The sequence below is a fragment of the Tinamus guttatus genome, unplaced genomic scaffold, assembly GCF_059628265.1.
Source record: "Tinamus guttatus ecotype Peru unplaced genomic scaffold, ASM5962826v1 Tinamus_guttatus_pri_ptg000240l, whole genome shotgun sequence".
Classification (NCBI taxonomy): domain Eukaryota; kingdom Metazoa; phylum Chordata; class Aves; order Tinamiformes; family Tinamidae; genus Tinamus; species Tinamus guttatus.
Window position 1 is genome coordinate 436,169 of NW_028288774.1, and position 144,179 is coordinate 580,347.

The 144,179-nt window shown below is 42.9% G+C and overlaps 3 protein-coding genes across 7 annotated transcripts; 1 reads left to right on the forward strand and 2 right to left on the reverse strand.

Annotated features, from left to right (window-relative positions):
• Nucleotides 1-7,075: 7,075 nt before the first annotated feature.
• On the reverse strand, nucleotides 7,076-19,138 carry LOC104579609 (astacin-like metalloendopeptidase). Its single transcript, XM_088525931.1, has 13 exons — nucleotides 18,930-19,138; nucleotides 18,666-18,690; nucleotides 16,118-16,134; nucleotides 15,334-15,364; nucleotides 14,591-14,662; nucleotides 13,445-13,585; nucleotides 12,680-12,797; nucleotides 11,815-11,993; nucleotides 11,606-11,690; nucleotides 10,798-10,925; nucleotides 9,630-9,745; nucleotides 8,972-9,197; nucleotides 7,076-7,358 (listed from the first exon to the last, which is right to left on the reverse strand). Exons 1-13 carry the CDS (start codon nucleotides 18,996-18,998, stop codon nucleotides 7,324-7,326), a joined length of 1,242 nt encoding a protein of 413 aa, XP_088382057.1. The 5' UTR covers nucleotides 18,999-19,138; the 3' UTR covers nucleotides 7,076-7,323.
• A 17,189-nt stretch (nucleotides 19,139-36,327) lies between these two features.
• On the forward strand, nucleotides 36,328-51,945 carry SYT13 (synaptotagmin 13). Of its 3 annotated transcripts, none has more exons than XM_010218278.2 (6): nucleotides 36,328-36,860; nucleotides 41,929-42,151; nucleotides 43,200-43,340; nucleotides 44,965-45,278; nucleotides 49,195-49,324; nucleotides 49,630-51,945. In XM_010218278.2, the coding sequence occupies exons 1-6, from the start codon at nucleotides 36,678-36,680 to the stop codon at nucleotides 49,932-49,934; spliced, it is 1,296 nt and encodes a 431-aa protein (XP_010216580.2). In that variant the 5' UTR covers nucleotides 36,328-36,677; the 3' UTR covers nucleotides 49,935-51,945. The 3 variants fall into 3 exon arrangements, with proteins under 3 accessions (XP_010216580.2, XP_010216583.2, XP_088381834.1); XM_010218281.2 differs by having other exon boundaries at nucleotides 43,206-43,340; XM_088525708.1 differs by lacking the exon at nucleotides 49,630-51,945 and having other exon boundaries at nucleotides 49,195-49,430.
• Nucleotides 51,946-63,883: 11,938 nt separating this feature from the next.
• On the reverse strand, nucleotides 63,884-106,719 carry PRDM11 (PR/SET domain 11). 3 transcript variants are annotated; one of them, XM_088525702.1, is made up of 8 exons: nucleotides 106,688-106,719; nucleotides 91,302-91,420; nucleotides 90,664-90,767; nucleotides 89,508-89,770; nucleotides 88,618-88,685; nucleotides 72,737-72,924; nucleotides 69,083-69,730; nucleotides 63,884-68,240 (listed from the first exon to the last, which is right to left on the reverse strand). In XM_088525702.1, exons 2-8 carry the CDS (start codon nucleotides 91,415-91,417, stop codon nucleotides 66,076-66,078), a joined length of 3,552 nt encoding a protein of 1,183 aa, XP_088381828.1. In that variant the 5' UTR covers nucleotides 91,418-91,420; nucleotides 106,688-106,719; the 3' UTR covers nucleotides 63,884-66,075. The 3 variants fall into 3 exon arrangements, with proteins under 3 accessions (XP_088381828.1, XP_010216579.2, XP_088381829.1); XM_010218277.2 differs by lacking the exons at nucleotides 69,083-69,730; nucleotides 106,688-106,719 and having other exon boundaries at nucleotides 91,302-91,446; XM_088525703.1 differs by lacking the exons at nucleotides 89,508-89,770; nucleotides 90,664-90,767; nucleotides 91,302-91,420; nucleotides 106,688-106,719 and adding an exon at nucleotides 86,709-86,772 and having other exon boundaries at nucleotides 88,618-88,645.
• Between the last annotated feature and the right edge of the window lie 37,460 nt (nucleotides 106,720-144,179).

A 144,179-nucleotide genomic window follows, 5' to 3' on the forward strand; every position in this document is an offset into this window, starting at 1 on the left:
TCTAATCCAAGGATGCTCAGCTTGCTCCTCTACCCACATCCTGTTTCCCAGACCCCTATTTTTTCCATGCTTTATGTGCTGCAACACCACCCTCCACCCAACTCCATATTTTCTACTTCCTATAAAAATTAGCAATGAAGAGCAGTTTGCTCAACCCTTTATACACCCGTTAGACAAATTTGAGAATATAAAGCTTGGGGTTAAGTATCTCCTGCAGAATATGGTGAAGTCAGAACACTTAGGAGAATCTCAAAATGCTAAGTGTTTGACTAAAAACAATTGTTCTATGCTTGGCATTATTATTATTATTATTTTTAAACAGAATCAACAAGAACACAATACAAGTCAGGCCACAGAATCCATACATTTGGAGAATCTTAGTTCTGTTTTTCAATATCTCAGACTATTCTGTAATGATTTTCTTCTGAAAAATGAACAGTCCTATTTTTACTATCCATGTAGTTTTGAACAAACTGTCCAGGGAAAAATAAAACTCCAGTCTCTGGAGTTGGAAGGAATTTATTTCAGGCAAGAGCAGTTTGCTTCATTATGTTAGGTAGATTTCCCAGCTCTTCAATTGGTGAAATAACATAATGTATTGGTTATTTAAAACATTACTTTCAAATGCAAATAATAGTGTCTGCAATTGAAAAGTGGTTCCAGCTCTGTAATCATTTACCACTTTGCAGTCAACTAAAACAAGCATGATTTTCAGTAAATATAAGTGGTAATGTCATAGGGCTATATAAAAGAGATGGGATGGTTTTCAGTACACAGATGCTAACATACAGGCACTTATATCTGATAAAACCTGTATAGTTTCAGCAAAAGCAAAACAAAACAAAACAAATGCACAACAGTTATTTATTGATCTAACATACATCACTGATGCCCAATGTTTCCACCAGGATGGGCCCAAAAGCTTGTGCTTGTGGCCCTGGTCTACACAACCATGTGACCAAACCTGATGCATGTGTAGGAGGTCCAATGCTTTTTCTATATGCCATCATTACTATGCACAATGCACAAGTTATTAACAAAGGAACTCAAGTTGTATTACTTTTTATTTTTGTGTTGCAACTATGATACCAACATATTGCAATTTTAATATAAATTTAGTTTAATAAGCATCAAGCATTTAAGTATTTATTTAATTCTCACTGACTTTGGAACCAGATCATCTACAGTTCTAAAAAGTAAAACAACTATAAAAATGAAACTATCATTTGAAGCTGTATAAATACATACCTAAAAGCCTAACTTCAAGCAATACATTCTTAGGTTTAATAGATTGTTGTCATTAGAAAGAATACAAAAACAATCTTACATCTCAAGGGCATTTTTCCATCAGAGGTTCCCAAATGGCTTCACTAATGAATAGACTCCACTGGAATGAAGACATCTCTGTGTTCTATTGTGACAGCTGGTTCCCAGGTCATAGGAAATTTTCTCAATTTGCTAGCAAAATGAAATGAAGAATCAACTGAAACTGTAGATAGAATCTAGACCAGCAAAATGCATTTACTAGAGTTGAGAGAGCAATGGGGGAAAAATAATAAAAAAGCACTATCATTCATTTGAATTCAAAACAAAGAAGCTTTACTTTCACTTGCAAAAATTAATTTAAATATGAAAGCTCAAATATTCCCCCAAATATATATTTCAATTTGATTATTCACACTTAATGGGAAATTTGTTGGTAAGCTGCACAATTCATTCAAGCAGGGTACAGAAACTGTACCACGTAAGTGCCTAACCAACTGTGAATTAATACTAAAGTCTGAATAATGAATACCCACAACAAATTGTTCACAAGAGATTCATAGGGTAAAAAACATTTTCCAGATAAACTAAGAACATCATACAATAAATCAGTGTTTCTAGCTGGGATGTAGAGAGTAGCTTTAAGAGTTCTCATTTGATGCTGCCTTTCCTAGCCATTTGGGTATGAAAACCCTGTCATGTACAGTGCTGCCATCAGCCAAAGCAGCTGGCCCCTGTTGTAGCATCGAAGGCAACACACATTCGCATTTCAAAATCTGCATCCTGCATATGGCAGTAAAACTTACGAAGAAGCAGGACCAAATGCCGAAGATGAGGTTTCTGTGGAGTGTGGCACCTTCATTTGGCGACCCAAAGCACAACACACTAGCAAATTTACCTAAGGGAGGTTTAACTACTGACAGTAGCTGAGCTTTCATTGAAATCCCTAACAACTTTTACCTGGAAACTTTGCTTTTTGAACTTAGAAGAGCCACTGTCGTCCTCCCTCCTGCTCCCAGTTGCAGGTAAATGGGGAGAATTTAGCAGCCCACGACCACCAGCCACTGACGGCAGATAACGGTTAACGGGGGAGGTGCTCCCGGAAACAGCCGTTGGGAGGGTGGGGGCGGAGGCCTGTGAGTGCTTGCGAGTAACGGTCGTTTTGGGGGGGGGGGAGCGGCGCCTGGCAAGGTGTGTGCAAGTAACGGTCACTGGTGGGGGCCATCTAAGTGGCAGCCGGTTGCACGGAGAAAAAAAAAAAACACAAAAGTTAATTTAGCAAAGATAGCAACCTATAGAACTTAATTGCAAGCAAAGTTGCAAATAATATTTGTGCTGGTACATTCCAACTGCCATTTAGGGCGGGCTCAGCCCAGCTCTCCGTACTGGGCATCTGGATGTATCTGCTTTGGGGAATCTTGCATATGATTTTGGCTTGATCTCGGTGATGCTCTGGGGCCTTTGCCAGCTGAGCTCAAGGGACTTTGGCTATTCCTGTCTGGCTGCACATTCTTGCCAGCCTGATATCGCCCAGTTCCAGCTAGCTCTCTCTGCCCCTCTGCCTGAGTGTGCATGGGGGCTGTGTTTCCTGTACATAGCCCAAGACATCCAGGATTTACCTGCTTGCATCCCCTCCACTCTGTGAAGACCCCACTGTGTGCTCAATAGGGACACAGAGGTCTTGGGCAGCAGGGGAGAGCGGGAACAGGTAGTGGGGTGGTCAAAGAGCTGCTAGACAGAAAGGAACAAGGAGACAGATATGGGATCCGATGCTCCCTGGGTGATCACTGCCCCCATATTTGTTCAGTGCCTAGTGAAGAAGAGTTCAGACTAGCAGAGGAAACCACCAGTGAAACAAGCAAGTACAGTCCTGTGCCATAGAAGAGTCCCTCGTGTTCAGAGAGGTCTGTCACTGCTTGTTGGAGGGATGTGGCTGTTTTCTTTTTGGGGTAGCTCGTGTGGTATGTGACGAACTCACTGGAATGAGAGTGCAGAATCTCCTAGTGAAAAGTCATCTGTGCTGCGTGGCCTGAGCAGAGTGCAGGCCCTGTGGTCATGCCATAAAGCATAAACAATGCGGTCTGCCATGTTCCTCCTGGCTGCAGTGTCATGGGAACGATGTCCTTCATTATCAGGACAGGCTGTTCTTGTTCTGCTGCTTCTTCCAGGGCTCTCTCTCACATGCACATGTTCCCATTCCTACTGCATTCCTACCAGTCTTTGTATTTCTGTTAAGAATTTCTCCACAAGGACTGGCCAGGCTGGATTGCTACAGATGTAGTTTGGAGAAGAGATTTGGTATCCTAAAGAAGCTGCCCTGCCCCATGCTTGGGACACTTTGTGTATGTAAAGGAAGATTTCCCTATGCCCAAAGTAGCTTTGATCCAGGGCCTGTACCAGAAGCAGAAGCAACAGTTTCATACTGCAAGGAAGCACCTCTGAAATAGAGACATCCAGGGAAGCCCCGCTGGCCGGTTTGGTACTCCAGCCTGCTGAGAGGGCCTCTAGGCTGGGTCTGCTCAAGGGGGACACCTTCTGATGTCCCAGTAAGTAGTGTGTGCACACACCTGGATGTGGGTCTTGGAAAATCCCACTTGTGCTGCTCTGCCTGCTGCAATTCTTCCTTGCCCTGCACGGACTTCTCTCCAGAAAGATGGTTGCTCTGAAGATGATGTTGCTGTATTATCTGATGTTTCTTCTGAAGCTGATAAAGGATGAGAAATGGGACACAGTCACGCCATGGGATGATTCTGAAGATCACTTTAGTATCTCTGAAAACCAACCGCCTTAATTATACAGTTTTATCTATTCATAGATGCTCACAGTTTAAATAATTTCCCAGTCACTACCAATAGTCCTTCAGATTTTTTTCCTTAAAACTTGTTTTGTGAAATCACTCGGCCTCCTTGCTTTAAATGTTAACCTAAACCATCTGCAACTGCCGTGTCATTATTGCATGGACATATATAAGTCATCTTCCACACACAGGAGCAGACACATTCTTCCCACACTTGAAGCCGAGCAGTTATTATGTGATTAATGCTGCAGTGGTTGTCCCAAGCAAATAGAGTTAGAGTCCCAAGTGGAGCCATGTAGTTACTGTCTGACAGCTTGCATTCAGCCAGCCTACAGTGGGCAGCCCAAGTTTATATTCGTGTAAACAGTGTAGATGTATCCTATATGAGCAAGGGAAACAAGAAGCTTCAAAGTCATATTTAAAACTAACCATATCTCTTCACTGTTCACAGGAAAAAAGATGTATCGCTTGGTTTTGCTGCATTTAAAACCTCAATTCCAACAGAAATTCCTCTTGAAAGCAAGAACTGGAATGTCTTCTCAGAGAATCATTCTTGTTATGGCAGCCTTTAGGGGAAATTCAGTTACTATTTTGCAGACTTGGGTCATAACTTCAGTTACACAAATTATTTTCCTTCTTTCTTCACCAGGCATTCAGCTCAAGGCGAAACTTTTTTTTTTTTTTTTTTTTTTCTCGTATTTGGCAATTAGCACTATGTTTCTTGAAAAGTATGTGGATTTATCTTAGGAAACCATTGATTAAGATGGTTGTGATAGACTCCCAAGAATGGGCTGGAATGAGTTGTGGCTACTAGCTATTGGGTGGTAGATACTGATATTGAGTGCGTCACATTTGCCAGAGGACAATTTACGATTCCCAGAAACAATTCTCAGAAGACATTCTGTTTGCAAATGAACCACCTGAAGATACTGGTCTTATTACAGCATTGCTCCACACAGCATCTCAAGTTTTTCAAGTTCTAGCAACATCTAGCTGCTGTTTTTAAGGTGGGAAGGCGGGAGATGGTTGTTGCCAATCTTGAGAAAACTACAAACACTCTGTAGCTTAATTATCACTTCTGTGAAGGCAAAACTGTTGAGATGATCTCCTAATCAGGTCCTGGAGTTCTAGGTTGTGAACTTCATCTATCAAAGTGGCTATGATACTGTGGTGACATAGTAATTTCTCATCTGTTAAATGTACTAGTTTCAAGTCCAGTGACTACAGGATGAGCTGGTATCAGGTGTCTACAAGCAGAAGACTGCATTGGGTATCCAGCCTAAGCTTCTTGATATCATGAAGTAATTTTCTCACTCAGTACAAAGCTCTTTCTTCATATCTGGGGACAATAAATACTATGTATTTGCAAATAAACTACTTGGAACCTAAAGACAATGATACCTACTACTGCAATGGTGCATGTGTACAAATGTGAACCCATGTTAAACAAGGAAACCCTTCATTTGATCATAAAAATTAAGCTGTTACTTCTAGACTCCTGAAAAAAGGCAAATAGGCTTTTGGATAGATTTTCAAAGAAATCTGGTTGCCTAATCTGACTGAATTCTTAATGAAGACAACCCAGTAATTTCCAGTGGGAAAGCAAACAGCAAGCCAACTTGTTTACTTTGAACATTTTGAACCTCTTCATCAAATATTCGTATTGAAACAATTTGTCAAATGAATGCTGGGTAGCATTTTCCAGTGCTCTGAAGCTTCAGTGTAGGTCATATCTTTGCCTCCTTGTGAACACTTCTGTTAGCAAGCCAGATCCTTTTACCCCTCTAAAATCCTGAGGGGTAAGATGCCACCTTTTTTCAAGTTGCAGATGCCCATGCTAGTCAATGTCAGAGGTCACTTCTGACATGAGAGTGAAATGTTTGCTCTGTAAGGCTTGCACAAAAGTTGATGAGCCAATAAACAGGAAGATTTCTCTGACAACTCTCCAAAGTCTTTCATATACATGTGTATATATATGGTTTCTTTAAGCAGAGTATGGTTTTTTGATAGAGAATAGAGACTTAAATTTCTGAACTGCTTTAAAATGCTAAGTTCCTAAGTGAAATAAATGTGAAATAAATGAAAATGGCATATCCTAAGAGGTTCATCGAGATTAATATTTTTTTTCCATTTTGTATTTCCATAAGGAGTTTTGTAAGCTCTTCAGGGAGGTAGTCCTCATTAGTTACATCAATGTTAATAAGAAATTAGCCCTTCTCAACCCCACAGTGTATTGTCAGTCTGCAATATTCTCTCCTCCATGTTCTGAAGGGGCTCAGGAAGCTCAACTGTTTCTCTAGAACTACAGTTTTAACAATTTCCAAAAGACAAGTCTTCATATGATGTGTGGATAGCAATACCTGAGTGATACTTGCAGTATCTGAAGAACTGAAGAAATGTCAGTTATAAAGTGGATTCAAAATTGCTTTGTTCAGAAGCATTAGCACAGCCATTTATCACTGTGAATGAAGAAGCCATCTACAATGTAAAGTTTCTTTAACTGCAAGTAAGAAAAAAAGGAGTGCTTAGCTTCTGGCCAGGGAAGAAATCTTTTGCCAGGCCAGAAAGTAAACATGAATTCTTGCAACAGTCTCTAGTTCTAATAAATGCCTTATGAATAAAAAGCACTTTAGCTGGCCCCTGACTCGCACATAGAAAACTACAGTAAGAAGTACCACTCCTTTTTGGCAGTACTTTTGTCTGTCATGTCCATCTTTCTTGTGGTTTACAGATATAATAGTATCATTAAGGGGGTTATCATTTTTGGAAGCTTAAAAGTTAGGCTTGGAAAAGAGGCTGTATTTAGGATCTCCTTTTCATGCTCAGGATTCTGAAGAATATAACATGAAATTATGAGTTTTGGAGCTGGTATCTTTAGCCAAATAACTAAACCCATGACAAAGATACATGATGTGCTTAAGAGATACACTTATGGCTGAATGAAGAGAGGTAAAAAGTATAATGGCATAATGTGTATAGCTGGAAGGGGCTATTGGAAAAGAGAAATGGAAACACTTTTTTATATGAAGCTTTTATTAAATTGTTAAATAGAAAGAGGTAATAACTTAAATGTGTAGATGAAAGGGGGCACACAGGACGTACAGAATTCATACATTTATATGGCTTGGGAAGTAAACTTTCTTTGTAAGTTGTAGACTTCGATTCAAAATAGAATTGAATTTCATATTGATCCAAGCCACGACAGGAGCAAAGCAGGAAAAGCATAATTTCAATATTCACAGAATAGGCTCTTCTCCGTTAAGTCAGATGTGTCTGTTTGGTTTTCTTTGCACCCTTACTGTAAGAAAAATGAGAGATTATTTAGCTTGCAATGCTGTCTGAACAAACAGTATCATCTTTGAAACATGTGATCATTAAATCACACTTTGACAACTGGGATCATTTTGCAGTAGATTACAAATCACTGGCATGGGCAGTTTTCTTATTTTTCTTCCCTTTATACCTACCATTTATAGAAATAGGTATTACACTGATGCAGTGGAATATCGCTGTTATGGTTTTGATGAACCATAACTTACTGTATTTCAGTGGATCTACACAAATTCTCCTTGTGCGTGTTCTTAGCCCATGGCAAATTCAAGGTGAGGTGACTTAGCTGATCTGACTTAGCTGATCTTTCTTTCTTACTAAGCCAAGCTGAATAACTGCATACTTCCTTTAGGCTTCTGATATGCTCACAGACGTTTTTCAGTAAGTTAATTATATTATTGTAGCCTTAGTTTTCATATTATTGAATAGAATTCAGGAAAACGTGGATAAATTCCAAGGAATCTGATCGTGGACATGCTGCCTCTCTTCCTGTCATGTGGCTGGGTGATCTGCTTCACTATAAATCTCTCTTGCCCTCTGAACTCTCTGATTAAAAACAGCGTATTTTACAGAGGAACATATTTAAATGTTACATTATGATTATTAATTAAATGTTACATTACGTTATGATACAAGAATGTCTAATTTACTGTGCTGCTAACACTGGCAATAATATTAAACTGATCATATCCTTGCACATGAGTGGCAAGGTAAACAGCAGAATCTGAGAATCACCTGGCCGATACTATTTGTGATGAGCATGGCCATCCATGGAAGGAATAAATGTCATCAGTGCAAGACTGATCTGTTAAGATAGGAAGTGATGACTCTTCTAGAGGTCATCTCAAAAAATGTTTTTCCCAAATCATATCCTGGAGGATATGGGATCCTGGGGTGCGTTAAGAAGAGCGTCTCCAGCAGGTCGAGGGAGGTGATCCTGCCCCTCTACTCAGCCCTGGTGAGGCCGGATCTGGAGTATTGTGTCCAGTTCTGGGCTCCACAGTACAAGAGGGATGTGGAGCTGCTGGAGAAAGTCCAGCGCAGGGCCACAAGGATGATCAGGGGCCTGGAACATCTGCCCTATGAGGAGAGACTGAAGGAGCTGGACCTGTTCAGCCTGGAGAAGAGAAGGCTGAGAGGGGATCTAATCAGTGTCTATAAGTACCTCAAGGGAGGCAGTGAGGAGGATCGTGCTGGTCTCTTTTCACTGGTGGCCACTGACAGAACTAGAGGTAATGGCCACAAACTGAAACACCAAAAGTTCCACATGAATTTAAGGAAAAATTTCTTAACAGTGAGGGTGACAGAGCACTGGAACAGGCTGCCCAGAGAGGTTGTGGAGTCTCCTTCTCTGGAGATCTTCCAAACCCGCTTGGACGCAGTCCTGTGCCACATGCTTTAGGTGACCCTGCGTGTGCAGGGGGGTTGGACTAGATGACCTCTAGAGGTCTCTTCCAACCTTAAGCATTCTATGATTCTATGATTCTATGAAATCATATGCAAAGAGGAAGGTAGAACACATGTTGTTTTGATATAGATTGTCATTTCTTTCTCTGACATTCTCCCTTTTCTCAGACCTACCAGAAGTAAAGATGGCTTGGAAACCAGAAGCTGTATCAACACCATCAGTGACAAACTCTATGAGCATAAGATTGCCAGAAGCAACTATGTCATTTGGTATCTTTGATCCACAGGTTTTGTCCAGTAGAACTGCAGAAGATTTGCTGGCTCCGTCATAAACTTTAACATAATCACCCCGACATCCTCTGGTTGTCTGCAGGTCAAAGGCTTGAAAGTGCAGGGAAATCTGTAAGAGAAGAGGAAACAAGCCTTCAATATACATGCCTATGACTTCTTTCATGGAGTGTCCTTTAAAACACACAGATTCCAAGCTGTAACTAAGTCAGAATTGGAACTGCTTACCCATCCTTGCCTCTCATCCCCTGAATTTGCAGGGTTCAGATATAATGGGCCTGTGACTGAACGCTCCCATGCTCAGACTGCTTTGTCTTGATTTTGCAAACCTGAAGCTCAACGTATGGAGGCTTTTCAGAATTGCAACTGTGCAGTTGTCTTTGCCCATACCTGGCTTAAGGACATGAAGAAGAAATAGATACTAGTCTAAAATTTCTCTCATTAAAAAGATCTGGTAACTGGTGTGCAGATACAGTGCAAATCACTTAACAAAGAAACACATCAGTTCAGCCACAGTCCAAGACCATTATTAACCTATGATTACCTTTCTGGATCGGGTTCGGATGAGCCAGACACAATTTGTGTTATCTGAGTAATTTCTTGGGTGATTGGCAGATTTCAGTGACCCAGTTGCTGAATCAAGAATAGTGCTGCAGCGACCTAAGAGAGAAACAATATTTGCCTCAGCACCAAACTTAAAGATATTTCCGCTCATCTACAGCTGTGCTCTCTTCAGAATGTAGTAGTCTTGACTTTCTGATCTGACAGCATTCATTTCAGGGTATTTGCATGTCTTGGTTAAAAATTAAGAAGCATGTACTAATTTTCATGTAATCCTAAGTGTCTGCATCAAAATGGACGGTGAAGTAGCACATGGAAAAAGCATTAGCTTTTTTGGTAATTCCACAGTACAGCAAGGATTGTCAAGTTGAAGTACTCTTTCTACTCTTCCCTTTCAATCTAAAAATAGTGTGAGAGTTTTTACTTCACTGCAACTGTTCAGTAGACATATGGTTTTCCACTGGGATAGAGAAATCAACTTCTGCTAGAAGAATCAAACAAAAATATTATGACTGCATAAGTTAAATTATGAGCTTGCAAAGAGGATTTGGCCTTTTATCTGTGCAAGGGAAAAAGGCCTCTTCTCTGTGCAAGGGAAAAAAAAATTCCCTTTGACTGAACAAATTTCTTTGTTTTTATGGAAGAATTTCTTCTAGCAGAAGTTTAAGGAGTGGAAAATTTAAACACATTTAGAATGATTGCTTAAACATTTGAAAACTGTTAGGCTAGATCTGGGAAAGGCATCTTGAAACTGCTCCAGTTCAGAGGAACCTATAGCTATTTTGGTTTGGCCCGCAGTAAGGCCCGCAGTAAGGGACTGAGATGTCTGACTCTGTGGGTTTTTTAGTTGCCTCTTAAGCTCTAAGAAACCCAGTGACTCCAGTGAAGCAAACAACAGAGAAGCCAGTCAGGCCAGTGGAATTGCACCTATTTTCACCAACAATGAATGTGTTTTATTTTCTGGACACAGATTATCACAGTGTGTCTCCAGCTTCACCTTCGTATTACCCCCTGAAATGACCCTAATGGGTACCATGGACCTAAAAGAGTAGACTCACAATCTATGAGAGACATCTGCCTCTGCATAGCTGCCTGCACACCTCCATGGAAGATCTGAATAGAAGATGAAGGGATAGCTTTGAAGTACTTACTACAGTTGTAGAGCTTGTTGATTTTGGCCACATCCAAGTTACTCAGTCCCTGCCTCTGTCCAATATGTACAGATGCATCAGGAATTGGTACAATAGTTGCCTTGCCAGTGGTATTAGTGAATGTGTGTCTGCAAAAACATGGAAAATTTAAGGTCCTCTAAGGAAAATTACTTTTTCCAAAATTTAATGGCATAATCTACTTGCTTTACAGTGAGCAGAGCAATTGCACATAAGTTGTTTAGATTCTGTCCGACAGATCAGTTGTTCTTCTGGCCAAATCTTAATGCATATTCCAGAAAATGGGAATGCAGATGTCTCTTGTACATGCGAAATAGAAGCTTCAAAGCAAACTGTCTGCTTGCTGCCCTGTGATACAAGAGTGCCTCCAAACCATGGTGTTTGCAGTGCTAAGTTTATGATACAGTTCTTCAGTCATGTTTGTCTGCTATTATTCTTGAGAATTTATTAAAGACAGCTTTTCTTTAACCCTCCAAGCCCTACCTATGCTCAAAAATTTGGGGGGAGTAATAGCCTTGTTGTCACAGAAGTTAGAGATTTTTAAGTCCTGGAAAGATCTGCAGAAATTATGGAAGGGGTAGGTCAGTTTTGCAGAACACTTAAAATAGAAAATGGAAAGCTTAATGGAAAGCTAAATAATAATATAGCAATCTTGGGGAATGCTTTGTTTGAACTGACTCACAATGTTTTTCTCATGGAAATGAGGAAGCTAATAGAATAGAGTTATTATGGAAGCTAATTCTAATGCAAGATTTCAATTCCATGGAGGCATTGCCATAATGTTACTTACGGGCCATAGTGCATTACTGAGGAATAGTCATATGGAAGACCCAGGTTATTGGAGTTTTCAAATTTCCTGAAGTCTGCTCTGTCAGCTGTAATATATGATATCATATTTAAAGCATATTTTTATCCACATCCTCTCAAAGAAGGAACAGCTGGGAACAATAGAGGACAGTAGATACGTCCTATACATTGAGGAGGTTCAAAGGTACTTACCCATGCTGATGTACTCCCACATGATCTTTACATATTTATCCCTGTCACTTCGAGAATGCTCATGCAAAAAACCCAGGGCATGGTCCAGCTCATGTTGAATTATTCCTTTCCACATGCAGCCTCCTTTCATCACAGAGACAGTCTGTCCACCTCCTACTTTTCCATAGTTGGACCAGCAACTGGGAAAGACATGGAACATCAATGAGAAAAGACACATGGATTTTTGTTTGTAGTCTGTAGTGATCACAGTCCACAGAAGGGCAAAACTGACTATGATGTAGAAAATCAACAAACATAATGCACATCACTAAGTCTCCTTAGAAATCCTTCGATAGCATGGAGATTCCTTCATGCTAGCCTTCGGTACACAGTGATGTTAACTCCTTAAAACTAAACATTTTTCTCAAATTACTGAATCTGCTATCATTTATAGAACTAACCTGAATGGCACTTTTAAACTAAGCAAAGTCTATCAAAAGCTCTAATTCTGACCTTGACATCTAAAGCTATGCCTGATTCAGAGAACTGCTCATCCTAAGTTGAAATTGATGCCTCCTGTGCAAATTAAAACCACAATAGGCTGTTATATGTTGTGCTAAATGTGAATTATACTGCACAGCAAGCATGAGCTAAGGATATTCTTTCTGCCTTACTGCTGGTTTCCCATGAGCTGTGAGTCACTTCAGTTCCTTTGGTGAGTCCCTAATGTAACTGTTTGATCCCCAGCAGGATGCTTTGCACCCTGATAAAGCATAAAGTTACTTGTCTAAATCCACTTCTCTCTCCTCTCTAGGATCACACAAGATGAGAGTAGTGAAGTCATGAAAACCAATATAGAAAAAACACATTTACTTATTCAACTCACCCATCAGCAGATCTAATGTTGAGATAGTCACGTTCTGTCTTGCGCTTCACAAAATTAATACAAGTCAGTGTTTCAAATTCTGCCATGGCATCATGAATTGCCTTTATGTGATGCTCCTCTGGGGACAAAAAGGGGGATAATTTGGGGGTCGCATAAGAACAATGACTTGTGGCATTAAATCTCATGTATGCTCAAAAACGTGTAAGTGGGGAACAGAAACAAGAGTCTAGTCTCTTCAAGGTTTTTTGCTCAGTAGTGAATTTCATTTGCAATATAAATAGTCTGGTACAAGGCTCTCTCTGTCCATGACTTTGTCCAGGACCAATTCAGATAAGATTCTGTTTTCTGAACTACTTGTCTTAAATTATTTCAGAGGTTGCTGATATAGCTGCACATTGTCCACTTGGTGACAGCTATGGCTATGAGAAGCTCTTTTACTGACAAAAACCAGTCCATTCAAACCACATGCAATAGGTGTGAATCTCATAAAGGCAGATATTCTAGAAGATACCGTTAGAGGGAAGGACCACTGTTGCCTCCAAGAAACCAGATCCAAAACATTATGGATACATTTCTCTCCAAGAAATTTTATGTTTTTTTAAAAAAATTATTATTCAGACCTTAGTAATTAACAATTTGCCTATGCAATACAGTTTTTATCAACTGTTTGTGCAGCTACTGGAAGTAGCTTTCTAGCTTAAGGCTACTGGAAAAAATTCTTTACAAAAATCATAATCATAAAAAATCATGAGAATGTATACCTACCATAAGTAGAATCCAAAACATAAGGAACACGGACAATCCCATCATTGGACTGGGGCCAATTGCAATGGCGATTTCGACAGTTGATGGCACTGCGGCTCCTTTGTGGAACTATGTCACCTTCCTGCAAGAGCTGAGAGCTGTCTGTGTAAGAAAGAAAAGTGCAGATGTGCCTAAGCCATGGATATGCCAATTTGTCACCTCTATTTGTCCTGTTTTTATATTTTTGCCTAAGCATCTGCTGCTGGTCAGAGCCAGAAACAGTCTATTGGGTTAAATGGATATTGCTCCCCTACCTTCTTCACTGCTGCATCCTAAGATCAGAGAAAAGTGGGAGGCTCCATCTCCACCTCTTTTAGGTAGGGTTTAGGCAAGACAGACAAGGGCTGAAAGCAGGTGCAGGAGAATGAGATGCTGTATATTGGTTGAGCTTCTTCATTCGTCGTGCAACACTGAGTGAATGCCATTGAATATCTGCTCAGGAGGGGTGTTGATCAAAGATGGGAGATGACAATAAGGAAAATCAAGAGGCAAGAGTGCAGAGGTACATAATTAAAAGGGGATCTATAGAAAACTGTTGGAATATTTGGTGTCTGTTTCTACTAACAGGAGGAAAGCAAATTCTGTTACTGCTGAAGAGAAAAGGTGACAAAGACAAGTTGATAGAAAGGGACCAAAATATTTGTAAGATTCAAGGACAGGCCAAGGAGAGGTCTGAAACTGGAAGCTTGGTATTAATGATAGCTTAAATTTAGGAGTCCACATTAAAATGCCATGTGATGACTGCTCCAGTGCTACTTGCATTCAAGGAAAAAAAAAAAGGCAATTAAATAATAAACATACAAATATTCCATAGTCTCTTTTTGAAGCCAAAGAAGTACTAAGACTGCTGAATTAAAACTGAAGAAGCTGCCTGCCTAATTCAGCTTCTTCCAGATCATCTTCAGTATCAACACAATAAATCTGAGATGCCCTGGGGCTTCAGTAAACCGCCTAGATGAAATAGTTCCTGTGGCCTGTCTTTGAGTGGATTTTATGTGTAGATGCATTAAAGAAAATATTTTTATAGCCTGTAGGAAGAAATTGGTCCTCCCACCAAGAAGGAATAAAAGATAAGAGGCAGAATAAGCAGGGCTTTGGTGATGTTACCTTTGTTAACTTTCAGAATTCTGTTAAAAATAACTTCTTCCTCGGAGTCTGTCTCTGCAGTCGGATGGGATTCTGCACAGAGATGGAAGAATGTCACTTTCTCATTCCAAAGAAAATAGAAATTCAAATTTTTTTACCCAGATGAGCTTCCAGGGATCCCCTTAAATCTGGTCTTGATTACAATGGTACACATGAAACTTGCACAACATATTTATGGGTTGGCATGACATTAAGTCATGTATGTGCTTACTCAGGAGCAGTCTTGTGAACCTACCAACAGCTGTGATATTTTGGCATTAATCTAGTCCCAAAAGCCTTTCTCTTCCTCACCCTCTCTCATTTTTAATCACTGCATTTTTAGGGCTGGACATTTGGCTATTACAGGTCTTGTTCTTCTGTCTCAAGAGGCCAGCTGGCAATTTCTTTTTGTCTCTAGGAACCCTCCATACCCTGAGATAGCAACAGCTTCCCTTCTGCATGCTTGAACCCCCAACATAAGACACCTGGAGTAAAAACAGACAGATAGTTGTCCTGGTGCTTAATGCTGGATGCCATGACCCTTTGAAAACCATTGAAACCAACGAAACCAGAGCTCCATGAACCAGTTAATCCCAGCATCAGGTACTCTGAGGCCTTACACAAAGTAGAACTCAGTTGAATCCATGAATCCAAATATTATGCCACGGGTCTTGAAGTGACTTAAATAAGGGCAAATACTTAAATTTAGTTGGAATCATACATACCATAGATATCCTCTTCTGTAGTTACAGTAACCTGCAAGGAGGATGCATTATTATAATACCGTAATTTGTGTTATAATATAAATATCAAATAATATAACATGCAAAGAGGGTATGATGGGATCATAAGTGTCCAGGCTTCCATGGTTAAGTATCCTTAATCATTACAGACCTAAGCTCTTGTTTGCTTTAACATGAATAAAAAAATTTAAAAAATACTATGGTTTAGCTTATACTTTTCTTTGAAAACTGTTGGCAAATAAGGATATTCTAAAGGAAGTCAGTACAGATGACTCAGGAAATGCAGTTTGAAGCATGATCTAGGTTTCAGTCTTCTAGCTGTGTTTATGTCCCTGGTATGAATACAAGGCTGTTGAAATAGCCAATGAAATCCCCCCAGTATCACCTCAGCATACAGCTGGATCATGTACCACCATACAGGGAAATGGAGGTTACAGGGATACCCATTTGTGGGGGCCATGCATATAACAAAATAGATTGTCATTCTGCTCTTGCCTTTCATAAAGCTAAGAGTTTAAACTTTTCTATACGACTCCAGACAAGACAAAATCTTCCCAGACTGTACAATATGGGATAATAAAAGAAATAATAATGGAAATTGCATATTCTTACACCTTTAGTCTGAGAACTAAAGGTGAGAGAAACTTTTTTCAGTAATGGAGCTAAGGGCAAAGTAGATGGGCCCCAACCTCACTTTTCACAATGCTAAGACCCCAAGCAACCAGGACCCCAAGTGAACGAAACAGCTGACTTGAGCTGTCCTTACCTCAGTAGGTTCTGTTGCTGCAGAAAGCAAGGAAGAAAAAGACAAGCAAAAGAGGCAGATTAGATTCTGAAATACAGCTTCACACTATTCAGCAATTCAGGCCTCCTCAGCCACGGGGATGCCTTTGGTAGGGCCCCTTGCTTGAAGAGGGAGCAGGGCATGCTAACTAGGTACAGGAATTGAATTCATACTTAGATCAACAGTTATCAGAATTTCTGGTAGTTTGTGTGCAAGGACAGAATCCTGGTTATTTACCATCTTAGAATCAGCAAAGCATTTTATCAGTTGTAGTGTGGAAAGAATTTAGGGACAAAAGTTTGCTTTGTTCCTGGATTGCACAGGCACACATGCAGGCTAACCAGCTCAACAGTCATCTCTGGTTTCACAGCGCTGAAGAGTAAAGTTCATTCAAGTTTGTCAGTTTGTAAGTGCAATCTTTCATGTCAAAATTTAAGCATTTTATTTCTTGTTGTTTGTATTGAGCCAAAGAGGCTTTAGAACTGCCTTTACAGACTCTTATTTCAGTTACATGACAATGAAACTCCATTGTCATGACAGTTCATTACAGAAAAGTTAAATCAGTTCCCAGCAGCTGCATCAGAGGTCCATGCCATCTAAAAATTTCTGCAGGGAAGCATATTTTTGAAATAGTTGGACTGAATTCAGAATCCATGCACACAAGAGGAAAGATTATTGATTGGTCAAGTCAGTGAAAATTAGGCTTGAGCTTTCTAGAAAATTGGAGCCTCCTGACACTTTTGTAAAGCTCGTGTGAGACATAATAGAAAGCATCAGCCATGGGCCTAATTCTGTGCACTTATGGCATGATACATTTTTTAAAATACAGATCAAATTTTCCTTGCACTGTAAATACTGAAAATGTCTCAAAAGGCACAACAATGATTAATAATAATAATAAAAAGGATCAATTCAAATTCATTATATATGTTTATCTCACTAATCCTGCAAACTGGGGTTCGAGCAACTACAACTCTGAACTCAAAGGATTATGCCACTGTGTTGGCTTTAAATCTACTAAGCAGTAATGTCGAAGCTTCCCTTTGCTTCCATATCATAAAAGACAGCACAAAAGAAGGTCTCATCAGTTTTCATTAGTCCCTTGCTTGTTCTGAAAATGTCAACCAAATCCCAATGCCTTTTCCCCTTCACAGTACTTTATTGCTGACCTGACAGATTCTTGCTGTAGTTAACGTCTACCTAGATTTATTTCCATTGACCTTCTTCAAAGACCTCCTCTGTTTTATGTTGTGAGAAAACTGTTCAGTTGCTCTTTTTGACTTTTCTAATCATTTTCTGCCCCAGCACATTGCAAATCTTTCTGTGATACCAGATATTCCTTTCACAGTTACAGTTGTAACAACTGGCACAAGGGAGCAAATGAGTAGCAAAGTCTTTTGGTAACACCCGCACACTATTGGAAGTCAAAATGTCTTAATAAAATTTGATTTTTCAACCTGTACAAGCACATCTAAATCTGACAAACCATGGCCAAAAGGTATGAAACACATCTACATTCAGTCCAGTAACAAGTCAAGAACATGGCCTCCTTCAAAAAGCCTGAGAGTCAGTGCCTTCACATACTCTGAACTAAAGTCACTCACACATTAACATGATATTTTATATTTATGTAACATCTGTTGACGAAATTTAATTCTGTATCTTTCATTGCCTTTGAACAACTTTCACATTTTTCTACATTTTGTGACAGAGTGAGAGCAAAGCTTCATTTCAACATTCTACATCCCAGCATTATGGATGGAGGGATCCTTAAATGCACAACTTTGACTCAGATATCTCATCTTTCTCTACATCACTTAAATTGGCCTGCCAAAATTTTGTCTATCTATCACAAAGAGTATAACATTGATTATGTGCAGCTGCTTTAACTGCTGCAGCTCTGCTTTCAGCCCTCTGTCCTCCAGCTTCTTTCCCAGCCCCGCGTATCAGTTATAGGGCTCGCAGCAGCCAGCAGCACCATTATGTGTGACTGCATGAAGAATGCCCCACCACTCACCAGCTCTTCGTTCACTTCGGGAGCTACTACATAGTAATCTCTCCGTCTCTGTCTACACCACCTCTACTTCTCTGAACCTTAGTAACAGAGAGCTTCCTTCTTAATGTCTTATCTCCCCTCAGGCAGCCCCTTCCTTCTGGGCACCACTGTTATGATACTTTCAATCCTACCAACGTAGGTTTTTTCTATCCTCCACTGAAAACTGAAGCACTGCTTTTAATATCTCTTAATTTCTCCTTCTTTCAGAAGATATGTTTGTTCAGTAAAGACTTTGGAAACTGGGCATTTAATAAAACTCTAGAAAATAAATGTCTCAGTAAGCAGCTGGTGTGTTAGAAATTGCAAGCAGAAAGCCACAATTTCACTAAACCTATAATACGTACACTTTCATGGCATAATTATTCCTGGCAATCAAATATCTGTAGTTGTACTTAATATTTATGCACATAATTAATTTGATTCACAGTCAGCAATTACTGGTTGTTTTTAAAATATAGTATTAATGCTACTTACTTGTTGTGCTATTCTCATAGTTCTCCTGAAAAAATCAATAGGTATAAGGTATTATTTTCCATAAGTCTTAAATGCAGAAGCAATAACAGTAAAATCAGGCCGAAGAGAGGCACTAACTTATTAAACTGGCGTTATGGCACATGGCATTATATTGCTAATATTTGTCTTGTAGGAAATTAAAATTAAATTGGGACACCGCAGCTGCTTTCCAGGAAAGACAGATCAAATAGAGAAAAGAGCCTGATTTCATGGAACTGCTCTCACCTGGATAGGGAAGCCCAGCGTGGCGTATAGCAGAAATGCAGTGAAGATGAGGAACGTCTTCAGATCCATTCTCCAGCTGTGACAGAGGATCAGTGCTTGTCGTCTCTGCTAGTGCAGGAGCACTGACGCTAAATATACCAGCAGAGCCTGCTCTACGAGGGCTGAAAAACTTGCCTAGCCAATGGGAATCCGAGCAGGAAGCAAACTCTTTTTTTGTAGCCTAACAGTCACTTTAGCCTCTGGGCATCCCCCGCCGTCCCTGTGATCTATAGCATCTCTTGTCTTCATAGTATCATTCATGCTGCTCCCTATACCTGGATCAGCCTCATATTTCTGCTGCCGTGCACTTTTTTTGTTTCTTGCTAGAGCTTTCCTCAAGTGTTCAGTGTTCGGCTGATACCACCTGGGATGCGCTTGTTCCTGGATGGCTTCCCAGAGTATTATATTGGTGGGATTTCAGGTGGTAGATGTTTTGATGTCTTTTTGCTGTATGTCACAGACAGCACACAAGGCTGTGACTGTATTATCATATTTTGGAACATATAATAGGGCAGTGCTTAGTGAGGTCTGTATTTCCCCTTCTTAGCCTAGAGAAAACATCCTTCATGATCTCTGCTTAAGGGTAGAGAAGCAGATTTTTTGTTCCTTCCTTTGTGTTTCTTGATGTTATTGGGATTCCATAATTTCTAGCAGGCCAGGCAGACTTTGTGAACAGAAGGCAGAGAGGAGAAAAAAGACATAGCAGCATAAGTATCATTTACTTATTTTGGAAATGATTAACATGTCCACTGATTAATGGAACTCACTGCTCCAGGAAGTAGACGTAGGAAGCAGTGAGCAGACACAACAAAACATGTTTGTAGATAATAAACTTCAGCCACTGAAACTTAGCCTTTCAGAGTATCAAAGCACTGCCTGGTGAACCATTTGCTCAATATACTGTACCTGATGAGTAGTCTGGTACACTTTTGTTTTGAGTCTGAGTCAATTTTCCATTCATGGAGAAGGAAACTGAATTACAAACAATACAGATTCTGCCTCTAGACCATGCAAGTGTTCAGATACCCTCACAGTAAGTTTAAAATCTGAGAATAATAACTTCCACTTTTACTGCATCTTTCCATAGCAAATAAGGTATTTTACAATGATCTAGCATTAGAAACTATGCGTGGTAGTTGGTGAATGATTCAAAGATCAGTAGAGGAGCAGAAAGCTTTCTACCTGTTTGTCACCATATCAACCCCAGTCAAAGGTAGGAGTTTCATGGAAATTTGAATTGCATTGATGGGGATTACTCTTAATTTTAGCAGATGAAAGTTCATAATAACACACTATTTTAGGCTATTGACTAAGACCAGAGAGAAAGTTTCACTGCCCCGCAGGGGGCAGCATAGGGGAATTTTACTTTTTCTCTTTTTGTACTGGCAACTTGTGGCTGAAGTGCCCTGACCACCAGATAGTAAAATGAAGGGTAGCACATGTCACCATGAAAGAACCAAGATTGAGCAGACACTACTGTAGAGACTGTGTCCTCAGTGCATGCAAATGTTTTCACTAAGCAATGCTAAGTACCTTTCTTCGTATTTGGGTTTCACAGAGATGAAAATCTACCTTGTGCTGAAGCAAAGTTGTGCAGCTCTGATCTGCAGTCCTATAAAGGATCCCCAGACTTCTCACTCAACGCAGGGGCAAAGAAGATGTCTTTGATTCCAAGATGCCTTGGTATGCCAAAACATACCAAAAAGACACCACTGAATGGAACTTGTGTGTAATTTACTTGCCTTAAAAATGAGAGAAAAAAAATATATAAAAGTCAAATAATTATCTCTGACAAAGCACAAGATAATGCCAGGTTTATATACGGAATTACTAACAGGACTGTCCATAGTGAAAAACAGTCAAGGAACAAAAGGAGGGATCAGAGATAGATAGTAAAACAATAAGTTTTAACAGCAAGTTAGAAACATGAGTATCCTTAGCATCTTTGAAGAACCTATTGGGAAGTTACTACATCCTCCTGAGTAACTGATTAACTCCTGTGATCAGGAAAGGGTAAAGCAACTGGGCTACCAAGAAGGATGGTGCTCATTTTATGCTGGATATACTCAATGATTCATGAGACAGATTGGTACATGCTGCCTTCTCCATATACTAACACTAGCAATGACAAGGGAGATTGCTGTTCTGATCATGAACATGGTTGTAAATGTTAGAGCTGGCAAATAGCGTAGCAGAACAAGGATGTGTGCGCACATACATTAATACTATTGCTAGTTATGAAAATCCTAACCATTGACTTAGTTTGTGACTGTGATTTATACTCAATATTTGTTTGTTTCCCCAAGTGTGGTATTCAGTGGGGGAGGGATTGCCAGTATTCCTGTTCTCATTAATCAAAAATGTACCTAATTTTCCCACAAATTGGAAGAATAGGACATGGTGTTACTGGATGTAATAGAGCTGGTACCTCCAACAGAAAAAGTGCCACAGAAATTGCCTTTGAATCTTTATGAATCATGCTAGAGCTTCACAATGAAGAGGTGCGTTCATATGTGTAGAAGAAAAGCATGCAGGGAATTTTGTCAAAACTCAAGTTATCCTGTCCACGTTCCTGTTTCTAGAAGACAGTAGGGACACTAGATACTTTGCAAAAGTGAGAAAGATTTGATAGGTGGGCAAAAATAATAATACAATGTCAATAAATGTCTGGAAAGTGTCTTATCTGAAGGAAATCTGTCAGCAAGAATAGTATTATTCCCCTCCAAAAATTGCAAAACTTGGAGTTGTGCCTGAGAGCCTATTTTGGAGAAACTTGTGTGCATAAAAAATAAAAGACTTTGTAGATATAACAATAAAATAAAACATTTTAGTTTCTGTTGCATAAGGGAATTCACTTTAAAATATCTATATACAAAACTAAAACAGTTGATGTATAGAAGTTACAACACTTCTATAGCCATCTTTTACACTTTGCTCAATACTATATCATTTAGGCATACATTACATCATTATTATGAAATAAACTATCATAAAAAATAAATAGGTTCTTGTTGGAGTATTTCATTGTAAACAGCTCCCCAAAATATAGTTTATACTTTCAAGACTTGGTTGCAAAATATATATATATTGTTTTTTATATCAAGTCACTGCTAACTTACTATAGGAAAAAATAAGAAGAAATAATACATGTTTAATAAAAACATATACATTCACACAGCTTATGGAGATTATGTATCATACCCACATCATGGCGAATCATTAAAAGTCTTAAAAGTTTTAAAAACATCTGGCCTTATCAGAACCAACCAATTGGATCAATGGTATGTTTACAACCCAGAACAAATTGTTTTGTCTTGGCATTATGCAATTAAATGACATGCTATTGCATATGTAATTTGGGGTTAATGATAATGTCTGGACCAAGAATATATTATTTTAAAAACAACTGTTCAATATCATTTCTCAGGAATGTCTGTTTTGTGTACCATTTCAGTATTGTGGATACTTCTATTTGGAACAGGAATTCTGGTTTCCGTTCAGCTGTGGTTCATTTATTCTGAATCTAAATCTTCTGACCAGTATATCTGCTTCCTGCAATGTTTCTGTTTTGATGCTTCTTAGTTTCTTTTGCGCTAGTTCCTGCTGCTGTGAAATGCTATCACACAGAATTAGCATTTTCTTTGGTGTCTTTATTGATCAGATAGAGAGTTTTTTGATATAAATCAGTCCTCACAGAGTTTTGTTCTAGTCTGGCTTAAAGCTTTCAGACCTTTAGTCTTTTTTATAATTCACCTCTTCTGTTCCAACAACCACATTTGATGGTCTTTGAATTCCTTCCAAATTGCCCATAGCTCTTTGGTAATGGAGTGATGGGGAGTGAATAAATTGAGGGGAATTCATGTCAGTCTTTACTTAAAGTAAAGTTGGTTAAAACTATTATTGGAGCCCTGGCAGCTTCTGAGGGTTTCCTAGGTAGCTGGCATAGATTTCAAGTCCTTGTGTAGAAGACATTGTTATAAAAGACAAGTTTAGATAAGGCAAAGTGCTCTTAAAAGCTGTTTTCGCACACCCAAGAATATACCTGGTGGATTGAAAGGTTTAGCTGTTCTTTCATGTCCCTTTGTCCCTCTCCTCACTCCTTTGGGTTCTGTCTCCCAGAAAAGATCTGGAGTTCCTCAACCTGATTCCAGTTTGGTTTTGAGTCTTTGTTTCCATTTTTTGAGAGCTCCTGGAATACTTCCATATCCTTGTTAACAGCACGTGCAAGGATTCCCAATGCTGTTTCAGCAGATTCCTTATCAGGCCATTTACACATCATCCATAGTATTAACGATTAGCTCCAACCATAGTTCTAGCAGTGCTTCTGTAAGAGAATTTCAGCATAATGATGAACTGTTACTTGTCATTTGTTAGATGCTTTTGTATTTAACTGACAGTGACAATGAACCAAATCCTCAGTCTGTCATCAGAAAATGAGCAACAATCAAGAAAATGAATATTTTTGGTGATTATTTGTTGAAAAGAAAAGAAAAGAAAAGAAAAGAAAAGAAAAGAAAAGAAAAGAAAAGAAAAGAAAAGAAAAGAAAAGAAAAGAAAAGAAAAGAAAAGAAAAGCCTAGCTGAAAAACTTGAAACGATTTGAAAAAGTCAAAACATAACTTGAATGGCTAAATAAGAAAATTTTTCATTTCAAAATTAGTTTCCAAGACCAAATTTAGCTAAATATAATTTAGCAATTAAACTACCACTTCAAATTACCACTTGCTGTATGATCCAAAAATTACTGGGAGAGGGGAAATGGAGGTGATCAAACTGGAACTTTAATTTGGACAACTCTAGTAATGAACTTCTGATTGTCTTGAAAGAAACAAAAAATTCCTGTCTGCTATCAGGAGAAGCCATCTGATTTGTCTGCTGCCCTTAGGTGGGGAAAGGACGGATCAAAGGTTTTACATGATGTTTTCAACCTGCAGAACAATGTTAGGCTGATTGCAAAGGAATCCATGTGATGGGTTAAGGTGAGAGCTTTTACAGCAGTGCCTGAGGGTATCTTTGGTCTCTGTCCTCTGAAAGTAGACATGCCATCACTGAGCAGCACACGTATAACATTGGGGAGGTCTTCTGTCTGGTCTCCTTGTGACAGATTGTGCAATGTCAGCCAGCGTCCCTGCTTTCTTTCATTTTCTGGACTCTTCTTAGTTTTAATCACATTAATTGTTCCACAAAAATTGCTTCTGTGAATACTTCTTTGATTATTTAACTGTGGGAATTGAATTGAATTGTGGGTTTTGTTTACCTCTTAGATGAATGGGAATTGATTGTGTGTGCCATCAGTAAAAAACGTCTCTGGCTTTACAAAGATCTGCCAGATAGAGATCACTGCAAATCCCGATGATTGTCTCAACCTTGGACAAATATCTTCCTATGCACTATCACCAGCATCAGATGTTGATCTATATTTTTGTTTTCTTTTTACCTCAACAGAAAGACTGTCGAATACAGTCTAGTACTTTTGCTTTTGCCTCACTTAGTGGCTCTCTGAATGTCTCTCTCTCTAGGATTTGGGGGTTTTTGGTGGGAATCTAAATATGAGAGGGTGGTTTTGGTCTTACTATATTTTTCTCAATGTTCTTATCAATACGAACCTCACAGTGAATTAGTCCATTTATAAGGTTAGCATATTGCTTAGCTTCCTCTTTGGGAGTATAATTTGTAGGTCCTTCATGCCTCCTGGGTAAGTTTGGACATCTTACCCTACTACTGACTTCATTTGGATCCCCAGAGAAATATCCGGCTTTCATCACAGCAGGGCTTGACATCCTAGTAGTGCTCTCCCCAGTTTTGCAGGCAGGTGGGAAGATGAGCTCAGGCACAAAAAAAAAACAACAGGAGCTCTAGTAAAGTGAACAGAATCCAGATGAAACGTAGAGTCAAAACATAATATTTGAGGAAAGTTAAAATCTAGCTTTCACAGTCCCTGTCTTATGAGAGCTGCTATCCAGACAGACTAAATGCCTCTTTTGAAAGACTGTCTGACAATAAACTTTAAACTACTAAATGCCAAAGGGTCTTCTTATTGCTCTGAGTCTTTAGCCAAAGAGAATATTTGCCCAAAGACAAGAAACAGTAGTTCTTTGACAGCTTTTGATGGCTTTGACCATCAAATATGTTGGGTGGGTTCCTGGAATGACGTAAGGAAAGCCAGAAAAATTGTTTTGTTCATTGTCTGCTGTAAAGCCATTAGTAATAAAAAGTGGGTTTCAGATGGCTGGACCAGGGGCCACTGATCAGGCCTGAGGGCCTGGGGGGCCCAGACTGGAACAACAGGGCCTGCCAGCCCCTAAGATGGAGGTGCCACGGCAGAGCTGGCGAGAACAGGAAAAATAACTGGAATAGCAGGTTTGCTGAAATTAGGATGGATGAGCATGGACGAAGCTTTAGCATGTAGGGAAAGAAAGGTGGGAATCCAAAGGCATTCTCTGGCCAGTGTTGGCAGAGGGGCCCTGCGGTGGTTTGAACAGCTCTGCTTCAGTCTGGACTAGTCATCGTTATTACCCCTTGTTACTGAATTTTTGCTTTTACAAGAAAATAATGCATGCTTTAAAGCCTACAATTAGAAGCCAACATTCAACCATGTTGTCTGTCACAGAAAAATCCCTTCCTCCTATTTCAGTTACTGATGTCTTGTTTCACAAGGAGTGAAAAATTGCCTCCCTTTATTTTTCAGGGATGATGCTCCTGCATCATCATGTCCAAATGCTCCATAAACTTTTATGGATCTATCATTCCAGCACTCTCAACTGAGAAAGAAGTAAGATTTTTTTCCCCTTTTTGACAGGAGAAAGCTGAAGGTGCACACACATGTGCTCACATGCCTCTTACCCCCAGCTAATGGTTTGTTCAAGGTTTGATGATCATCCAGGAATCACAGCCCACATGGAGCCTGTGAGAATCCCAAAATAGGTGACTGCCAGTCCACTGTGTTCTTCATCCCCTCAAGAAAGAGGAACTTAGTCAAGGACAGAGGATGGCTGTTACCTGAATCATGAGCAATATTATCTGTGGTGTTTCCTAGGGAAATTGCAGCTACCTTAACCTTTGCTTATATCTGTGATCACATTAAAAAAAAAAAAAAAAAAAAAAAAAGGCTTCCAGGGCAGCCTGTGTTTTCGACTCATGTGCAGTGATTCTAGCATTAGTTCCAGAACACATTAAAGGGACATTGCCAAATTATCTACAATTATAATTTTTGAAGCCCTTACCAGCTCTGCTGTTGATACGCTGGTAAATATATCAAGGAGATACTTTCCTTAATGAAGCTGCAGTTGAAATAAATTAAAGAGGCTGCCATGGGATCCCAAGCTAGAGGGGGGAAATGCCTATCTGTGATTTCATGTCTAGTTTATTTTAGTTTTATTTAATTAGCTGATAGAGGCCTGCATGGCCAAACTTTAATTTTAAGGTTTTCGAATCTAGTCTTTTGGCTTCAAATTCATCTTTACTTTCCGTTCTCTCACTGGACCAAGTTTTGGCTCTCAGTTCACAGACTTTTATGCAGGAAAACCATCTGTTTGTGCAGGAAGACTTGAACTGCAAATTTGGTGTCTTACAAAGATGGATCTGTTGCAGATCTGTAAATGATATAGTGTGAGTTCAGCAAGAGCTTGAGGTCAAGACATTCTAAGAAAGTTCCTGCTTGGAGGTCCCATCATTTACATATGTATCTGTCTTCTATCTCTGATAAGGACTGCCATAAACAGAAGCTGTGAGGATATTTGTATTCCTCCTTTCAATAAGTTTTTTTTTTTTGTAGGAAATTAAAGAAGTGGGTGATGTGGAATATTCAAAGTGGTTGCTTGCTGACTAAAGACAGAGAAGTGAGTATTTATCACTTCCTTTATACTGGTAATCTTTCTTTTCTAAAGGAGAGAATGCCCTGTGTGATACTCATTTTAAACCAACATAAAAAGAAGAGAATGCCAGAGTTCATCTCTCCAAGAATTTATTAAGGCCATCGTGTTTGTCTTTGTGGCCTGCCTTTAAATGGGTTATGGCTCTACCTTGGAACTTTTGCAATTCTGATATCTGGGGTATGAAGTAAAAATACCATGCTGCTGGGGTGCTGATTTATGTAATGTCACAACTAAAGCAAGCAAACAAAATGTAAAATGCATATAGAATTCCCTGAGAGTGTACCAAATGATAAAGTCAGCCAAGTTACCCACTTAGCTAAATTACCCAGGAATCCAAGAAAGTTTTTGTTTGTTTGTTTGTTTTCCTAATGATGCCACTAACTGTGCAGGAGCCTTCAGGCCCCAGTAGTCCCCATAGGAGTGTGACTACATACATGTCTGCTGATGGGTGTCCTTGATTATGTCACTCACAGACTGAAACAAATGGGGATTATTGCCTGTTGTCAGTGAAGGAAGCCAGACCACATTATGAGTGATTATGGGACAATTACATCTTTTCCACACTCCAGTGTAAGGATACTGTAGCAGATTGTTTGACTGTTAGTCCAGGGTGATTTAGAGAAGCCTTTCATTAAGCACTATTTTGACTTACATTCCTCATACATTGCAGATTCCACATGTGTTTACTGCCAGCCATTTGCTAAGGGTGAAAGAAGTCTAGAAATACGGAAGCACTGGTGTTTCTCCAGAGTGACAGACAGAAAGCCTTTTTCCTTAGGATCCCATCAGAAAGGGCTCCTTCTCCCTCAGGCAGCTCTCTTGCCTCAACCTGGCGTCTTATTGGTTCAGGGAGCTCCTGTGCCCCAGGGGCTTCCCTGATTTGGGAGCTTGCTCACAGAGCCCGTCAGTTTGGCACAGAAGGCATTGCATGTTCTACTGTGACCTGGAACAATCCTACCAATATTTTGGGGATTTTGTTATTTTAAATAAAGTGGTAGCTTCTAAATTTACTCACAGCATGATTTCTCTCATTTCTGAGAAAAACTATTTCTCATCATTTCTGTATATTGATCTGTACAGAGCTAGCCAAAGCGGGAAAGGAAGTTGTAGAGAGCAGTCTCTATGCACCTTGCCATGCAACTGTTGAAGATTACACAACTGTTCCTGTTCTACAGAGAGCAGCTGACCTTTCTCTCTTGCTGTCTGGTACCAACTGTGTCTCAACTTTGAACAGAAATTTTGACACAGAATTCATGTATTTTGAGACAATTTAGGTGAAAGGGAAAACATAAAACTTTGTTGTAACCAAATGTCTTTCTCTCCTAATTCATAACATTTGAGTGATTAGAATTTGCTCACTTTTTTTTTGTCTGATAATCTCATGAAATGTCTTGAATAGAACTGGCACTCCAGAATAGTCAGGCTGTATTTGCAAACTGCTATTGGTATGACAGTCATTGCTGGGGAAATGAATGATGTATGAGCTTGATAAACAGAGATTAGAAGTTTGACAGAGGATGCTGGATGGTGAAGGCAACTTGGATGGGAAAATTAGGAGTTTTAGTTTGGCTATGTTAACCTAAACTCACACAAAGTGTCCTGTGAAAAGACATCAACATTAGCCTGAAAATTTGCATTGTAAAAAGGCAGATGAATCAGAAGTTGGCATGGGGTTAACTATGAAACATACCAGTGGGAATGTACGAGGAAAAGATCAGATAGAGAGAGGAGACAGAAGACGACGACTTTTGTCTTAAAGGAGTCTCATGTAATGACAAGACATACAAAATGAATAGTAGAAGCAAGAGGAGAATGAGGAAGGGACTTTTATGGAAGCAGAGGAAGGGCATACATGAAAGTGAGGATATAACTGAATGTCTAAAGTCACCAGGATGCCCAGGAGATAAACACAGAATAAACTGGCCAGTAAAAGCAAAGCAATGGGTATGGAAACCAGAATGGGAAAGATTTGAGATGGAGTTAAGTAAGGGAATTTGCAATAAGGGTTTTTCTCTTTGTCAGGACTGTGTCAGATTTTCTCCTGTGTTGTCCCAGGAAAGAGCTTCTGACCCACTATGCAGTTTGGGATCTGGAAGACAATTTACTCAGAATTTTTTTGAGGGGCTGGAGGGCAATTCAGGACCCAAGGCTTCAGGTTAGGGAACCCACTGGAGAGAAGAAGCCCTCTCTCTGTGAAATATAATCTGGGCAATTGTGAAAATGAAGAATGCCCAGAGCTACTAGAAGGAACTCACACTGGAAGTCTTGTTTCAAATTTGGATGTAACCTTTTGGTTTCATATCAGAGGGAGGTTCTGCCATGACCAATTTGGAGTTTGCAAGTCATGTATGAAACAAATACAGATGTTTGGAACAATCACAGGCAATGTCCCCAGGCTTTCTAGCACATAAGTGCCAACATCTTAAATCTGGTGGCTATGTCAAGACCTTTCAGATTAGGCCTATCTGCAAAGGCTGTCAACAGTGCTGGCTGGAGTGGTTAGTGTTCTGAGATGTGGGCAGCAAAGACTTCCCTATTTCACACTGGATGGCACTGATTCTGAGTAACAATTTTCTGTCAAACTTGACTGGAACAAGGTCAGATCTGCATTATGATCTCAGTCTGAAAGGCCAAAAATATTTCTGCAAACAACAAAAAACAATTCTCAGTCTCAACTCTTTCATAGGAAGACATGGGGCTCAGGTAGTTCACAGTAGTAGAGCAGTAAGGATGTATGGGCAATTAACTTATGCTGCTTTTTGCACTCAATGCGTTGTCAATGAACTCAATAGTAGGCATCTGTCCTGATGGCTGAAGGCTGTTTTTGTAGAGAGTTTATATGGTCTGTTTCTGGAATGCATTATCATGTGTACCAACTCTTTCTATCAGCGAGTTCACTGAAATATGTAAAATCTCAGTGTTATAGAAAATGTTCCAAAAATAGAAGAAATCAGTAGGTCACATTCAGTTACTAGAGGTGAACATGAATAGAAACATAATTTCTGAACTCCAGAACTAGAGACCGTGAGCCTTTCACATTTGTAACAATTTCCTTTGCTCTTTATGTCAAGCAAAAGGATCAAGCAATTTAGTCTTAGGAAAAAGCAGTTCCGACGGAGTTCCTGATATTAATAGTACACAAATCCCTGCAAAGTGATTCGCCGTTTGGCATAGACCTAGGAAGTACCACCGCTGAGGTACCACAGCTTCTGCTGATTGAATACCTAGCAAAAGCCCTTTAATAAACACATTGAGTGGCCAGACAGAGCAGTCTGGCTTGCAATCTGTTCAGTGCCATTTCCTACCAGCACCACTCTGATGGAGGGAAAGACTACATGAAAATTCAGACCAGGCAAAGGAAATGCGGGAAGAAAGAGATTAACATTGTTGTTAACATGCATGACTCAAAATAACATTTCCTGAAAATAAATTGAATTTTTTTCCAGCGTTTTACCTAAAAAACGTAGAAAACAAAACTTGTACAGCATGTGGCATCTGTTAGAACAGCCATCCAGGATTAGCCCACAGGCCTGTATGACCCTGTGCCCTCTCTCCAAGAGAGGCCAAAAGTGCCTGCCTAGAAAAGTACATAAGAACAGGGAAAATATGTATGATACTTCCTTCTTATTTGGAAGGAAATAATGTGGAATCTTATTTTTCTAAATCTGCTTCTTCACTGTCCAGGAGGATATCATCAAAAACAAAGTCTCCTTCACTACATAATCTAGACAGGATGCATCTTTTCACCAAATTTTCAAGAGATCTTTTGGAAATAAAATATGATCTTAAATATTTAAAGACAATGTCAATTCAGAAGCAGTTAGAACTAAGGTTTTATAGGCAGCCTTCATTCTTAACATAGATATGGATGTTATTTTAGCTAAAAGTACAAGATCTCCATGCTTTCGTCTACAAAATAGCCTGCACAGCAATGGCATCGTATAAATTCAGCATATTCACCCGCTCTTAGAATAAGCTGTAAGAAAAACATTGTAACCTCTAGGAGGCAGCATTTTATTGCAAAAACATATAATGCATAAACTGCAGTGTCTGACATTTCAATAGCTTTTCAAATTTCTTATGATTAAAAAAAAAAGTCTTAGAAATGAAATAAACATTTAAATTTGCAATGGAGCTATCTGTGCACAAATGAGCTCTGCTTCTCCAACCAGCAAAAGTCAATTCTCAAATGAAATGGATATAGTCAGGCATAAAATATGTTGCCTATTCCCAGGATTTCAACAACAAGTTATCAGAGTTTGTTTGAAAAGTAGAATATCTAGGTTGTTCATCTACTGTCTGAAAGGCATCCTCCACTTAGCAAAAGCTGGAATCGTATTTGCTGGAATCATGCTTAAACTTACACTTGCTGCTTTCCCAAATCAGCCCATCAACTTTGCAGTGATGTATTTTCCTCACTTTCACTCAGCTCTGTCCTGAGCTGAAGCTAACACTTTCTTTTTGGGTCACTGCTATCGAGATGCTAAGACTTCATCCTAAAGCAATTCACCTGGTGAAGTAAGGGCATTGATTTTCTGCTGGGCTTTGTGGTGTGATATGACTTTCTAAAGCACAGCTGCTTTCCTGTCTGCAAACACACATGGTCTTTTGGTGCTCTCAGAGGAGCTGTGATTTTTGAAAAATTACCTCGCACATTATTACTTTTATAGCAGCCCAAGTGGGACCTATATAATGTAAAGCAATGGAGGACACCATGTTGATTTATGACTTGAAGCTTTTATAGACCTCAGAAACACTAAACTGTTTTCATGCCAGTGAGGTCTCCACAAGCTCTACTTCACTGTTGCCTATGCTTGACATACAAAGCTTTTAATTTCTAATTTATCCTCTGACCAGCTCAGCAACATGAATTGTTCTGATTTCATAGACTAGTAACCTGGGGGGGAAAGGAGAGCCTAACAAGTACTTTAGATAGTTTTCAAGGGAATTATTACAACAATCAGCTAGAGTCTTTTTACATATAGTATCTAGATGGTTGAGATGGGAATAGGAAAGTCCTTATTGGCAGTGGTAGAAAACTACTGGGTGAACTCATAAGTTAAAGCCCAGGAAGGCTCATTGTGATCCTGTCGTGTGACCTCCACATATCACACAGGCCACTGATCTTCCTCTGCTTAATTCTTCAGTGAATGGAAACACATCCCTTAACCACAGGTTACAAACATCAGTCTTGATTTTAAAAAAATCTGTCCATGATGGAGAACTCTCCACAACTTCTGGTATATTACTCCCAGGAGAATTATGCCCATTATTGTTAGACATTTGGAACATGTTTCTAGCCTGAGTTCGTCTGCTGTCCATTAGGTCTCATTAACACTTTATCCTCTAGACAGAAGACCTCTGTTATCAAAGATTTATTCCCCAGATGAGTATCTATGCACTCTGATGGAGTCCCTTAGCCTTAAAAATCCCCTCATTTTTTTTTTACTGATAAGTCATCTGACCTCTTTGAACCATTCTCTGATCCTGTGCCATTCAGTACTTCACTCATTTTTAAGTGACTCTTTCCTGAGCTCCCTCTATTTTTTCCAGTGAGCTGGTGATCTGCCCAGTAGAGCAGGATGCAGCACTGTTCCACAGCAGTGAAACCTATCTCCATCTGCCAAATGCAGACGTTATAGGCCCTTCCAGTTCCTAACCAGCATTTTCTTCTCAGTCTCTTACGGATCACACTACCCTTTCTAACCACTATCAGTCCTTGTCATTTTCTTGAATCCAGGATTTTCTCAGAGCCCCAGATTCCTAGCACTGTGACTCCCATCCTGTGAGTGTAGCTTGCGCTCTTTGCCCTACAATGTCGGACTTTACATTTGGCCAGCACACAGTCACTGCTCTTTGCTTCTTTACAGATGACTTTCCTCATCCCCTACCCCAACTTCATGCCATTCACTGTGACATACACAGTCATTTACTTCTCATCAATGATTTGGACTTCTTCCCAATCTGTTAGTAAGGATATATACAAGAAGGGCAAGCTACTTGGTGGTGTTTACTCTTACAGTGATGTTTTTAAACATGCTGACTACTCAGCCCTGAATCCACAGAGCATATGCCAGGCTATTCTGGTATCATCTTGTTTCATAATCAAAACAAAGAGGAGAGGCTTGAAATCTGTTTCCCAAGTATTCATCCTGTGCTGCCTTGAGAGATGCAAAGACTGCACTAAAGCCAGGCTTACAGTGGATTCTGGTGACACAAGTCCCTTGATTACCTCCTGAAATAGGTGTGCAACAAGATTTTTTTCAGAGATCTCTTGAATCCCAAAGATTTTTGTCTCAGGACCAAATGTCACACTACAGGATCATTTGCAATGAATCCTAAAATGTATGCTTACAACCAACATTATCCTTTTGCATATTATGCTGAAGGACTTGCTTGCTGAAGGACCATAGCTTGACCATAGCCTTTTTTTGAGACTGATTGTATAACTCTGTTCTACAATATGATTATTTGTTCTTTTCTAAATTGTTTATTTCACTTCACTTACATGTGTGGGTCTGTTTCGCTGCACAGGAGGAAGATGACATTGAGGGGGAGGAAAAAACCCTCCTGCAAATCTTTTTTTTTTTCCCCCCCGTATTTTACTTATAAAAAATGCAGATTCAGCTGTTGTGTCTTAATAGCACCACAAACTATTCTTTCAGTGCTTTATACTTTATCACCTATCAACTTTATCACGCTATGTACTCAGGTTGGAAGACAAAATCCCTTTCCTAAAGCATTTACAGCTTTTTGTACATCAGTGTACAAAAGCAGGAGGAGGTGGATGGATGTAGTCCTTGTAACCATAAGACTTTTACCTTCACTTTCATTTTTGCCTAAAGAAATGCATGGCAGCCACATGGGATCATCTGTCATTAATCACTTAATTCAGTGCCTAAGCTGGGTGATATAAACACTTTTATGTGGTTCAGTAAGCTATTTTAGACCATGGTCCTGCTCCAGCAGCCCAAATTCTGGAGTGTAGAGTCTTAGAATACTTCAACAACTCAATTCCATCAGAAACCTGAGCTTATAGCTTCTGGCTAAATATGGGTGGTACAAGGGTTTCCATGCAGAAATCGCTCTTTTTCATTTCTCATTTCCAGAAGCCTCTGCTTCTGCCCAGCAAAAATTCTTAATATCTCAGTGAGAATCATGCAGAATAGCTCTGACAAATACTAGCCCCTGCCAGAAAGGGCTAAGTAAGGAAATGTAGCCTCCCACCATCTTTCACTCGGATGTATGTGGGTTTTCTTTCTGGTAATGAGGTATATTGGAAGTTTAACTTATCTCTGCTAATGTCAGCATAAATTTGCAAGTCTCTGGCCAGCTTATTCTAGTTCCTGGCAACTGCATTAGGGGCCCTTTTCAGTAAAGCACAAATTGCCTTCTTCTGAAAATGCTAATGGACCGAAGTTTCAACATTTCATCTGAAAAGCTCAAAGCTGGAGCAAAGAATCTGTAAGTACCAAAGGCTGGCCAGTACCTTCTATTTTCTCATCACATAATATTCGTACATCTGAAGTAGCGGGAGCTGAAAACCATGCTAAGGAAATATTTTAGAATTGGAATGTACTGCCTGTTCTCTACTTCATTAATGCCCTTTTGTTAGTATTAATCCAAACCTGACAGATTAACCTGAAGGAAATCAATTGTATTTTCTTCTGATCCTAATTTTAGCACAGGAAATTCTTTGGACTTATATATGCACAGCAGTGAGTAAGTCTGCAATACTGTTGTTGTCCTTAAGCAATTTAGCTGTCACTTGGCCCTGGAGGTTAGATGAAGTCATGAAGAACAACAAAACTATCAGTCCCACAGCACAGTCCTGGAGCTGACAGAGTAATTAGCTGCCAGTGAATTTGAATAGAAGCATTACTATAGTACTGGTATGGAAGTTGGGAACCTTCACTTACCAAATTCCCTCTGGAAGTGGAATGGTTTGATGCTGTTTTAAGGAAAACCACTTCTTGCTTTGCTCTGTCAAGAAAGATGCAGATTATTGCCCAAGGGCTGTGCTCATTTTTCTTTTCTTAGATCTCTTTGGTGGTGCTGATAAATCTAGCCAGGGCAAATGTTTACATTAGAAATGTGCCATAAGCAGGGTCTATCGATGAATTTAGAATCATATATAGACTCTGGTCATTCTTATATGTGTCTTCTGTCAGAATCTGTACAGAAAAAAAAATGTAGTTAGACTGACTGTACAGTGAGTTTTTAGGCTTGAACACGCTCATAAAGTGTTGCTTGAAAGAACAGTATAACTGGGCCTTGGCAAAACACTTTCCAAAGGCAGGCATGGTACATATAGAAAACAATGTGATTGTGGACAATAGCAGTGGGAATGGCCGGTGAAAAATGTCATTAAATGGCCCCACTTCAGCTTACTATTTCTTTATAGAAAAAGAAACAATCATCAATCGTATTATTTGATATCAAAACAAGTAGCAAGGATAAAGCTGAGTCTGAAGTACAGTTATGGGCTATTTTTTTTTAGAGCAGGAAGTGTTAAAAATAAGCCTCCATTACAGACAGATACAGTGGCTGCAGCTGGAGTTAAATATCTGTATAGATAGTTCATTTTCTCCTGATCCACAGGCAGCAGCTGTGTTCCAAAATAGAAAGACTCCCAGTAGAAATGGGTATTTTTTTTCCAGGGCTTTATAAGTAACCTTTGGCATTTCACTCATTAGTTCTACTCTGGCCCAGATATGTAGTGACCGAAAACTGTAATCGTATTTTGGCTACTAGGTAATCCTTGTGAAGTGACCCAGAAAATGGGTGTACATACCACAAGAAACATTCTCCTTCTTCATTCTCTCCTTCTTCGGGCACTCTGAGAAAGAGGGTAAAAATGGACGAGCCAGAGAAAGCCATTTGCAGCATCAGCTGAGGAGACAACTGGCTGAGGGAGAAGTGGAGCCCTTTGAGCTCATTCAGGTGGGTTCTGGCACTTGTACTCATTGCCTGGCACTGGTCTAATAAGCAGTATGACTAATACCCAGCACAGGCTGTTTGTGCTGTCATCCTCTCTCCAGGGCAAGCAGCACGCATGCAGGTGTGTGATAGGATCCCGCCTCCTTTTTTTTTGATAGGAATATTGCTCTGCATTGATGTTAGAGAATATGGCTGCGAAAGGTGCACACCGAAAGGTGCTGAAATGTGGGATGGTGCTTAGGTTTTGTTCCCCAGCCTCAGAACAGTCCTCCTGAGAATATTTTCTCGGATATATGTGCAGGCTTTACCCTGACCGTAGGCAGTGCTATCAGATGATGCATTCATAACCATGGCTCCCAGACCAGCACTTACAGGCAATTACTGTCTTTCATTTAAGACAGAAAAAAAAAATTAAAAAAATCTCTTAAGCAAACTAGTAAACTAGCCCTCAAAAAGATTGCTAGAGAGCTGATCCAACATTTGGATGCACTTTCTGTGAGTTAGCTAGCAAGGCCCAGCCCCTTCTGCTGACGTCTTTCCTCTCTATCACACATCAGACTTTTCCCTGTGGAGCTGGAGAACAGGCTTCAATGAAAACTGCCTGTTTGCAGCTATAAGGAGATTGCAGACACCACAATCACAATTTCCTCTGCCTGACCTGGAGCAGAAACTCCACCAGCAGGATGGAAAGGTAGCATTATTGCCTAGCAAAGGTGGGATGATTTATCTCTATCTCTAGATTGGTCCCTTTTCTTTGCTGTACAAGAGAATTATCAGACTTTCAAAGAGAATGAAGCCAGGCTAGACATCAGAGTGGATGTGTGAAAGCTGCTTTCCCAGGGAGGAGAAGGAATCACAGGATTTCTGTGCTTTTTGTTGCTGTGCAGCTCAGGACGATGGTTTTATCTGCCCCAGTTATTGCCCTGGGGGCTACCTTAGGGACTGCAACTAGCATCCTTGCCCTCTGCGGTCTCACCTGCTTCTGCAAATGCAAGCAACCTGGGAAAGGACTCTCAGAAAAAGACCAAGATGAGGATGTGGAAAATGCTAAACCCAGTGTGCTTCAGCCAGCCCAGCAAGTAAGACATAACCTTTAATTTACTGTGATTTTTCTTTAAATGCAGAGGGTGGGAATGTTTCTTCTGTGTTAGGCTATCCAGTGTGTGATTTATACTGCCTATTCTATCTGCTTACCGGGTTCAGGTTGCAACAACATGTTAATGGAGACCAGGGGTAAACACAGAGCAGGGAGCTGAGTGACCCACAGGATTACTAGAGCAGGAGACAGCTGTCACATTATCAAGAGAAAGCTGCTATCAGCAAAAATAAGGGAGGAGAATAGGAAATGTTGTTCAGTTGTCAAGCGAGGTCACAAGGGAGATCATTTGCTGAGAAGACTGGACTTTACCAGATAAAGCCAACACCGTAAAGATGAGATGACAGAGTATTGACAGAGCATCACTCCTGCTGGGATCTCCTATAAAGCTGTTTCTCTAACTCTTTCCCCAGTAGCTTATGGCTCCAGCAGGGTAGTTCCCTGTCAACAGCTGGTTTCTTATGAAAACTGTATCTTCTCCTCCCTCTGTGCCTCTGAGTGAGGGGTGTAATTGTGGGAGAAGTTAAAACAAGGTATTGAAATGAAAATAATAACATCAGTGAGTGTCTGGAGTAGGGTGACTGGAGAAACTCATTACACGGTGTATTGTTTTTTCAGTTACTATAAAAGCAATGCGGTGTGCTGATAATGTCAGGCATCCCTGTGTGGTCTTTCTTACTTATTAGGATCAAACAAATAATTAATATACTCCCAAGTCCTATGCTCTAGTATACTTATTGATGGGAAGCTCTTCTTCTGTGAGAAATGTTTGAACAATTTCTTTGTCTGGCTGTGATCTTTGACATGAGCTATAATAGTGGTCAGACTCTGAAAGTATTATCTGTTGGCTTTAGTTCTTCATGTTTGTATGTGAATAAGTCCTTTTCATTTTCACCAAAATGATGTGCTACAGCAGACAGTTCCAATGGCCAATGATCCATTGTAAAACATCGTCTTTGTTTGCCTTTTCATTATCTGTAAGTGCCTGTTATTTTTATGTTATTAAAGAGTTTAGCAAGAGTCCTAATAGGATTTCTCTGTAATGTCTATAATTAGATATTCAATTGCTTTCTGGCTGCCAGTTTTAGGCTGTCTGTAGAGAAGGGTCCTAGTGCCTTCACTCTCCCGTTGCGATGCTTTTCTGAGGGAAGATGACCATATCTAGTAATTGCATTTCAACATTTGAGCTCGTACTGAGAACTATTTTACAGTAGCTTCTGTGGAGATGAGAGAGCAGGTGATAGGGACAGGGAGGGACTAACTATGACCAACCCTCACTGAGTTTAAGACTTCCCAAGAGATTGCTGCCAATTCTGGACCCATCCATTTGGTCCAGTTTAGATTTGGTGAATAGCTCATCATACCAGTTTGTCTTTTCCCAGGATGAATTTCCCCGCTATCTAGTTTTGTCATGTTCATTCCAGGTTCATTTTTCATTCTGACTAACTCACGGAGGGGATTTACAAACCTCTGTATATCTATGTATGTGTGTAAATTTAATGGTCACATCACTTTGCATTTTTTCTAGCTGTTAGTGTCTTGAACAACGCTATCCACAAATCACTTCATCATCGCTCTTTTTCTACAAGATACTTTTTAATGTGCTGTTTTCTAGCTCAAAACCATCTCAAATCTTTGCTGTAATTTCCTTCTTGGATTGGACTCTTTTTTCTGTCACACAGCTTCCTGGGAAATATCTGGAGATATCCTGAATCTTCTCTTTCAGGGTGCCATCCTGCCTTCATGTCTGAGATAACCACTAAACTATCATTAAGTCCAGTTAAGCACTCAGTACCCAGCAGGTCGTAGGTTATGGCCCTCACAAAATTCTACACTGATTCATTAAGTTTTGCTGTAATTTAATATCATATTTGACCAATATGGGATCAAATTATTCACCTCTCTCAGTGAATCATTCTTATCTGAGCGACTGCATTCTTTTAGCACTATAGAGTTCCTAAATGGAAGTACTACTGTCCTTTTTTAAATAAAATCTGTACAAAGTGTAGCTGCTGAATGAACATTCTGTCACAGAAAGTGCACAGAAAGTGCAAAATGTTCTTAGTTTGCATATTCCGTATGTTTACCAATTCTTTCCAATTAAAATAATTTTACTGCCAGGAACATGCATTCTCTCTGCTGTCACTGATTCATAATTAGTCTACATTCCTTTAAGGAATGAATCTCAAAATGAATTCTGTGCCTGTGAAGTTTTCTCATCTGTGTCTATGTTTATAAATTGTCATGTCAGTACTTTCTTTCCACTGGTGGAGAAATACATTTGTGCACTGTGTCCTAGTCAGTGCTTGGCATACTTAATATTTGAAGACTGTCTGGGCCACTGATTCTGGTAAACAGAGATGACAAAAGAAAGATGAAAGAAGACTACATTTTATCCACTTGAAATGTTTCCCATTATACTGATGCTTGTTTTTAATATTGATATAAGTTCCCTATGGTCTTGTCCTACATGCATGAGGGAGGAGAGTTCAAACACAAAGATATATTTACAGAACAATTAAAACCTACTGTAGATTTTCAAATTGGCAAATTCTCCACAAAGGGTGCTGAACAAGCATCCTTAAACACAGAACAAGCATCCCTAAATGCACACAGCAATCTCAGCAAGCTAATATATTACTAGGAAGGAACCCAGAAGGGGTGGTTGCAGACTTCAAGCTAATTTTGCTTTCACACATTTTATGCAGACCTATCTGAACTCTTCTGCTCAGCTCCTTATTTAAAATATTGCTGATGATTTGCAAAGAGAAATTCTATAGGTCTATACTATACAAGATTAGCAGATAGCACTTACGAACAGGGCTGACAGCAAAAATAATAAACAGAGGCAGATGCAGTGCAAAAAGGGGGTGGGCTGGTCCCACTGAGCTTGCATATGTCTCTCATCTCTAGTTGTGCAGAGCAGATAGAGTAGAGGAATACTTAGACCCAGTGGAGCTCTTAGTTGCTGTGTGTTGATGGATTTCCTGACTAAATATCTGGCTTTTAGCAAGTGGAGGGAAAAAATGTAATAGCCATATCTCACATTTGTGTAATCCTTATCCCAAAGGATCCAAAAGTGTTTCATCTGCTCGCAGCATATAGCCCCACAGCATAACTCTCTAGTGTGAAGGTCAGTGAATAGTAGGAGAGTAGCATTACTCAGTTGGTTCAGGAGAGACAGAACAGCAGACAGTGGCCACTAGCAAGTGTTTTATGTGTGTTAGGAGTATTGTCTTTGCAGAACAAAACTGACCTTGTCATGGTAATGTCTAGTGGTTCCTTCCATGTTCTGTTTGTTTGGTTTGCTTTAAATTTTAGAAGAATGAAAAGTTGATCCATCTAAAATTTGGATGTATTAATTCAAACCTTGGAAGGGATTTTAGAACTGATGATACTTAAATTGCTAAAAGGGGGGGTCTTACTTCCTTTTACTAACCAGCACCAGAAAAGCTTATACAAGACCTCAGCTCAACTGAATGCTAGTTGGGGGTGCCCACCCAGAGATGAGCTTCTTTCTCAACTCATTCCAAACTCCTTAAAACTAAACAAGAGAAAATGCTGTGTTACAGAGTGGATTTCCTAAACACCAATGCACTGGTTGTCCTGAGAAGATGAAGTCACTGACCTAACTAGATCTTTATCACTGCCAAATGCTTATCACAGGAGCACTGTGATCTCCACAGATGACTAGTGAGCTGAAGTCCAAGACTGCCCTCTTTTTTCCCCTTTCTTCCTTGAGGAATATGCATGTTGCCTGAGGACACGTGATCTGGGACCACAGGGTCCCAACACAGACAAGTGCTTGGTGGCATTGCATTCACTATTAATAGGAAGCAGTGAGACTAATGAAAACATTAATTACAATTAAGAATGCTTTCTGGCTCACTCTCACTCAAAGCTTAACACAGAGCAGACTGGCAGGGAGAGGAGTTGGAGAGAATCCCACTGCACAATAATAACCAAAATGGCAGTTTTATTTCTGCTTTTTTGTCTTTCATTCTTTGGAAACATTAACAAAATCTGATGAGTAGATTAGGGTCATTTACTAGTCAGTTTTTGTTCTTTCCCATTGATGAATCCAAATATACATGAATCGGGAATGACCTCAGTTGTGAGTAGCCAGGATTCTTTGTGGGGTGACATAAGTAAAAGGGGGCTGTTATATTGCACTAAGATTTCTCATGAGACCTGCTGTGGGAGAACAGTAATGCCTTTGTGCCAACCTTTGCCCAAGCTTCCTGGGCTTTACACCATCTTCCAGGTCCTTCTGTTTATTCAGTGTCAGTGAACCAGCAGGCAATTGAAATGCTAAGAACGACACAGACATAAATCAAAATGTCGATCTCCATATAAAAAGGGGGAACCCTTGCTTTTCTATGAGGAGAACAAGCACTTCTTTAAGTGTTCATCTGCCTGCTGGTATGTTCAACAGAAGGGACCTGTCAGGATGAGGTCGAGCACTGCTCCACAGAACCAAGAAAGGCTGAGAGGTTGAGGGGACAACTGAATCAGTGAATCAAAAATCTCAATATACTTATGCTCCAACTGACTGTATCATCAATGACTTTGCCTTCCTAATGTTTACTATACTCTCTATAAAAAGTTCTATGAATCTGTGGGTGATGTTAACTTCTTGATCTTGGGTTTGACTTCAAATGTCATGGTAAAAAATACCATTTCTCAGGCACAGCAAATTGAACTCTTTTTATGTCCTCTGCTTAGAGAGAACACAGACTTATAAAAGAAAGACTAACTGCTATAGAAAAGGGGAAATAATCAGACACTTAAAAATGTATCTTTTTTCTTGTTGCAACCAAAGATCCAACCGTCCTCCAAAGGAGGACTGAATCTGAAAAGACTTTCTCCAAGTGGAAAGGTAACAGATCTGGCAAAAAAAAATCTCTTGACATCTAAACCAAGAAGCAGTGACATTAAGAAAGGTCAAATGCACCATCTTTTCCTTCTTATTCTCAGCAAAGTTAACTTAGGAGAATCAGAAAAAAAAATAGTCTAGTTAGTGCAGAATAATAACAAGATTTAAATTTCAGTTCAGCGTTAAGAAGACTGCAGAACCAGTCCAGCCTCGAGCACTCTTGAAGTTTCCCAACATATATGGCCCCAAACCAGTAGTAACTTCACCTGAAATTGTTAACTACACACAGTACTCCCTGAAGACAACAGAAGAACCAGCTACTGGAAAACATACCAGTTTGGATGAGAACAGAATAAAGATACAAGTCAATGAAGAGCTGTTTGTTCTTCCTCAAAACGGTAAGAGTGTTTGATCTTTAATAATTTTTGGGGGGGTGTAGACCTGTAATGCTTGTGCTTGTGCATAATGCAATCTTGGTTAGAGAAATGTTGATGAAAATGAATATTAGAGGCATTTTTTGATCTTTTATCATGAGCATTGTGAGTTGTTTATTAAATGCATATGTTTAGTAAAAAGCAGCCATTGAGTCTATCAAGAGATTCAGTTAATGGAGATTCGATTAACAAAGCCATAATTATGGCTGGTTGGAATTTTTGTTACCCAGACACTTCCTGTGTTGCAGAATGGTGACTTATTGGAGGCAAACATTTTGTAGAAAAACATGTAGTACGGGTAAAGGTTCACTGGGAGCAGTTGCCACAGGTTAACATGGTGGAATATCTGGCCAAAGCCAGGCAGAACCGCTCCTCAGGACAAATGGTAACTGTCCAGCCAGTGTCCTTGTCACGTTTTTTTTTCCCCGTCATTTCCGTGAGATGATCTTGGCTTGTCATAATATACAGAGAAACCAAAGGTTGAGACCTCAGACATTTTTGCCAAACAGAACTCTTGTTTTCCAGCCAGATCAAACAGTAACATGCCAACACCTGGAACATAAAATTACTGAACCTTAGAGAAAACATAATGTTAATTATATACATCTGGCAGCATATTTAGGTTGCTCCCATACTGATTTTTACCTTTGCAGCTGCCTTTTTAATGGCATGGTTGAGTCTTATGGTTATCACATTGATAAATCCTTCTTGAAGATTTGCCAGAGAAACAATGATGATTTTTTTCAAGGTAGCTCCTTTTATTTTTTTCAAAAATAATTTGAGATTTTCAGAGAGATCAGGAAGCACCAGGTGCAGTAGTAGGTGCTGAAAGTGAGAGAAGAAAGAGAGAAGAGCAAATACAATGAGGGAAAGTAAAGCAACAGAAATGATATTTCTCCATACAAGGTGCAGCAATAGCAAGACATGGATGAGTTAGAAGACTTGAGCTAAAACGGTGTGGTTTTGAACTCCATGGGAGGTGATGAGCTGCTTGCTGACAGGTTTACTTCAGTTCCAGGTGTGGTAAAGGATGTGTGTGTCACTGAGCACTTGAACCCTGAGAGGGCAGCCAGCCACAACCAGGTCCCTGAACTGCGCTACTCCCTCGCATATGATCGACAAAAAGCTGAGCTGCGTGTGGCCCTTCTTGAAGGTAGGAGGCAGAGATTTTTTACTGTTGATTCTCAGTCTGTAAGGTACAAGGCATGTGCTGATTTTATAAAGTGCTCTCCTCTCATTAAAATTAGCAAGTTTCCCCAGAACACTGGAAACATCCAGTGGATGTTTCACTGGCATTTGGGCTTGCAAAGTTAAAATATCTAAAAATGTTATTGCTTGAAGCATATGTGCAGGGCATGACTGGGAAGAATAACTTGGACAGCTCAAAAGTCAAATCCAGAAATCAGGACAGGCTTTTCTGTCCTAGACATGCTACACATACAAAGCAATCTGTTCTTATTTTCTATTTTGGTGGGAGGAAGGGTTGCTATCTCCTTCTTCTCTCCCACTTTCATTTTTCAATGTAACCTATGATCTACTCTACCTATTTCTCTACTGCCTCTTGCTCAGGCCAAGTCAGAGGCTGCAATGGAAACACCACATTTCCTTTCAGACCACTGAAAGAAAGAGCCTCTGGCCTCACCTGGCCATGCCTGGGCTCTGTGGTACTCCCTGCAGCAGCAACTGACAATTCTAACAGCTTCTCCGCTCCAGGCTGGATCGTCACCGCTTCCTCTAGGAAAGTAAAATAAGCTGACTGAATAATTCATGAACAGTGCAGATCTCTGTGGAAATCTAATCGAATCACATCCTCTGCAGTGAGGATTTAAAGGGTGCTAAACTGCACTCACCATCGTGGGCTGCTTGCCAGCAGCAGGCCCATATCATGAGCCTGCCTCCCGGATGGACGTGCACGTCTGCGAGCTGCCACACGTGTGTGCTTCCCTGGGTGCTGCACCACTCATCCCATCCACTCAGCTCTGCTCCCCCAAAATATCAGGAGATTCTTGTGAGTCTAGGGGTCTGGCATTTCAGGAGCGTTTCTCCTTGAATTGACTTTAAATAACTTTGTTTTTCTCCACAAAGTCTTGCTGTTTCATGATCCTTCTGCTCTTATAGCTGCAGAAAAGGCAGTGTGTTTCTTTCAACACTAACAGGAGTGTAAAATCACAATTTCATTCTAGACTTTCAGCTTTAAAAGTAATATAAAATTAGGGCTGAGTGCCTTTCAACACAAACCTTATGGGCTATGGGTTCACTTACGAAGGAGCCATTTACCAGAGGCTAGAAAAGCAGATTGTAATAAACCTTAGAGGTGTCCCACACTGGCCTACAAGTGTGGGCATGTGCCATATAGGAGGTTTTTCCTTGCTCCAGTGTCTGTGAGTATGAATCCTTCAAAGCTTTTGTAAAAAGTTTTCTTTGTGCACCAATGTAAACCAGAGCTTCCTACTCCTTTGCCATGTTGTGTCTGACCTCATTGCTGCTTCGTATCTTTCAACTGACCATTTCCCCTAAACTCAGTGGATGCTCTCCCAAACACTAATAACATCCTTCTGCAATGGAAATTCTTCTGCAGAAGAAATAGGAGGTTTCACAGTGTGAAAAAAAAAATGCTGCTTCATGGGTTTCACAGGTTAGTTTTCCCCAGTGCAAGCAGGAGTGAATATTTAAGCACCTCTTTTATTTTATGACTTTTGTGAGATAAACTTCATAGCTGTCATTTATTCATGGCTGTTTTTTGTGAGAAGCCTTTACAGTCAGCCTTTCCTTTGCAGCAATGCATGGAAGGATGAGCGGGGACCAAGACACTGGGTGCCATTGCTATATACTGGGCTCACTGATGAGCAAGTCTGGTATCGTTGAAGCCCAGACGGAGCTGAAGAAGAAGTTGCCTCACACTCTCTGGGAGGAGGTCCTGCTGTTCCCACTGGCTGAGGAAGAGGTGCCAGAGGGAACCCTGACTCTCACCCTGAGGAACTGCGACAAGTTCTCCAGACACAGCATTGTGGGTGAGCTCAAACTGAGCCTTGCTAGCATGGAGGACTCCTTTGGAACGGCCCAGTGGGAAAGACTAAAGATTCCAGAGAAGGTATGAACTCAGCCTGTAGCGCTAGTCTGGAAACCCTAGTGACCCAATCCTGGTTCTGAGAGACAGTGAGTGCCTGCAGCACTTCGCTGTGCCAGGGGCTGTAATTAACCATTTCAGAAAGCAATCAAAGGCCATCAGCCCAGCCCCTCAGTCTACAGCTCCAAGCATTTAGGACGTGTCAAAACCTCCTCTCCTCCTCCCCAAACTATGTGATAATCTGTACTAATAGCTGTAATTCAAAACCTGTGTGTAGAAAAAGTTACTACGTGAGTTTCTGTGGATTAATTATGTGGGGACTGTGATAACAAGAGCCAAACCACCAGTAAGTGCCTACCGAGACATCCAGAGGGACTCTCTAGAGCTGAGTGTGGGACATATTGATGCAATGGTGAGACTGTAATACTGACAGCCCATCACCTCTAGCTGTGATGAGTCCAAGCAGTCAGTGCTATTCATTCAGGGATGTATCAAAAGATTGCTCATTGCACTGCCTTTTTTTTTTTTTTAATGTAAAACCATTTTTACATCTTTATCCATATCTTCCGAACATGACAGACAGGGAAAAAGGAGGAAAGGATACCAGCAGGGCTCAACGTAGGTATATGAGAGGATCATCTGCATGAATTTTTTATGAGCAAATTTCCCCAAGAACCTTTCTCTTGCCATGAGCTAGGTTATTCTTTCAGTGGTAGCAGTACTCTTAATGAAGCAACAGGGCACTGTTATTGTTGCTATTAGCGTATCACTGCCTGGCTCCACCAGGTGTGAGGGTAGCTGAGCTGACCTCAGTCACAGAGTACAGATTTAGCATTTGCTCTTTCGAATACTGCTCATTTATCTGGTCGTTACTTGAATACAATATGGCTGGCTACTCTGAAAAGCTCTTGGCAGAGAGATGGGTAGCAGGAATAAATAGACAATCTAGGTCAGCTTAATAAACCTAAAACTCAAGGCTAAATATTTGACTAATAGCTCTAAGATGAGCTTAAATCACAGTTTGTTACTGCAAAAAGTGATGTGCAAAAAGAAATCATTCCAATATAAACCATAATGATTTAAATTCCTAAATGAAGCTATACTGAACATCCCCCACACCCTCCAAATCTACTGTAGAGTAGCTGCTTTATAACGATACCCAAAGAACAGCGTGTAGTGAGTGATGGTCAGTTTTCACTCAAGTACACCTGATAGAGTCCTCACATACTGGGGACTCTGCCTTCATCCACCTTCACACCTGTGCACAGAAACAGGGCAGCTTTTATTTCTTCTCCAGACGGAGAGCACAAGGTTAACACTAACAGTGTTAACTGCTGAACAGTGCCCCAGTTTATGCTGAGGATGTGCAGTGAAGGCTGAATTTGCGTCATCTGGGACCTGAAAGAGCCAACCATTACACAGATAGCTTATACACAGATCCTGAATCATTCATTGAGAACCAAAGCATGCGGGAGCAGGAAAGAGCTGATCAGAAAAGAGAAGCTACTTTTTGTCAGCGTCCGTCCAGGTACAAAGTTACTGGGTTTGTTTAAAGTCTGATGTTCCCTTGAAAAGCCACAAGCTGCAGACATTTCATTCCTACACTCCCAATAACTCTCCCACAGAAAGGAAAGAACTCAGAGGGGAGCTTGCAGCTAACCAGGTAACTAATTAGCACTGAGGAATGCATGATGTGCTGTGAGCAATGCAAAGCAAAGATGTTGCAGGCTGATATCCTTATCTTGTCTTCCTTCCCTCCCACTGCTTTGCTAATGACTAGTGATGATAGTGGCTTCTTGCACAGCACCTTCCCTTTTGCGAGTTCACAGAGCTCTGCACAGTTAATACATTGATGACTTCTGATGCTTATTGCCCTCACTGCACAGAGGGGAAGACTGAATCAGTGGTGGCTGTGTGAATTTGCCAGATTGTAACATAAAGCGCTGGTCACAGATTGACTACATATAGAAAAGAACACAGAGAGAGAAGGAAAAATATCTCTGGCTTGGTCTCTTCATGCAAAATTCCAGCAGAAATTTTAGTTTCACGTAGATAAAGGCTGCTCAAAGTCGTGACCAAATTTTTAAGCTCAAGAAAGCCATAAGCACAACTTAAATGCGCATGCGCAATTTTGAATGATCACTTGTCTGCAGAGCATGTGTGTAGGCAGAGGGGCTATAGAACTCTCCTTCTTTCCTCTCTGCCTCACCATCTTCCTCAGTATATCTATCCGTTTCTGGAGCAACAGGAATCAAAGTCTAATCAAGAGCTATAGAGCAGGACCTGCTGAGAAAAAAAGCAGCTTATTACTTGCATAAATAGTAGTTTTATGTTGGATCAACTCCTTACATGTACAAATATGACTATTCTTTTCCAGTGGACATAGTAATTTGAAGCTGTCTCTTTTGTTTGTTTGATTGTCTTTGGTTTAGGTTTATATATATACTTGAATTTTGGATAGGATATGTGTGAATGAAATGCATGTATGTCCCTTCTACCAGAGTGTATGAAAAAAGGTGTTCTTGAACTGATTTGGTGTGGAGTTTCAAGCTTGCTTGCTAATGGTGTCCCACCTGATTTGTGCACAACAACTAAGTCATTCAAACCAGACAGCGATGACAGCCCTGTTTTCTGGAGAGTCAATCAGCTGAAATGGAACATACAGGGGGCCTGTCCTTGCATGCTGGCAAGTAACTGGGTGAAAACTTAATTTGAAATATTTATGGCTCACTTAAAACTGAGAGTGCAGAGCACAGAAATGGCCTGGAGAAGTGCTGTCTGTCCTATAGCTTGTAGATCATTTTGAGAAGTCCAAAGGGAGTCTACTGAATTGGGACTGGCTTTCTGCGATTCTTCTGTGTCATTAACCTCACAGCAAAACAGATTTCTGTCACAAGCTGGTACCCCCTGACAGAATAACTACTTCCCTTATGCCCTTCACCATACATTTGAGAGCTCTACACACACAGGCAAGCTCTTTCTCTCCCTCTCCATCAAGTCACTACTGGGAAACAGCACTGTTTTCATTGGAAAGATCAATTATTGGTGTGGTTATTTCCCTCTTGTTTTGCCTTCAGGGTTACTTGTCCAGAGCAAGTGAGAAAGAAGGTAAAAAAGGTCAGGAGGCTAAGAGGCCAATCACTACTGGGAAGAAGGGAATACAAGGGAAAAAAAAAAAAAACACGCACACAGTGTGGCCTCCTGAAGGGAAAACTTTATTGTTCAGAGCATTTACCCTAGAAGAAATGCAGCAGGGGGTAGGAGGGAGAACTGTGCACAGACTTGTGAGAAGACAAGAAGGTAAAGTATTGTACTGAGCTTATGGATGTTTTTAGGTTCATTGATGCTTTTAATACCAAACAAGGATGCCAGAGAAAGTTCAACACCAGCTTCAGTGTCTGGCTATGTGCTACAACCTAGAGTGTTATCTACTGTATTTTACAGAGCCTGACTTTTTTGCTAGGGCAACCATGGTCCAAGTCAGTCAGAATCTATGTCACAAAAATAGTAGTTGAAATGAAGAGCAAATGATGAAAAGCAGTAATGAAAGTAGGAGATCTAAATAAGCAGAAGGAGCAGCTGGATCATTCTCAAAAAACAAATAGGCACACTTTCACACATTACCTACAATAGCCTCAAATACTCTTCTTCTGACTAAATATTCCACTAAAAATGCCCAATAGGAAGCAATTAGCTTACATTATCAAAAGAAAGAAGTAACCCCTACAATCACGATCCGGGGAGTAAAGTAGCCCCCTTAGATCCTTTTGTCTGGTTCGCTCTCATCCAGTTTAACTGCAAGAATTTTCTGTACTAGGGCTCTGTGATGACTTGGTAGATCTATGCCATTGCACCCATCACCCTGCATCATTCAATTTTTCTAAAGTTATGGCCAAAACTGTGTCAAACCCTTTTTTCCCTCCTATGTCTTTGTTTCCAGGAGCCATCTACAGGCCATGGGGAGGTTCTGCTTTCCATCAGCTACCTGCCAGCAGCCAACCGCCTGCTTGTGGTGATAATTAAGGCTAAAAATCTGCATTCCAAGCAGCTAAAAGATCTACTTGGAAATGGTGAGTGGAAGAGTGAGAAGATGGAGGCTGTTGGTTTTTGCTTTTATGTAAATCTGGAAAGACTGTGGAAAGAGTGGTGACTGGGAGAAAGGATGTTGGGCTTAGAGAAGCCAAAAAATTGAGTAATTTTTAACAAGTAAAAAAACAAACAAGAAAAAAAAATAGATCACCTAGATCCAAGGCTCAGTATTTCTCATGTTCTGTCTGTCAGCAAGTCTGCTGTCATCAGTTCAGATTTTCTTGTATCTTGTATCTGTTCTGTTCTGCATTCATTACTATGGTGTGTCTCTCTACTTCTTGTGCAGATGTTTCTGTCAAGGTGACACTTAGGCATCAGTCCTTGAAGCTGAAGAAGAAGCAGACAAAACGTGCAAAACACAAGATCAACCCTGTCTGGAATGAGATGATCATGTTTGAGGTGCCTCATGAGCTGTTGCGTTCCTCTAGTGTGGAGTTAGAGATGCTGAGCCAGGATGGCGTGGGGCAGAGCCACATACTTGGCAAGTGCAGCCTTGGCCTGCATGTTGAGGGCACAGAGAGGAATCACTGGGAAGAAATGCTGAGAAATCCCAGGAGACAGATAGCCATGTGGCACCAGCTCCACATGTAGACACACCACAGTTACTGCCAACTGGATTTCTGCCGGACCGCGGAGCCTGAGGAAATAGCTGTACCTCATCTTCCACCTTCCCATCCACAGAATGGCCAGGCACAGCACTCTTTCTATGCCACCCTCCTTGGTTTCCTGCCAGAAGAATGCCTCATGCTAGCCCAGGAAGTGGTCCGAAAAATTCATTTAAGGGACAATCTCCCATCTCATCAACAGGTTGTCTCGAACAAGGGATTTCACTGTGTGGTTTTGAATTAATTTTATCAGACTGCACGCTGTCATTTCCATGTGGTCTCTAAAGAGTATAGATCTGTTTCAGTGAAACGACTAAACCAATTCAAGGAAGGGGAGCAGAGGGTCTCCTTCCTTGAGTAGAAAATATAACCAACTCCTTGACATCTGGTGTTGTCACCCAAGACCCTTTGTGAGGACTGGCTTCATAATCACAAACATGCTGCAGCCATTTCACTAATCACTGTTTTTCATAATGCTTTGCAGGGCTGTGGGAATTTATTCACAAAACTAACTTTAACTGCTGACCAAAAATAGCAGTATGAAAGAGAGAGTAAAACCAAGTGGAAGCATAGTCCAATATACATTAGATGGATGCCTAGAAAGGAGAAAGAACTAGAGAAAGAACAATGTAAGAAGATGTGAGACAAAGTCAACAACATAATTCTGTATAGCCTTGGAAGCAAACACTGCCAAACACTAAGTCAAATACCTTCCTACAATTTTGTTTCCTGGAGTGTTCGATACTTTGGATTTAGGATTGCTGAAATACACCAAAAATGTGAAAATTTCAGGATCCTTCAACAGAATGACCATGTCTTCTATATTGTTTCTACAATGTCACTTAGAAAGACCCTCAACATAGATAAATAGTTTTTGTTGATGTTACCTCCAAAGCTTGGACCAAATCCTTCTGCTTAGTGCCATCTTTCCTGTTTGGGAATTTCTGAGACGGATGAATTTCAGATACTCATAATATATTTCAGGAAGCATCTGATAATAGACAAAAGAAGTGAGAACATTTCTTACCTCAACACTTAATTAATGGTTTTGGTGTGATGGTTAGCAGTCAGGCTCCAGCTCTCACAGCAGGAAGGCTAAGAACTGCCATGTGTTTCATTACCTCCAAACATAGGAATTTATTGACCAGGCAGATTCTCCATGACTTGTTTTTTTTTTTTTTTTTGTGTGTGTGTGTGTGAGCACTTTCAAGACTTGATGTGGTTTAAATGTTACTGTTTTTTAAATGTTACTGTCCTTTTGGTGTCCAAATGGACTGAAACCTGCCATTGGCAATGGTGACATTATGACCCTATGAGCGCACTGTTTGCTCTGCCACTTGATATCAAGTAGTAGACACAGCTTTAAGGGACTTGCATGGCAACAAGTCATGTGAAAGTCTGAAAAGAGGACCATATAGTTTTTAGCACTGAAGAGCTCAGATAATAGCAAAAATGCATTGCTTCCCACTTCATTTTTGCAGAGCCAGCTTAATCGTGCATTTAATTCTTGAGCTGCATTAGGAAGATGGTTGCCAGCAGGTTGAGGGAAACGAACATTCCCCACTACTCAGCACTGGTGAGACCACATCTGGAGTGCTGGCTTCAGTTCTGGGCTCTCTACTGCAAGAAAGATGTGGACATACTGGAGTGAGTGTGGTAAAGGACCGTAATGATTAAGGGGTAGGAGCATCTGACATACAGAGAGAGTCTGAGAGAGCTGGGACTCTCTACAGTGTAAAGGAGAGAGAGCTGAGGGAAGGTCTTATCAATGTGTATAAATATCTGAGATAGGGGAGCAAAGAAGCCAGAGCCCTGCTCTTCTCAGCAATAAGCAATGGGCATAGACTGAAATACAGGAAATTCCTTTTAAGCATAAGAAAACACTTTTTTTTCTTGGTGTCTATGGTCAAATACTAGAATGAGTTGTCCAGAGAGGTTGTGGAGTCTCAATCCTTGTAGGTACTGAAAATTTGACTAGATATGTTCCTGAGCAACTTTGGCCTAGGTGACCCTGGTTTGGGCAGGGTGAGGTTGGACTAGAAGATCTGCAGAGTCCCTGCCAACTGCAGATTTTCTGTTATTCTGCGAAAAGAAAAGACCAAATAAGTCTGAAGGACTACTGAAAATTGTGTTGCCTTTACTTGGCTACTTGCTTTACTTGGCTATTCTCAGTACAGGCATAGTGTGGTATAACTGGTAGTTGCAAGACAATCTTGAAGAAAGAAACAAAAACATCTTTGACAAAAAAGCACAAAATGTGCCACTGAATCCTATAGTCATTTTTTAAAACTGTTATTGCTCCAGTGGCTAGTGGAGGGTTCAAAGAGAGAACTGACTTCTTCTTTTGCCTTTTTTTTTTTTTTACTTTTTAATGAATAATTCTGGGATACTGCAAATTAACTAACTACACTCAATAGTGTTATTTTTAGTTGACAGAGAATTTTTACTAGTTGCTGCATTCACTGCTTGTGTGTGGATGTTCCTATAAATTTGGAATCATTATTTCCATTTAAATGGAAAAAATTATTTGTAATGTTGGACTGTTCTTCATATAGGATTCTTTGTGTGCTGTGATTCTTACTTCTTTTTAGGATAATGATAAGAGTCATAACTTCATAGTGTCATGGTATTTCGCTGGCACTGAGAAGCCCGAAGGGCCAAATATTTGTCTTGCTGCCAAAAGATTTCTCTAATTCTGCCTCCTGCTTATTTTAATGGGCCTTTTATAACATCTTGGTGACTGATAGTAAACAGCGTTATCTGCCTCTGCCCCTGGTTATTTTGGCACACCCTGTAATTAGATAGCAATCCTATAGTGTCTAAGAAATAGCCCCTTGCAATCTGATTTTGCTGTGAAAAAACCCTCATTTTTACAGTACAAATATTTATATCTATATATGTATATTATAAAAAAGTCTTAAGGGCAAAATAGTTCCATCAGGGTTAAAGAATGATATTGTTGCCTTCTTTGCTGCAATGAAATTGAAAGGGGGAAGAGAGGAAGGCTAAACTGCATGCGTCTTTCCTGGCTTGCTCATTTTTGTTGTCTGGCATTTTAGCCTGGAAAGAATGCTTCTTGCATTCAATGCAGTCTTAACTAGCTGTCACATGTTTATTTAATGAGGCAGTCATTTGTGCATGGAAGCAAATGCAGTTAAGGGGACTGGCTTTCCTGAACCAAAGGAATGCTGCGTACGTGTGGTACTGGAGGGGCAGGGACTCTCGGCCCAAGCCCTTTTGAAGTCTGTTAATAGGAGCTGTTTGTCGTCACATTCCAGTGCTGTCCAGGGCCCTGCCCTTATCCCACTTAGCCTCCTATAACATGTGTTTATCAGTTCTTGTATGGAACTGAGCCCTCAGCATCTAAAGGGCTTTAGGAGCTAAATTGGCCAAAACAGATGAACTCTAGGGACTCATTGTAGCAGTTGACAACATCATAAATATAAACAGAAAGCATTTGGAATTGCTTAGTGTCATCATATCAAGTGACTTGAACAACATGAACAGTAAATATCGCTTAAGTGCAATATGGCTAGAGAGCTGAGCCAGACAGCCATTTAGTTTTCAGCTCTTGTGGTTATAAATATAGAAACATCAATGAGTACCACTAATATATATATATATATATATATATATATATATATATAAATTAAGTTGTGGCACTTAAAAACTACCTAATGAGGTTGAGAAGAGGCAAATATATATATATATATATATATATATGTTCAAGAAATGTGCAGATGAGGCATTTTGGGACATGGTTTAACAGACATGGTGTTGAACATTTTACGGTTGGACGCTATGATCTTGAAGGTCTTTTATAACCATGATTCTATGATTCTGTGATAATCAATATTCTTATTAATTATCCAAATAGCTAATGTGACCATAGCTTGGTCATTAAATTCCCAAAAGTACGTCAACGGTTCATTGATTATTCTGCCTGCTATCACCCACATAAGATGAGGAAGCAAGTAAAGCTGTAAGTAAAGAGGTAGCAAGGAGAAAAATCATAATCTACTTACTTGAAAAAAACAATCCTATTCATGAAGGAAATTGTGGGTTTGAAGGCAGGGATTCACAGACCCTTATCCAGTGACAGAAACCAAACAACATTACTATAAAACGGAATGAGAAGTGCAACTCCCATATTGCATCCAGCATCTCTTAAATCGTGTAGTCTTCTGGGAGTAGTGGGGAGGACTGAGAAGCCAGAGCAATTAACCTGTGATATGATTAAAATCTAGTCTGTAACCCTACATTGCTTTTACCTTGATCTGCCCTCAGATCCACATCTGCCCAAACAAATGATCTAGTTTGATTTTAGGGACGCTCATCTGAAAAAGCAAGCTGCACTCTCGTTTCCCAGGTAAATGCCTCCATCTTTTCAGCATAGAGACATGATAACTGTATATTGTAAATGCACGTTAAAGCTGAACTGTTTTTCATCACTACTGAGAACATGATTCACAAGTGATTCAGAAATGCCATGGAAAATAGGTAGAAATTGTGCCAGTAACAGGGGCCTGAGTTCAGCACAATGACATTTACCAAATGCTGGGAGCTGAAATGGCTTGGACCATGCTTCTTCCACTCTCAAAGGCCAGTTTAAAGTTTGATTAGATCAAAGGCAGAGCTTTGGCAGCACCTTTTACATGTTTCAGAATTTAACTCAGTCTCACAATGAATTTGGCTCATTTGCTGAAAGATAAGCATGATTAGTAAATAATTATAATACTTGGCATTTTATATTGTTTCTTCTATTGGTAAATAGCAAAATAAAGAAAAACAGTGACAAAGTAAAATTGTGATATGTGGCCTTCCAGCATGAGAAGGCTTTTCTGGTAACTCAATCCTTCAGTGTCCTGATGTCTTTATTGTAAAGAACTAGGTATTGTTTGTCAAGACTCTATATTGTACTCACAATCCAAAGCACAAAAACAGAGCATGAGACTTGGCAATTGCGTCTAATATTGCAGCACAAAATGTGTATCGCCACCAGTGAGTAAATGATTCTAAGCTCTATCAACATTGTGTCTGTTTTGTTTGTGGTAGGATGAAACCCCTGTGCCTGCAGCTCACAATTCAGAGAAACAAAATATTGGGGCAAGTCAATGGAAGATCCTCCAAGTGGTATCCTCCAGAGATGGACATACATGGAGAAAGCGCAGAGGTCAGCAATGGAGCCCTACCACTGTAAAACACAGGAAATGCAATTATTTTCTTTTCAGCAAGGTGGTATATAAACAAAGTTGGAAATGCTTTCTTGCAGCTGTGAAGAAAGTTAGGGAATAGGAACTGAAAATAAAAGTGAACTTTGGATTTAGTTTTTGGCTCATACTGGTATTTTCAGGGCAGTGCTGATGATAGTCTAAAATTCATGTATCTTGAAGAATGAATATCTACTTGAGTGACCTAATACCATCACTGGAATTAGCTGGTTCCTAACAGCAGACAGAGATCAAAAGCTACATAAAAGTAATAAAAAACATATTTTTGGAGCAGGGATGGGAAGAATCTGCCTCACTGACAGTTTGGGAGCACTCTGTCGCTTGTCACAGTCAGTATTAAAGCACAATAAGAAACAACAAAGTCAGTCTGTCGGAGCCCCTAGGCTGTTGCAGGATTCACAAACAAGGTTGCCACAAGCCTGTCAACAGCAGAATGAGGCTGATGCTACTGAGACATTTGCTGAAGAGGTGGAGGAAAAAGAGCTGTATTTTTGCTCGTGTGGAGTTGAACATGGGCAGTGTGTTTGCCATGGATGGTCCTTCCTGCCTAGAGGATTAACACTGGGTTGTTCAGGAATACTCAAGCCTAGCATATTCAAAAACAGCAATAGCTGACACACAACCATTCTTTTTTTAAACCTGCTGTTCATTGTCGCATTGGATTCATTAGAGGCACTTTTTTTTTTCCCCCCACAGCATTTAAAAATTAGAATGGAGCTGCCCCATAATCCTCCATGTGCCAGAAGAGAGTGACACCTAATCCTGCAGTTTTGTTACAGCTATTGAGAGAAGTAGACCCAGAGGTTTGTAGGCAGCTTCTGTTTCCTTAAACTCTCACTGATCACTGATCTTTTTAATAAACTGAACAAGGAGGGAGCTTAGAGATGTTCTTGAGAAGAAGGCTCAGACCTGAAACCTACCTGTTATCCAATCCTGGGTTTTCCAGTGGAACTCTCCCAATGAGCACGAGGTGCCCCTTGTTGCTGCAGGCCAGCAGTGCTCCCCAGCTCTTGAGCACGGCCCCACTGTCCCACACCTCCTTCCTCTCCATCCTGGCCCCGGCATGCCAGCACTACAAGCCATACACCCGCTGCACCCCTCTTCTTCCAGCTTCTGCACGCTCTCCTGTGGGACCACTGGTCTCCTCAGAAATGGGGTGGCTGAGAGCAGTACGGGCAAGAAACTTGTTTTTCTTCTTGGATCCAAACAACTTCAAACACAGGACTTCAGAGAGCCGACAAGCCTAGTTAGCACATATGCCGTTCTGCAGGAGCCTTTGATTTTCCTTCAGATATTTTTAGAGCCCCTGTACTAAGCTGTGGCACCATTTGTGTGGCAACAGCTCTCTGCAAGAGGCAGCATCTGTTCCCTTGTGCCTGTTCTCCGTATCAGCCCCAGACACAGCACAGCCTGTGATGGCTGCTGCCATTCTCCCATTTAACCGCCTCGAAGGCACCTCTTTAACCCACTGACTACAGGGCAGCCCATACAGCATGCCTTAGTCTTGGGGCATATAGCCTCAGGGCCCTGCTCCACGCTTTAGCGGCTGCCTGAGCAAGTACCTGAGCAGGGGGGAGGGAAGAGCAAGGCATCACCATAGAAACCAGGCTGCACCACTCACAGGAGAGTCGCAGCCCTCTCTCCCAGCCTTGTTTGCTCATCTCAGCTCATCTGAAATGGAACTCGCAGCAGATGATCTGCTCATTCTTAGCCTGTATCCTGAGATGCCCTGCCAAATTTAAGGAAATTTGGGAAATTAGCATCACATGAGAAATGATTTAAACCAGGAGCTAACAAGGGAAGAAAACTGAGAAAATCATTAACCCATGGAGTCCCCCTCCTTCCTCCTCTCACACATCGCTTCCCACATTTTACATGCAACGTTAAGAGAGACAGATACCAAAGAGAGACCCTCAGGAAGCACTGCATAACCCCTATGATTATGCTTAAAACCCCTCAGCATAGGGGGCCCAGCACAATTCCTATTTCTGGGAAGGAACACATTTGTTCTTTGCTAAATCAAGTTTTAAGTGCCAGCTGCTAAGAACAGCCTTCTCAATGGAGCATACCCAGGACACCAACGGAGCTAGGAAAGAGCATGCCAGGCTTTAATGCTATGATAACCATCACAAAGGGATTTTATTATTTCCTTTTCAGTGGTCTTACATACTCTTATTGGCAGTCTCAGAAATTAAAGGCACCTTTAGCAACACCAAGATAAACAACAGCATGCTTTCCTTCCTGACAAGGACTATGATCACGTACTTCACTCAAAGGGATGATACTTTAAAGTGCTTGGTTTGAACCTATCAACAAGGAGACTGATTACTGCCAACAGCAGTGGTGAGTTTGTGCAGCTGACATGACTGCTAAGAAATTAATTACAAGTCAGCAATGTACTTAACTCTTCACGTGCAGTTGATCTGCTGAAACTCAAGCATCTCCTTGCCTCACAAGCTACTAATTCACTCCAAAGCTGGGTTTCCATCACTGGCTACTAAAAATCATACCCTTAATCAATCCAGTGTAGATGCAGCCTCAACTCTTCAAAGGGTAGAAAAAGTTCAGATTCTCCTGCTTTAGAGCGTGTGGAGCTCAAGAAAAAAACTCTCCAGCCTGAAAACCAAACCAAATCCACACCAGGCTTTGTGGATGTGCTTGAGCAGGCGAGGGGGAGTGCTTGAGCAAGCGAAGGGGAGCATTACAGGGACGTGCCACTCCAAAGAAGCTGAAGATATCACCATTTAGGCAGAGGAGATACAGATGTTGCAGGCACGCTGAGACCATGCACACTCTGACATGCCTGCACTATGTTTAATCCAGGGCAGCTGCTGCTGACGCCAAGCCTGTGCTGCAACAGCTCCCCTTGGGGCAAAGCTTGGGCACAGCAAGCTTATGCTGAAACCATACCTGTCCTATGGGGACCTGGAGGTCCTGCTGGTCCAAGAGCTGGGGAAAGAATGATGAGAGGCTACAAAAGCTTGCCAGAGGTGTCCAGGTGAGACAGATACCAGAGAGAGCTACTGTCACCACAGCCAGCTGCAACTCACTCCTCTGGGAAGACACCGCTGCACCCACTCGTCGTACTCATTGCCAAGCAGACTGGGGAGCACAAAGCCTAGATGCCCCTGCTCTGGGAAAATTACATTACCTCTCACAATACTACAAGAAATAGCAACCCAACTTGATAAATTTAAATGTTTTTTATTAACAATCATCTTACATTACAAGGATAATATGACAAAAGGAAGTTCTCGTGTACATACTATGATATATCAACATAGCTCTATTCGTATCCAGTGTCCTAGGTCCTTTCACACAGGTACTATAAAGCATAGTCTGTAAAGTAATAACATTTTAATGTTCTCCAAAAGAGTGATATTAACATATTAATACATATGTAGTAATAGTCTTCTAGATATTTTTCCTCTCATTTTGTGTGTGTGTGTGTGTGTGTGTAGTGGGTGGGTGAGAGATAGCTTCAAATAGTTCAGCAGGGCTGTGCTTGGAAGTGGATATAGAGAGGTCTAAGACAAAACCTTCTGTTTTCTGGAAGTAAAAAATGAAAAATGCATTTTGCAAACAGTCGGATGAGTCTATGAGGATGCCTAATCGGCAGAAAACTTTATAGCCCTCCTACAGCATTCATTACATTACAGCATATGAGACATGGTTCCCCCACTGAGCCCAGGGAGCTTATTCAACATGAGGTGCAGTGCATGAGAGTCCAATGCCAGGCAGGAATTCCCCGCTGGCAGCATGGGGCCTGGGAGCAAGTTTGCCGAGTTTCCATAAATGTCAGTGGCATGAGAAGGAGAAAGCTGGGAGTGGGGAAACCATCTCTGAGGTTCATGATGAACAAGTGCTAGGGAGCTCTGCTCTCTGCTGTGGTGGTGAGGTGCCATTGAGCGCAGCGTGCAGCCGCAGCAGAGAGGAAAGCTCTCAGAGGGCAGGTAGTGATTGAGGTGGATTACCAGTTGTGTGGAGAAGACAGGAGGCCTGGGTGAGGGCACTGAGGTGTGTGACAGAGTTTGGGGGGAAGCTTGCACAGCATCTGCTCATGCAATACCAGTGTAACCAGTCATTCAACTGTCAAGAGTTAAAATTCACCCTCCTCCCAACAGAAATTAAAAATTAAAATGAAAAGCAAGAAGTGAAGTGGTTGCTAGGCCTGACAAGGGAGCTGCAAAGCCAAACCTCCATCCCTCTCCTCTGGCAATTCAACAGCCCCCTCTTGGGGGAGCAGCAGTAGTGATACTTTTACCACTTACTAGCTTTGAACAAGAAGCCTCACAGGTCTTCCTAGGTGCAAATCAACAGCTTCACTATGTAGCTGGATCAGTGTGATAGGAACGGCTCTGAACAGCTTTTGTGTGACGAAAGGAGCAGAGGGACAAGGCGGCTATCCATCCTGCAGACATCAGCAGATACTCTGGAAAGGTTGATCCAAGAAAGCAACTGCCCAGATCCACCCGAAGTCCCAGCACAGAAACATCACTCCTGTGAAAACAGGTGTCTCTGCAAGGGACAGGCAAGAGGGCTGAACCCTTAAGTACTTCAGCATATGTATGTACTGTATACATACACTTCCGTTTGGCAACCTCAGCACTCCATGTGTTGGGGCTTAACCGATAACACTGACTGTGTCTTCCACTTACCAAACTATTCCCTTCCTTCCCAAAAAGCCTGCTAGGCCATGAGGCAGGCAGGCGAGCTACCAACCGAGGGGCAGCCGTGAGGCCCGAGGAGGCGCAGCAGGAATGCCCGGCGGCTGCACTGCTGCGGCTGCGTGAGCGCAGCGGTAGTGCCTGCGGTCTGAGGTGGCCGCACGCAAGGCCTGCCGTTCGGCTTGTGTGCTCCTCTCCTTATGGCTCCCAGTTCATGGTCCCTTTTCATTCGTGCTGCTCCATCTCCACACATAATCTCCTCCATCTCTGACCATGTGACAGCAACGGTCCCTCAAGTCCGTAACGCGTTTGCTTTCCCATTTGCTTTATTCCAGCTCTGTCACCGTATCACTGACTGACAACTCAGTGTGAGACATACTGTAAGAATGAACCCTCTCACACTGTGCTGTACCAGCATCTGCAGAGCATGGGTTCTTCCCTCCACTGTGTCAGTGACTGCCAAGCAATGTCAAGTGGGTAAAGCAGAGAGCCACATCTTCATGGCCCGAGTACCCTCAGTTACCAAACACATCCATATAGAGAGAGAAAAGTGCATATGAGAGTGGGATATGTATCTGTCCAAGTGTGAACACATAGGACCTTAGCCAAGGCTTACTCAGAAGACAAGGACACTCAAGCATTTTCCCACACCAAGATACTCCTCTATTACACAAACCCTATTTAGCACTTGAGTAACACACCAGCAAGGAATCCCCTTGCCCTAACCACAGCAAAGCCCCTCAATGTAGAGTGCTATACGTGTAAATGTAGGCCTCAGTGTATGGCTAAAACTCTCCCAAAGTCCAAAGTCTTCAGTTTTACATGCCTTGTGCCAGAACACAGGGCCAGCCTTACACAAGGGTAGTTGATTCTATCTCTATATTATATCTTTATATCTATTGAAAACATAGAAATATATAAATATATAGGATTTTATTTATAGATATATAAGCATGTGATTTTAGTTTTTGTACTGTGTGTATATGTACTGGGATGTGCGTATATACAATATATAGACTGTATGCATATGTACTGTATACATACACTAGCTTACATGCACACACATCATATATGTCCCCAAGGGAGACAGGAATTGCATAGGCATTACTGCATTGAATACAACGGCCGGGGGAGCAACGTACCATTTCTCTGCTTTTAAGACCTCTTTTGAGAGGGCTGAGAGGGGAATCTGGCAAAAGCAGAGGATGTTGCTGCTTATTTGCAAGCCAGCTGCTTGGACTGTTTTACCCATTGGTCGAACAAACAGCAATAGTAATGAGATAAGGAAAAAGAGGAATCCCAAAGACCTTGTGGGCCACCTGACTGAGTTTGTGCTGTGAGAAAGAAACAGACTGAGCCTGAATCATGTCTGAGAATTCGTATCAGCAGAAGTGCAAGCAGCACAGAGGATAATGACAAGGTCAGTCCAAGACCACTGCAGGCAGCATGCCGGGACCTTGCCCGCTGCGTGTCCTCACAGATGCCCTGTGCCTCCCTTGCACTTTTGCTGGCACGGGAAGAGCTTTGGTCTCTGTTCCATTAGGATTGTCCCTGTCGTGATCAGTCTCTTGGCCAGTAGGCCTAGACTTCTTGCAGCCACTAGTGAGCCCTGTAGAGGAAGAGTCTGAATGTGCTTAGTGGATTTCTGCTCTACAGCAGAGTAAAAGAGTAGAGGAGCCTGAGCGAAAAGCAGGCAGGAGAAACTGGCAATCAAAAAAACCCATGGGCAAGAAATTCAAAGGCAAGGGTCCAGAGAAGTGTGTATTATTCACAGTCAGATGCCCTTGATAAGAACAGGGGGAAAAAAGAGGATAAAAAGCTCACTCAAGAAAAATTAAACCATTTAGCTTTGCCACTGAAGCTGTTCAGGATGCTGTAATAGGTTCAAAACAACCTCCTCCTGGCTCAGAGTAGCAGGGAGGGAATTGATGAAACTTGAGCTGCAGTGATCTCCTACCTCCAAGAGTGTCCCAGCTCTCTGACCTGGCTTCCTTAGGAGCTGAGCAAGTGCCCCTGCCACGGCCATGCCCAGGCTGCACCGGCTGCGGTGTGAGAGCCAGCCCGTCACTGCCCTCTGGCCTCACCACAGCCCAGCCGGTCCTGTCCTCCTCAGACACTAGCTTGGATTTGCAGAAACGGCACAGAAAAGCACCTGCTTTCAGGGAAGCCTCGCTGAGCAGGATGCTAAAAAGCCCAGGGCTCTTTGCATTGTCATTCCTCCCTGCTGAGCTCGCCCTCGTGCCTGTAGTCACGTTTCCATCCACAGGACTATCCATGTGAGCAACAGCTACAGATCTGAGATAGGCAGGGAACCTAGAGGGAAAACTTCCAAAGCACCTGCATTTGTCTTGTAGAAAGGCTCGATTTAGTTTTTGATGCAAAGGCAATGAGGATTTCTTTGTGTTGCAAGACTCCGGCTGGGCTGGCTGTTACCCTGAATGCTGATTTCCGCCCACAACCAAGGACAAGTAATCTTGTCCCTTTCCAGTTCACACGTATCAGCAACATCCAGTCAGAGGGAATCATTCTCCTTACTGACACTGTTTCACAAATGCATACAAGGTTTTTGTAAGAGAAAGAAACGCTTTCTCCTCTTTTTTTGTAGACTGCCTGGAGGAAAAACACACTCTGCACGTTTCACTGCAGTTAGGACTAAGAGCTCCCAGTGAAAGAGGAGCCCGGCAATATTGGTATTTGCAAGCAAACAAAAGGAAAAGGGATAAGGAGTTACCCAGATCATTATGAAAAGGCTCTGGCAGCTTTTATGTTACCAACAAAGGCAACTAGTGGCAAAAGTAAAGATCACAATAGAAGTTGCAAACAGGCCTTTTAGATGGCCTTAACACAAGCACTAAGAAAACGTGTCTGTTTACAAAGGTGTCTGGAAACTGTCCGCAAGCGTCCCTTTCCAGCAGGAGTGCCAGGCAGTTTCATGGGCCTCTGTGAAAAAGAGCCACATACCAAGGAACTTTTATTGCTGCTATAACTGAAGGGCTTTTTTTTTCTTTTTCGTTTTTTTTTTCCTCTTTTCTCTTTCTTTTCTTTTCTTTTCTTTTCTTTTCTTTTCTTTTCTTTTCTTTTCTTTTCTTTTCTTTTCTTTTCTTTTCTTTTCTTTTCTTTTCTTTTCTTTTCTTTTCTTTTTCTCAGCTATAGAGCTGAGCAAAGGGAAAGGAAAAAGGGGGAGGAGAGGAACTATCTTTACAGCTTCTTCGACACCCACAGCAGCTCATTTCACATATCTTCTTTTGATATTTTTGTTTCTGCTGCTGCAGTTTTCCAGACATTTGTATATATCTAAAAAAAGGAGATTCCCTTGCCATCTGCCCATTCCCCAGTGGCGGGTGGATTCATTTCTTGTCTCCAAGACCTAGGTTTACCTAGCCCTTCTCCAAATTAGAGTTTAAAGGAACAGCAATGCTTTTACAGGGAATATTATTTTTCTTCTTTACATCTCCTCAAATTTTAATTTAGGAAGGGGCAGCCCAGCTCCTCTGAAGGAAACAGATTTGTGAGCTTTAGGACAGCATCATGAACAAAGCTTGCTCTCCAGGCCTGGAGCGTCTACAAACTCCTTACACACAGACATTACTCTTATGGTCAAAGAACAAACTGCCTATTCTGTGTGGTGGCACAGGATATTCTCTTTCATTCTTACTCCTCTGGATGAACGGGTCAACTCGCTCACATAACTTTTTGAGGAAAAAAAAAAAAGCACGTAACATCTTTTTTTGCTTGCTAGATGTTAAATACTGTCATGCCTGCGCAAACGCGGAGCAATGTCCTGACCTAACTCACAATGTTATAGGAGGATGCCAGGGAGACATGCTTGGTCACCCGCGCCTCAGCCCCGCAGCGCGGATGCACCCGTGGTGCCACCCAGCAGGCCCGCTCTCCCGCGTCTCAACAAGCACCCAGTCTGACCATACAGTCTGGGGCGAGGCAGAAGGGAAAGGGATTAAGTGCTACAGACACGATCCCATCTGCTCAGCTACCGCTGCAACCTTTGGAGGGTCTTCTCTGCCCCTTCCAAACTATCCAGCCAAGCAGCCCTGTTTTACAGCAAAAGCGGCAGAGTCGGGACAATGAACGCAAAGACTGACCTTTACTAGTGCTTCAGTCTCAGTCTCTCCTCACCATAGTGTTGTCTGAAACTAATTCTACAACCATAGGAATAGAGGGAAACATTTCCAAAACTCTTGACATATAGCAGTGTAGCCTTTTCCACGGGTTTAAAAGCTGAGCAAGTAGTGGTGTAGTTACGCATCTCTGCCTGATCTTAACTGTACAGTTCTGCTTATGGCAAGTTGGTTAGTGGGAGGTGAGTGAGATTTAGGTAGAAGTGCGTGTTTTCTTGGGGAAGACAGTGCGTGAACCCTGGCAGTGAAAGTGACTCTGAGAGAGATCGGTTCCAAACATGCTACATCTTCATTGAAAACAAACAAAAAAGTTTTAAAAATAAAATAATATTATATATATATATATATTTATATAAATGAAAAGCTATCAACTAGCAGCAACGGTTCTAGAGATATCTTAGCACCAAGACCAAGGGCAGGGGGGTAACAGGAGAAAGGAAAGGTTCAGTGTTGCTGATACCACCGTCATGTTTCCAAACAACACAGCTTGGCACAAAGCTCATCCCTCTGGGGAGTGAGAACATGTCAGCTCTGACACCTTCTAGACAACAGGTTCTCACTCCCATGATGTTCTGGTCAGGTTGGTGCTGTCCATGCCACATCAGCAGGGCAAGGCACTAGCATCTGTGGAGTTTTTGCACCTTTTTTAATATATTTTTTTAATTTTTTTTTTGCTTTTCTAACCTGAAGTGATATTTCGTGAGCGCACGGAGTTCGTTTACTTTAAAAGAATAAAACAAAGAACCCCAAGCTCTCAAAACAATCTATTTTGTGATGGAAGGTGCAAGTCCCCCATTCACATTTCTGCTTGACTCTGCATCCCTTCAAGGAAGGAAGAAACATTTCACAGGAAGAAGTATAGCATCCCTTCCTCCTGCTGTCATCAGTCTACTGTGCTGTGGAACATGTTACCTTGGTCACAAGAGAATACGTGAACCTTTATATAGGACATCATCACATGATTATAATCCAAGATAAATCTTGCATTGATAGCCCCTGCCACCAAACTGCAGCAGGTTTTTCTTTCACTCATTCCAAAAACAAAACAAAACAAAACAAAAAACCCACGACAATCTAGGATTATAAAGACATAGTATAAATAATGTAAATTAGAATATATTTTTAAGCCTTTGAATCTCTGCCCAGAGATGGCTATTGACTCATTGGCTGTCTAGCTTCCACAGCAGCCCTGGTTTTGAATGAATAGTTGTATATATATATTTTTATCTCCTACAATATAAAAATATAAATGCAAAAATTTCCCCCTGCCTTCTCTATTTTGCTATTTTATAGTCTGCACACGACATCATGTTATAATATAGGTATGATAGACTGGTACTACGGTTATAATAAAAGGAGCTGAAAGCCAACTATTACTCTACAGCCCAAAAAAGTAGGGAGAACGGAGGAAGAGGCATCACAGTTTAGTGTAGATATTTGTTTTTAAACCAGAGGAAACAAAATAACCCTGTCCCAAGTCTTTGCCTCCTCCCAGTAATCTTCGTGAGTGAAGAAAGCTTCCACTCTAATCAAGAGAACTAGGTGGAGTTGGAGAGCTGCAGGGACAACACAAACACATGGGATGCTCTGTCGGAGATCAGAAATCTGACTGTCGTCAACAAAAGGCTCAAATGGCTCAATAACTGGACCAAACAATGAAAAGAGAGGCAGAGATTACAAATGAGAAGACAAACAAACAAACAAACAACTCAACAAACCAAGGACACCCATAGGAAGGAAACGGAAACCACTGGGAGGAGGAGGTTGACAAAGACTCGTCATCTAGCTTATAGATTGTTAGGGCTGAACATGTAGAGTATGGCCCCAGCACACAGCTTCTAAAGAATGAAATGTTGCCACCTACACTGCAGCTGCCATGGTTGGAGACACCAGTAAATTTTTAAACATTGTCTCAATCTTTAAAATTCTGCTTAGCTTCTATCAGACGCACATCGCCCTAACTCTTAATTTTTCAGTGTGGGATTTTCCTTAATATATATATAATATATATATATTTTATAATATATCAAAGTTTAGAGTATAGATTAAAAACAAAAATTATTCAACAGCTTTCTGATCTGAGGCATTCCTTCCTAGATGTCGGGGTAAAATTCAGAGCCATGGTCCATGCTCTGCAGCACTGGCTTCTGCTCAAGAGAGGACATCCTGCTCAGCATTTCAGCGGACAGTGCATAACTATTGCCTGATTTTTCTTCAAACCAACTATCTAGTGCCCTTTTGCAATCAAAGTTGGCAATGGGTGGTCCATTAACAGCAATTGTCAAAAGATCACTGAGCTGCTCCAGCGTGAGCCGAGAGCGGTTGTTTTTGCGCACTCTCTGCAGGGCATTGCGCCCCTTCTCACAGCAGGCCGTTGAGGTGGGAAGGACTTTGAGGATCTGAACTATTTTATTTAAGAGGGGAAATCTCTGTTTGTATTTACAAATGTGACTGAGTAAGTCTTTAAAACCATTTTTGGTATAATAATCCACCTTGAGTTCTCGCCACTCCATCAGCAAACTCCCTTGGGTGTCCATCCCCTCTCTGCAAACCTCTCTGGAAAACGATGGGACTGTCTCCAGGTGTTCAAATATTTGTACCATATCCTCTTTCCCATAGCTCATGAGCTCATCAGTGCTTCTGGGCCAAGCTGCAAGGTCAAATACCTGACAGGCTTTCACAAATGTCCGGCTCCGGGAATCAAACCTTTGGGCTAGGATCACCTGGGTCTTCTGGCAGATCTTTTCTCTGATTGACTGGAATTTGGCTTCAGCCACCCGTAGGTTTTTCACAGCAATGCCATTAAAGCTTTCACGGAAGTTTTCCTCAAATTCCTGCAAGTACTCCCCAGGTGAGTCTGCCAGACGACTGATCTCCTGGATAGCCTCCTCTATTTTATCGTCCACTTGCGACACAAGAAGGTACTCCCCTTGGAAGACATAGGCAAGGCGTGAAAGCACAGCAATCACATCCAGCAAGAAGTAGATGAGTTTAATTGACTGGTAGTCCATCAAGAACTGCAGGAGGGCCAAGGCAATTGCAGAAGCATCTGCCCTTTGGGTCTGTCCGCTGACATCTTTGAGATGGGCCACAACCTCAAGGTAATCCTTGATCAGAGCATTGAGCACGTTCTGCTCCCCAATGATCCACTTCACTGCTCGGATGTCTCCCAAGAACTCAGTCTCTTCACACAGAGTGGCAGCAGTGACTCTCAACTCACACATGAGTCGGGGAGAGTAACGATAGAAACTGAGCAATTGCTTCAAGTTATTTTCTAGCTCCTCCAGGCATGGAAGCTCTTTCCCACTAATTGCATCCAGTATTTCCAAATGGGGCCTGTGTACCATAAATGGCAAGCAGAGTAGCCATGGCAAAGTCTTTCTGATTGTCATGAACAAATTAGCTCTCAGGCTGGCAGTAATGTTAGCACCATCAACTCCCAAGCCAATAGTTGGCTTCTCATCCTGCAATCGTATTCCCAGGCTGGAAAAGGCCCTGTCTAATGCTTGGAGGTAACTGTCTGTTGTAGAAAAGCCCAGTTCTTGAAGAGATAGAAATTCAGTTGCTGGAGGTCCATCACTGCTTGTGTATTGAACATACACTGCAACTGTGTCTGCAAGCAAATCATCACTCTGACCATCCAGAATGATGCTGAGGAAGGGAGACTGTCGGATCCGTTCCACCAGGTCCTCTCGAAGAGCCCGGGCTATATGGTGAATTAAGATTTGGCAGTCTCCCTCATTCATGTATTGATCAACCACCTTGAGCTCACACTTTCTCAGCAGTTCTGCCAGCGGCCGAAAGTCATAGTAAGGCCTGCCTTCCAAAGCCAGGTGGTAGGCTGTATTGAAGAGCAGAGTCATGTTTCGGCACATCTCTTCTGTCTTTTCTGGATGCATCCTGAGCTTGTAGAGCTGCAGGCACTTCTTGTGGAGGTTGCTCTGGCTGTGAAGCTTTATTGTGTGTATCTTGAACTGTTTTGAGCCAATGATGAAGGCTGAAGTCCGAGAGGATTGCACTGTGTACTGCCTGCAGACATGGCACCACATTTCATTCAACGTTGGGGAGTACCGCAGAAACCAAAACTTCTTAAGCCACTCTTGCTTGAAACGCCGTATCCTCCGACCCGTCGCAGAAGACATCTTGGAAGGCTCATCTGTAGCAGCAATCATGTCATTGGAAACTGATTCATCAGCAGAATCCACCTCTTGGTCATCGTCCTCCATCATGGTGGGAACAGAGATGATGCTTTCTGAAGCTGCAGAACGAAAACAGAAGGAAGAAAAAAGCAAGATATTTAGAAAGTTGCTGAGCTTCAGAAGCAACCTATTAGTGTCAGTAAAGCACTGTCTGATCAACTGGCCATACTCTGCTTTCTCCTGCTCACCATGCACTACTGGTAGTATTTGAACCCTGGTTTTGAAGGAAAATAAATCAATATTTCTCCTAATGAACTTTGCCTTCAACATGCCACACTGTACAGCAAGAAATGGTATTAAATCCTGTCTACTTTCACAATATACAGGGTGACCTAAATATTCCTTTGGTGGAGGTTACTGGCTGCTTGACAGCACAGTCCTGGAGGTAATGAAATGTATCTTCGGAAGGGGACACGTTTGTGTAAAGGCAGTGGAGTAAACAGAGTGCTTTCCAACAAGAGACACAGCAGGGCATCATTTCATATACAAAGAGTGCACATTTCAGTGTTACCACAAAGTCATTCAGTTTCAAGCAAAGCTTCTTGGTGGCATGTAAGGCACCATGGAGGGGTTTCCGCTGAAAGAGAATGCATCAAAAATACAGCAAACAAACTGTCTGCAATGGAATGTCTTTTTTATTGGCACTGCATTATTGATTACAATGGAAACAAATAGAGCAACTTGTCATTACAAAGTCTTTCCCAGACAATGTCTTCCACTGTGCCAACAGCATCAGCTCCTGACCCACCCATTCACAAAAGCTCATAACGAATCCTCCACAGAACCAAGTGTTCACCTGAATATTCACAGCAAAATGTTTTAGATGGGCACACAGCAAACAGGCATCTCACTAGTTTCCTTAGGCAGGGTTTGGAGAATGTTCTTATTCGGCAAGGCTTACCTGTGGGGTCAGAGAACTCTTGGAGCTCAGGTACCTGAGGCGGTAACACGGGTGGCTCAGGTAACTTCCCAGATCTTAGCATGTCTAACTCAGCCTGCAACTCCCGGATCTTCTTCTTCAGCCGGATACAGTTGGGGCAGAAGGAGGTGGTGGGGATTTCATGGGAGTTGCCTTGAGCAGAGGCCAGTAGCAACTCAGTTGGGCTGTCTGCTTTGAGTGACAGAGGCTCTTCTTCATCATCTTCAAGGAGCCCCATCTCTTTGGCTGAGCTAAAAGAGGAACTGTGGGGAACCTTCCATTCCCCCTCACTCCGATCTCTGCTGAAGTTCAGGGAACTGTGTTGCATGGCACTGCTGCACCTCTCAAAGATGTCTTCAGCCTGGTATTTAGATGCTTTTCTGATGGAAATGGGTGTACTCGTTGCTAACTGGTTCTCTTCCAATTTGGCAGACTCTAAAGAAGCTTCGAGGACATCTTTGAAGATGAGGTCAATTTTTTTTTTCTTTGTTTGGGGGTGGGATTCCCCCTCGTCACAGCTGCGTTTGTAAGGACTCTTCCCTTGCTTCATTGTGGTCAGCTGGAGTGCCCCCCGCATGTCCTCTTGATTTTCCATTATCTTTTCTGACTTCTCCCTTAACTTTTTGTCTCCTAAAAGGAAAATGAGGGGTGGGGATTATCACTGGGAACCAAGCAACATTTCTCAATCTAAAACTCAAATGAAAAAAAAAAAAAAAGAACAAAAAGGCAAGTTGAATCCCTGCAGGTTTGTTCATTGTGGTACAAACCAGGGAACAAACAAAACTCAGTGAACCAAGGCTTGCGAGAGGAGCGGCCTCTGCAACAACAGAGGCAGTCCTAGGTATCCACCGAGGAGCAGGACCTCCACACTTTAAAGAGAAGAGAAGCTACAGGCAGCTTGTATAACCTAAAAGGTTTAACTAACCTGTGTCTACAAGGTGAATGATGAATCACAGTAGAATCTAATGCCCAGAGCCCAAATGCTGATTTGGTTGGCTGAAAGACTTGTGCCTGTTTTGACTTGGTAAAAGGTATCAGGTGTTCAGCAGGTGTAGTGAGAGATTCAGACTATTTCATTAGAGCCCCAGTGCTTGTGCATGCCACAGCACAATGTTTGCAAGCCCCTTCACTCTGTTTCAGTTTGGAGGTTGCTCCAGAAATGCAAAGGCAAAGAAGTAAAAATAACTTGTACTCTTAATCCCTAAGGTATGCATTGTCAACTGAGCTAGAACGTGTGAATGACTTCCGAGAATGGGACATCTAGCTTGTCCCAGTGGAGTCTAAGAGCATGGCTGTTATTCAGTGATAAAAATAAACTAAAAAAAAAAGCAACTTCAAACAAATTATTTACTGCTTAAAATAAAGGGAATAGCCAGTTTTCCTTACCTGGAAATTCAAAAGACGAAAGGTTTGGTTCAATTTCCATCTTTCTTCTATCTTGTAAATAACTTCAAGCATTGATGGCTTCCCAAACAAGACGTTGCTTTATGCTGATGTTTGTTTTGTTTTGTTTGCTTTTAAAGTGTATTCATGCTTTCATAAGAGTAACAGGGTAAAAGCTACCAGTGCCTCTCTAAGGAGAGCAATGCTAAGAATGCAGAAAAGATGCAAGACTCCAAACGGTTAGAGTATGGCCCCGTAAAAAGGGCTGGCCTGGCTGGCAAGCGTTTTGTAGTACCTTCTGATACTGTCTGGCAACTCCAATTGTTTCTTGAACAAATCACAAAAAACAGACCTGCTTTTCAACACATTCTGTCGGAGTATCTCTAGAGGCAGAGCTTTGAGTTTCTGCCCTAATATTTTTCCTGTTACAGACTATTAGAGTTGTTGGCAGAGTAAAGGATTTAGAGGATGGATCCTCCTTCTTTCTGTGTGATATTTTCCCTCTAACCGAATGGCTCACAGCTATGAAAAAGGTAGAAATCACAAGAGAACCCTTCATATTATTGGTATCAACTCCATTGATGAAGTGGGGCAGGGATTATTAATATAAACAAGACCTAGGAACTATGCTCCCTTTTTGTGACTTAAAAAAGTGCCATTTTACTCAAAAGGTTTTTGCAGGGAATTGGGAATCTTTGACATATAAAGTTCCTCGACAGATTTTTATTCTTTTCCCTGATAGGCTCCCAGTGCCACCTCCGCTGATGCTGAGATGTCCGGGCTCCCTTGTGAATGTGTGAACACAGTTCTGAGCCTGCTGCAGCTCACAGGGACATGGTGGGGCTTCCAGGGTGGTCTCCAGAGTCACTTGGGTTTCTACGTGACCGTGTGGAAGGATACGGGGAGTCGTGAGGAGCCCAGATCTTCACAACACTCACACCACAGAGCAGGCAATGAGTCACTATTTCAGTTCAGACAAACCATGACATTAAATGCAAGTCTTGCGCCACGGTGATTGCTCTCAGCCTTGGTGCCCTTCCAGACCAACACTAGAACTACACATGCTCCAACAGCACACACTTTCTCCTGCAGCACTTTCTAGAAAGTACTGAGCTACCTAGACAACTAATGTGCTGCATGTGGGATGCAGCAAAATAACTGCAGCACGTACCTAATCACGCAATGATGAATAAAATCATTAATATAAAATGCACATTCGTATCAGTGTTAATTAGAAGTGGGCATTGCCCAAGTATAGCCATCAAGATGTAATGCTCCAGGCACATAAAAACTCCAAGGTGACAGAGAATAAACAGTTCTTTCAGGACATTTTGTCCACCCTATATTTAAAGAGGAGACACCTTTTACCAAGTCAAGGCAGCAACAGCAGTTGTGCAATAATATACAAAGGAATCTTAATTACAACATTATATTTAGCATGGCTGCCCCTCCGAGGCCCTGCCATTCTGTGCCTAGGCCTGAAAAGAAATGCCCTTAATTCCCTTCAGGTCTCAGCACTGTATAGATGAAGGGATGCATTAAGGTTTTTTGCTTTCCCTAAAGTTTCCTGTATTGCTGGCATTACACTGACCTAAGGAATCACTGGATTTATTCCAGCATGACTATTGCTAAGATAAGGTAACAATTTTTATCCAGGGAAGAATCAGACTGACAAGGGCAAAGCCTCCTGTATGTTGCACAGGCACTCTAAAGTTGTGAGACTAAGGAGTCTCTAGCTGATGTTGCGCTGATCCCAAATTATCTCTCTGAAGAAAGAGGACATAAATTAAGCCAGGAAAATGGACATACAAACACACCAAGGAAATCTCACCTCCACATGCACACAAAACCAGGCAGAACTTTCTCAAACAGGAGGCAGAGGAAACAGCACATTCAAAAGACCATTGGCTTGGAAATCTTCAGATGAGAAAGTCTTGTGACAAAAGACCTCTGACATTCCTAGCCTTTGTACCAAGGCCTAACGGCACATACACAGCACAGCACAACACAGATGTGATTTTCTTTGGTGATTTTTATGATCCTGGTTATATCACTCCTCTTATATGCCCAACCATCTAAGCTACAAAGAGCTGGAGGCTCTTGCCCTACTGGGCTTTGCTTCTAGAACGGTGAATCTCCTTGCACAGCCTGTACATTACCTAGTTCACCCAACGCAATTGGTGCGAGAAGTGTGGTGGTCAGAAGGGATTAGAGGAGAGGGTGGAAAGGGATGCAGGAAAGGGAGGGACTCACCTCTCGTGAGATTTCTGTTGATGGTCTCCTGGGACATACTATGCAACCGCTTCATGTAATCCTCACTGTACCAGACCCTCAGCTTCTCGCCAGGCCGGATGTCGCGACAGGCACGGAAGTAAATCCTCTCACTGTGCTGAAAGGCCATCAGGTTCTGCTCCCTCTCCTCTCGGGAGATGATCACATACCTGAGGGTGAGGTGACAAGGCAGGCGTGAAGCACAAAGGTCTCTTCTGTGCACCAGAACTACAACCACGATCAAGCCAGAATGACCTTTGAGAGGGCCACAGAGACAGTAAGGTTGGATAGCATGGAATTATAAATAATGGTATGCAAGGTGCTAGAGATACAGGACAATGAGCAATGAATGCCTAAGGAATAATAAACTGTTGGGTCCATTTCTGCTGTGGAAGGGAAGTATGCCTGATGGTTATCACTTCAACATACACCCAACCCGAGGGAGCATCTCTGCCAGTAATGGTGATGCAGACTTTCAGCAGTGGAAATTCCTTTGCCTAGCAATGGAAACAAGGACTTCTGGATTTCTCACCATCATTTCACATCCTGGGGTCACTCTTGTTCCCAGGATCATCCCAAATATGACAGGGTCCCTCTGCCGGTCTGTTTCCCAAACAACATTTTCCTTTATAGTAGAAACCAGATTTCCTTGCTTCCTTTCCTCTCGGACAAGCAGAACAAGAGATGTTCAAATGACAGAAATACAGACAAGTAACGCGCACGGGGGTATCAGGTAGCAGCCCAAAAAAGCCCCATGGATGTTCCAGTATTTGCAGATTTTGCACTCGGACATTCAGTGGGGTCTGACATAAATTCTTGCAAATATAGGGATACCCTAACTGCCTGAAAATCCAGCACTACATAGTGGAAATCTCCTGGCAGTTCTGACAGAAAGATCATTATCTGAGCATGGGATTTGTTTCTCTGCTCCAAAACAGCTAAATTTCAGCTCGGTGGAAATACTAATTCAGTGCTCCCATCAACTGGCCCTTTGTGTGACTTGCTAACATAGAGATCTATCTATAGGAAGGATCATATTATTAATTCTTACATTCCTTGTTTCCTTGATAGAAGAAATTAAAAAGGCTTAATAGCAATGGTTCTAGCTGCTGCTGTAGATGGTCTTGTAGCAGCTCCCCAGGACTACAAGGAGGTCCCAAGCAGGGCATGTAGAGAGCTGTGAGCAGTTCTGAACTGTTTACAGCCAAAACTCTCTCCTACACCATTTGCCTGTGTTATTTGGTGCTCCCTGTGACAGTCACATTAGCAAAGGCGAGTAGTGTGTGCTTCCTCTGACCTCTGTTGCTATTAATCCTTTTCCAGCTGTTCCCTTGTAACTCACAGCTATTTCTTTGGCTTGAGAAAGCCACCTATTTTTCTTTGAATGCTCTTCCTCTGGTCCATATGCACACTCACAGACACAAATCCATATGCATACAACCACACAAATCCACACATGTAATGTCACACACTTGGTCAAACTTCCTACAAAGAATACAAGTCTGCAATGTCTCAGATTGCCCGAGGCTCCAGTAATTCTGGTTTTAATGTAAAGCAACTGTGCATTCACCTGTAATGGGTTGTGTTTTTCATGTGTGTTACTTAAGACACTGTAGTCCTCGGTAATTACTTAAACAGCAGGTTCTGACACTGATTGCCAAAATAAGTCACATATTGACTTTTGTTAACCCCTACTTTATGGTTTTTGGATCACAAAAAAACATTTGTATGGTTTGTATGTTTGAGAGGGAACAGAGCAATGGAGGGAGATGGTGGAACGGCACAAAGCTAGTGCTGCTGGGATGTCACTTCTCTGTGGTACTAACCCCTCCACAGAAGGTGGCATCCAGCCAGACAAGCCACAGCTGCCTGGAGATGCACTCAATTGTTGCAGTCAGCTTGGTGCTCTGCAGCACTGGTGAGCACGTAGAAGGGGCTCAATGCAGTTCAAGAAAAACACCAGGATGCTTTCTAATGACACTTCAGAGGATCCTACAGCTCCTCTGCACCTACAGCCCAGGCAGCAGTGACAGCAGTGACAAGATCAGACTGCCCTTGCAAATGCGCACGGTTACCTTCAGAAAGGTATCACCACCTACTCTCTCATAGATGCTTAATAAAAGATAGTGAACACAAAGCCAGAAGCTTTGGAGAATTTATAGGGTGGTGGTTAGCAACACAGAACAATCTGATACAGCATTTGAGAACAACATTTAAAATCTGTAAAACAGCTTTGCATGGGAAGGGAGGAGACATGAGAACATTTTTAAGCTTAAGTATTTTATCAAACATTAACACGCTTTGCCTATTCACTCTCACCAAGGCTCTCAACCCCCAAAAACTTCTGCCTGAGAGACAGGAAACTTTCTGTTTCTGTCCTTGATCTTTGCCTGCATCCTCCAGCTCCTGCTGCCTTACGACATCACTGTGAGCTCGGAGGAAAAGAGCAGGCTGGAAAGAGAACTGCTGCATCCCTGCAGCACGCCACTGATTCACTGGGATCGACGTACTGTCCAGCAGTGACTAGTGCTGGAAATTTCACCAGGAGATCCTGAGAAGGCTCTTAATAGACAGTTATGAAATAATTCAGTCATAAACACATTTCCTCACACCTGCTGGCAGTTAGTAATTGGTTTATGTCCTGAAAGAGGAAGCTTTATATCCGCAATATTGTCCCTAGGTAATGTGGATGTGGTTGAGATCATCCATACAAATGAATTGCTTTTGAACCAATGCTGCCAAGCTCCTGGCTTTAGTGACCCCTGAGGCACTAATTAGATTGATTACAAAGGACTGCATAAAAAACAAATTTCACTCGTCAAAGACATCCACAGTCACCGAATATCACAGATTTGACGTAGGAACTTTCCCGAAGACACAGGATATCACTCAAAAAACAGAAGTTTATTCAGGTAAGAAGGGACACAAATGGTCTGGTGAGGAGAGGCGAGACTATATGATTCTGCCTTTACTGATATAGCTTCCCGAGGCCCAAACTCTCACGTCCCGAAGCACTCTTCCCACTAACACTGCCGAGGGCCCAACCTCCCTCCTGATGCAGAACACTGACGAAACTGATGTAAGATTGTCCTGATTCAGACATCCTGAAGAGAAATGGCTACCAGCACTGTGCAGAGATGGGCCTCATGCCCTGCTCCCATAGCAAGCGATTCCCAAGGGACTGGCAATCCCTGCAGGAGGAACTGTGATGGGAAGGGCCACTGGGGCAGATCCAGCCATCTGGAGCTGCTCCCATTCCTGGGGAGAGGCGCTGGCTGATCCCTGCCACAAGCTATAAATAAGTCACTTCGTCCCTCATTAGAGAGAGACCTGCCGCCCACCTTGTTCCCTGAGACAGGCCAGCCCAGCCACTGACTCCCAGCAAGACTCAGGAGCAATGTGGACTTTGCCCAGCCTACTTGGGAGCAGCTCTCATGATGTTCCCAGCCCCAAGGGGGGCTATGAGCCCTGCTGCCCTGCAGCTGCTAAGGGGGCTCGGATCATCCCCGCACTGGCACCTTCCCCACAGTCCTTCCAGCTAGCAGCCCCTGCCATTCTGCTCTCCCTTCTTTCCAATCCATAGTTCAGTGAGTATGCTCAAAAACACGACTGTTTTTTTGGCATGAGAGAGGCCTGTTCTTCCCAGGCCTCCGCAGCAAGGCCAGCCAGAGGGAAACTGAGGCAGCCAGGAGAGACCATGGGAAGGACTAGGGGCTGAGCAGGAGGCTCAATTCTCAGCTCCATCTCCTCAGGATCTGCCCCCTTCCTTTGGCCCTGTCCTCCAGGCAGCCCTGGTGGGGCCTTTGCTCATGTCCAGCTCCACAGAGCACCATTGGGAAAGGGCTAGGGGCTTTCCAAAATCACAGCTGGGTGCAAACCCATGGCAGGAGATCCAGGGCAAGATCCACCAGCCTGGATATAGGCACTGGGGGTGCCAAACGTGCAAATTTACCTCAGCTCTCTAACCCCCAGCAATCTGGAGGAGACTGAGCATCTGCGGCGGATACAATCTTAAATTACTTGTTACAAGTTCAGGCAAAAAAAAAATAGAGAAAAACAAATGACTCAACAGCAGCTGTGATAAAAGTGTTATATATTTATTGCGATCTTAACAAAAATATTTTTGAAGAGATTTTTTCAGCATATACAAGATATGTCAATACTGAGGTTAAGCACAGCAGTTTGCTTTGACATGGGCCACTTACTTTAATAATCAGTTAACATGATGCATTACAGAACAATATATCCTTTGCGAGCCAGTACAGAAAAGCTACTTCACTGAGGGATCTACTTAGGGCAGGAAATATGGCCCCAGGTTTCGGTCAATCTGTTATATTCCACAGAGGAAACTTGGGGAGACATCAGTCCGTTATAATACATGGTCCTTTCTCCTGAGCTCAGTATTTGAGGAGTTCCTCTTTAACACTGCACATCCTGCTGCCAGGAAAACAGGGATCACTCCCTAAGTGTTTGTGTTCACACAGACTGATGGCAGCAAGGATCCTAAGAGTCCTCCCAGCAGCTGCTGGCATGCTCAGCATCTGCAGGAGTCTCCTGCTGTGCAGGTCCCTGGAGGGAATCCCCCAGGACAAAAGCAAAGAAGCTAATCCTATCAGTATATCAGTGGGAGAACATTAGCATGGACCTAATACTATAAAAATGTAAAACACTACTTCTGATGCATGGCTGCAACAATGCATTGACTCAGAAAGCCTTTAGAACATACCATCCTTTTTCAGTTTTCTGTAAATCATGTTATTAAATCCACTTCTCTCAAATATCTCTATCTTCCCTTCAATCTAAAAGAGGATAGATTGTAACTTTAGCAGAATTCAAATGTTACAAGCAGAAGTAAAATCCCATTCTCACAGACAGGTACGTCAATCCTGCCCTGGTCTTGGCACTAAGAGGAAGATCTTTTGCATGAAACCAAAGCAGTCATTCCTCAGAAAAAAGGAGCTTTTTCCTCCTTGAGCAAGGGCCTTTTACCACATCAACAGGAATAAGTTATTTGCGTTAGAATTACAGAACAACTAAAAAGAGAAGAGAGGAGAGAAAGAGAGAAGAGGGAAACATGTCAGGAATGTTTGACAGTGAGGTTATACAGCCAGCTGCCTAAAACAGAACCTAACAAAATATAAATATGCATCTAAAGGACATGCCAAACAAATTAAAGAACATCCTTTAAAAGCAAGTTAAGTGAGCCACCCTTCTGTCCTATGCTATGTTTGGTTCCTGATGTAGTTTATGAAGTTTTTTGGACAAGTCTGTAGCCCACACATGGCACGAGGATAAGTTGAACTGCTTTCTGCAATCGAGCTCTACCTACAGCCGAGAGCAATGGCCTGCTGTGTGTGAGCAACACCTTGGCCCTCCTCCCTGCTGAGACACGGCAGGATAACGGGCCGGATCATTCCCGAGAGGGGAGCAGCATGGTAAGTGCTGATGTGCAAATCAAGCAGAAAACAGACATACTGTAAAAAAGCTGCCAGGTATGTTACTACCATCTGAGGAGAAATTATAAAAGCCTAGTTTCAAAAATGGGATCATACATGGTATCCTCATGCAGCACTGAAACAATTAAAATGTTACAACACAGTTTGTTCTTGCATCTGGACGGAAAAAAAATAGCACTACTAAATCGACACTTTCAGTATATGCTTTCTATATATATATATACACACATATATATAGCTTTCAACAGCTATATAGGTGTGAATTTAGATTGTAAACTCTCCACAACAGGGGAACACAGTACAGTTTCCACCCTAAGCGATGCAGAGTAAGTGCAAAGAAACTGAAGGTGGCAGAGGTGCAGTAATATAAAAAATTATCCTTGAGGTCAGAAGCAGGCCCTATATATTCCTAAGTTTCTGCACAGTCTGTCAGATTTTGAAGAGGCAGAGGTTGTTCAAAACCGAGAATTATAACATGCAAGAAAATAATACATTACAATTCTGTTTGAGTTCTGCCATATTATGCATAAGCATATTTTAGCTGCAAAGGTGAAGGGTAGGTTGGGTTTCAGACAGACTAGAGAAGACAAAGATTAACTCTTCAAAGTAAGTGCAGGTGGTACTGCAGGGATCCATTCACGTGCCAGAGCAGCCTTTCTCAGCAGACTAATGCCATACAGTGCTCACATCTTTCCTTCTGTCATGTTGCTGGTAGAAAGTTCTCTGAGCATCGTGCTTTCTCTCTTCCCTGCATATGCTCTGCTTTTACATCCCCCTCCCTGAACCTGTGCGTAACAGTCACAGCAAGCCCTGAACTATTGCTGAACCCCTCAAAAAAAACAAGCAATTAGACTTCTTAGAGCTGTAAGGATCTTGTTAGTTAAGACTCTGCACAGTGCACACACTAATTGGCAAGAGGATGATGGGCAAGCAGTAGTACAGTAAGTTTGTGGGTTGACTGTAAAGGGGGTTCTGCAGTACAGTGTCTCAGTAAATAAGGTTTCACAGGCATAAAAAAAAGAGATCAAGATAATGATTCCTATTGCATCTCTTAGTCTCTACAGCATTTAAAGCATAAGGAAACAAGTGATAATTCCTAATCTCTAGGAACAGAAAGCTGCCCTACATGCCGTGCTCTACAATGTCTGAGATTTCTCTTTGCGACTGCAGAGGGCCAGCCCTACTAGTCAGCTCCCGTAGTTCACACTGCTTTACTAGATAGCAGGGGCAGTGGACAGGGTGGGGGTAGCTGGTGGCCTTCCCCACGTAACACTGATCCACATGTAGATGCCATGTGAGCATGCAGCAGCTCAGAACAGCACACCTTTCTTTATTCTATAGTAAGCAGACTAAAAATGGTGTTTTCTCTTTCGTGACCTAGTAGTCCGTGCAGGAGGAGTCTGCTTTGAGGGGGTTGAGTTAGACTCTACACTGGGCTCAGGGGCAGGTTTCGAGCAAGCTGCCTGTGGAAGAGTCTCCTGCATGGCACTAGCTGCCTGTATCTTATGGAAAGCCTGGACTCCATCACGGATTTCTGAAAGGGTCTGGCACATCTGGCCAACTTGGCTGGTGAGGTCAGCCATCTTCTGGCCGATCACATGCATGCTATCTGCCATGTCTCTGTGAATAGCCACCAGCTCCTGGCAGAACTGCCTGAACAGGTCTGTCTGCTGTGTGTGGGAATGAAGAAGCTGGCGATCGAAGCTGGAGAGAGGTGGGCTCCTCGTTCGTGGGTGCGGAGGTCTACAGGTCGGGGCGCGTGGGGACGGACGGTGCATCTCCTGCCTTTGGCTGGTAGCTTCTGAGTGCTCTGATGAGGAAGAAGTGCGGAGGAAGGAGGGCCCGGAGAGCTGGTTGACTTCTACACTGGCCCTCTGCAGAGATGAGAAGCGGTGCTCCCGAGAAGTGCCTGGCATCTCTTCATCTTCGTCAGCTTAAAAAGAAGAAGAAGCATGAATTATTATTGTGAAGCCCTTCACAGCTCTGACTTTTGCTTCAAGGTATCTCATAGCATGTGGAAAAGGGTTTTCCCCTTCCTCCAGTCTGCCATTTGGGACAAGCCTGCAGCTCCTGATGCATAACACAACATGCAACATGTGATGCAGCATTAGCATCTGTGTGACAAGCTTAGCCACAAGAGGCCTGAAGATTGAGGTAACCCAGTCAACTGAGAAGCAAACCAAGCTGCAACGGCATCCTGTTCATAGTGCTATTCAGTACCAGAAGATAGATATTTCGATACAGCAGCAATGACTCACCTTCTCCAAAGTCACAACTAGCTAGCACACTCAAATATTTTGGGGGAGACCAGGCTTCTGGTGTTTAGTCCGGTCCCAGGACACCCCTGACCCACGCTGGTTCCTCATGGTCCCATGTTGCTTCTTACATCCTCCTCACAGGGAAAGATATAAACACAGCACTTGCTATTCGCGAAATCTGGACTGCATGGCTACTATTTGGCTTGGCATTACTGAGTAAGGTAGTCAAGCAGTAAGGGAAGGGTATTCAAGCAACAGGACCTCCCATTAACCAGGCAAGTAAACTTGAAGCAAAACCAAAACTGAAGCAAAATTCCAAACTAATACACTAATTCAATATTTTGATAAATATCTAGTGATGTGCCATTTCATGGCTACAGGCACATCAAGTGTAAGAAAAGATGATGCTGAATTTGCTGTAACTATTTCCTTGCACAAAGTGCCTTCCCTTTACCTTTGAGCAGTAGTGCAACTGGCTTCCAAGACAGATGGCAAGAGTTACCGAGTCCCACTTTGCCACTACTTGAAGAAATCTGTTTTTGCTTTCCCATTAACAGTGTTAGTTCAAATAACAAACCTAATGTGCCAGGACAATGTCACTTGTGAATTTTTTGTTAGCTCACTTCTCAAGAGAAGAAACCCCTCTTTCTCTTCTTTGTATCCCTATAAGCTCATAGACAAATAAGCGCCATATCTATTCAAGAAACTACATGCAGGCATCTGGGGAAAGACCTGCAAAAAGCAACCTGTGGTTCAGTATTGAAAAATGTTTGAGAGTCACAATATAAGAAAGTTAGCTTAGAAAGAACGGCCAGCATTTTCTCAAGTAAGTGTGGAGGAGGATTTTCATCTAGCCTTTTCATAGCACTTGTACTGAGACCTCATATCACTACTGAGCAATCACTGGTGGCCTGATCAGAGCACAAATACCAGATATCATAAAAACACCAACCCTGGCCTCCCCAACAGCCCTCTTAGGTGATGATTACCATGCAGTGATCCATTAGTGACAGTCATATGGTTCACATATTGACAGCACTATCCTTTTATTGGGGTGCATGCAAGATGAAAAGTTCCTAATCTTTTATACTTTACTTTTCCACTGCCTGGAGGTAGTTGTACTTCATCTACAGCTACCCCCTCACTTGTAGGATCAGTTGAGACTTTTATCCCTTTAAGAAAGTGAATCCCGAACAACGTCTACCCTTAGAAGGTAGTAGAGCTAAAGGCTACAAAAGCAGATGCAGAAGATGACTTTAACTTGCAAACAGCTTTCCCTCGATCCACCTCATCATCCCATGATCACCAGAGTAGGTTGCCTTGAAACCAAACACAGGTGGGTCCTGGCTTGATAGGCAACCGAGCATCTCAAAAAACACACAGCACTCCTCTGGTATCAGATTAAGATACTCAAGCATAAGACAAAGAGGTGTTAAGGCAATGATACTTACAGCTTGTTGATGGGCTGTCAACCACGTCCAGATCCGCTCTCCGGAAGCCGTGCATCTGGCGAGACGAATGCAGCGTCGACTCGATGGCTCTCTCGTGGGCGGTCAGGACGATGGCCGAGGGCCGCCCCGCGCTGCCGGGGCTCGAGAGGGACCTCTGCATGAAGGCCAGTTTGTCCTTGGTCCTTCTCTTCATGTCGTCCCATCTGTGTTTAATGTCTTTTACAGACCTGGGGACCTGGCTGACTGATGTGATCTGCCTGGCTATGCCTTCCCAGATCTTGTCCCTGTCAGCATGGGATAGACGCATAGTCTCCCTCCCAAACAGCATGGCTTCATTTCGGGTCACCTCAGTGACCAGAATGTCCAGTTCTTCCTTGGAAAACTTGGGCTTCCTCTTTCGTTCAGCCATGTTCCTTGGGTTGAACATCCCACAAAGCACAATTGGGTAAAAGGAAAACAGCGCAAAGCATCCCCCTGCATCCAACCAGCTGGCCAGTGCTGCACTGGAGCAGAAGAGTTCGGTGGGATCCAGCTCCCCCCACCCACAACAACCTTTCAGTTTTCCTCAAGCGCACCGGGAAAAGGCAGCTGTTTTGTTTTTAAAAGGCAACTTTCAAGCTTAAAAAAAGAAACCAAGCAAGACTAGTATGAAGGAGCCTTTTTGGTTTTACAGCTAAAATGAAGTTTTACACTTTATTTGGTCTGCTAACTTATGTATGACAATCTCAGTACAGCCTCACATTAACTGCAGCACTTTGTGAACAGAAAAAAAAAGTGTGAGAACTCACAATCAAATTCATGAATTAGCCTTTAAGGTGACATTGCTCAGAAACAGCTTCTCAGGGAAATTATGAGACCTGAAGCATCTTACTGCTCTGTCTGACAGAACATGCAACGGAAACTTTTACACCACTTTTTTTTTCTGTTAAAATCTCACAGAAATCTCTTGCAGAGGAAATACTCATCTGCATGTTTTTTCAGGGAAGGAGATTTCAAGCAGATTCTCAGGCGGCTTGTGTATCTGGCTTTTCCAAAGAAAATTTCTCTTCTTCAGCATGAGGGGTACTTCGAACACTGGTCTGCTTCATAACAAGCACTTTTTTTTTCTTTTTTTTTTTTTCCTCCAGAAATACTTGCCATTTCCAATTGTTCTCAAAGGGAATGAGGCCACCCACTTGTTTTTCCTGGCTAGGCTTTGCACTCAGTCCTGCTGACAGGAGCCTGTGCCTGTTTCTGGTGCTTCAAAAGAACAACTTCCAGCCTCTGTCCATTGAGAAGAAGAGGCAGCAATCCTAAAAACGAGCAGTTTCTTCATGTGGTGCCTCTGAGGGTGTGTGTGTGTGTTAAATTTTCCAGCCACAGTCAAAGGAAACTTTAAACAAAAGAGTGGTCCTAAATATGGCTTTTTTTTTTTTTAACTGGAAATTAAAAAATGCAGATCTATTCATTAGGGAAGGAGAAAACAGACTCTGTGAATATCCATTTCTGCCTATATACAAGGTGGGATTGTGAACGAAGAAATCATTCAAATCCTGAGCAATGGAAACCTGTGTGTAACCATGCAACAGAGCACAGAAGGGATCAAAAGACCACGGAGGAGCAGAGCTGTTGGGAAGATTAGTCTATGCCTTGATTTGAAGTACTGCAGAGAAGTAAAATGCAAAAATGAAATGGTAATTCTAGTGCTATGATCTGCAAAGGACTGGTTCCAAATTCTGGATGGGATAGCCCAGATAGTCCTCTTCCAAGAAATTGCAAGTTCTAAAATCTTGGCTGGAGGTCCTATCTATTCCAGCTAAACTTTACCCCCTGCAAAATACTTCTTGGAAAGCTGGTAAGACCTTAAGGCTTCAGCAGTTTTCCCACCTGCCTGTTTTTGTGCTGGCCCCTTTGGCACCTTGCTGGGACCCCCTCAGACGTGGTTGCCCTTCAGTGCTGCTCTAGCTCAGGATGAGCAGGTTTAGGATGCATGTGTACAGAAGCTGTTAGTGGACCGTGCACTGAGAAAAACCTACAGAAAGGTAAGGAGACTCATCAGGTATTATCCTAGCTCCTTGTTCATGCTATTACACTGCTCTGTAATGAACCTTGCTGACAGTGCTGGTTATGAGGCCTCCCTCCATCAGGAGAAGTGTCAGAAGTTGTTAGGTGCCCACTGAGAAAAAACAGCAATAGGAAACGGTGCTCAAATCTAGACCACATGCAGTGAGAGCTGGAGCTGAGCAACGAGCACAGAAGCATTTCACTGCAACAAATGTGAACGTATCTGTGGGATATTGTTTGGCAGTTTTGGTGAAGCTGCATTTATGGAAGGGTAGAAGGAGAATTTAGGGAAGATGGTAATGAAACCATGGACAGCCAGCAAAGCACTTAGTAAACTAACCTCAAGGAAAAACAAAAACAAACAAACAAAAAACACTTAGAAAAAGGAATCCTCCCAACTAAATAACAGTAGGGGGAAAAAACGGTTAAGTGAGTTACGGAATAAGGGAATATTTATGGCTTGATTTTATTGCATTTAGCAAAACAGGGCTTCAATTATGTTCTCTGAAAGCACCCACAATTGCACAATATCATCAATGCCTCCATGTGCTGGAAACAAACCTCACGCTGACAAACTGCTCTGGTGTAAAGGAGTAACAGCATTTTACAACCTGACCCTCAGCAGAGCTGCTCTTGGGGAAGAGAAATCTCTCTGGAGTTGCTCAGAGCCTCTGATGGGGTTAAGAAACCTGTGTCCTCTCTACTCTGCTGATCCACGGTTGCTAGCACTAGCAACACAGTGGGGAACAACATATTGTCTTTTTCCTTTGCTCGTCCTGGACAGAGTATTCTATCAAGGGCACTTTGCACAACTCGTGGCCCACACTGCTGGTCTCCTCATTAGCTCCAGCAGGGCACAGGTCAAAACAATTCAAAATAACCCAAGTATTGCAACAGCAAACTCACCACACAAAGTAGTAAGTTCTGGCCAGTTTTAATTGTGAATCCAATTAGTGCTAGGTTCCCAGCAGGCACTTTAACCTCCTCCTTCTAAAAACACACACGGTATTGCTAGTTTCATTGGAGAGAGATTTTTCCCCTCATGCATTTTCCCTAGCACACAGGTTATCACTGGGAACAGTCACTGTTTGTTATGGAAGTACATCTTTTAGGACAGTATGTGGGTTTTATTAAGCTCCACAGGAGCCCCAGCTGCAGGACTACATGTTTCTACCTCTGTCTAAGTGAATTTGAAAGTGCAAGACAGCAGAGCTACTTCTTTGTAACTGAAAGTGAAGTTGCAGACTACAAGAAATGTGAGCATTTAATATTCACCCCACAAAGGTATCAACCAACTCCACTTCTCTCTGTCTTTAAAAAGCAAGCAGGCAATCACTTCAGAGAGGGAAGTGAGAGAACTTTCACAGGGATCCCGACCTTGAAGTACGTCAGGATCCTTTTGCTTTGCATCATTTTCAGTAGATTAGCCATAAGAATTTTTGTTCCACTTGCTAAAAGACAATAAGAGAAAAACCTACACAGGCCACAGGCCTGTGGCTTTCAGTTCCCCTGCACCCACTGGCAGCCTTGGGTTTGTGTTTGGTTTTTGTTTTAAAGGTTCCATTAAGTCAAAGCTGCAGCTCAGTGAAGATCTGATCTAAGCTGGTCCTGCTTTGAGCAGGCCATTGGCACAGACGACCTCCAGAGGTCCCTCCCAACCTGGATTATTCCAGGTCTGCAAATCACAGACATCCCCATTGATAAAATAAGACCTATAAAACATTCTTACTCCCCAGGATGCCTTTGTCATTGCGTTAAGAGTGCAAAGGAGGCAGAGAGGAAGGCAAAAGGAAAGAAGTAAAGTCTTACACTAACCTCTTCGTAACAGCTGAGAGAAAGCATGAATTTAAACTCTTCCAAAAATCCAAAAGCTTGGGGCTTCACTTATAAGAAGGGATAAAGACTATACATGCCAGAATTATTCTGGAAGCCCCACAGGTAAGGCACTACACTGGCAATGCACATGGGCACCACTAGTTTGTAGTTGCTTCCTATTCTGCATCTCAGTCTGAGAAGAGGAACACACACAGAGGGATGTCTCCTAAACTTTTTGATTTTGTTTCATTTTTGGGGCAGCTTTTGTTATTGTTGTTGTTGTTTTCAAGTAAAGTCTGCAACAACAGAATAAAAGACTTTCTCACAGGTAAATCAGGTACAGTGGCTGGTTGTGTGCCAGCTGGTTCTGCATCTAAGGACTTGCTCAGTGGCAGTTTATAGTGTGTGAGAAAGCACTGATTTTTTTTTTGGTTTGCAATGATTAGGGGTATTTAGTCACACTGAGTCCCCCAACCCAGTAAATATAAAAACAGAGGAAAGGGTTGACACACATCTCTTCAGGCATGCTCATGGAGTTATATATAGTATTAAAACACCAGTGCTTTGCGCTAGGCAGAGACTAAGAGTGCAATATTCTTGTGCTAGTGGTCAGCTTGAGAAGATGCCCCTCAGCATCAGGAGTTTGTCTTGACTGACTGAAGAGGGAAAGGAGAAGGGGATGCTGAACAGCTCATGTGACAGTTACTCTGTCATCTGCTGTGCTTTGTGCTAGTTCAACCCTTTAACCCACTGCCCTGGGTAAACAGGGACTTAAAAGTCAAACAGCAAGTGCTGCAGAGCACAAATTGTCCTCGCTGGGAACACGAAAACGGACTCAGATATGGGAGTCAAACAACAAAAACAATAACCAGATCTGCAAGAAGAGAGAGGAGTCAGCCCAAGCTGCCCTCCCCATGCCATACCCACCTACCCAGAAGGTGAGTAGATCTGCTTTGCAAAGCACTCCATCTGTGAGTGATGGCAAATAGCACCATCTGAAAAACAAAAAGAGCGCTGTCTACAGCGTTCCTGGAAGTACGTTTCTGTGGGCAATCTCCACGACAGGTCGTCTCAGTGCAGGATATTCCGAGTACCTCTATTTGAAAGCCAGTAACAAACAAAACCAATGCTTTTTGAGAACGACTGTCTCCACTTGAACGCTCAGTCAGAGTCCACCTACTGCTGGTATTTGAGGCATTTTTCCAACAGTAAAAACAGAAAGATCAGTAAGACTGGAATAGACTGTCCATGTCCTCTGATATACCCTTGTCCAATAAGTTGGGCACACCCCCTTAGCAGTCCCTACCCCTTCCACACAACTGTCATCTGCTTGGCTTTCAAGGCTGTACAGAAAGGTCTTGATCATGTTCATCCCAAGATATAAACATGGCAAATACAAGTTTAAGCAGAGGTTTTAAAAAAAGAACATTCTGTTCTTTTGGTGGTGGGACCAAGAGTAGCATCCATATAAATCCATACATGAAGTTACATGCTGGTAGTACTAAGAAGAAGTGTATATTACGAGAATTTTCACTTTTCAAGACTATCTTTTCCCTCAAATTCATTGTCTTTCAGATCACATAAAGAGATAATATAATCTGAACAGAAAAACTCTCTGTTTTTTGAGCTTCTAATTCTTTGCTTCAAGAATCTGTCCCCCTGTCTACTTGTCCACTATATCATTGCTTCTTTATGAACAGACGACTCCAGCCTCAACGTAGGGCTAGAGGGTTTTCCAGCCAGGCAGCAAACAATTGCAATGGCTGGAATTCCTAAAGATAAATGAAGTCCACTGCTGAGCTCCATGACTGCAGGTATCAGAACAACTACTCTCCATGTGTGGATTCAGATCGAGCAGGAAGTGGCAGTCAGCTTTCACTGGCTATTATCGTACTGTATCCACCTGAACCCTGTGCTCTGTTCTCTTAGTGAAAGGCAACTTAAAATCCTAGCCACTCACACCATCAAAACTGTATTTCCCACCCTGCTTTACTCTTGTATGAAATGCCTTCTTTAACACTGTTTCCAAAATTCACTCCTGAAAGCAGGAGTGGTCAAAATATGGGATGGACAACAGTATGCAGCAATGTCTCATTCCAGCTATTCCAGTCACCCACCATACGCACAAAGCACCTCAGTGCTTTGCCTCTGCTTCAGAAGGCTACAAGTGACCTACAGCTTGCAGATACACGCAAGATTTGCAGCACTGCAAAGAAACATTTTCTCTAACTACTGCAATTAATAAAACAAAGCAGCCACCCGCTTCATTCAGGTATTAACTGGTGCTTGGGTTCTGCTAACACTGAGTCCCTGAGCCGGCAGAGGGAGCGCAAGCACGCTGATGATTTCCAGCTTCAGAGATGCAGCAGGAACACAGGAAAGCTAACACCACAAATGCGAGTGCACCACGGACAGCTATCCCTGGCAAAGCTCGGAAAGAAACCAGTTTCAGGGGCTGACAAACAGGAAAGGATAAATACCCAGAACAGAATCCAACATTACCTCGGGGATTATGCGAAGCATTTTGCAAATACTTAAAAATAAAGTTAAAAAAAGAAAAAAAAAATGGGAGCAAGACCTGCCAGTGTTTGTAAGAGTGGATAAATCTGTCTGTCCTTATTACTTGCCCCCATCCCAGGAAACACACTTTAGTTCCTACCATTCAGCCTGTCTCCAAAGGATTCTCATCACAGCAGATATCAAAAAAGCACAAACAAATCCTTTAATGATGGGATTGTGGTATTTTGATTTGTTTTTCTGTCATGCAGAACAATGAGGAATGTTTGATAGCCACTTTCGGGAACATAAAGCCCCAAAAGGGAAAGAAGAACTGGACTCACCTCATCCAGTTTGCTTTGGTTTCATCTGTCCCATCTATGGATTTGTAGCGGTTGTTCTTATCCACGATCTGCAGAATGACAGAATATATGCAACCAGTGAACAAGCTGGTTCACACAGGAGTAAGACTTTTATTTTCAAATCACTACTTCATTTCCAGTGTCAAGTCAAGACATGCAATTCTATGCCACAGATCTAAATCCTCATGAGTACTCCAGACTGCCATCCTGATTGCCGGATTGTTTGGACGCTTCTCCGAACTCAGCAAAAGGCATTTTCCCTGTGTAGAAATATCTACAATTCAGAATTATGGATGTAGCTGGTACCTGAGGTATAAAAGACCGGCTTTCCTTTTAGAGTAGAGCTGAGCCAAGTATGAGAAGAATTTAATACCAGCAACTCTACACTTTTTTTTTCCCCAGCTATAATTCAAGTCCCACATTTGATTTCTCTGAGTATTTAGTATCAGTCAATCTAAAGATATCTCTACCTCACAGGCTGACAGAGACCTGTAGGACTGAAGTAAAAATGCATTTTTGCTGCTGGAGTTTGCATATAAATTGGCTTCTGAAGACCTGTGTGAGGCTGGTTTCCTTTTTCATGGTGCTTCCACAGAGGCCATCTGCTCTGCAGAATCTAAAAATGAAAAGAGAAGCAAGCTCTGCTTTCTAGACTGTGAATTGAACTCAGTTTCAATTTCTGATCCCCATTAGTGTACCCGTATCTTTAAATGCCTAATAATTATGTCAGATCCACATTCACCTATTGCCTATATAGGTCAGCAGAGGAGTTTCAGAGAAGGGAGAAGATGGCTAAGTTCTGGCTCCGCTGTCCCATGAGTTCCAGCTCTTAGTTGTGTGGTGAGGAATCATTTAGTTAACAAGGCACTTACCAGCCAAGAGAAGAATCCTGCGGACTTGTCCTGGCTAGAGATCTGCCCCTCGTATGGCCCGAAGATGTGACCTTTGGGAATCACCTCGTTCATACAGCGCACGTCGTTCTCCCCGTTGGCTTCTTTCACCACCTCCATACCAGGTGGGATGGTCAGCGCTGCCCGGTCAGGGATCCCGATAGGCACTGGGGTGTCAGACACGAACACCGGGGGACCGTGGTTCGGACACTCATCGACAAAGTACTCCTGGCAGGACTCGCAAACTGTGGGGGTGAGGGGAGCAGACGGCAGCAATTAGGCAAGGCAGACAGGACATCCTTTTAAGCTCACAACAGCTCATACAACACACAGCAGTGAGGCTTGACTCCATTTCTCATCCTTCCAGGGAAAGGTGCCTGCAAACTGAAGAACTAAACCCAGCAATTTCTTTTTCCCACAGAGAAAGTGCATTCTCCCTCAGCCTAGGTCCTGCCAACAGGACAGGACAGTCCTCTTCTCCAGATGCTGCAGGCTGGGCTTTCATGCTCACAGGTGCTTCACAACCTTCTCATGCTGTTTTTCTCAGGTGTCTCTCAACAACTGTTCTGCCTCAGACTGTGACCAAAATCCACACCTGGGTGCTTTGGGAAGTAACCTTCTCTCCTATCTTCTCAGATGAGCAAGCGCTAGTGACGTATGGATTTGTCATGCACAGATAATCCTCTTTCACCGTTAGCAGAGTCAGAGTTTAGAGACTCCTTCCAGATCAACAGTTAGCTTCCTCTAGTCAACTTCCTCTATCCAGCTAAAAAGTTTGATTTCCCACAAAGCAGAGTAGCAAACAACATACACTCTGAAAACAAAAAGTTTATTTTTCTGTGTTGAAGAAAACAAATAACATCCCCAAGTACCTGTCTTGAGGCTGAACTCACACCCTCAATATCATAGGTCATAAAGGAGACCGTATCTGTCTCCTACCACTATGCAGGCCTATAATTGACAAGCTTCTTTTGTGCAACAGCTTTCCTATCAAATATGCCAGTTGTCTTAGGAGAGCATGAATTCATGACTTTTTTCCACCCCCTTTTCTGCTGCAAACACACAGGGCGTAGATTATAAAAGACTAAACTCTGTACAAGCAGTGGCATTTTTTTTCCTCCACTAACGAGACACTTACACCAGAAATCCACTTGTTGAAAGCTCTTGGTCATGATCAAATCTCGCTTCCCTTTCATTTTCTTGGGTTCCACATCCATGGACTGTGGATCAGGCCTTCCAGAGCTGGGAAGAAAACAAGAGAAAGACGACTTTAACCTGCCAAGATCTTGCACTGCAAATAGAGAGGAACAGAGGCAGCGAGATAATGGGGTTTAAGAGAATTCTCTTAGTCCCCACGCCGGTAGCAGAAAAATGATTCATCTTGCCATCCAAGCTGTCTACCTGCCAGAATCTGGTGCATGACGCACTTTAAACCTAAAGCTCATGGTAATTATTGGCTCACTCCTGATACAAACCTGGCACACACCACCCAGTCTATAGGAGGCTGGAAGAGTGAATTCCCATCATTTTGCTACAGCAAGGAAAGTTGCTGACTGAAGGTAAGGCATAACCCTCAGACAATGGCATTGTAAGTCCTCATATAAACTAGTATACAGACACATGTCCAATAGATGAGCAGAGGACCATCCCAGTCATAAACCAGAAAGCTGAGTCTCACAATTGAGAGTTAACATCTTTGACAGCTTCAAGTAGATTCCTCAAAACCAACCTTAACTTAGAAGGGAAAATACACAGGATAGAAACTCAGACACATACCAAGGTTGTCCATACTCCTGGTCACGGCGCGGAGAGCAAGCCTCTGTTTTTATCGTCACCATCTCCCCTAAGGAAGTTTGGGTCTGGATCAAACAGTCCTTCAAGTTTTCACTCATGTTCTAAAAACAGAAGGAAGAAAAAGAAAAAAAAATGAATGGCAAGGAAATCACAACCTTCCTTCCTGAGGCAAGGATCCAGCCAACAGGCTCCACTTGCCTGCAATAAGAACAGTCATGATGTCTGCGCAGGTCCTGGATCACCTACATATTCATATAGAACAAAATCCCTTCCTGTACCATGAGGGAAGGAAATAGCATTTCAGTTATAGATCAAGTGAAGAATATTATACACAATGGAGCAATTTGAGGCATAAGGAATCTAAATTTTACTCCCCAGCGTTCACAAAAGTTGTTGCAAATGTAATTCAAGACTTACAGATAGGACATGTTAATGAAATGCAGCATGATTATTTCAGAGCAGATCTTTGAGGAAAGAAAGAGAGAATACAGGTGCATACACAAATCTGGGTCCATCTACAGACACAACACACACCAACCCCTTTCAGAGATTTCCCCTTCAGGGAAGTATGTCACTCCTCAAAAGAGTTTCAGTGTTTTGGACACTTTCTGCAAACAGTGAAATGTCTGCAGTACCCTGCAGGATTCCAGCAGAATTGCACAAGCCACGTCCTCTCAACTTCCCATCCCTTGAGATGAATGGAGCTGAGCTATCATTGCCCTTCTGGAAAGCAGGCTGCTTTAATGAAAACGCTTCTCCCCTAGCTCATCACAAAAGCCAGAAACCACTTAATGATGTTTACAGATAGCAAGCTCAAAGCTAATATATCTTCTCCCTCTCCTGCTACAAGATGCTGTTGAGGAGAGAAAAAAATGGTATGGCAAAACATGGTAATTCAGAATTAGTTTTATTAACATTGACATTTTTGGAATGGCTACTAAGGCCCAGAACATCAGGGCTTGAGATGAGCTGAAGACAGCAACAGGAAGGTGTTCTGCAGTGAACACGGTCAGAAAATGGCATTGTTGGGAAGCTTGGAGGGCCGGACATCTATAGTTTAAAGTTCACCACCCCTGTGGCCTTTAGTAGGAAGAGATTCAGACATGAGATGCAAACAGACAACAGCTTTTCCTTTCCCACTCTTTCTTTGCAGAGATTCTTATATTATGAAGCAAGAGAGACCAGTAAGACTGTGCAGCCTGCCCTCCTGTATAACGCAGGCCACAGAGCTCCCTTGAGGTAATTCTTGGTTATTCAATAACATATCCCCAAGAAGAGAAAAATACATCTAGTGTTGACTTTGCAGATGGAGCTCCTCGTTTTACTGTGTTTTACTTTATTCTCATGGTTTTCTCTGAACTCTCTCCAACTTATCAGCAACATTCTTGAATAACACTGACAGCAATATTCCTGTGCAGACTGAATCAGTACCTTGTACTAAGATAACGCCCTCCCTAATTTCTGCTCAGGATTTCCAGGTTTGTGTCCAAGTACTGCATTTACTATCTGGCCATCATTCCCAGCTGGGATATTTTGCTCAACAAATCATTATGTCCACTGTGAGAGTCCTAGCTCTTGCAATAGCTTCCGCACCACCACCACGCTGTCCCTTATGCCAGCCCTTCTCTGTTCCTAGAGTCTGATTTTACATTTGAGAGTCAAAACGTGTTATTTTTTCATTCAGCATTGATGTGATCCACATCTCCACACGTGATCCATATCAGATGTGATTCACAAGTCTATCAGTCTCCTTTTATCACCTGTGACTCTCCCGAACTTTGTGCTGTTCAAACAGCAAAATTAACTTTGTGTTTTCTTCCAAGACATTGATTGACTTACTGAATAACATCAAGTGGAAAAGTGTGATTTCCACACACATCACAGATCAGTGATTTTCAACTGAAACTACTAGAAATATATTTGATTAACAATGATTCCCTTTTCATTACAACTCTGCTTCTCTCATTTATTCCAGTTTTCATGTATTCAGTATATAATACATTGAATCATTCTAGATTCTTATTCCAATGATATATAGTACAAGTTAAGTGCATTGCAGACATACCAACACACTTAATTTTATCAGCCAAATTTGCAGTAACATCATGTTAGGTTAAGGCCTATTTTCCCAAAATTTGTGCAGATGAGCTATTAAAATTAATGACTTCTTTAATCATGATGGATCAGCTACTTTACTGGAAGCCAAGATCAGGCTGCAGGTAGCCTAACAACATACTTTGCATAGTTAGGTTTGATATTAGCTTACCCGTCAATAATTTTAAGTACTAGCACACCTCTTTTTTTTTTTTAGTCTAACATATTATGAATACATGAAAGAGAAAATATAGCACTTATGGCTGTGAGAGAGGCGCTCACTGAGCCCTTTTAAAATCCCTGGATCCAAGGTAATCAAAACAGCAAATTAAAAGATGTATTGCTCAGTAGTTTCCTGAGCTACTGTAACAATAGAGAGCATCTTGGAGCTGCTGAAGCAGGTAGCACCATCTAGCTTTTCCTCTAGTTTTAGAAAAGAAATATTCACCATTTCTTCTTAATGGTTAGTAGAGCTACCAGTTCTGGTCCTCAGCAGATAACCATGATTTTAGGATTCTCTTGGCTCCTAATATATTTAGAGTTGCTTGATTTTTTTCTTAATATTACTGCCCACTAATTTCTCTTATTGCCCGTTCTCCTTCCTCTTTCGTTTTCCACAACTAACACATTCTGGTTCATATTCTACCCTGTTCACTTCCCTCCACTCAATCACATTTCTTGGGAACAATTTTAAAAATTATCTTTGTTTTTGCACATATATCCAAATTCCTCTGCTTCTCCCTGATATCCTAAATCTTCAATCTGCAAGCAGGGTATGCTGCTCTTATTAACTGTTTAAGGGATTCCAGAAAGCGTGTCTGCATGTTATAAAGATGCTCAGCCTTCTCCTGATGTCGTGTGTACATGACCTAGCACAGAAAGATGAGCTGCACATTAGGAAAGGTCACCCCTAGGTCAGAGGGGTGCTCTGAAGATCCACGTGTTCTATGGACACAAACAGAAGTCCTTTGGGCAGTAAAGGCAGCAGTCGTGTGAGGAACAATGTCCCTTAGCATTGGTGCTGTAGGTCTGCTACTGATGTAAATCCCAAAATATATCCCCTGGCTCACAACTGGTGCCACGTAATCTCTCCCTGTTTTGTTACAAAATAGGTAAGAATCCATTATATCTCTGCACAATACACATTAAGGTCTCCAATGGTTTTATCATGTTGCTCACTATGAAGGAAATAAAAATACAAGAACATCTGAGCTGTTGATCTCAAACAGAGATAAAATGTCCACATGGAGTTAAACATGAACAAACCTGTGAATTCCTGTCCTCAAGTATGCCCCCTTTATCACTGCCACTCTTGTAGTTATTAGTTAACAGTCACAGACTCTTATCTGTGTGGATCAGCCTCCAAAACAGAGCTTTAATTTTACACATTACTGGCAAGCTTCCCAGATTTGGACATTCTTGCATGTGAAACAGTCATATAGGAATCCATCCCCTCCCCAGTACACAGCTCTTTCACTTAGTTTTCACTGCTGGTCTTTCAGAGGTCATCGCCTCTTGTAAGAAGGATCTTGGATAGCTTGTATCACATTTTAGTTTTTAAGTGCTGGCCCACGGTTAAAGATGGACTTTTAATCTGTATGCTTTTTCTTCAGCTGCATACTATTACCAGAAATAGTAATCCAGAACATTCAGCCCCCGACAAGCCGAGAAAGTGAAATAAAGCACAACACTGAAGGCTCTGAGCTTCCCTCAAACAGCTACTTAAGACTCACAGTGACTCTCTTGCCCAAAGTAAATTCATTTATCAAGATCCACCGTTATGCCAACCATTTCAAGTCACCTCATGAAGTACCTCTTCAGACTACACAACTCATGGTATGGTCACAGACAGGGACTTAACCTGTCACAGGAAATTGCAGGCCATGGGTGATGTAGGATTTGAGCAGCATGGACTACAACGCCTAATCACTGCCTATTAGTCCTTTACAGACAATAGTCATAAATTCACATACAGCAAAAAAAAAAGTTTGAAGTGCGAAACAATTTCCTGGACTTTTAAACTCGCAAAATATTGAAGAAAATCAGGATTGCAAAAGTATAAAAGATACCTGGAAACATCAGCAGTTCTGCTGTGACTAGACCTATTTTACAGCAGGGAAGGCTGGTGGTTCTGAGCACACTTCTTCAAGATCAGTGACTTATATGAAAAACAGAATTCAGGTACGATGATGTTGGATTCCTGATGTTATCCCACTGTAAGTGGGATGAGGATAGGGAAATTCCAGCCTGCTAACTTGGAACTCCTCCTGTTGTTTCAAAGAGATGCAATACTTGTTCTCGCTGGCACTCCTACCCTACGTGTAATACAAAACATGTCATTAAAACTTGTCATCTACTCCAGGATGGACACATTTCAGAGGAGGAAGAAGGAAGAGAAGCTCCGAAACGGAAATAATTTTAAGTGTGTCTTAATGAACCCGTGGTGGCTTCTCGTCAAGGTGGAGGTTGCTGCTGACTTTACAGGATTTGATAGAAAATCTTTAGTACACTCAATTCACAGCATATGCCCTTTGTTGATCCGAGAATAGGAAGCAACTGTCATGGATCAACACAAGCCCCTGCAAACAGTTTACTATTTGGTGCAACTCCTCTGTGCCAAGTGTTGAGTACTTGGAGACACAGAGGGACGCTGATGAAGGAACGCTGCCACGGGGGCAAAGCCTCCAAAACAGCCCTGTACACAGCGAAGCAAAAGCAGATACTGGGCACAAAGAACGTGCAAGTGACTTGGGTCTTCAAAACACTTTAGAAATTAATTTCCTTAAACTGGAGACCCCTCATTTTTGGTGTATTTAGGCTTCTGCACTGTTCTTACAGATTCACAGTTCTGGGATAGGAGGGAGAATTAAGTCAACCTGACTGATGCCCTGTAAATCACATGTCCTTACCTTTTACCTATAAACAGGACCAAATCCCTGCCTGAAGCAAGCAAGGCAAAGGAAGTCAATACTTCATCAGTTGTTTATTTCCTTATCAATAGCTACAATTCACCACACTTCTTCCTTGTACACATTTCGCTGGTGGTCAGTCACACTTTCTCCTGCGCCACTAAGTAGGCATCAAACAGAACTTGCCCCTCTCTTCCCCTCCTTTGAAGGGGAAAGCTCTTTGAAAACAGTCTCCACAAATCACATCGCAGAGAGTCTTTTGCAAAGATCAGGTCCCAGATTAAAAGTTTGATTATGTTGCCTTGTCTAAAGCAACAACCCCAGAGCCTTGATCTTTTCATCATTAGAAGAGTATTTTCTATATTCATCTTAAAGTTAATCCACAAACAGGTGTTTTAATTTCGTACTAATATTGTCCTTTATCTTAGAGTATCCTTTTTTTCCTACTTATTGCTTACACTGTCACTTCAACTTGTTTATCTGACGATGATTTTCTATCAATCACAACTTTCAGTTCCTAATCTACTTGCACTTTCTTGATACTATTTGAGATCAGTTATTAATTGGCTCCTCATGCACTAACTTCACTGCCTCTTACAGTGTCGAGGTATATTATTAAGCTTTCTTTAAATCAACTGTAAGCTTTTCAAAGGAGAAAACCAGACCTGTTTGAGAAGAGCAAGACATGTTTGGGCAATATCATGTTTCAAGCATTAATTTTGTATTTACCCACACTTGTGTCAAGTGATCTAACCTATCACTTCCTGGGCCTTTTGCCTCCCGTTTTACTAACCCAATCCAGTCCAGCACAATCACTCTTACAGCCATCTGGATTTTCAGTGATACACCGCGACATTTAAAATTAAAATAAGCAAGCTAGGGATCTCCTCTCGTCAAGCTACTGCTCCCGTTGTTTTGAAGGAAGATCCGTTTTCCTAAAGCCAGCCGCCAGCAAACTTTGCCTGCCCACAGGATTGCGCTCATCCATGGAAAGCCAAAAAGGCTGGAACGGGGCGCGCGTGGTACAAGTGCTGCCAGCTGAAACGCTGCAGCTCTCCCGTTCCTGCGTCGTGCTGGGAGAGGGGGAGGACACCAGAGCGCTTTTAATGTTTTATAAGGCACGCGCGAGAAACTCAAGACGCCCCGTCAGGTTTTGCCAGCGCTGCTGCAGCGCTGGGACCCTGCCACATAGCACTCATCGCGTTAACCAGCCGCTCCGCGGGGCCAGCACCTCCCGGGCGCTTCGGGCACAAGCCCATGCACATCCTGAGGATTCCTGCGCCTGTACGAGCCGGCCAACCTAAAAATTTCCGTGGTAAGTGACACCAGTGATTCATGTATTTTAAAGTCTACCAAGGTAAAAAGGGAAAGGGAAGGGAAGGCGTGGGGGTGGGCAGGAAGCAAACCCCAGGCGCAGCATCCTAAATAGCAGATGTGGCTATTCTGGCTAGTAAACTTCCACTTTAATTTCTAACCCACAGAGATGGGAAATGATTCATGAAAAATCAACAAGATAAAATTAGCTGGAAGGCAGAGAGATAATTCAAGCAACCCAACCGTCATGGGCTGAAGTGCCAGCACTACCAGCACTGCCTGGCATTTCAGCCTCAGGTGCCCTTCAGTGCATGGCGTCCAGCCAGGGATCAGCCTCACATATATTTCCTTAGTGTCTAAGTTAGCCCCTCTGGAGAGCATATCCAGCTTACAACAAGGCAGTTTATCACTCAGCACTTTTCTAAAGGTTCCAGCCATTAATTATTTATTTTAAAATTATTTTTAAATGCAAAATTCTTTTTTTACTTTCCATGGGTGAAAGTTTAGTAGTGTTGGAAGGTATGATCTGACAGGATGGACAAACTCAAAACACAGACACACCTGTAAAATATAGGCAAACAACATGCAAAAAGTTTAGCCAAACTATATGCAAAATTCAAACGGCCTGGTTGTTCCAAAGGTAGGTGCAATTTGCCAGAGCATTCTTATCTTCTTCCCTACCAGGTCCTGCATAGAGCCAACAACACACTCAACCTGCTGCACTCCTTGCTGTGCGAGCACCCGTCTGCTCTTACACACACTGGCGATTTTTGTAAAACTGCTCTTAAATTCCATTACTTAAAAGAGCCAAGCACAAACCACAAAAGCCAATACCATCCCTGATATCACGTGATACCGAGTTTCTTTAGCACATGATACTATTTACAAATCTCAACCCTAAACTGTTTGCTATAAAGGCAGATGAGAACCTGCCCTTTTCCTGAGAAGCCTTTTGACTTCCCGTAGGTACTTGGTTATTGAGCAATGCCACTGCCCATCCTAAAGCAAAACCTGAGGATTTTACAATATGAGGATCACTTCTTTTCTCACTGATACTTCAAAGCAGAAAGTTTCGGCTATGAGGTGAGCCCCATTTAATTGGGACCTATGAGTACAAAGGTGACATCAATACAAAATCCTCCCTTTGATTTTATTTGCCCAATTGGAGCCTTTTAATTTCTGCAGACAGGTGTTAAATGACAACTCTACATTTAGTGTAGTGGCCCCTCTCTGCTTGGGCTGCAGGACACAGCAAGCACCTGCTTTCCTTCTACCGATGCAGCTCTCCTCCTCTCCACACCTCCTCCAAGCAAACAGCAAAAGGCTGTTTGGGGGACAGAAGATGGTTGGGGTAAACGCGAATTTCAGAAACACATGAGAACGTAATAAACTAACCCAGCCTTTTAAAAGCATTAGAACACACCAGACAGAACAAGAATAAATCATCTGTTCTACAAACTGCAGAGAAAGCAAAAGCAAGAGCCATATTTACTTCTTCTCGTTTGTACCCTTTTGCAGGCCATTAGGGAGATAAGATCTCCCAGTACAACAGACATTATTCAGGGCTGGTAAATCTGTCTGCAGGTTAGAGGCTCAGATTACACAGCTTGGATGAGCACTGGCTGAGCATGGGTCACACCGACCCCCTTCTCCTCCGTGTAGGCAGCGGTCCAGATACTCCCAGTGTCAGATCTGCCAAGAAACCAGATATCCGTGTGCTGAATTCACCACCACCACCATTTGATCTGCACATTCCCTTCCATACAGAGAGAGAGACGCTTGGACCTCGCATATCCTAACATAGCGAACTGCAGAAATATTTCCACCAGGGGCCAGGCACTTCTAGCCTGTTCCTTCAACCCTTGGTCCTCAAGTACATCTTAAACATAAGGGTACTGGGTTGAAATACCTAATCCTTTACACAGTGGATGTTTTTGAAACACTTATTAGCACAAACATGGAGTGACTCCAAAAACTCATTCAATTTCCGTCCAAAAAGAAAGGGGGGGGGAGGGTGGAAAAAGGAACGCATCAGAGTAACTTCACACACACAAACTACAGAAAGGCTACAAAAACTCACCAAGGACCCCAGAGGAACTCAGAAGTAACGTTTCAAACACGTGGCTATAGAACAAGCCCTAGTTAAAATAAATAAATAAATAAATCTCTAGAAGGGTCCATGACACCCAAGCGGAGCACGTTGGTCTCTGCTTTAGTTGGTGCGAGCCCCCAGCACCTCTGGGAGACGCAGCTGGCGGATCCACGGATCCACCTTTCCGGAGCGCTGCGCGTGCAGCACCAACGCGGGGCCCGCTGCAGCGATGCTCCCTGCGACTCAGGCGCTGCGGCCCTGCCCGGCGGCTTCACGGCATCATCCACAAGGCAACTCGCAGACGCGGGGTGCGCAACAGGAGTTCAGCGTACCTGGCACACCTGGGGCAAGGCTTTGGAGCAGCAAGAAAATGGAGCTTGCAAAATTAACCAGGAAATCTGCTCTGTTCTGACGACTTGTAGCCAAGCCCAAAACGCAGACCCACGAACACAAGCATGCTCACACACACACTTGCATTGACAGGCTGGCTCCCCTTGCAGAGGTGGCAATGAAGAAATAGAAGGTGCCGAGACGGTTCAAACAGCACTTACTTTATTCACCTGTTCTCCACATTTGAAAATTTTTACTAGCAAACAAAAAGGGAACAGAAATCCAGTAATTAAAAAGCTTCCATCTTCAAAAGCTGACTGGCCTCATTTGTGATGTCCCCCCCTCCCCCCGCAAAAAAAGCATGCATGCCTAGACAAGTACACACGACAACGCTAGGACATAATATTTTATTGTTCACAGAAGAATGTTCTCAACATGTGTCATCAGTATTGATTCTTCCTAGAGTCTGTTTCCAATTGTTTTCATTAACTTCCTCTGAAGAGATGAAAAATTCTGCAAAATGTTGCATATTTAACATTTACATTAGCCTTCCCAAGCAAAAAAATCTCTATTTAAAGGAAGTTGCAGAGCACATGAAATACTACATGAGCTTTGGAGAAAAAAAAAATAATGTACATAGACACCAGTCAGTCAAGAATTGTCTGAGTGAAAGGTGTAAAGAGGAATGTGCCAACAGCGAAGAGATAATCCCCAGATGAACTTAATGACTTCTTTCAAGGATGATGCTGTGTCTGCCTCATCTGCTCAGTTATTTGAGCCTTCAGCTTTAACACTGTACTTAACTCCACTCAGCATGTTACGATACAGTTTATATGGTGCATTTTCAAAATAGAGCAGCACTGTACTGAAAGGCAATGTACTGGACAATACTTCAAGCAGATTAGCAGCCTGGAAAGAGCTGATGTCCCTGACCAATACCAGCTCCAGTTAGTGACCTTCACTATGCTGCATGCTGAACTGTGGCCACTGGGAGCCAGCCCAAGTCTGCAACGCTCTGCAAGGCAGAAACACGGAACTAGCATTCCCAAATGTGCACTCATGCCCTGGTTCAGGGATCGGGGAGGGAAGCAACAGGGATGGGCTCCCTGGCTGCATGGCAGCGCTAAATGCAGCAACTCCTCTGGCTCTCAGCAGGAGTTAATTAAAGCAATTCTAAGCCATGCCATAGGACAACCTTCCACGCCGCCTCCCGCGCACTCTCACCGCCGTGTGCTCGTGCAGCACCCCCGAGCCCACACTCGAGCTGTCACGGGGAGCACAGAGCCCCTCACCGCAGCAGTGCAGCTTGCTAGGCTGCTCCAAGCGCCTGTCCAGCACGGACACACAGGACCACAGACGCTTGGCTTCAGCACTGCCACCCACCTCCAAAACACGGTCCCTCCGCCTCTGCCAGCCGCGGGCTCCTGTCTCAGGGCCCCCATGAGATCAGGAACACAACTCATCTGCAGCACATCTGTCTGGTACCGACAGCGGGTGAAACAGGAGACAAGGTGTCCACAGCAGAGGTGCCTAACCTGGGAAATCCCTGCTCCCCCTCAGGCTGACAGTCTCAGTCCCAGGCATCTAAGTCTTTTATAAGGTTTTGAAAGGTAAGACATCCATTCTTCATGCGAACATTGCACCAGCTTAAATTTAATTTCCAGTATGTTCTTATTAGGCAGACAAACGCCTAAAGTGCGTTTGTCAGTGACACTGCAGAAATGGAAACTGCAAATAAGTACCGGGTGGGACATGCCATGCTTTGCCTAGTAACAGAAGCTACAGATATGCTGGGTAAATCGCTCAAAGTTAAACATTGGAGGAAAAAAAAAAAAAAGGCACGAGCAAAAGAGCAGAAAAGGGGGCAAACTAACCCATTTGTTCCGCGTGTGTCCAAACTGGACGACTTCACTTAAGATACCCTTCTGGTGGGCCCCTTATTGATGGCTGCTTGTGACCCAGGACTGCACGCAACCCGCGCTCTGCAGTATGCATTACCTCCTCCCTCCGGGGCCTGCCAGTTTCTGCAGATTCCAGCTTCAAACTTAAATTTTATGTATAATGTTTTTACCTTCTGACTGCAAAGAAAGTGCTGCAAGTATGCAGTGCTGGACTGCTGCCACCCCACACTGTGCACAGGGGAGGCCCCTGGACAGCCGCTCTCGGGGATGGGAACTGTCCCGTTGGTACAAAGGAAGCATCGAGCAGGAAGCCCAATGGCAAAGGTTGAAGCGTCACTATTTCGAATTGCTTGACTGTCTCAGCAGAAGCATGTAGGCTCTTGCAATTATATGCAGTTTGGGATGGAGAGAGGAAAAACGTCAGGATTCGTACTGCCTTCACTGACTAGCAAGAGTCAGGAACCTACATGCAGATGCAGTGACCAGACCCGTACAAACCCGCATGGTAAAAGTAGTTTCAGTTGGCAAGTCAAAATTTACAGTGGTCCCCATGATCACTGCCTTTTTGTCCCCCGTCCTCTCATCTTCCCAATCTTCTCTATTATTAATGTAGTGCCTATCATGAGGCAGGCACTTTAAAGAAAAACCTCTGTAACATGGGATGCTCCTCTTTCCCCCCACCCCAGTTGCTCCTCCATCCACCTTGCTGCTCTCACCTCCCCATGAAGACAGGGAACTGTTGTTTTCTCCAGCTCTTTGTCTGACCTTGCTCCCTTTCTGAAGCACTTTTCTCTCACTCTCTTTCTGAAGATGCCAACCAGGGCGATGCAAACCTGTTTCTCACTTTGACATTCCTGTTTTTAATGCAGGCAGTGTGTCCTGCTACTGGAATTCATCTTCACAGCCAACTAGCAGAGGAGTCTAGACATTTCACTATCTAATTTAAAAAGACCATTCTACAGGCTTTATTTTTCTCCAATTTAAAAACCCTCAGTAGCAGGAAAGATGTCATGTGAAGAATGGAAGATACAAAATGAGCGTGAAGATGTGTTTAATTTCACTACTTCTGAAGACAAGATCCGTGCAAAAGATGACATCAAAACAGTCTGCAGCTGCACGAGAGTTTTTGGTCCAAGGAACTTCACTCTGACCAACAGTGGTTCAGGCAGAAAGCGCAGTATAAAAGTGTTTGTGATGAATTTGCCACAAATATACACGTGACGGCAGAGAAGCAAGTGCAGGAAAGCTAGCGCCCCAAACCAAGGAAGCTCATCTCCTAGATTAAGGAGATGAGGATCTTATTCCTGGCTCTTGCTTACATCCTCTTAGACAATTACGCATCCTGTCATTCCTCTGCTTTCCCTCTCATCAGACTGGAAGCACTGGCATGCACACATCCTCTTGCTATGAGTCTGTAAAGTGCAGGGACAAAGCCAGGACAGCAAAGATACAGCCTTCAGATATTCTGCCATGTGCCCAGTGATAGCCTTGAACGTGCTGACTCCCTCTTTAATGGATGTACCTGAGCCTTGAGAAACTCTTTGCCCCGGCATTAGAAGAAACCGTGAGCAGGCGAGAACTGTGATAAGAGAACCTAACGCTGCGATACAAGAATAGGTCAAATCTACTTCGGAGAGGATCAGAAAGAATCCAAATGACTCTTGATTTCTTCAGCTGCTGGAAGGCTACAATGAAATCTCAGGAATAAAAGCATTTTTTACTTGCTTTTGCTTTCTTAGGAAAACCAGGTGTTCACAGGTCTTGGATACACGTATTCTCAATACTGAGTAGGCATCACAAGTTTCCCTCTGTGCTCAAGCCACTGGGGACAAGAATCATCACATCTTAAGACTACCTGGTCTTGTATCTTCAGATCAAGTTTTACCAACTTTTTTTCTTTTCTTTTTTTTTTTTTTTTTTTTTTTTAAAAAAAACTCATTCTGGAGGTTCCTCAGTTTAGTCTGCAGCATGTCAACTGTAAGAAAATGATTTTGTCTTTGGGACGGTATTTAGCTTCTCCATGAAAATATTCACACACGCAACGACGCCAGATCACCAAGAAGTTTTAAATATGCTACTTTGAGATACCACGGCTGCTAGAAATGTTAAGAATAAAAAAAACACATAAAAGCACTGGCTTTTCTTGCATAGATGGAAGAGGGAAGACTTCAAAAAACGCAAGTGTACTTGTGAATTAACCATCCCAAGACCGAAATTACAAAAGAAAAAATCAAAAGCGCTTATGCCTCTTCATGAGGGCAAGGACCTCTCTCGCCTAAGGGTGTTGTTTTTCTCCTCACTACAGACACTTTATGACAATTCTTGACTCAGGGCTGAACCCTCCCCTGGTTTGCAAGGCCGGCCTGCCGCGCAGGAGCCCTCCTGCTCCAGCTCTGGCTTTCAGCGCTGGCCGCCCGGGCTGCATCCGTCTCCCCTCGGCTGATCATTTTGAGCAGCTCCATCACTTTCTTGCGGGCAATACAAATTTGCCCTAGTACATTAAATAATAAGTACAAAGAATGACTTGTCTGAAATCCACGTATTTTTAAAAGTAGATATGACCCTCACAATAATTAAAGTGTCAATAAAAACAAGTGATTACCACCAGCACTAGTAAGGCTCACCATGAGAAACCTTCCTACAAAATGCCCCAGAAGGCCCCGTGCTCGACGCACGCTCCCCAGAGACGCTAGAAGAGCAGCGGGCCCGCAATCCCACCCGGTCCTGGCCCCTAGGAGCCACAAGCCCTCCCTCAAACCTCAGAGGGCCAGAAGCAGCAGTAACTTCTGAAAGGCTTCACAGACAAGAGGGAACACGGGCTTTCCTCGGCCTTGCTAATCCAGGGCAGTGATGCTGCGGGATTGCACAACTCAGCATCTAACCAAGACTTGGAGCGACCTTCAGTATCTCCTGCCACTAGCTCAAATCCTCCCTGCAGGGCGATTCCAGATAACCAGCGTTTCCTTTGCCGCCACGCTCACACGCGCACCCCGACACCGAGCAGGCCGCACACGACCGACCCGAGAGCCCCGGTGCCTCCAGCCCTGTGCTAGACACCGCACCACGCGTGAGGGCGCTTGGGTGGAAGCAGCCTGCCCAAGATGCAAACGTGCATCATACCCATACTTGTGCTTCCAATTATAATCTGCACTTGAAAGCAAAAAAAAAAGTACCACGCAGATCAGGGGTGCATTTCTATTGTGCCCTTTATACACAATGTATTAGAAAGTTTAGAGAGTCATTTCCCTTTCCACTTTCATTGCTTATAATGTTTGTCATTGCACAAGGAGAAATTTAGGGCATGCGAAGCCCAGCCCAAGCAGCAACCTCGTGTTCCACTAGCCAAAACCAAATGCCAGGACCTGATCTGTGGGACTGCTGCAAACTTGGGGCTGGGACTCCTTTGCTATTTAGTACTCGGCACCTGGAATAAGACACTGCCCACTCCTGCAGCGCTGAGGAGTAATTCTTTCCTACAATCAAGTCGGTATTTTTTTTTAAATGTTCTTCGGTTAACAGGAGCCATTAATTACAAGAAAATAAAAGAGGAATCAACACTGGGCCAACAAATGGTTTTGCTCAGAGGCAAAATTGAGGCTTCCCAAATTCAGCAAGCCAAGGACCTGCAGCAGGACAGATGTAGCTGCAATATTCCAGGAGGTAAATGAACTGGTTTCCTCACAGCTTGAAAAACAAAAATCATGCTCTTCTGCAGCATTTGCAGAGAAAGTCAAGCAGATTTAATAACTAAAAATAGAGGGAACAATGCCAAAAATACGCATTTGGCTCAGACCAGGTGAAGCTTTTCACACGAGTGAATAAACTATCCCAGCTAAGCAATGCAGCAGCAACTTTTCCATATGACCATGCGAAGGAACCAAGAAACAGGCGGGAGAAAAAGCCCTCTCGGTATTGACTGTAAACACGGGCACCCGGGTTGGTGCTGGGGAGCCGGCGGCGGCTCCGCGAGGGGCGCGCAGCCCTCCCTGCCGCCACGCGAGGGGTCCCCGCGGGAGCGGCGCCGGCCGCGCTCCAGCGAGGGCAGCTCCGCCGCCAAGGTGAACGCGGGCAGCTCCCCCGCACCGGGGCCGCCGCTGCCTGCGCGCTGCGCCCGCTTGACAACACGGGCTGCAGAGCGCCGCCGGCCCCGCACGCAGCGCCTCGGCCCGCCCCGCTTCCCCCGCGCCGAAACAGCGGGCTGCGGGGCGAAAAAGTTGTTCCAGCTCCTCCTCATCCTCACGAGGATGACGGCTGCGGGGGCCGCTCGGCCCCGCGGGCTCCGTCCCGGCGGCGGGGGCGGCCCCCCCGGCCCGCGCCCCTCGCCGCGGCGCAGCCCCCCCGCCCGCGCGGCCCCCCGCGGCCCCGCCCCGCCGCGTTCCAGCGCGGCGCGCGCCGCCCGCCGCGGCCGCCCATTGGCCCGCGGGCGCGTCGCTCTGGGGCCGCCGCGGGAGGAAGGGCGGGCGCGGCGGCGGCGGCGGCCGCTGCGGGGAGCCGAGCCCGCGCGGGCGCCCGGGGGCGGGAAGGGGACGGCGCGGAGGGGAGGGGGCGCCCACCTGCCCGGTCCCCGCGCCGCCGCCCGCGCCCCTCGCCGCTGTCGCGACCCGGCTGCCCCCCTCCCCCGGGGCGGGTCCTGCCGCCGCCCCGCTCCCCCCTCCCGCCGCCGCTCCCCCCTCCCGCGCTCCGCAGCCATTTTCGTGGCCACCTTGGCTACCGAAGGGGCTGACTCACCTCGGCGCTGCGGGCGCGGGGCGCCCGCCGGGGCGTCGGGGCGCCGGCTCGGCGGGGCGCGGGGCGCCGCGTCTCGCTGCGCGCTGCCTCGCCGCCCGCCCGCCCGGCCCGGCGCGCTAGTGCCAGGCGCGGAGGGGAGCCGGGGCCGGGCCGGGCTCCGCGGAGGCGGCGGCGGCTCCCTCCCTCCCGGCCGTGACCACCATCTTATTAGCACAGGAAATGACATGGAGAACGGAAGAGAGGGGCGTTCGGGGGCCGAGCCCGGGGACCCCCCGAACCGGCGGAGGGAGGCGCCGCCGGCGCGGCCCGGCCCGGGCCGACAGGGCTCCGGCCGCGGCGCCGCCGCGATATCCGCCCCGTGCCTGGCGCGCACCGCGCTGGGGCAGGAGGGGATTAAAACGGGGGGAAAAAAAGGAGAAGGCAGAAATTCGAAGAGAAAAAAAAAAAAAGAAAAGAAAAGAAACCGAGCCCAAGCCGCCCTCGGCGCGACTCCCGCCGCCGGCGCAGACCCCCCGGGCGCCGCCGCAGGGACGCGGGCGGCCCCGGCCCCGGGCGCTGCGCGGGGCCCCGCGGGCCGGGCTGGCGCCGCCCGGCGGCGGGGGAGCGGCGGGAGGCGCCGCCGGGCCGGGGCGAGCGGCGGGAGGCCGCGGCCGGGACCCCCGGGGCGAGGGGACGGGCGGGGGGCAGCGCCGTGAGCCCCCCGCAGCTCGGCCCTGTTCCCCGCCACCCCCGTCCTTAAAATAATAAGCGCATACATGTGTACATCTGTGTGTGTGTGTATATATATGTATATAATGTGTAAGTGTATAGGGGCTAAGCAGCCGACAGTGGTCCTTACCCCGAGCCCTGTGAAGAAATCGGGGTAATGTGATGGATGGGCCAAAAAAGAAACCCAGAGTAGGTGTAATTTAATAAACGGGGGCAGCCTGTCTCACCAATAAAGTTGGCTCTAAATAAAACCATCTGCATGCACTAAGCTTGAGACAATGTGGGCTGCTTAGCTGCTGGCCCAAGGGGCACAGCGGGAGGTGAGGAGCGGGTGGGTGAATAGCTGTAATTTTCCATAATTTTCCAGTTCTTTTGGTTGACAATGGCTGATATGCGAGCAGGGCTGCGGTGACAGCGCACACGCTTGGGTGCTGTGAGCCGCTTCCCTCTTCTGCCATCCTCGGAAATGCCCTTCTACAGTCCCCCGAAATAAAACACTTTCCATGTGCTCTCCATCCTGTGCTGCCTGCTCTGAAATGATGGGATGAGGTGGGGAGCAGAGGGAAGTACAGAATGATGAGAAAGGAGTGAAAACGGAGGGGGTCTCAGCCAAACGAAGGCCTATTTCTGCAGTCCTCCAACCGCTGGGGTTTCCACCGGTGTCACCGTGAACCACCACTTCAGCATCAGCTCCTGGTGCCTTACTTATGCCCACAAAAGATAATATATCTGGCAAAACAATCAAAGGTGCTGAACTTCGGAGCAGGGTGAGCGCCCTGCACAGAGGCAGCCACAAGGTGCGGCTGGGCTAATTACGCCAAAGTGCAGGCGGGTATCATTCATGAGATCTCCACCTGCGGTGTACCTTTCGTTCCCCATTTCCAGCCTCTCAGGAGAGCTTTCCTGCTGGGAGAACGAGCTTGCAGTGTTATTTTACCCCTTATCAGGAATCAGAGATAGAGGGACTTTGAGGCACTTGCACTTGCCGGGGAAAGGGACACCCCAAGCTGTCAGCACCTTCAGCCTCCTCAGAAATTCTGGAGACCCCAGCTTGCAGTTTCTGTGCATGTGCTGAAATGTGTGAGAATACGAAACCAGCAGCAAGTACAACAATGGGCTTGTAAATATGATTGATGAATAAGCTGAGGGAAAAAATAATAAGTAGAAAAACAATAAAAGTCATGGAAGGCATACAAATGCGTGCTGAACGGCGTGTTACGCTAATTTGAAGTAATAGCTTCGCTGTTGCTGTTGTAGTCTAAGGCTGTAAGAGCAGGCTCGAAGGGAAGCACAAAGCTTTTATTTATAAAGAAAATTAAATATGTAAGTGCAACATAAATAAAAGATATTATGTCTCCTTACAAACAAGATCATGCTGATTTGTTGAGCCGAGGGGGTCCCTCATCTACATGTGTGCCTGTTATTTCTATATGTTCAGTAGAATCAGGCAATAAAATCCGAGTAGTGAAGATTTTCTGTCTCTTCTCTCTACAAACTAGTTACAGAAGGAACAAGCACAAACTGGTAATATCTTTGCACAAATCTCTCTCTTGGCTTGGAAAGGAATCGTTTTATTCATCTAACTCCCCCCTTGTTTATTAAGCAGACATAGGATTTTTTTTTTTAATGAATGCTTCAGCACCTTTTCCTTGCCAAAATCTCTAATATTCTGACCCCACTCCACCACTGATAGCAATTCTACTGGGTCAGCTGTGCTCTCGGAACAAAATTTAATGAGCAGCAACATCAGTATAGGAATGAGGCAATTAGGTGTGGATTCTCCACTGTTAGATGTCTAATCTGTTGCTCCATGAGACATTGGATAGTCTCCCAGGGAAACAAAAGAGTTCTTTCACTGTCACCGAGCTTTTAGCCAATGGTATAAAAAATAATTTGCACAAAAGTGTATAGAGTGGAATCCAGCTTGTCAACAGCTATGCTTAGATGGTCTGTAGAGTTTAAGCAATGAAGAGTTGGCAGGTACCTCTATCAGCTGGAAAGTCTGACCCTTGGAGCACAATCAACTGGACCACAATTTGCGCAATGAGCTTGTGATTCTCTGAAAACCCCTGTGGCTCAAGCGCAAGACTGAGGCAGTGGGAGAGTAGGACACACACTAGTCCTCAGGCTGGTTAGTGCTGCCTCTGCTTGGTTCCTGGCTCCCAGCAACTACATCACTGATTTGGATGGGAGCACCAGAGGAGAGCCCAAAAAGCAGGAGAAAACTTATATTAGTGAACGTGCATAGCAGTCTGCGCTGCTGAATATGCTCATCTAAGACAGCTGTGGCAAAACAGTCAGTCTCACACTTACTTCCACTGCCTGCCTTTTGCTCAGAGTATTTCCATTGAAATCCGCTGAGAATCTGTTTCACGCAGGTGATTTTCTACATGATTCAGTAGCCGGTTTCATTCAAACTCCTACACAACCACAGGGCACAGCACCAGTGCCAGGAGGTGTCTTGGGTCAGGTGTTTCATGCCAAGGGCAAGCTCGTGGAGCACCGCTTTCCTGCTATAACCTCCTACAAAGTGCTACTGTGTCCTACAGAAAAGCTCTAGAGCATCCTGTCCTCCAGATGACAGTACTGCATCAACTTGACCTGCTGTTCCCCAAATCAGCAGGTTGAAATGAGGAAGGATCCAGATATAAAGTTAATTGCTGAGGGGAATTGCCAGTAAAAAGATGTTCTTCGCACAGAATCACCGAATCACAGAACGGTTAAGGTTGGAAGGGACCTCTAGGGATCATCTAGTCCAACCCCGCTGCTCCAGCAGGGACACCCACAGCACGTGGCACAAGGCGGCGTCCAGGTGGTTTTGAAGATCTCCAGAGAAGGAGACTCCACAGCCTCTCTGGGCAGCCTGTTGCAGGGCTCTGCATGTTTAACATCAGCTGGCAGAATGATGGTAACTCAAGGGGAGGTCATGACTAAGATTTTTTGTTGCTTGCTTACCTGTTCAAATCCCTCCAGATTAGCAGTTACTGAAAGTGGTAACCATCCTGCTGGCATTTATATGACAGGAGTGAAGGTGCAGAATATTAGCCATGTTCAAAACCTCCTAGCACCCCTTTCAGCACTGCATCCATGAACACCTCTACGGCAGCGTTCCTAGGGGCCGGACTGCCCTCTTCCTCAAGGAAAGGTCACTGGGTTGCAAGCAGAAAGAAAATTATGTTGCCATTGCCCAGACAACACCTTTCCTGCATATGGAAAGGATTAAAATCTGCTGGACCATCATATGGTACTCTTAAAATTAGCTGGCTGTGAAGTTTGTTAACCAGCTTTCACTGTAAGAAGCACCACTAAGAAGCCATGCCAAAAGCACAGACTTTCTTCTTCCACACTGATGGGTTATTGGATGATGAATCATAATACATAATTTTCCCTTTGCAAATATGGAGATGTCCCACAAAAGCCAAAGAAAGAAAAAAAAAAAAGAGAGAGAAAAATAAAAAAATAACTGAGAAGGAAATTCAGCCAGAAACTCACAGCTACAAATGGCTGTATCAAGGTGGGACAGGCCCAGAAAGATATGCTGGGAAAAGTGCTTTGAAGAGAGCATAACTGTGGAGAACTGTAACATCTGTTTACTGCTGCTGTACAATAGAAGTGGGGATGACCTTTACCCAGTAGAGCCATGTGTTTTTCCTGGTTTTGTTTTACGAGTCTTTTGCTTCTAATGGTAGAAGTATACAAACGCTTCAGCAACCCAGTGCTCTCAAGGAATGTTGTGGATGCCACCTAATTAAGCCTGATGAACCAGCCCCCAAGGAAGTAGACAAGTACTGCTCGGTAGATAAACAAAGAACCCAAGGATGAGGTCCCATCTGAACCCAGGTGGGCTGATACAACCTCATCCCGCTCTTTCTTCCCTCACAGTCTGCTGAGCCCGTTTTGGGCACTAACCTGAGCACCTTTTCCGCCGGTCAGTTCCCTGGTCTGGACTTGGTAAGGTCTGGTGGCGTGTTCCTGGGAGGGCAGGGCCAGGGCCTGGAGCAAGCACCCAGACCCTCGCCTGAAACCCTAAGGTCTGATCATCTGCCCAAGGTCAGACCTAATGTCTTTTAGACTAGATGAGGCACACGCAAATCGTGCCTTTTGAAACATGGGCACTGGAGAATCTGAGCTGGTGTGTTTTTAATGTATAGTCAAAACTGCACTTCTCTGAGAAATGGTCTTTATAGCTAGCCACAAGGAGTGGAAAGTGAGGGCTGGCGAAGTTCACAAGCACTTAAAAATTCAGTGGTTTTTTTTCTAGGTGTCTGTCATGTTTTCACAGACTGTAGGCATGTGAACTTCTGTCTGGAGCCAAACAATTTATGTTTAACTAAAAAACTATGAGAAAGATATCAAGTTCTGTTTTGAAGAAATCAAGATTTTAAGATTTAAAGATTTTTCCTTTTCCCATCACTTTCATGTTCCCTGTTATTTTCAGTATGAATTTGTCTGGATTCATGCTCTAGTCATTAGTTCTTTTAATACTTTTCTCTTTTTTATATATCGTTTTGCTATTTTCTTCTTGGGAAGACATATCTACATTGCAATCAAGTTAACTCAAAATATTTTTTTCTGGATAAGTTAAAAAATTCTCTTTAAACTTCTAATTGTTAGGCATTTTCTCAAGCTCTTACATTGTTTTTACAGTTTTGCTGCGAACTGTGTTAATGTTTTCAACATCCCTTTTAAAATATGGATGTCTGAATTGCAACTGACATTCTAGGATCAGCCTAACCCAAAATATATACATATATATATATATTTTTTTCTTTACTCATGTGTTTTCAGGATCAGCACAGCATTTTGTCATGTTATTACACTGTAAGTTCCCAATAAACTTTTTTTCCTCCTATCCTTTTTGGAGTCACTGTTCCCCAGGGCGTATTTACCAGTCTGTGGCAATGTCAAATGCAGGTATTATTGTGCCTTTCATTGCCTCAAAAAATTATTTCTACGTGTTACCCAATTTAACAAGCTGTCTTATGCCAAACAGTTTAACACCTCCTTTTCCTTATTTACTAGTTTGATAATCTGCATGTCACCAGTGAATTATATCAGTAGTGATTTTATATTTAACTTCTCAGTCACCGATCAAAGTACTGAGTGGACGTAGGCACCCCTTCTTAAAAGCCTTGTCATGTCACCATCCCTGTTTCCTGGGTAGCTTCCACCAGCAGTTTAGTTCCAGGATCTGAAAGGAATCCGTTCTTAATCTAGTTAACATGTGCATTATTAATATAAGTCATGTTATTCTGATCTAATGGAAATGTCAGCAGTTTTAAGTTACCAGGTTGCCATAATGCTGATAGTATATAGTTTCTTCTCACCCCCGAGGATTTCTTGCTTCATGCTCCTTGTGTTGGCTTCTAAACAGGAGAGAAAATCAATCCATCCTTATGTACTGCTAAGTGGGCTGGGTTTGCTCATGATACACTGATCTGCAAAGCCAGCTCTGGGTGCAGTTGGCTTGGTGACCCTTTAGACTGGGCCACCTGCCCGCTGGCCAGCAGGACTCGGCCCCTCTGTGTGACGTGCCAGTCCTGCCTGTGGGCAGGATGCAGCTTGGTCATCTACTGAATCCACGTTTGTTTGGTTCCAGCTGCGTGCCAGTTGTGTGACCCCCATCCTGGCGGCTCCTCTGCCCCATGGCACCCGCATGTCTCCACAAGAGGGCTAGCAATGCAGACAGCTCCATCCCGAGATCCACAAAATCATCTGCTGCATGGGGCTACCTCCAAACGATGCTGCAGCATTCGTCCCAGTGGCCCCAATGTGTGTCATCTCCTGGGGATTCTCACTGGTTCATTATTGTTTGTTTGCCCACTGCTGTTCCTGAGCTCTGGGCCACAGGACCCTATTTGCCAGTTGTTTTCATGACTCAGCCTAAATCTTGCCATGTATCTTGTAATTCAGTTTCACGTTGACCTTGGCTGACTCTCTATCCACTCTTCTTACCAGGGATTTGCAGCCCCTGTCTGCTTGCTGCTTCAGGAAGGTTTGGGGGACCTAGAGGGGATGCTTCATCAGGCAGATCTCTTAGAGTTTTCTTTCCTTAGGACTTGAATCATGGTATATATCTGACAGCAGTTTGAAATGTACAGCCAGACCGAGCTCCGCTTGCACAAGTCATTTCTTAATATTCCGTTTTCTTTCTGCAGGAGGAATGTTGCACTTCCAGAACTGCTAATGCTACAGACGGTCTATGCTATAGTTACCTATTAGCTGTATGTTAGCCTCAACAGGCTGCTTAATAAAATGGAGTTAATTCAGCTGCATGAACAGAGTGGAGAGCTCTAAAGCAAATAGCTCCAGCCAATTTTTGCAGGCAGAATTTCCACCATTCACTGCTGTGCCAGGGGTATTATGTTACAAGCACCACATCATGAGAATATGATCTGTAAATCTCAGGATTCTCCCTTCCAAATTAGAGACGTGTAGATCAAATTCAGTCCTAAATTAAAGTTTTATTTAAAGTAAACAAATTAATCTACATCAAATAAATACTTCCACATAGTTTTGAAGTCCCAGTGAAAAAAAAGATGTTTGGAGCAAGTTACTTGTCTGCTGCTTTTCTGTCTTTCTTTCCTTTTTTTTTTTTTCAGTCCAAACCATTTCATGCTGTTCTAATGCATCAGTCTGAAAATGATTGTAACTGGAAACTCATTACAAACAAAAAGGAAAAAGACCATTCCAATATTATTGTCTGTAGTGCGAAGAAAATTGGATATAATTATAAGCCTTTGACTTTTACTAATCTCAGCTGTTGTTAATAGCACAATTGAAGATAATCAAATTTCTTTTTAAGAAGAGTGTTCACTTAAAGGGCACCACATCATCCTTAACAAGTATAGTATTGAAGAATTTAGGGGAAAACAACTTTTACTTTTGCATTAAAAACAGGATCTGAAGAAAAACAGTGGTACAAAACTACAGTGTTGCCAACTCCCATGACACTTGGTATTTTCCTTAAAGCTTCTGATTACATGGGTTTCTCAGCTTTCATTTTAAAAATAGTACTTTCTTGTCCTCTGGTCAAGAGGTTACAGAAAGCCTGAGCTTATGCACCAAAATATTTAAAGATTTGTAAGCCAGAGTAAATAAAGGGAAAACACCATTATTTCTTTAAATGTCACAGTTTAGAAGTTCGTTCTGGCTGTTTAGTGGCTGGCTCATTTTTTCTCTGAACTCTCCCAACTGAGGATAATGTGTTTGGGGCGAAGAACCTCCTTTCTGTGTTTTTTGTTGGGGTGGCACCTGAAGCTTCTCACAGTTTATATATCTGTCATTACTACAGACAATGATGCTGGGAAAACTTAAAGCAAAGCAAACTACTTTTTATCAAAAATGTGAACACTTGGAGATCTTGTTCATATTGAAGTATTTTTTCAAAAAAGTCCCACTAAGCTGAAAATGTTTCCAAAGATGAGAGTTACACTAAAAGATATTTCAAAATTATTTTGAAATTATTATTTTCTCCTTCCCTTTACCATTTCTTTGTAAGTATACAGGCTGCATTTTGGGGGCATGTATTTAAAGTCATTTTGGAAAGACGAGAATGACAACTTGTTTGGTTTTTTACAAAGAAAAAATTTTGGCTAGAATATGAAGTTTTTGCTAAGGGAAAGAAAGCTTTAGTTTTCCCCTCAGAGCTGCATGCTATTTTCTCTTAACCATAACATTGTTAAGTACTTATTTATCAAAGAAAAAGGTGGTTGCCTAATGGAAAATATCAAATGTGTTTTTAATAGCTATAAAAGTATAACCAGTTATAACAATATTGAAGATGAAATCACTAAAAAGTTTTGCATTTTTTTTTTGCTATTTTAGAATTAAATAGCTTCAACACTTAGATTTTTTTTGCCAAAGTGGATTTTGATGTCTTTATCAGTTCTACGAATGTGTGAGCAAAGCAATCGCCTTAAAAATATGGGGTAGATTCAGTGGACTTTCCTACTTAAAGTTATTTTATTTTATTTTAGAACGGCACCATCAGTTTTTTCCAGATTTGTCTGAAACTTATTTGTCCCCTGTTTTTATAAGCAGTACTTATAGTGGGAGTTAAAAATAGGATTTTTTTTTTTGCCAGCTAACTTTATGAATATGACACCACATTGTGTATATTCCCTTTCATTGTTTCTCCACTATGGTCATTCAGGCAATTTCCCCTGTTTGTGTGTGGCTCTTTCATACTGTAAAAAGAACTGAGAAAATGTCAAAACAAGCCCACAAGCACTTGCAGGTGTAAGACTTGGTTGGCTTCAAGTCATTTCTAAGAACTGGCTGGTGCCACAGTTTCCGAATACCCTCCTCACGTACCAGAGCTGCTCCACAGGGTGGGCTCCCCAATGGTGCTGCACCCGCATCACATATCTGCCAAAGATGCCCATTTTATGTCTTGCATTTCGCAGCAGGAGGGCTGTGCCCCATGCACAGCCCTGCCCTGTCCTTGCACCCCGGGCATTGCCAGCATTGCCCATTTCTTGCAGCGCTGGGATGAGCGGGCTCAGTGCCAAGCACTGCAAGGCAAGGCGAGATTGTTCCCTCTGGTGGGTATTTATGTACTTGCAGTGTGTGCCCAATAGCCCAGGAGAAAGTGTGCATGCAAGCAGGGAGTGAATAGGCACCTATTGCTGCTTGCATGCAGAGAAAAGCGTTAATCTGGTAGGCATCAGGTGCCCAGCAGCCTTTAACGCTGAGAGATACTGCTCATGGCCAGAAGTGCTCTGCTGTGACAAGGAGGACTGTGCAGCAGCCTCAGCTGGCCTGGCAGCTCTGAAATGCAAGTAAAATTAGGGCTAGTTTTGTTTTTATTTTACAAAAAGCAAATGTAATTTCTGGTAACTTTTTTTTTTTTTTGCTACTTATCTGGGACAGGACATGATGAAAGACCTGAATTCTGTGCCTGTGATTTTAGGCAAGTAACTCTTCAGTTGTACCACCTAAGGAGGCTTTTCTTTTCTAACAGAATGTGCTGTGCCAGCGTGTGTTTTACTAGCAAGTGATTGACACCCTCCAAGGACACTGAAGGAATAAGCATCTCCCTCTCTGTTGATCAGCATGTACTGATTGAAAATAACTTATGCAATAGACACCTCTGGCAGTTTCTATGTGCCATTTTATGTACCATTTTCAAACATGTTTTCCCTTTTCCACTTTCTTATCTGATATTCATATTCCAGACACAGTTTTTGACTACTCAAGCTTTTATTGAAGCCACAAAATCTACTAATTTCTCATAGAATTTCTCATAGGCAATTCTTTTGATCTTAAAAGTCTTATTCTTCCTCTGCAGATGTCAAAAATCTGTGGCTACTATGTCTTTTCACACTGGAAAATTAAGAATTATAAAAAAACCCTCAAGAAATTCATAATTTGCTTATGCAGTACCTAAATTAAAAACAGTTTTGCATTGGGCTGCTACAGAAATTTCATTAGCAATTCCTTCTGGGCCATTCAGTTGCCGTCAGCACCAATAGATAAAGAAGCAAGTGAAATGTTTAAAGACAAGTCCATTCACTTTATGCTGCATTAGGAACACATTAAATAATAATAAACAACCATTATCTTGTTTGCCAAATGAAAAAAAAAAAGGTATCTTAAAAGAGACTGGACTTCATTCAAGCTTCCAAAAGACTGTCCAGGCAGAATTGCTCTCTTAGACTGGCATTTTGCAAGGGACTCTTTGGGGCACCTTGCCTCTCTTTTTAAGTTATTCAGCCTTCTTCTGTCACTTCATTATTCATTTCTATGCAAGAAGAGCTCAAAAACTGTGAATCTGTCCATGCCACAGTGCAGAGTGGAGATTCCTCGGCTGAGTCAAGGAATGGAAATAGTCTGCAGCAACAAAGGGGCCAGCATGGGCTAGTAAGGCACCTGAGAGCTAAGGAGCTGTCTGGACACCAGCTAGTTATTTTGAAGCTAATTTGGTTCAATTCAATCACTTCTGTGTCCTCTTCTTTATGAGCATTTAATATGATTTTTTGCACACCACATGCTCTGAGGTGCTCTTTCTGGGTGTATCAGAATATCCACTGCATTTCATCAGACACATGGGTGAAAATGGAGTAGGCCTGTCCTATGCACTTTAGGTTACATCGTTTCCTTTGGTAGTTTTTACTATTGTAAATGAGTTCTGTGCAGCCTCTTTATCCACAGGGACACTGATCCACGATATACTTGGCTTTTCTTTACCATTTGCGTTCCTGAACCAAACCTTGCTGAGAGTGCTGTTATTGCACTGTTTCCCCAGCAAGTGGCATGGGAGGCCTTCAGCTGAAGAGATTTCACCATTTCCTCAGCTCCCTAAGTTCTTTGCAAGGCTATTTCTTGGTACTCAGATATTGCACATTTCGGCATGTCTCTGAGTAACTTAGGAGAACTGAATCAAACGAATATTCAAGATAGTTTGCCAAGCTGCTTTCTGATGCTGCCCCCATACTCGTTTGTACTGATCGTTTGTATCAGTTTGAATCAGGAGTGCATTCAAAGACTAGTGGATTAGGGTTACATAAGAAAATGATGCATTCCTTTTTCTTTACTGTTGATTCACTTGCAGACTTTCTGGTTGCTTGCAGAGGCATAGCACGTCACCTTTTGTAAGTGTGTACCTTACACTACAGTTTCACAAACACTTGCACTGACACGTTATATCATTCTTCTCACCTTCTAAATAGCCCTCTGGCCTCTGTAGCCTCCAGGCAGTCATAATCCCTGTCAAAGAGGTATCAGTAAATACTGTGAAAGCCCTGAGCATCCTGTTCCAAGGTGCAGTATAAGACCCTTCCATGGAAAACAAAAGGATGAGGCCAATGGCAGAGCTGGGAGCAGAACACAGATGCCAGGACAGCGGTCCAGGCCCCAGCCATGCTGGTGGTGCCACTTCACATTCCCGAGATGAGTCACACCAGCCTTTTCCCAAAATACCCCAGGGAAGATTTCCTGTAACACCTGTCACTGAGTGGAGATGCTGAACCTGCCCTTTGCAAAGGCTTGAACCTCTCTGAGTTTCCACTTGGCTTCTCTATCCCATCCCAACCCCATGATGAGGTAACACAACAACCAAGAGCTATCCACGAGTCAAACTGCTGGAACGGCTCCGATCACCTGGCAGATCACCCGTAGCCACGCAGGCAATCTTCTGGAGTAATTGTGGAGAGACGAGAAACTGTGCAAACAATGTTCATGGCAACAGCCTAAGGAGCGTTGTGTCCGCGAGCTGCAGCTCCTCAGAGGTCAAACCGATCGCTGCAGTTAAGCGGGCGACATTTCTCACCCAACTGCAGCGGCTGCGACTGAGGGATTTGTGCTGTTCACTGAGAATCGTGCGCTGGGTACTGATGCTGCCCTAGGCTTGTATTTAGTCTTCCCATCAAAAGCTGACAAAGCATTTTTTTTCCCTCAGCCTGTGTTTATCTCTCTGCATGGAGAAGCTGATGTAATGGGTAGATAAGTCAGCCTTCAAGCCCAGGAGGGAGCTGGGAAGCTGCACTCACAAGAAAAAAAGCTATGTTTGGAGCTGGACAAGAGCAAGTATCAAAAGAAATATAATATATTTAAACACACAAAAAAGAGAGCAATGTATCTTCTCTTGCAGGGCCTCAGCACAAACAGCCACAGCAACATACACAGCTGTTTTCTTTACAGCCCTCCCAGTGCCTAAGAAACCCAAGGTTTTTCTCCTTTCTGTGTGAGCACATTAGCTGACTTTTCCACGCAGCCTTTTCAAGTCTCCAGGTCCTCCTCCTTTAGTAAAGGCTACTTTAGCAAGGGCATTAAGCAAAAATAAACAGGGTGGGGGAGAGGGCATTTTCTTTCTTACGACTTAGTGCACGACCTCAGTGGCTTCCTTCTGTGGTAGAATCTGTGATAGTCAATGTTAGATAAGAAAACCTAAGCAGAGAGAGAGGGGATGATTACTATGGATTTAGCCCAAATGGTGAGGTAGAGGAAGGCAAGGGTTAATGTCAGCCGTTCTCCATTTCAGGCTAGGCAGTGAGACCATGGATAAGCTCTGTTTACCTACATTTATCTTTGATTTAATCAGTGGGCCTGGGTCCAGGTATTCCAGTTCCTGAGGGCTGGCATAAGGGAGTGTGCCCTTGGGTCAGATATCCGTGAGAAAGTGAGACTACAGTGTGCGGCCACGAGAAGGAAAAAAGGGTAATGCAGAAAGGTAGAGACCCCCTGGGTGTCTCAACAACCAGCCAGCATCAAAAAACAGCACATTTTGGTACTGAAGGAAGGTATGTCAATAATTTTCTGGCAGTTTCCAGAAGTGCTGGGATATATGTGTGCTGCTTAGGCTTTGCTGGGTAACACAGAACCCAAATGCCACCTTGTCACCATGCCTGCTTCCTTCCCAGGACACAGACTGCTGTTCCCACAGCAAGGCCTCAAAGATCTGGCTTACTCAAATTCATCACCTCAGGAATTTTCTTGAAATAAGGAGAGCTTTTCCGAAGAGCTGCTCTCACAGGTTTTCATGTGTCTGCATTTTGCAGCAGCTGTGTCTGCCCAGTGTCCTGCACAGACATACACAAATACCCAGCGAGGGCCCCTGCTTGGCAGCCTCATCGAGGGCCGTGTTTTCCCGCTGGTCATAGCAGCTCCCTGGCAGCCTGTAGTTATTGCACTGTCTCTGCTCGTGCTCTCACCGTGCTGTTCAGAATATCATCTTCCAGGATGTAGTCTGCTTTCTGTCAGTATGACCAAAATTCACCTCTGTAAATACCCCGGCTTCATCATTATTTATCAGCCTACCAAATCACGTTAACGGAGAATTCTGCTGTCAATTATTTTAGTTTTCCTTCCAAATCGCTGCAAGAGTTTGGACCAGCTCTTCCTGGTCAGTAATGTACCCCCATGAAATCTCATTAGACAGTGAATATCATGTTGATGATTCTTGGCTGATGAAAATGCTTGGGATTTATCAGGTAGGCGGGTTGCAATATATGAAATATCATCCCCACAAGTCTGATATAACTTCATTTCAGGCTTATAGCTACCCCCAATATTCTGTTTAATACTTTAAAAGTGCTAATAATAGAACGATGCCTTCTTTACAGTCTGCAGGTTAACACCCAATTTTTCAAAACTGCAGTAAAAATGTCATTTACTAATTGGAGAGATCTTCAGACAGCTTTTAGAAACCTTTTGAGCATTATCTAGAGGTCCTGCCTTACAGAAATATTTAACTGCTAAAAACATTATTCAACAGCGTTTGTTGTTAGCACAAAATAGTATATAAACTATTTCATAATTCTCATAGGATATTAATATGCCAATTAGTTTCTCTCAGAACATAGAAGATAAATTTTTATTAAATACTGCTTTTTTCTTCTTCTTCTTCAGGAATATTGGATATATTATTATCTTCATGTAATAAAAGATCTATAACAATTTCAAGATTTCTTGTGTTCTCAAACCATTTTTTATCTAGATTATCCATCTTGATCCTGTTGAGTCATGGATTTTTCACTGCTTCTTCCAGTTCCCTTCACAGCCTCCTTTTCTTCCCTTCGTTACATGTTTGCATAACTACTCACAGACTCACTGCATGTGTTACTCACACTGGCTGCCTTCAAAGATCCTCTGAGTCAGCATGTTTTAGAAGTGCAGATACCTTATAGTAACTGAAAATAACCGTGGCGACTTTTGTAATACCTACGGCACCTTTTTTTTTTAACTGCCACTTTTCCTTTCTCCATCATTTTTGCTCTCAATTACTTTATCTTGGAGAATTTGTACTTTATATATATATATATATTCATATATATATATATATATATTCATATATATATATATTCAGTCCTTATCTGATATATATATATATTCTGCATGTCCATTACAAGTTCAGCCCAGTTCTGATCGCATGCCGTTTGATGGTGTCTAGCTTCCATTTGTGAGCTCAAATGCCTGCATGCTCCTCAGGAGGTTCCTGTTAAAGCCTCCCTTTCAGGCGCAGAGGAAGCTCGTGGCGCTCTGTGGACGGCAGCCTTCACTTCTGGCCCTTCACACTTTGAGCCCTCGCGGCAGCGAGGAAGTGCTAAGCACACTTCAGTTCCTATTTCTTTGCCTCGTTTCTCCACCTGCCAGTGGTAACGGCATTGCTTCACCCCCTGCCTGGCTTCCAGGCACAGACTTTAAGAAACACTAATAAAATTGGACAACCGTTTCTGGGAAAACTTCCTTCATATATTGCGGCAACATTGGAGAATCGTCCCACTCTCTTTCCCAGGAAGAGCTAATGCATCCCCATTGCTGTCCCCATGCAGTGGCAGGATCAATAGGCTGCAGAGGTGGAGAGGGCACCTCTCACAAAGCCTGGCCCAGGCAAGGTGGAGATCGAAGGCCGTGGAGAACTGTGTGCATGAGGGTTTCAGAGGGAGCGCAGTGAGGTGGAGCGCAGAGCAGCTGCATCCCCGGTGGAGGGCAGTGATGCTGCTTGTGCATTTGGAGAAAAGCCGTGCAGGATGAAGAACACTCCTCAGCATTTCCCATCCCTGTGCTCATCGACTTCTTGATACGCATTGCATATGCTGCTCACCATCGCCTCCAGCTGCATACAGGCAACACTCTTATTCCTCTCTTTGCAGGTGGAGAAATGAGTCACAAGCACCATCACACAAAAAGCGACATGGACAAAATCACAAAGGAAATCCACAGCATGATCATCCTACTTCAACTGAGCCCCTGTCTAGGGCTATATAAGCATCATCCCTGATGTGCTGTGGGTGGCCCTGCCACTACTTTGCTGTGATGGAACAAGAAATGTGTGACCATATTAATCTCTTGTTCCAGAAGTTAAATAAAATTCTCTTTTTACTCATGCAGCAAGAGGATCTAGTTTTCTCTCCCTGTCAGAATGAAGGCTAAGTGAATACAGTGTAGTCCTAGGTGGCTGGTTTTGTTACAGTGCTAAAATGTGGGATGATTATTATCTCAGAAGAGAGGAGGAGGTCTAAAGAAGGTGGCTGAATTGTTCAGCTTTCTCTAATGGAAACAGAGCCACTCTTTTCTGCTTTGCGGTCACCTACTAGAGTTATGGTATAATTAAAATGGCAGCAAAATCTGGTCTTCACAATTCTGTGCTCTTTGAGAATCAGAGACTTGGATATGCTGTGTAAAAGAGCTTGCCAGCATGCAACCAAACCCAGCATTCCTTGTTATGCTCAAAGATGGCTCTGTTGCCTGCCTGTGGCCAGCAAATATACAGAAGTCCATGGGCTCTGTGGGACCTACAAAGGAAAGCAAATCAAAACTAAGTCAAGTTAAATTCTTTGCGCAGTTGTCTGGCCTAGCAGTGGAAGATGTTTAGGGGTCCACAGATCAAAACCAATGGAAAGCCATGACACATTGGCTGGGAAGTGCAGAAAAATGGTCCTTTCATTGAAGATTTAAAGAACTGTAAGGAGGAGGCAGTCTGCAGGATGATACCATTTACAGGAACAGTACAGAAGATCATCCTCATCTGATGTGACCTATTATTGTGAATGTTAAAGAGATTTAGAAGAAAGTTTAGACTTTCGTCCTAAGTGATGAATCTTACCCACTTGCATATAGTGCATAAATGGCCCACAACTATTGCTGCAAATGGCATGGATAGTAATGGAGGGAGTTGGGGCTCTACAGGATGCAGCTCACAGAAATAACTGTAGTAGTAATAGCAATTTAATTTATTCTTCCAGACAAGTTCTCATCTTGAAGAATCCCAGGCACTTGCTCAGATGGGATAAGCCACGTGAGCTTTAATGATGTGGCTATTCTGACTGACTTCAGCGGGACTGCTCACTAGCATTGGTGAAGGCTGCCAAAAGAGTGGTTGACATCCTGAAAGTAAAAACCGACCATTAGTATTGTCCTGTACAACTAACGTGCACATCCCTTGAGCACATCATAGTGACTAGTTAACAACATTCAAGAAGGGTTTGCAGAGGTTGAAAGGGGAGTGTGAGTTAGATCTGGCATGTGGCTGGAATGGAAAGTGGGAGCAAAATGTAGTTTCTTGATCTAAAATTCTCTAAGGATGATAATTCTTGGGAGAAATGTAAAGAAGCCTTTGATGACTCAATTTCAAGATCTTTCTTGAGATATTCAGGGTGGTCCAGGAGACTTATCAACATCTACCATTAAAACTACTGCAGGAACAAGGCCACACTCCTGGGCTGCTTCGAAAATTCCCAGCCTTGATTCACCCAAAGGAAGAAACCTTCCTGGCTGCAGCAGCCTGCAATGAATGGGTGCCATGGGGTGAGCTTTGCTAACACCAGAACGCACTGCTGCACCACCTAACAGCATTTTGGAGGCAACTCATCGAGGTCCTACATCCATGTCCTTCTGCTTTGCCTGTGAGATGTGATAGACTCTCAGCCTGCAGTTAACATTTGATAATGAAATGTTATGTCCATGCTGGAGGTGGAAGAGGCCTAAGTGCCTCCCACACCCTCCCTCACTGTCTTGTTCCTTTAGCGTTAAAAGAAGGAAAAGCTGTAGTGCTCTCAGATGACAGATCTTGTCTGCAGGCTGACAGCTGGGGGTAAGGAATCACCCATAGGGGAAATGGGCCCACTGTTTCCCTTCATCAAATCAGCAGTTAGTGAGATGTCCTTGCAAGAGCCCTGCATGGTGTTGGGGAAAATTATGGGCTGCAGAAACCAGTATGCCTTGACATGGAAATGAGCCCAGATGCCAACACTGGATTACTGAGCACGGCAGGAGGCCCTGAGCAGTCCTGGGTCATCCTGCCAGAAGCAGCAGTGGGCTATGTGGGCAGGTGCAGCATGGTCATGTGCATGGAGGGATGTGGGCAGCTTTCTGCTGTCAGTAACCTCATTTTTCAGACTTGTGAGTGTGCCCCTAGCTGATGGCCATACCCACCCCTGCCTTTCTGCAGCTTGTCTTCGCTCTCCATCATTTCAGACTGTCTCCCCATTACTCTGCCTCTCCCGCCCCTCCATCTTCTTGTCTGTCTCTGCCACACCTCTACCCATCCATTTACCTTTCTTTCTAGTATCCTCTGTCATGATTTATGACCACCAAAGCATATTTCTTTCTCTTTTCTTGTTTTCTTCTCTGCTTTACAGATTGGAATATGTTATTTCTTCTTATTGCTATATATTTTTTGCTTTACATCCTGATTAGCCTCCTGAATATCCAAGCTGCAGGGACCGTTTAAGTCGTATAGGACAAGTAATTAAGGGGCAGTGCCCCATGGGTGTGCCACACACCTTCCTGGAGCTTTAGGGAGACTCTGTACTCCTGGTGCCCAAAGCAGCCACCGTGTGTGTCTGTGTGCTCTGAGCACTAGACCGTGGCAAAGGAGTTATATATCTGCAGGGTCTCATTATATTGAGTGGATCACACACAAGCAGCAGAGCTGCCTCTGGTTCAGAAGTGATTTCTCTCACATCTCACCCTCTTTTCTTGTAATCTCTTCAATCACTGGGTTTATTGGTTACATGTCATATCAATCCAACAGTGAACAGCAGCTCTCCAGACCTATCTCGCCTCTCCCAGTTGTGAACAGCTGATGGGTGTTTGATCAGAGGGACTCCCCTCCTCGTGCAAACCTGCAGTAAATCCTCTGCACAGAGGCCACACGGATGGGAGGGAAAGGAAGATTGGAGCTGTGCATTCAATGTGTGGACACATGTCACCGGAAAGGCCATGACAAACTGGGCTGAGTGTATACAGCAGTTGCAAAAGCATTTTCAGAGATGGGTATATGAGGAGAGATGAAGAGGAGCCCAGTTACAACACTCGCCTACATATGTAACAACCAGCAGCATATGGGACAGCAGGGGAGAAGAGAGAGCATTTAGTTAAAGTGAAAGGGATCTTCTGATGGGAATGATAGCCTCAAAACAGGAAAGTAAGAGGAAGGCTTAGGAGGGAACATACAAACTCTGGGATGTGTGGCTGTGAAATGATACCACAGGGATGGTATCATTTGGTAAAAGGCCAAATTTCAAGTAAAATAGGGGGAAAAAAAGAAAAGAAAAAGTCAGAGAGAGAATATAAATGAATTGGAAGAAATACTCTGAAATAATCTTCCCCTTAGCTTTTCTCAAGAAAATGGATCAGAAGGGACCTACAACCCAATGAGGGCTATTTCATTTTCACTTCCAGGCAAAATGACACTGTATGCCAGTGCAGTAGGTTTCCTCTGGAGAAGTTATAAGGAATTTTTTCCATTCCCATCCAATACATAGTATATAATAGACGTTCGTCCTCTAGGCCTCAAGGGTCCCAGGCAGCCCTACAGCCCTTCACTGCCTTATAAACTGAAGGCAGAGGCAGTCCAAGGACAGACAAGGACTTCGGAAAGCACATTTCCTCTAACCCAGGCTCACAATCCCATTAGCTTTGCCTATAATTCAGGGACCGCTTGCCGATGCCATTGCTTCCTTCTCCCTGCCCATCAGCCCAGAGGAGAGGAAGCTGGTGAGACACGCTCCCTGCCCTGCCTTGAGCTTTGATTTCCCTCTTTTGGGAGAAACCATGCAGGTCCTCCGTCCTCATCCCTTCTGCGTATCCATCCCTGGATGTGGGCTGCACAGTGAGGCTCCCAGTGCAGGTCTGCTCCCCCCGCCCGCTGGGGCTGCAGAAAGGCCCTGTGAGAATCTGCCCTCCCTGCGAGGAAGTCAGAGGTGGAGCGATAAAATGAAGACCGTTTTGACCTTCCCTTGGGGTCTTCAAGGGCAGCTGGTGCCCCTTCTTCCTGCTATTGAAACACGTTGCCATGGGAAACACTGTGGCCTCTCCACAGAGACACAACTCAAGCAGAGCTGGGAGGATCTCCATGTGGGGGCAAACCATGTTCACGCCTGGGGCTTCTTTCTGTCATGGCTGCTTGCAAGACCCAACTTCCTGTGTGTAAAAAATGAGGTTTGAGGTGTAGCAAACTCTAAACCTTCAACATAGATGAGACGACAAAGGCTGTATGAAACCTGTCCTGATTTAATCTTTCTCCCTTTGGTTGCATACTAGCAAGCAGGAAGGGAAGGATCAAAAACGCTCTTGCTGCCTGCGTTGCCCATGCTGCTCTGCAGCATCTCATCAGTCTCCAGGCAGAACGGGGCAGTGGATTGTGAGATCAAGGCTTTGGGCCAAAAAGTCTCTTTTAAGCAGAGGTGCTGCTCTGGTCTCTTCCTGTTCCTTAGGGGTTATGACCCCCATGGTTATACTGCACATGGGTCACAGCTCTTGCTCTCCCATTGGTGTCCCCCCTGTCACCATGCTCCTAAAGTTCTCTTATAAATCCCATGAAAGGAACTTAATTTCATCATGTATTTTACTTGTAGTCTGTAGCCCAAAGTGGTCAGAAACCAGAAATTCAAAACAGGCCCTTGGACAAGTCATGGTTAACAAAACTCTAAAAAGCCTACTTAGAAACTTGCTGACTGAAATATCTGGTGTTTAAAAAAAAAAGGGGGGGGGGAGGGGGGGAGAGAGAAATCTACCACCCTAGCAAGTCCATCTTTGAGCATAATGTGGTGAAAATATTAAGAAGCCCTTAAAGATGCACTCTATCTAGCATGACATTATTTGCTTGGATGTTGATATCAGAGGCACGAGATTCAATATTCACCCTCTGCTAGTCATTATTCTCTGATTCAAAATTTTCAAGTGTACCATCAGAGGGAGGAGATGCCTACTGACCAATGACACATCCGCAGTCACAAGCTGTGGCGTGCTGAAGCAAAACAACTTGCAAAGAAATGATGGACTGAAAATTGCTCAGCCAAACACTTATGCAGAACACTGTTTTTCTCAGAAATGAGAATATTTCAGAGCTGCAATTGCCATATCCAACCTTTACATGTTTTAATCATCTGCCTTTGGGTTAAGCACAGACTTGGATCATCTCTCTTGTATTTGTCTATTTGCAATTTGCTGTAGGTCGTGTGCTGTTCTGAAAGGCTCTGGACCTGAGTGACTGCCCATTGATTTGTGACAGACTTCTGGTGACTGTGGCCTGGATGAGATAGGGGTCCCTGGCAAGAGGGCCTACCGAAGAGTAATCCCAGCCTGCAATAAGCAGAGGGAGTACCGGCATAATATATACTGATAGGAAGAGCTTTCCTCAAAGAAAGCTAGGGAATGGTATGGGGTTGCCGCTACTTACTGCTACTGTGACCTTTACCAGGTCTCTTTCTCTCTCCTGTGTTTCTGTTTCCAGGCTGTGTCAGCAAGGACTATTTCTACCCCCAGCCCTGCAGCATTGTGGGGCAATGTGATGGGTACATATCTGTGTGCTTCTCTGAGCCCTCCTCAGAGACTCCGCAAAGGTGGAGTGCTGCCGGGAGCGCTGACTTGCTGACCACTGACTTTCGTTTCCACAGACTGGTGCTTTCTCTGAGCAAGGTTTCTAGAGCTGCAACAGGACCTGGGCTTCGTTCCAAATGGGAGGCATGGCAATGAGGAAGGCAAGCAGCTCTGTGGCTAGACATAAAACAGATCAGGGTTCTGAAGGTTCTCTATGTTTTCCCCAAATTGGTTCAAACTGCTACATATGCAAAACAAAACTGGAAAGCCCACAGGAAGAGAAGATTTCCGATACTTCTTCTTTCCCCTTGTGGGTAAGTGCTGGTCCAGATGCATGAAGTTGCTGCTGGTCCTACCCAGACTCGTAGGTGTGAAGGCTGTCATGCTTCCTCTGGAGAATTTTGCTGCAATACTTCCTAGACTTGCTTTATTGTATTAGCTGCCTTAACTATCCCCAGAAGAGGAAGGTGATGAGAATGTGATTGAACCTGGGAAATTGTTCCCCTGCTTTGCTTTCAGAGAACTGAGTCCTTAGCACTCTCATTGTCTACACCTCTGCTATTACCTGCAGTCACATCTTTATTTGCAGCTAACACTGAGGGATGGATATAATCTCTTAACATAGTCAAGGTATCTGTGCATAATAAAAAAATAAAAATAAAACAAAGAGCCTGTTGAAGGGATGTGAAGCCTCTTATTTTTGCAACCACCTGGTGACACAGTGCCACAGGCAGCAAACAGCTTACTGATGGAGTGCTCAATGGAATTTGAGTCAAGGAACATTGCAGAATGTGGCAGGAAGGGAAAGCTCATCATATAGAGCAGCATATGTGACTCTGAAGCTGAAATACTGGATGATGTTTCAGAACCCACTTAAGAGGAGAAATCTTAGGATTATTGTTATTGATATCTGGAACCACCCAAGTGTCAGAGAGCCAGCAGCCTGCAGCGGAGTTGTCTGCCTTGCAAGTTAATCAATTACCACCCCAGCAGAGACACTAGAAGTTTTCTTTTACTCTTCCTGTCTTTGTAAGTGATGCTAAACAGTACAAGAAAACAACCTTCTTGCGCTCCAGGAAATGGCTGTGGATGTCAAAGATCTAAATAGAAAAAAACATCAATATGTTTGCATCTCTCTAGCTCTCGACCAGCCTGGCAGATGTGGCTACATTTCTTTCAAGGTATTTGGCTTTCTCCTCTCTGATGAAAGCACTTAGTGACTTAGTGTTTTTTTTGCTGTTGTTGTTTTGTGTTGTTTTGGTGATGAGTATGTTCACAGAGTAGCCCCTGAAGCCCAAGCTCAGCACCAGCTTTTTTTCTCTTCAACATTGCCGGGCCCAGCAGGATCTATTTCTTCCGCAGCATTGTACATGTGAGCTGTGTGCCTAGTGCCCTTCCCAAGCTAACCTGGTCTGGAAGGCTCTTTCTCCATGACTTTCCTGTAGCATAGAAGAGGTTATTTCCTTTCCCACTTTGAAAAAATGAATTGCCTCCTTAGCTTGCCTGGTTGTAGGACACATCGACCTGTTGCAGCTGACTTGAGGGAAAGTACAGAAGGGAAGCTGATGGACTCCTGCTCTTTTAGGTTATCAAGAAACTTAAAATACGATGGAGGCAGCATATATCGGGAGGACCTAGCAGTGTTACTGACCTGCACAGACACATCCTTCAAACTTTTTTAGATAACAAATCAGCTTATATGTGAATAGCCTTGCTGTAAAAAGCTCTTTACAGCATCTTTCAAATTAAGAAATCACTACAATGAAAGATATTTTCTGACTGGCAGAATCTGTGTAGCTTTGGTGCTTGTTGTTCTAAATTCAGTGTGCTTCATCCTTGTTTTTTTTTTTTTTTTTTTCCCTCAGCACTGCAGAAATTGATGCTAATATTTCATTTGGTCTGCCAGCTTGTTGTTCTACAAGGCAGCTTATGAGAAGAACAAATGTAACTGTATCCTGACCTGTGTAGCAAAAATCCTGACCCTCTGCCCCCACAAGTACACACACTCTTTGAGGTGCCTCTTTGAGGAAGAACATATGCAAAGGCAAGATGAGACTGGGGGGAGAATGAATTCATGAGGAAAAAGGACAGCTAATATTCCCATTTCAACAGTGGTTTTTAATAAATAAATACAACAATTAATAATTGATAGACCTAATCTTTAAGTTCTTACTCCAGGAAAAATTCTCCCTCAGTAGGGCTTTGCTCAAGTAGGTCTGCACAATGTAGGTCAGAAATTCAAATCTGGCATGAATCTGATATGAATAAATAATAATGGTGGGCTAATTACCTCCCCTCCCAAAAGAAATATTAACCAGAAGTGACATCTGGGAAGCAGAACTCTCCCAAGCTATATTAATCTGCAGGATCCTGTCCAAAACTGGCAAAAGGAGGAGACTAGCTCATTTTCAGGATCCTTCTTATATACATATCCGATTCAATAAACAGTGATGCAAGATGTACAGGGACAAGCACTCTAGTGCCCCAGTCTATATAAGCCCCAGTCTATATGAGGCAGGAAGATGTTCAATAGGAATACTTGCTCAGTGGAAGAGCACTAATCCTATCTACCAAAATAATTTACAAATTATCCAAAGGAGTTTCTTTGCTTAATGCCTAAAGTGATGAGTAACAGCTTCAAACTAAATGCTGCACAATAATTTGGCAGGCCTGAAACTGAACCGAAGATTCAGAGTTTCAACAGTGTGATTCAGTAGAGTCCGAGAGCCCTTCACCCATCTCCTTATTATGTGTATTTATTCTTTCATCTTTCCTTTGGAGAAGTGGCACTAAAATCTTAGGAAGGAATAGGTGTACAGAACTGCGTCAGGAGGGGCCACAAAATCCCATTCCTTACCGCCAGTGCTTCTTACATTTTGTCCTCCTGCTCATGAAGAACTATCATATATGGAGCTGTCTGTTCTTTGTGCTGGCAAAGCCAGGCTAAACTCCTTGCTTGCCTGCTTCTTGCACATGCAGAAAGACCTCATGTCTCTTGAGACATATACAGAACTGCTTTTTCTGTAAGCCTTCTTTTCTGTCAGATATCTTCTTAAAAATTACATTTCTTGCTGTTTGGAAAAAAAAAGAAGTGAACAGAAACAAACACCAAGCCGATGACAGAGCTGCCTCTCTAAATCAGTAGGGATCAAAGGGAACTCAAGGGAACGTCATGCAGATCATACAAGTAAATGGCAACTGAAGAAATTCAATGTTAATAAATTTTTAAAAGGACTGAATTCAAGAAGGAGCTTCTACTCTTTGAACACTATAAATTTTCCACATTAGCTCTGTGAGTTAAGGAAGATACCAAGCCATCATTGCAGATAGTTCAAAAAAACCTTTGCAATCTCAATCAAAAAAAAAAAAGTGGTAGTATGTAAAAGGAATAGGATGAAGACATGTACTCAAACATTCCTGTGACATGCATACTCATAGATGCAGCTGTAAATCAGCCTGTGGTCTCCTCTGGAATTTTGGGGTCAATATCGGTTCCTCCACTTCTTCCAGAAGGATGTTACAACAATCCAGGACTTCAAAGGAGGCTGGAAGAATGGTCAACAGATCTGAGAAACTGTTAGATTGAAAGGATAAAGAAGATCCCATGGTCATTTATATTAGGAAAGAGCTTGATAGTACACTCCATAGTTAATGGACAGTAGACAAAAGAGAGAGCAGGGGTTCCTCTTCCTCCTACCTCATAGATCAAGAACAAGGGGCATTCAGTGACCTTGAAATGTGGGAAATTAAAACCCAGTGAAGGGAAACACCTTTTTACCCAGTGTGAAGACTGGAGAAATCATTGCAATAAACAGCAGATGGGGACAAGAACTCAGCAGGATACAGAGAGGATTTGGACAGAAAACCCAGAGCTGTTCTAATGAATCACTAAAAACACTGGAAGAGATAAGAAGCCTCGTGTTTTATTTCTTCAATCAAAATATTGTAGAGAAGGAAATAAGTTATTCTGAGGGCAGATTATTTCACATCTATATATTGCATTTGACCAACTTTTTTTGGGGGGGACATTTGCAACTGGACTTTTCTTGCATACCTAATTTTAATCAAATATAGCTATTTGTGTACCCATGTGAAATCACCAAGAGAACGTGGGCAGACATATAGGGCTGTCTGGATATTTATCTAAAAAATATATTTGAAATGATCCAGGACTACCTCAGGGATGTCCCAGATTGCTTTTTTTGAAGCAGACCATAAAGGACCTTTTATTTCACGAATGATGGGGCATGGAGCTGCACACTGAACTTCATAAATCCTATTCAAATATTGAAGTAGGCTGGCATTTTATAGCAGGTGCCTTCGTCACGTATTGCTTGGCTAGGAGGGTCTGCAGTGCTGTTATCTCACCAGTCATCATTGGCACAGAGGGGACGAACAGGAGAAGCAGAGCGGAGGGAATGAGTCCTCAGACAGTTGATCTAGCACTGTCCTCCAAATAGGACAATAGAAGAAAAGTGTCTTCAGTCCAAAATATCAACTGGCAAATGACAGCACAAGGAGACAATATGCAACAATGATATCTTTTTTCCTCCGGAGAAGTGACTCATTCAGCCATGGTTGCCAGCTGGGGCTCATTAATTGCTTTAAATATTGAGGAGGCAGAATGATCTGCAATTTGCTGAAAAAAAAACCCAACTAATTGCATAAAGAGATAATCATAGAAAGGAAATTCACTTCATGAAATGACTGTTCTGTGAAGGTGGCAGCTCTAGTGCTGGGGCAAGTGGATAATGCAGGAAGCAACGGGTGTTACAGTACATTGAGCAATTAAATATACACTCCTGGCTGTGCTGTGTTTACAAACTGAGCAGCCTGTGCATCACTAGCCCAAAGCGCTCCTGAGATCTCATCCTCATGACATATTCACTGCCATGTGAACACAGTCTCTGACACAGTTATACCCTGGGCTGCATCGGGAGCATTTTGGCGTTCGAGCAAGGACGTGCTTCCGCAGAGACGCTCCAAGGAGCTGACAGAGGGATGGGGCACAACCCTGGGCCCAACAATTTCCTCCTGCCTGCAGCTGCAAGAGCAAAACTGCTTCCTGAGCGTATTCTGAGTGGTATCTTCTAGACCTGTACCTCCTCTCTTGTGTACACAGCCTCTCACTGTGGACACGTATGGGTAAGTGCCATCTGTGCAACCAACTATGTTGTGCTCATTGGTCCAGTTAAGCACCCCACTGATATGGTGTCTCTTCCCAGCAGGCTATAATACGATTTTTGTAATCGCTGGTTTGGCCTCCTCAGCTAGTCTCCTTGCATGGTAGTGGACTGCACAACTGGGTATTGGTCTGTGCAATGCACAAGACTTTGGGGCGATGGGAAGAGAGCACCAGGCATCTCCAGCACTTGAGCCAGGCGTGTGGTGTAGCAGAGCTTCTCACTACTTTGGCATTTGAGCCATGCCTATAGGTTTCAGAAGGAAACCTAAAGCAGTTAAAGAAACTGAAGCTTATCGTGCTACCTGGACCACTGACAGAGACAAGAGGAGATCTCTGCTTGGATGAAAGCAGGCTCTCCTGCAAAATCAGGCAATTGTACCCTCTGATCAGAGTTACGGAATGCTTTCCTCTACATAACACAGCATCTGCCCTCCACATAGTGCCAGGATACCACCAGCTCTATAAGCAGTGGCTCACAAGGGCTCACATTAAACCCTTTGCTAACAAACCGTAGTTTGGTGGGTGTCTGGACCCACATCATCCCTGTACCTCATCCCGTGAGGCTTTTCTGCAGAAGGCACAAAATAGATCCAGGATTGCTGAGGATTCAACTAGTAAAAACAGAATAAGGCAGTAGATAGGGAAGATGCTAATATAAAATGGAAATATCAATACCACCAGTCTCCTCCAGTCCTGAATTATTTCCCAAATGAGTCCAAGTAGACCATCTCTCTCGTATCCTTCCACTCGCTCAATTTGAAAGTCTCCATCTCTCTTGATACAGCCAGGACTTCCTGCCAACCCAACAGCATCCCTCTCGTGTTGGCCAAAAGCATTGGCAAGGACCCATGCAAAATGTTCCCTTCTGTAGCACGAGAAACAAAGCGCGTCAGCATTCAAATCTTTCAAGATTTATGCTTACCAAACCTGATGTGGATGTGTGTTAGAAGAGACAGCAGTTGGGAAATGCATCAAAATGGTGCTTTGAATTATTATTATTATTATTATTTGTCTTATAGTAATACTTGCGTGTACAATGAGATTGGGTGCATCAGTAAGAACTACTCTGAACCAGAGAGCTTTGTACTAAGTGCTCAAGAGTAACAAAAGGACAAAATCAAAGGAAATAAAATGACTTCAGAGCCACACAGCAGGTAAAACCATATCACCCAGGAGCAGGATCCAGATCTCCCAACTCCAGTTCTAATATCTTATCCTTTGTGTCATGCATGATTCACTTGGGTTTCTTCAGTAAAGATATTCTCCATGCACATGGAAAACAGAGACTGCAACAGTGAATATAAGCCAATTCAGACTAGAATATCCTGATAGAACAATTGATGCTATTTGTGAAAAATGCGCTCATTATAATATGCAATTAAAAGCTTTGCCTTCCACACACAAATTGGAGATAATGAGTCTGAAAGAAAGTGAAGGGACATCAAGCAGAACAATTTTTGTCCTGAAACCCACTTGCTAAAAAAATCCCTCAGCTTTTCATTGAAATCTTACTTGGAGTCTCTTCCAGTTAAATGACCATGAGGCCAGCAATTTGAAAGTGCAATCACTAAAGGTTTAGTAACCAAGATCATAAAATCATAATTCAAGTACAATCTGTGGGAATTTGGATGTCATTTTGCATTTTTCACACCCTTCTGATCACAGATAATTTTTGAAAGATTCACCTGCTGATGACAAAATGTTGAAGGAGGGCTATTTAGAAGAGAAACATATATCTCTATAGTTGGAAATCTAGACTTCTGAATTAGGACAAAATAAATTTTCAAAAATTATTTTGGAAAGAGAAATCCCAACTGTTTCATTGTAGAAAGAACTCTAGCTGAAAGTTTAATTTAAAAATCTCAAAATACTTTATTTGATTAATGTAAAAACACAGTATACATAAATATACATGTCCTTCTTAATGAACTTTTAATAAAATCAATAAAACATTAGAGGCTTTTTAAAGATAGAAAGCAAAATAGTCCACAAAAGTCAAAATGAGAATCCTTTTCAATCAATATTCTTCTTAAAGCTGACAGAATATATTCCAATGAAATAGTTTTTGTGAGACAGCATTTTGTGATGCTGTTCTGTCAACACTTTCTGGCCATCTACAGCTCAGAGCTAAGTTTGACTGATGCTGTCAGCCTAGGTACAGTCCAGGAATTTCCTCAGCAGCTGTCATGACTTTTGGGAAGTGTCTCAGCCCTGAACCAAGGAAGGAGATTCAGGGAGACGTGGTGAAGGCAAAGATTTCCCCTTTTCTTCCCCTCCTGGACTGGCCTTTGCCCACCAAGAGTGTAAGACCCAGTGTGTGAGTGTGGAAGTTCCTGATTGCGCTGATTTACCATGTAAGATCTCCTTACAAAGTACATTTTTAAATAGTTAAATTATTTGTTTATACAGAAAGCTGTTCAAAACTGATCAAGCAATGCTTTAAATTCATGTAAGGGAATATTCACAATCCCCCTTCAGAGCAGTTCTTTTTTATTCCTATTTTGCAGTGAGATAAAATAAAATGCTGTTGATCAGGATAAGTATCTAGTTTAGAGATCATAGAAACCAGGACACTTATTTTTCACTTTATGTGTCACTACATTATTCATCTTCCTCCTCTGAAGTGGGAATAATAGAGTTACCATCGGAGTGTAGCGAATTTTAATAGCAGAGTGCTGTGGAGGGCTTCGACCATCCCTAGCAAGGAGGAAAACAGTCTTTTCCCCATGATCAGCTTTGTATCTGCTGTTCTTCTCCTTTGCCAGTTAAAAGGCATCAGATCCTCAAATCTCACGTCCTAAGGAAAACGTGGCATTTGCATCCCTGACTCTTTCTGCTAATTCTGCACTTGTGCTAATCTGATGCCCCCTTTCCTGCCTCTCTCTGGTTGCTCACTAATTGCAGACAGGGCATAGAGCAAGTCAGTGGTGCTTCCCCTTGCAGGAGCCCTCTCTGAAATCAGAGTTTCTGTGCCCTGCATTTTACTGTTAGTCATTTTTCCGCAAAAATGATTCCTGCCAACTCTGCTTGCTGAGAGCACAGGAACTTGGTTAGGATCAAGTGATACATGCTTTAAAATGAACTTCCAGCAGCATGGGCTGAAATTTGGCAGGCTAATTTCAGTCCACCCTAGCAGAAGGTACCAGCGCTGCAGCCTCCTCCTGCCCTGCACCCAACTCAGGACAGCGCCGTCTGTGCAGCCTCCGTCTCTCTAGACGCACTCCAACCTCCAGACTGGGACATTTTGTCACTGTGTTCCCTTGACAAGAAGGAAGAAGCTGTGAATAGGACTGAGGAGTCACTCGTAACCTTTAGTGTGACTCCATTCATTCTGCTTCGCATGGATAATTCCGTAGGCAGCTGGGGATCAATGGGACCTGCTTGCAGCTGGGCCGACTAATGCAGTTCACTTCCAAAGAAATGCAGTAACGGAGCAGAACAGGCATTAATGGAATTCTGAAGGAACCCAAAGTAGCGCTTCTTTTTCACTCCCCTTAATTGCAAGGCTAATGTTTCATATGAATATCTAGCAGATGGCTGTTTGTGTATTTCATTTTGAAAGCCTGGCTATAAAACAAGAGAGGCTACAGCTGGGAGTCAAAAAAGCTTTCAGAGGAGATGCAGTGCTTTGCAACCAGCTCTTCGTGGGAGGAGTCATTCTGACAGTAACACGACTTTAAAAGATTGAGTGCACAGAGTATAAAGTTCTTCCAGAATTTAAATATTTATTAAACCATGTTATTAAACTACATACCAAAACCACCCAGATTTAAAAGAGGACTGCAGAAATTAAAAGGTAAATTCTGATGGGTTTTGATGCTTTCTGGTTCCACGAAAGGAGAAATTAGACAGGCTAAATGGGAAAAAAGCCTAAGTCTCTGAAATGAGCTGGGTAGTATTTGCCTAATGCCAAAAGAGCAGAACTCAAAGCTCTCTGCTCTACTCTCTCTATTATTTGCAATTAACATTTAGCTCGAATCTACAGCTGTACCTGAACAGAGGCCATATCACCCTCTGGGAAGCTACCAAAGACTGTTTTAAAGCATGAGGGGATTCAAGCTAGTCCATGAAATACAGTGTCTCTGCTTACATTGATAAATAATCTGATTCTTCATGCAAATATATAGATAAGTACCTTGTTGTCTGTGTTTGACAGACAGCCACGTAGCTGCATGTATGAATAGAGACTCACAGCTGTGTGCCTGTCTGTGTGCCCGGCTAGAGGGCTTAAAGACTCTCCTGCCTCAAGGACTTTGACATTAAAGAACAGAGATATGCTAACCCACCGACATTAACTGAAAATCCACAGAAGTTCGAGTAGCCAACCCCAAAGCAAACAAGGTTTCACAGAAACAGGTAAAGAGAAGGTTATCTAGCAGTCTAACCACACAGTTCCCCAAGAAAGAAAGTAAAATGTAGTGCAGATATGATACAGCAAGTTCAGCTGCTATTCGGTTGTGAATTAATGCAAATAGAGATCTATTAGGCTATATAATAAAAATAAGAAAGAAATGTGAAAAAATTTCAAAAGTAAAGATTGTTTCAGAAAGCACTAATAGAAAATTCTTGTGGAGGAAGTCTTACCTAGCTTAAGCTCAGAGTCTACATTTTTGGAAAATCAGCTTTTGCAGGTGAGAAACTTTGCAAGAAAGCAGGTGCCAGGTGAGGGGAATGCAGTCTCACTCTATTTTTTAATGCTCCTAATTAATAATATAAACTACTGAACCCTAGATGAGATAATTAGATATATTTCCTACTATCTTATATTAGTCTAAATAAGGTAAAAATTATGTCTATTGGTAGCTGTCAGCAAGATGGCTCTTTGGCTTTTTTTCTGATGGAAAGTCCTGAATAATCTCTGCCTTTCACCTCTAATATTTGTCCATCACCTAAATTCCACTTAGCTTAACTATAGCAAAAATGAAATGAGGTGCCTGTAGGAGTTACATGCTGACCTACTATTAAATTCATACAACATTCTGTATCTAGTGGTTACAAACCTTTTCCTCTATAATCTAATGCTACATGATACTGCATTTACGCCCACTAAAACAGTTCAAAATATATAATCAGGTTACATACGAGACACTGGACATGACCCGTCACCAGTGCCGGGGCAAAGGAAAATCTGCGACGGTTATTTGAAGAGGTGAGAGTGGGTGGAGGGAATTTCCCACCAGTTATTTCCGAGCAGTTGCTTTGCAGTCTAGGTGAGACTTACTCACTTGCTGCCGTTGCTCTTTGGCACTGTGAGGCTTCTTCTTTGGGTTTCTGGAGAGATGGGCTCGAGACTTGCTCTGACTGGGATGAGGTCTGAGCACTTTTTCCGTGGCTTTGTTCAGTATGGACAGTCAGAGCAGGGAAGGAGGAGAGAGGACATACTTCTCTGAATAATAGTTGGTTCTGGGTGTTGTTAGCAGGATTTCAGCAGGTGTCCTTCACTGGATTTCAGGAAGACCTTCAGGGTTTGTTTGTTTTTTTTTTTTTGGTCAAATCCATCTCTTTTAAAATATTGCAAAAATGGAGAAATTCATAGACATTTTTTTCAAATCAGTGGCATAATAAGTTCAGAAAGCTGAATGCACTCAGAGCAGAACAAGCTGTTTTCTAAAATCCATTTATTGGCAGGATTCGGTTCCTTCTTGATTTGCGAAACACTAAAAAATTGAACTCATTCTTTTTGAAATCCTTGCTGACAGGGTCCTGTGAGCACATCAGCATAAAGGACACTCTGACTGTGCCCATTAATCGGTTTCAAATATTTACACTGTGGGAATGCTACTGTTTTTCTCCCCAGGCAGGCATGATTCCCATATCCTTCACTCTCTGTCCCCCACTCCGCAAAATTTTGAAAATTGTGAGAATGGCTCTTGCATAAATAGACACGTGACATTTTCTCTATAAAAGGATTTCTTCGTGTATTTCTTCACATATTTCTGGAAGGAGATAAAAGGGCTCAGGAATGCCTTGGCAAGGAATTTGTGCTTTTCAGAGGAAAATGCAGTCACAGAGATACTGCAGCTCTTTTACTGAGCCTCCGTGCTGCAGCCTGCCCAGCTCACCCGTGCATTTGGGCTTTGAAATACATACCAGAAATGAAAGTGGTGCCCCTGGGCACAAGCAATATACCCTTTCATCTATAGGCTGTCGATTTCAGGCCTGCTGAGATGTGACAAAAGTTTCTCTGATCAAATAATGATTTGCTGCCTGTGAAGCCAGGGGGATGGTTTCTTTCCAGTAGAGGAGAAGTACTTGAGTCACTAAAATGATGACAACATGGGCACTACAGATGGATAATAAGGCTGTTTTCTCTAGGCTTCCTCTGTAATCACTGAAGAAAAGCTCCTCTAAGAGGACATTAGCTGCTTTAGCCTAGCTAATGCCCTAAGCAGACTTGGCTGGCAGGACGTCTTTGATGTCCATTGAGAATTCCAGCTCTTCCAGCCGTGACTGTCGGAAAGATGAAACTCACTGCTCCCTAGGACAGCTATACCTAGGCTGGGGGTAGAAAGTCTCCAGTCAACAGTGTTTCAAGCATAAAACTTGGCCTAAGATGCAACAATAATCCAGTTCCTTTTCTTGAATACTCAGTGACAGGAGCTGCAGAGGACTTTCCATTAGCATCCCTCTTTTAATTCTGTCATTCTATCTTTTGTAAGGCCCTTCTCAATTTCCAGGCTAACACATCCTTTTGGGATCTTTTTCTCCTGGTATGTAAATCTTTGAAGGATCATTAAGAGCCACTTCATTTCTTATGAAAGAAAAAGAACTTCTCTGGGAGACTAAAGCAGCATATTTCAGGCACACAAGACGGGGTTTGCCTTTAGTATTTTCACAGCAAATCTCAGCATGACAGGCAGTTTCATTTGGGCTAGTGGGGCACGTGGTAGAAGTTTCCAGACAGGATGCATCCTTCCTGAGGGAGGTGGGTTGAACTCCACAAGCCATTCTCAAAGAAGAGGAAGGGACAGCTTGGAGTGGTCGTGAACCAAGAAGGTAATCTGTGCCAAACTTGACTGGGAGTCAAGCTTGTTCACATCTACAGATTCTCCAGTTCAGGTATGTCAGAGCTCATAGAGCTTTGAAGTAATGCTGGGCTTTCAAATGCTAAAAGATCCAGCTTACTAACATCCAAAATCACTAATGCATTTTGAACACCTCAACTCTGAAAAGATGCAGGTAAAAGGAACATTTCCTGTCCTTGCTGGGTCAATGACAGGACCCTGTGAGGGTTCACTATGACTCTATATAGCTACTCTAAGGCCTCTATTGTGCAGTCATTTCATTTCCAGGAGAAGTTATGAAACATTTCTAAAATTTCAGTACTGACATAAAAAGTGAAACATTCTGACTCCTCTAAAGAGATGAGTTTTTTAATGCAGAGGAATGTACTGAGTCCTGCTTTTTGATTACAGTTTGCTTTTTAATACTTCATCTCTTTCCAGTCTGACAATGAAAATGATTGCAATTATTATTATGGTGCCCTAATGCCTAATTAATTTCACATCCTTTCATTCTATTCATTCCTCAAAAGGCAGCAAACTGGATCTCTTCTCTAAACATTGTGGCAGGGCTTCACACTACCTCAGGCTACTGTGATTCTCCTAATATGTCCAAGCTACATTTCCTTTCCATTTGCCTTTCCAAGGAAGCTCTTTTACTACTCCAGCAGTAAGCAGCCACTGGGGAGTCAGAAGAACATTCCTAAACAAGGGCATATTGTTGTTCACTGCAGAAATGCAGTCTACTTGAAGAAAAGCTTTACTTTTTTTCTTTCCCAAAAGCTGGGATTGCTTAAGTTTATAAAAATATACAGATGTTAGTCTTATCCAGACCTGGGTCTCATATATGCATGATCAAATCCTGAAATTGTACCTGCTGAGCATGAAGCATCATTCCATCTCCTTTCCAGAGAGAAGTGGCTCAGACACTATGTTCCCACCAGATCCAAGTTAGCAGTCTATATCTGTGTTTCAAATGGATTTAGATTGAGTTTCCTCATTCTGGTATTTTTTTTTCTGATGGAGATGGCTATAATTAACACATCCTCTTGTGGAAAAGCATCCTTCCCTCAGGTCTGGATTTTCTTGTGACCTTGGGTGTCCTGATAAAGGTTTTGGGTTTGATTTGTTTCCAGAGCAAGTTCAGATCCAATCTAAATTCCTTTGACAAGGGCTAGCAACCCAGCGTGCTGGAGTCTCTCTCCTTTCCAAGTCTCTTCTTATGAGCAGAGATTTAAAGATGGATGTCTCTACAAATTCAGCATGGAGAAGTAGGCAAAGGACTGCCCCATTCCCCTTTTCAAAAAGATGGGAAGCCATGAGGGTTGCTCTAGCAGAAATCTTCAATCCATGGCGAGAAGTCCACCTAAATATGGATTTATTCGCCCCAAATTTATAGGTATAAAGCTGAAAAATCTGGAAATTTTGCTTGGTGAGCATGAATGCTCCCCAAAAGTAGCAATATTTGTACCTCCCTCATGCTCCGGCCCTTTCAGTGTGGCTTACACCTTCCGTGAAAACCCTCTCTGGGAGCTGAGGGATAGGTCTGCCTAATGGCCTGAAAGATCTCTGATCTTTCCTTCAAGCAATCTTCTGGGCTAGATTTGACTAAAGTGAATGTTGCAAAATGAGCACTCTGTCAAACTCTGTTCATGGAGTCATGAAAGAACCATGAGGCTTTTGCCAAGCAGTGCCAAACTGGTTGCAATGAGCAGCTCAGAACCTCGGTCTGTGAAACATAAATTTGTCTGTGAAACCAGCAATAGAGCTGTTGAACTCTGTTGGGTGAGAGGTATTGAACCTCATTTTTTTGTTTCCTAACTTAGGTGGTTTCCAGATCTCAGTGCCATTCTGTGTGCCAGCAGATGTTTCCATGTGAACATCTGACATCTCTTAATCATTTTCCAGCCACTTAGGCTGGAGCTAAATGATGTCTTAACAAGTTTGGACCCCGGTCGCCTGTTTTTGAACCTCTGAGATATCTGTTCCAAAAGTGCTTGGTTTATTTCTGCTATTGAAATAGTGTGATGCAAATGGCTTGTGGAGCACCTACTTGATTTCTGTTACCTGTCTCCTCTGTTTCTCATACTCAACAGCCATCTTTAGAAACTGAGATACATGTTTCTGAGTAGTATACATGCTTAAACCAGAAGAAAAGGAACAACAGGAAAAAAATGCAAAGAAAAAGGGAACATTAGACACAGTGTGTTATTGAGACCTCTGTTTGTAGTAAGGGTAACAGAAGGAGAAAAAGATGTGAAAATTATCTTCAATGGCCAGGGTTGAAGCTGAAGAATCTGACAAAATCTTGATGCTTGGGGAAACTCCAGTGAAAGGAGATGGCGTTTCCATTTGGAGTCCATCCAGTTCAGCACTCAGTGGTACAAGTGCAGCCGCTCAGCATAAATCATTCTAATTGCATCCTATTTACTGTGTAATTGCCCTATAAACAGACACACACATACAGCATAAGAAGAGCATTGGGATCTATAATTATATACAATTAGCCACATTCACTGCTCCCTGCTCTACTTATCTCTAATGAATGGCCTGTGCAAACAACAGGCTTGGTACTGGGACAAATTTGTCTGTGACACGGGCAAAGGTAGCACCAGAGAGCAGCACCATTCACCACAGGACCTGGAAACAGAAGACTATTGCAGTCCAGCACAAGCACCAAGCAGATAGACAAGGCTTGGAGAGGAAAGAGATGGACAGAGCATGGCCAAAAGATTCAAAGGTCCCCGAATCTGCTCTTGCAGACCTAAGAAGAGTTTCTATGTCATCAATCCACAGGCAGCCTTCATATATCAGAATATAATACAAACACATTGAAATAGAGATCATATAGAGAATTCCATAAAGAATTAAAACATAATGATTTAAGCACTGCACCTGATGAGAGCAGCCCTGGCTGAAGAGGCAGAAACATGTGGCTGATGAACTTTCCTACCTTCTCCAAAGATGCAAACTTCAGGGCTAGACAGAAGCGAACGTGTCTGAGGCCAGAGGGGAGCAGGGAGAACCTCATCGCTTTGGGCCTTTAAAGCAGAAGAATCAAATGCTAGGAATACTATTGGGTAGAAAGAATGTTTTTCTGTGCCTGACAGACAAAATGGATTTTTGTGTCCAAGTTCTGAGAAACAGAGCTGGGCCCTGAGTGAATCAAAACCACCTGTGAAGTACTCCAGCAGCTCTGTAATTTGCTAAACGCTGATGATAGTGGTGAAAAAATAACTGTGTGTTGAAGAAATCTGCTGAAAAGGGAAACCGCCCAAGTGGGCTTCCACTGCATGAGAGAATTCAGGCCGAGGTATTATCTGGTAGGCTGGCTTCCCGCTGGCAACTGTTAGCCAGCATGTTCTGCAAAAGAAAAAACAACAAAAACAAAACCTTTTTTTATGGCCCAGCTCTCCAGTGGAGGTATATCCTCCCAGTAGGGTTTTTTCAACGTAGTTTAGAATTGCTCTTTTTGTCTCCTCCATTTTGTCTTTCATTCTCAGCAATGCAGATCAATTCCTTTGGCCTTTTTATGTGCATCTTTGCAGTGCTTGGTCTCTTTTCTTCTCAGACGTTCAAGTCCCACTCTGAACTTCAGCACATGGGCAGGGGTAGAGCCCATGCATCCAGGTTGCTCAAGGTGGCAGTGCTGCTTGCTGCTTTGGAGAGACAAAACTCAGCCTTGCTGCTGGTGGCACACCGTGGGCTTTGCTTGTGCCAGAGGCAGAGAAACCTCATACATGCAATTTGTTTTGAGAAGGAAAATATCCAGAAATTAAAGCTGATTCTATGTTTCCTTTTGCATAATAACATTCAGAAAGTCTCCTCCGCACTCAGCTGGACCGGCTCCTCTTCCCAAGCAGAGCCTGCAGGGCGCTGAGGCCTCCTGTCCCTCTGCCTAGCTGCTTAGTGCTCTCGCTGCTGGAGAGCCCTCATCCAAAGGCACCCAAAAGGGTTTGCTTAATGAAATATCCAAACTAACGGTAGTTTCTTGACACAGATGCTTCCTTGTTTGGCCCCAGGAGATTTAAGTGAAGGAATTTCTCTACCCACACAGAGCAGAGTGTCAGCCATGAGTGGGAGGGCAGCACTCTTGCCTCTGGCAGCTTTGGAAGATAGTAAAACATCTCCCTTAAGAAAGACATCTCTGTCCTACCCTAGGTACCTATTCCACCAACTCAGTTTCAGAAGATACTAATGGAGGTAGCCTGCAGCTCATCTCATTTTTGGGATTTGCTGGGCTTTTGGGAACTTTATTCTCATGAGGTTGCCTGAATCTTAGGCCCTGTGCTATGAACCTGTATCATTCACCCCATTTTCTAGGTGATAGTGA

Excerpts from the sequence above, each read along its gene's own strand:
- LOC104579609 (XM_088525931.1), bottom strand. The coding sequence starts at position 18,998 with ATGGATCTGAAGACGTTCCTCATCTTCACTGCATTTCTGCTATACGCC. Across the intron at positions 11,994-12,679 it reads AACATTAGATCTGCTGATGG|TTGCTGGTCCAACTATGGAA; the intron begins GTGAGTTGAATA and ends TGTCTTTCCCAG. Across the intron at positions 10,926-11,605 it reads TCAGTAATGCACTATGGCCC|ACACACATTCACTAATACCA; the intron begins GTAAGTAACATT and ends ATGTTTTTGCAG.
- SYT13 (XM_010218278.2), top strand. The coding sequence starts at position 36,678 with ATGGTTTTATCTGCCCCAGTTATTGCCCTGGGGGCTACCTTAGGGACT. Across the intron at positions 42,152-43,199 it reads GTTTGTTCTTCCTCAAAACG|TTCCAGGTGTGGTAAAGGAT; the intron begins GTAAGAGTGTTT and ends GGTTTACTTCAG. Across the intron at positions 43,341-44,964 it reads GCGTGTGGCCCTTCTTGAAG|CAATGCATGGAAGGATGAGC; the intron begins GTAGGAGGCAGA and ends TTTCCTTTGCAG.
- PRDM11 (XM_088525702.1), bottom strand. The coding sequence starts at position 91,417 with ATGAGTGAAAACTTGAAGGACTGTTTGATCCAGACCCAAACTTCCTTA. Across the intron at positions 90,768-91,301 it reads CAGGAGTATGGACAACCTTG|CTCTGGAAGGCCTGATCCAC; the intron begins GTATGTGTCTGA and ends TTTTCTTCCCAG. Across the intron at positions 72,925-88,617 it reads ACCAAAGCAAACTGGATGAG|GTATGTGATCATCTCCCGAG; the intron begins GTGAGTCCAGTT and ends CCTCACCCTCAG.